Here is a 101,023-nt window from a genome sequence, read left to right as displayed (position 1 = left end):
TAGGAATGCTATGTTGGTGCCGGAAGAGTGGCGACACTTGCGGGCTGCCCCCAGCACATTCTCAGTAATGCAAAAAGATGCATTTCACTGTGTGTTTTGATGTACATGTGACTAATAAATAAATATCTTATTTTATCTTATGCCTTTGAGACAAACCAGCGGAAAGAATGTGAACGTGATATTGCTTTCCATGTATACAAATTGATCAGTGCTGTTCCTCTTGCAGCTGATAGAGCCCTTACCTTGTGCGGTAACTTTCTGAGTGGCATTTAATCGGGATTGAACACAAGTCACAGCTCCAGTGACTTAGGTTCAATCCTGCCCTCCAGTGCTGTCTGTGTGGAATTTGCATATACTCGCTGTGAGCCTGTGATTTTCTTGTGGGTGTTCCTGTTTCCTCATATATCCCAAAGTTGTGCAGGTTGGTAGTTTAATTAGCCACTGTAAATTGCCCCCAGTGTGTAGGTGAGTGGTAGAATCTGGGGGCAGATGATAGAGCGTGGAGAGAATAAAATGGGATCAGTGAAGAATCAATCTAAATGGGTTTCTGATGGTCAGCATTGTCTTGGTGGGCCGAAGGGCCTGTTTCTGTGTTGCATGAATATGACTTTAAGGATTAGTCTATCCAATGATATTTTCCATTTTGTATTAGAATTAGAGCAAGCAGGACTTTCTGTAAGCAATGTAATATTTCCATGGTAAAATTAATATTTGAACACCCCATCAATATTGTCTAAAGGTTCAGGACCCCCTCTGAACTTTAGTGCCTTATATAATCTACTTGTGTATACTGCTGACACTATCAGCAAGAATAAGGAGTTCTAACACCACATTATGTAGTTGTCAGAGCACATTCAAGCAATTACAACTCTCATATGTCTAAGGAATAGATATTTAGAAAGAAATTCATAACCTCAGTGACAGTCTGAGAGGGGTTTTGATTAAATCCATCCCATGGTATTGACACGAGCTCAGATCTGTGTACAGACCTGTGCCATTGGCTGTAGAAAAAAAGCAGGAGATTTAAAGGGGAAAAAAATATCCTGCTATAATCCCAATCCACTTGAGTCATGCTCTCTTATTTAAACTAGTCACATGGGAAGGTGAGGGCACTTAGAACAGCTTAAAATAAGCGCTGTACTGCTGTGCTACTCAGCCTGTTACCAGGGAAGAGCAGAAATATAGTGTTTCTGACAAGGGAGCACTTGAATATCCATTAGATCTGTCCTGGCTTAGAATCTAAACTCCTTACTGTGATAGGAAATAGAATTTACTTCAGCTGGCATCCAGTACAAGGGGCTGCTTCATAGAGTTTCACATCAGAGTGAGCACCAAAGCCAGTTTCAAATGTGATTGTCACTCATTGAGACATGGTGCTGTGAAGGAGTCTGGCCACAGGGGAACTCTAGTCGATCCCAAACCTTCCTCAGGACAGAAACAGCCAACAGTCACCAGGTAAGGATGTTTCATTTATTCTTTCTATCAGTGCTGTATCCTAACGCTGGCCCAGAGCAGAAATTGGATGTGAATTAACTGAGCTCAAATTGAGGTTAATAAGGCTTATACTACAGAGGAGTTTATTTCTGTGCCACAGAGGTAAATCACTGAAATTAGCCCTTTGATATGCAAAACTTGCTCCAAAGCTGGCTCCAATTATCTAAATCCACTGCTGACATTCATTTGTTTATTTCCCCTTTCCTTCACCTCCTTGTATTGCAATTGATCCACTCTCATGCTTGAGCCACATTAAAATGCAGAAGCAGTAGTACGATATTTATTGTTCCGGCGCTGGTACATTGAGGGACACAAAGCCAGTATTTAACCGTTCATTATCCTTGGTTGTTATGTTACAGAAACAAGCCCCTCCACTAACCCAAGGTAGCTAACTACCCAACACTGGACTATTTAAACAACCTACGTTCAGACCAGCCTGAAAAGGCTCCATTAGTTTTTATTTCAGGCAGGGTGTCCTCCAGCAAGGATCCCATTATCCCTTTTCACACTTAGTGATCACTTGTACCCTTGAGCTTTCCTCCCAGGCCACTGCCAATAGTTCTCTTGCAAGGGATCACACTGATGTTCGGGCAGCAGACGGGGTAAGGGGTGGGCTGGTGAGGGATGTGAGATCATTAAAGGATTGAAGGGGGCAGATCAGGTGGAGCGTGGGAGGAGGGAGATGGGGGGGGGATATTGAGCGGAACGTGGAGGGCAGATCAGGGGAAGTGAAGGGGGAGATCAGGAGAGGTTGGAGGGCAGTGTGGGGGAGTGTGGGGGTAGATCAGGGGGTGTGTGGGGGATTGGGGGCAGCGTGGGGGGAGATCAGGGGGCGTGTGGGGGGTTGGGAGAGTGTGGGGGAAGACTGGAGGAAATTGGGGGAAAATTCCGGGGGTTCTGGGAGGGAGTTTGGGGCAGTGTGGGAGGGGTTGCCATTTCAGGGTTTGTGATGGTGATCAGTGTATGGTGGGACGTTGCTGTCACCTGGTGCAGGCAGTGGAGGAGGGAGGGGGAGGAGATCCCAAAGGATGAAAAGAAAATAAGGGATTTTGCTGATAGGGGAGCCTGCTGAGTGCTGTACTGAGAAGGCAAGTGCCATGGGGTGTCCCAACAATATTCTGATTTTAGGTCCCCCTCATTCACCTCGGTAACACATGTTCTCATATTTCCATACCGCTTGGCCCATTGAGTCACTGCTGGCTCCCAGAGCAGCCCCATCAATCCCACTCTCCCACCCACTTCCCTACAACCTATTCCCTCTCACATGCAGATTAACCCCCCCCCCACCCCGCCCTGCACCCCCGGCCCCTCTCAGGGGCAGTTTACAATAGCCAATTAACCTATCAACCAGCATGACTTTTGGAGGCAGGATGAAACTGGAGTGCCCAGAGGAATCTCATACAGTCACAGGGAACATGCAAACTTCACATGGGCAACACTGGAAGTCAGGATCAAATCCAGGTTGCTGGAACCGTGAGCCAGTGGCAGAACTGTACCACTGTCAGATCATTAAACCTCGTTCTACACTACATTCTTATCTTGGGCCAACATTGCCGGCACTGATCCACACTTCTGCCATGGGACTGAGGCCTCTCTTGTCCCTCTCTGGACACAGGGCACTCTTCCTTTCTATCTCTTCCACCAAGACCTACAGTGCATTGCCCGTGAACTTTGATATTTGCTGTCTCACAAGTTCATCAGTTACTTAAAGTATCTCAGCTCAGTTGGACTTTTCCAAACACTCCCCCCCCTTGCAAGTCCCACCACTCTTCCCCTTCAGAAGTTGCAGGCTACCTTTAAATATTGCTGGCCATTCGCAACATCAGACCCCACCCCACCGCTGCCAGTGAACAGCACAGCGATTGCTGACTACATCTAACTACTATGTCGAGCAGGAGCAAGCACACACTTACCTTGCTGCCTGCATCTCAATGAGCAGGTCTGGGTTACTTGCTCCTGATCCCAGTGCTTGTATTCTAGTGATACCAATTCCATTCCCTTTTTCTTGATGTCAACAAGAAAATGATCTTGACACCAAAAAAATCTGCAGACCAGTGCTGATCTCAGCATTATGCCCACTAGGAGTCTTTTCCACTGACCCTGTCAATCTTTCCCAAGTTTGATGGAAATCCCCAACTTTCCTGCAAGTGGTTTCTCTCCATGTGTTACAGGAATATCAAGAATAACTTCCATGTGCAAAGAACTGGAAAATCCAATTATAGCTGCATGGGTCAGGATTTGGGAGGGATGGGAAGTGGCCAAGGATTAAATACTACCACATAAAAATGAGGTCCCAGAATACAGTCCCAGTTTGGACTCTCATTCAGGTCAATAGATTAGTTGATATTCCTGTCCTAAGCACTTACTAGGTTTCTGGAGCAGAAGCCCTGCCTTTCAAAGTCCCCACCCATTTACAGTGGCTAGATAACTTGTAGGCATATTTCATTAAATATTTGGCAAAAATGCAATTTTTGTTGGATAGCACAAGAAATGTAAATGCTGTAAATCTGAAATAATAACTCGTCATGTCAGGTAGCATCTGTGGAAAGAGAACCAGAACTAACATTGTAAATTGATAGCCTTTCCTCACTTCTGACCTTCTCTCCTCACTGGTCTTCCCTGGCCAGATAGGTATTTCCAGCATTTTCTGTTTTTATAACAATTTTGTTGGTCCAGTTTCAACTCCTTTTATTGCTTTCAGTAGAAGATAGAATAAAACTGGTACTTATGACTTCAAGTTAGGATGAAAGGCCAATTTATTTTCCATGAATTCTAAGTGTCTAATTGGCTTGCCCTCCAGTTTTGAATTCTGGCAGAGTTGGCTCTAATAATTAACTCGTACAATTGAATCAACGTTGCTAAGATACACTTGGAAACTTGGCCATGGTAGGTGAGAAACCAACTGGCACTCTGTCAATCAATCAAAAATAATTTATAAACACTTCTAAAGCATCAGCAGCATATTTACTTGGAAATATATTAAATTAGCACTGTGCAATTAATTATAATGTTAAAAATCTGGGAAATGTTCAAAACCTTAAATAAAAGCACCTTTGGTCAGAATTTTCCTCAGGTTTATTTCCCACTTCACACATTTAACTTCAGCAGGAATGCTCTTTGAGGCAAGTGAACAGGGGATTTGTTGACCTGCAGCCAAAGTCACAGGGGCAGAGGGGGAAAGTATTCCTCACCAATATGCTGGAATGGCATAACAAGTCAGACATTAATCGAAAACGATTCCTCTTCACTGGAACTGGGAAAACTGGAGGAAACCGTGTTGTCTTCTATCCCTAAACTGATGTTAGATTCTTTACTTCTTACCTGGTTTTTCTGTTCCCTCCACTTTTGGGAGCTCCTGCCATTAAGTTAGATGGTGCAAAAACCTAATGCTGAACATTCGTGGACAGCAAGGTCTAAAAGACCACTGGGGGAGCAGTTTTAACCATCTTCTTGAACTGATATAAACATTCAGTGAGACTGCGTGGTTATTATTATACAATATTCAGATTATATAACCTGAGCCCTACAATCAGAATGACTCAAACGGTGCTAGTTTAATTAGCTGAAACATTGGAAAGAGAAAGGTCTGCCATGGTTTTCTCTCCTGATCTCTCCCGAGTGATTTCTGCTAGCAATTATTCACCAGTGTGAGCACATCAGACAGGTTAAACACTGATGCCCCTCCTGTCTTATCAGTCAATGTCTTAGCTCATAAAGGAAAATACGGTCACTTGGATAAGGTTTTGGCCACTGAAATCATGTCAGTGGAATTATGATTTACTCCTTCCAGGAAAAGGGAGGGGAAATAATTGACTTTTATCTATGATTGCATGCATCTATAATACATTTTCTTGTGGTTCATTATCTAGTAAGCAATTGCATGACTTACCCCCACCGCCCCACCGTTGATGTCTCAAGTATCAGTGTTGATTAAATAGTCCATTGCAATCTGTAGACATAATGTGTATCTAGAGAAAATGTTTAAGAAGTTAATATTGCTAGCTCTAAAATTCCAGGAGAGGATGGTGAAGGCTCTGGAATGAGTACCCACCCAATGGACATATCTCTTCCTATGCATTGAATTCAGGAGGACTTATCTACTTTTGGTAGATGCACACGCCACATATGTCACCAATAAAACATTGGGTCAGGACAGTTTGATGGGGTTGAGTTGGGGGTGGGGCAGGTGGCGGGCAGCTGGTTGGGGAGGATGTCAGTCTGACGTGGTGTCATGTGGTCCAGAGCCTCAGCCCAATATGGTGAAAGATTCTGAAGGGCCACTGTCTTCCCATCATTGCAAGCACAGGATTATGGGTTGGTGGGCACCAGGGGCATTGGTCTCCTACCCAAATACTTATTAAGAATGCTAAGGACATGCGTTCGTAAATTGGTTTATTATTGTCACATGTACAGAAGTACAGTGAAAAACTTGCCTTGCATACTGTCCATACAGATCAATTCATTACACAGTGCATTGTGGTAATATTGGTATTGGTATTGGTTTATTATTGTCACTTGTACCGAGGTACAGTGAAAAGCCTGACTTACAAACCGATCATACAGGTCAATTCATTACACAGTGCAGTTACGCTGAGTCAGTACAGAATGCATTGATGTAGTACAGGTAAAAACAGTAACAGTACAGAGTAAAGTGTCACAGCTACAGAGAAAGTGCAGTGCAATAAGGTGCGAGGTCACAACAAGGTAGATCGTGAGGTCATAGTCCATCTCATTGTATAAGGGAACTGTCTAATAGTCTTATCACAGTGGGGTAGAAACTGTCCTTAAGTCTGGTGGTACGTGCCTTCAGGCTCCTGTATCTTCTACCCAATGGAAGAGGAGAGAAGAGAGAATATCCCAGGTGGGTGGGGTCTTTGATTATGCTGGCTGCTTCACCAAGACAATGAGAGGTAAAGACAGAGTCCAAGGAGGGGAGGCTGGTGTCCGTGATGCGCTGGGCTGTGTCCACAACTCTCTGCAGTTTCTTGCGGTCCTGGGCAGAGCAGTTGCTGTACCAAGCCATGATACATCCAGATAGGATGCTTTCTATGGTGCATCTGTAAAAGTTGGTGAGAGTCAAAGGGGCCAAACCAAATTTCTTTAGCCTCCTGATGAAGTAGAGGCGCTGGTGAGCTTTCTTGGCCGTGGCTTCTACGTGATTTGACCAGGACAGGCTTTTACAAGGTAAAAACAATAACAGAATGCAGAATAAAGTGTTATAGTTACAGAGAAAGTGCCGTGCAGGCAGACAGCAAGGTGCAAGGCCATAACGAGATAGATTGTGAGGTCAAGAGTCCATCTTATCATACTAGGGGACTGTTCAATAGTCGTATAACGCATATACAGGTAAATGTATCTTATAACATATATGCATATCTAGTTACAGATATAACGTGTATGAACTTAACATGCTGCACAGTAAAACAGTTAAAACTAAATTCCTGTGGCTACCGCTGATTGCTGAAATCAATCAAACAGCCCAAATTCAGAGAAAGTTCATCAACCTGAAAGGTTAACTCTGTTTCTCTCTTCATAAATTATGCCTGAACTGCCAGGTATTTCCAGCATTTTCTGTTTTTAGCCAAATTCTTTCCCCACTCTGCCCAGACTGAAGTGTTTTCCCACCCTTACTCCCTGAAATTTCAGAGCAGATACACAATGGGCATTACATTGTCTTTTCACAGAATTATCCTGCTCACTCTTAATATTCCACATGCCAACTAATTGCAAGACCCTTATGCCATTTTTTTTGAGTTGTTGAAGTTCTGTCTGTGTCTCTTTGCATCGGCCTTTGCTGACACATTTTGTGCCAAGGACGTGATGTACCTGCTAGCCTGTTCCATTGCACAATCGTTTATAGATGTGGTTTAACCTTCAGTAAATTTTTACTGAATTTTTACCATTTCCTTCTCGCAGATTGAGAAAAGTAGAGTGGGTGAAAGGTTTTGGAAAACGAAGAGATCATGGGATGCGGTAGTTCTAGGGTTAAAACTAATTCAATGAAGAAGGCAGCAAAAGGTAAGGCTGGAGTATTACTTATTCAGCTGCTGATCATTATGGCATAGTGGCAGCTTTGTAACCTTTAGAAGACGTATCCATCACGTAGTTAATACTGGGGCACAATTTACTCTGTCAATACTATTTTATCCACATTGACTCATTCTAATTATTTCCTTTACTGTATAATGTAACTGTGACCTCCAGCTGCATTAGCACAGATTTCAACACTTGATGTGTTGCAAATCGTTATCTTCATAATTCTATAACTTCCCACACAGAATTTCCTGAGACATTGCAACTCCTTCCAAAATCAATTTCCCCAGGATTAAAAAGTAGCCATTGTGAATTTACATTTCCATTGTATCTTGGTACTATTTTATTCAAAATCACTTTTATGGATTGTCCTCTTGCTGGAGAGAGGGAGAGAGCACAAACAGGACCAATCTCTTCCTTTTAAATAGTCTACAACATACATATAGATCATGGTTCCATTCAAATTTATATTTTCACAGTATGTAAATATTGTACCGTGACACTCTCCATTGGTCCTGCTCTTTCTGATGAGCAGAGTTTTGAACATTTCTACATTTCCCCTTTAATTGGCTGAACTTTTATTGAATCTAAATAACTTCTGTGCATTTGCTGGGGTGTTAGATTGATCAACATGGTTTATCAATATCAAACATCCATGAGTCTTGGATTGTGGACCAAACTGAAAGGAGCTACTGTATCCATCTGTGGCCCAGCTCATTCCAAGCACAACTCAAAGTGGAAATGTGTTCTGGCTTGTTTCACAGTGTATTATAATTGCCTTATTCAGGCATAAGAAGGGTAGTAAAACCAGATGTGGTTCAAATCTAGAAATACAGCCCCTAAAAAGAAATAGTTATGGATTGTAAAATAATATGAAAAGGTGAAATGCCATCCACTGGAATTAACTCATTAATATAGTTAGTGGAAATGCTATTGCCAATAACTGTGTGTCAGTGCTAATGTGGTCCTAATCCTTCAGGCAGTAACAAGTTTCCTGCACTGATCAATTGTAAGATTTCATCTAGATAAATGGCAGAGGTACACTATATACACACTTGGGGCTCCCCAACCCTTTACTGTAGCAATAATAATTGGGGAGTGTGCACCAAGGGAGACAAAATGCCCTATTTAACAAGGAATAGATACTTTGGGTTTGGAAGCTCTTAACTATGACAATTATGTTTCTGCATATATTAAGCACAAGCCTGATCAAAAAGACTTTTTGAACTATATATCCAATAACGTCGCTAGTATTTAGTGGATATATTGTCATTTTTCTTAGGTATCTTGTTCTTAAAATGGTTCAAATTATAAAATCACATTTCTGCTTCTTTTATGTGTCCTAGAGTATCATCAATGCACAGCTGGGACAGGTAAGAAATAATTACAATAATACCATTGAGTCTTTTAGCCTTATATTAGTTTTATATCTTTATCCCCGACTTAACAGTGATCACATACATAGCAGCGTAAATTCAGCGAAGATGCTGTAGCTGTAGCACCAAAAGTGGTACTATAGTTATATAGATTTTTGGCCAGGTCTAATGAAGGTCCAGGTTATGATCTCTGCCTCATTGTACAAAGGTATTTGGACTGCAGAATTTTTAAAAAAGAATAGATAGATTCTGTACTCAAGGTATTGCAATATTTAATCATTTTTTTAATCACCCAGTTAAAGTACTTCAAGGTCATATTAGAATCATCAGTTGTAGAATAAGACCAAATGAACTAATTCTTGGTTGTAGGTCCAGAAGAACCAATTATCCAGCCTGACATTCTCAGCAAAGGGGAAAGATTTTTTTTAACCATCTGTCTGAAATGGATTTTAGCTCAGGTTCCTACCAACAGAGATCTGTGATGCTCCACTGAGTGAAATTCTTCCTTACCCCAACTATGTGTTCTTATAACTCTACCCCAATCCTCATCAAATGCTTGTGCAGTAATGTTTCCTTTAGGTTGATCTTTCCCTCACTACCCTAAAGACTTGTAATTGTGGAAATATTTTTTACTTTCTCTGGTACGACTGTGAATACATAGTGTAGTAATAAATGTGATTGAAATCAGCTCTACTTGACCTCTGCATAGTTTAGATTGGAACCAGGGCTGGGTTATTGAAATTCTCATTTGAGGTAGGCAAGAATATCATCAGGATGCATAAAAAAGGGCTGGAATCCCCTATGACTTTCTTACTGGATACCAATCCACTGTGTTCATTGATTTCTAAGGTAGACTTTCAGAAGAAAAATGCTTGTTGACAAAAAAGCTGTCACGAGCATTTATCCTTGTTTTTTTGTCCATTTGCCATGACTGAAACCAACTGGGTTTCTCAATGGAAGCCTCTGAGTGGGCATTTAAAAGCAGGAAAGGAACAACAGAGTGTGCAGGACAGGTGAAATCTCCTGATGGTGCACCAAGTCCTCTCTGCAGTCTGTGCACACCCAGATCTGCAGGGAAAGTCAGTTAACTCACTTTGGTAAATGTGATGTGTAGTGCGTTTAAATGCACAAGCATGCTGTCTCTCCTCATCAATGTGTGCAGTCAAAATGTGATTCTATTGGACAGGAAATTAATGGGTTATGCCTACTTTGCAACAATGTAACAGTGTCACAGATACTCAGAAGCCTCACAATGCAACATTTAAATGGATTAAATGTTCTGCCTTACAAAAAAAATCTACCCTCTGGTGTCTATGTATTTTTCTTTAATGCATTTGAGAACTGCCTACTGGCTGCACTGTGCGGCTGCATGCTCTGGAATTTTGCAGTTATTCATGGCAGCAGGGAGGTTGGGAATGTGCTGGGGGTTAGAGTGCATTTGGCTCCTTGCTCCAACGCTGATCAGCATTGGACTCAGGTGCATTCCATAACTTGCTGAGCTGAAGGCTCAACCCACCACATCCGGAACCCCAGCTCTACACTAGCCGAGGATGACGTATCTAGCACGCCTGGAAGCCCAGCATTACACCAGTCAAGACTGGCATACCAAGCACATCTGGAACCTCAGTCTTGTACCACCCAAGGCTGGCGCGCTCAGTACAGCCTCATTCATTTGAATGGGGTCACTGACCTTCATTTAAAAGGCAGGTTTCTTTCCTTTGTTTCACAGTATGTTTGCTTTTAATTATCTTACTGATATTTCTCCTGTTTTTAGATAAATGCATTATCTTTCAAACTTTTTTTAAAATTGGTTCTTTTTTTCACCAATTTCCAAATGTCTCTTTGTAACGGCCTTCTGACAGTGCAAACTTTGGAAAAAAAGGGTGGGAAAGATGTAAAGCAAAGAGTAACAAAGTGCATGTAATATATCCAAGGCAAGTTGAGCAAGTGAAGCTATCCCTGTTCATTATAATATCACCTGCAAGGTGCAGTTGGGATATGATGCATAAAAATATGGTGTGAGTGCAGTGAGAAGGCACATGATGGACGATGAGCTAGAGAAACCCATTGCTTCTGCTTCTTTCACTCTCTATGCACAAATCAAGAGGGGCACACTTAGAATTGTGTTTGGAATCAAGAAATTCCATGGGGTTTTGCAATCAGATCCTTTACCCTGGTTACAGATCATAACACACTACTAATGGTAGTAAATCCCAAATTAGTGATACCTATTACAGTAGCATCAAGAATACAAATGTGGGGAATTCTTCTGTCACAGTCTGACTATTCAATCAAGCTAGCAATTAATTAGCTCCTCGATCTTCTGTTCATTTTCATCAAATCAGTCCTGGTTCTTTTTTGTAGAGGAGCCAAGAGTCTCTTCATAGGTGCCAATTATGGTGGGCTTCAGGGCAGCCCATATGTTGTGGATACTCTGTAGCCCCTGTAGGCTTGGAGTTGATGGGTTGTCTGTGAGGTGCAGAATGAGAAGAGCTGCCTTTGTGGGCTCCTCCAGAGCTTCAACACTGAGAGCAGCAACAGTTCCGTCGATGCTAATGTTTTGGGGCCACATTGATTGAGATAATAGTGCGGATTAGGCGGTGGTCAGTCTAGCAGTTGTCATGGTGCAGGTAATGAGTACATCTTTGGAACATCTTGCTTGGATGATGATAAAATCTAACCAGTGCCAGTGTCTGGACCAGGGACATTGCCATGAGGTCTTGTGCTTATCCCTCTGACATAACATCACTTTCAATGGGTTAGCATAGCTTTTGGACAATTGAGGAAAAGGGTGTTTGAAGATCAAGACCTCAGACCTGGTACAAAACTCATGGTCCACTGGGCAGTAGTGATCCCTGCCCTCCTCTATTTTTCTGAGACCTGGACTACCTCCAGCAGACATCTCAAGACTTTGAAAAGTTACCATAAAAACCTCCAGATTTACTGGTATGTGACGTGATCCAATGACAGTACCCTCTGTGAGGCCATCTTCCCCAACTTTGAGACCCTAATTACATTCAGGCAGCTCTGTTGGGCAGGCCACATCATTCACATTCATAGAACATAAAACAGAACATCACAGTACAGGCCCTTCGGTCCACGATGTTGTGCTGACATTTTATCCTGTTCCAAGATCTATCTAACCCTTCCCTCCCACATAACCCTCCATTTTTTCTATCATTCATGTGGCTATCTAAGAACCTCTTAAATGCCCCTAATGTATCTGCCTCCACCACCTCTGCCGGCAGTGCGTTCCACGCACCCACCACTCTCTGTGTAAAAAACTTACCCCTGACATCCCCCCCATACCTTCCTCCAATCACCTTAAAATTATGCCCCCTTGTGTTAGCCATTTTCGCCCTGGGAAAACCTGAATCTGGGAAATTTCTGACCAGATTCCCAAAATAGACACTCTCTTCCAAACTCTGTAAGAGGGAGAGATTACTAGATGGACAAAGTAAAAGATTCAAGGATGTGTTCAAAGCCTCGTTGAAAGAGTGCAACATCTCCACTGACTCCTGGGAAACCTTGGCCCCTAACTGCTCAAAGTGGAGCAGGACATTTGGGAAGGTATTGAGAACACTAAGTCCATGCATCGAGAGCACACAGAAATCCTGCACTAGTGGCGGAAGAAGCACACCACCTCACAAACTACGCACTCAGCCCTCATCAGCTGCAACCTACCCCTCAGACAAGTCAGAACCCACAAAACTAGAGTGAAAGCAAGTCTTCCTCAGTCCTGAGGGACCGACCAAGAGAAAGTTTCAGCTGTGTACTGGAGCTCGAAGCAGAACACCAGCATATTAAATGCTGTCAATGGGGATTTCCCGGTAACTACATCTGAACTTGCAGACAACACAGTGTACAATGTACTCACAGACAGGGAGTTGAAACCCTTCCACAGCCATAGGAATAAGTCATCACATGAGCAGGGTAATTTAACTGAGGTCATTGCTGAAAAATTTGTTTACCGGCCAAGTTTATACAGTAATCTTGAATCATTAGCGAGCAAATGCAACACATGCCAGAGCTTAGGAACAAGCTGCCAAAACCTCCTTTGCAGTCATGTCTAGGGTCTCCCTGACCATTGGATGGAGCATGTAGACTTTCGTAAAAAAAGGAAATGACAATTACCTGGTACTGAAATATAGATTGAAGTGAAACACATGAGTTCAAGTACAACTGCTGAACATACTGTAGATGAGTGGAAGTCTATTTGTGCATGTCACAGCTTACCTGAAGAGCTTATTTCTGATGGATGTTGTGCTGCCTGCTACAAAACGACTGCAACTGCATGAAAACTGCGATGGCACCCACAGGGTCGGTAATGGTCACAGAAAAGCAAAGAACTGAAGATGCTGCAAACCTGAAATAAACATTCTAAACTTCTGCAGAAAAAGCAGAGGACCTTTCGGTTTGATGGCCTTTGATCAGAATGGTCAGCTGGGGTAGACCTTGTTTACATTCTCTGTGGGAATGTTGAAGCGCTGACATCGGGGAACAGCTGTGTGAAATAGCAGAGGGGGCAACCTGCCTCACAGCCAGCCTGTGCGTCGCTCCCTCAACCCCAGTTGCCAACCTACAGGGGCTGGGGGCTGGCTGCTCCATCCCTTGCACACAGACACACCCCTCCACCACTCCCTTAATTTCCTTTTTGCAATTTCTTAATCACTGTACCTTCAACTAAAAAACAACTGAAATTAATTGGAATGCCTTCTGAGTTTTTTTTTAGTCAGTTTTGCCTCCCTGCCATAACATGGTCCTTTAAACAACGCCCTGTCTACAGCTGGAAGGGCAGATCATGTTGCAGATGTCCTTACACTGGAAAATTAGGAGAGTTGTTGGCACTAGCACTTCAGGAACCGGGATTTGCACTGGCTCTTATGCATGTGAGTGAACTGTGGCTGGCAGGGAGGTCTGAAAAGGCAATTTGTCTCTGTGCCACCCTTTTACTTGTGGGGATCCTGTTGCTGGTGTTTACACCCACATGGTAAATGAGTCCTGGTGCAGAGCGGAGATATACACATTCGGGCAAAGTCCCCTTTCACCGCTACCACATCAGCAGAATGAGGAGGATCCAACCAGCCACTGTGCACTTTTTTCACTGCTTTTACTGTGTTTGTGTTTGTTGCTCTTCCCAGCCATCAAGGCAGCCATTCTCATCCAGAGGTGGTACCGCCAGTATGTAGCCCGGATGGAGGTTCGCAGGCGGTGCACCTGGACCATTTTTCAATCCATTGAATATGCTGGGGAGCAGGACCAGATCAAGGTAAGGATGAGGAGACTTGAGTACATGGACTACTTCTGCTTCTGGGGTCATTCCAGGCTTATCGGGGACCCTTACGCACATCTCACAGTTGCCAGTCTGTACATGCATCAAGCAGGTGATGTATGCACTGATTCAATCTGTACATCTCCCTCCTAATTATTGAAAACTGCCTGCACAAGAGAACCCTGGGGTACACAACGATGGATGGCTTGCTAGCAGTGTGGGGAGCAACTAACTGTATCCATGTGGCCATGAAGGTATTTCAGGACCAGTTGGGAGCTTATTGGAAGTAGCAATGTGAGACACATACGCACTGAACTTAAGGTCAATAACTTGCATTGGAAAGCACTGTTCTGGGCCCCCCCCTAACTAAAAGGTTAATGAAAAGATAAAGTAAATAGTGGAAGTTATTAATGGTCAATAGTGGTCACTTATTGAACTGACTTAGATAAGGCTAGCTATTTTTAAATGCTATACACTTGGGTCCATCTGGCCACATTTAATAGATTCTTATTTTACAACTGAATCTGCTGTTCTCATTCGTAGCTCCATTTCCAACCGCAGTGATTTTGTTTTTTGTTCTGTTTTGCAGCTCCATAACTTCTTCAGCTGTTTGATGGATCATTTTACGCCAGCTTGTGTCAATGAGTGTAAGTTTATTTAAAACTGCTGTTGGTTAGATCAACTTGCCATCAAACATCTTCCTGCAGTGGCACTTGCAGGGTGGAGAATGAAAGTGGAACTGAAATCGGAAATATTTTCTGTCCCATTTCATCCAGTGACAATGTGACAAAGGAACAGTTAGCAGAACCATTAGCAGATTGGCAAAATATAGTAAGCAGAGAATAGCGGAATGGGTAATTACTCAGACCGGAGGAAGGATCAGCATTGGAATCATTGTTAGTCATAATTTCTTTCAATGATTTTGACATGAAGTAGGCAGTCTCAAAATCTGCAGATAATACCAAACCAGGAAGTGAGCTAACAATGAAGAAAAATGCAAAATAAAACATGGTAGTGTTAAATGGAGATGAATTTCCAAACATAATTATTAGGGAGCTTACTGACTTGGCTGGTGAACGTGTAATTCAGTATCTTGGTGAGCCCGTATTAATTCTGTCTATTATTCCGTAGCTATTCACAGATGTGCAGCAGATTATCTGTATGTGATACGTATTTCTGCACCGTCACCTTGAGGACTCCATGAAAGTAGGCTTTGAAAGTGTTAGCTGGTTAAAATAGTCAGACGGCTTAAACCCGATAACTCTCACAGAGGTGGTAACTAACCATAAAATCTGGACTAATTTTTCTCCAGTTCTGGGGTTTCACTAAGTCTGCTGTTAAGATCTCTGATGGGAATTTCTTAATAGAAAATATCATTCAACACCGAGAAAATAAAATCCAGGGTTTCAAAATAAACCAGCCTGCTCTCTTAAACTATTGGCTCCATATGAATTTGCTTCAGGTTTATTAGACTAACTGAAGTGTAGTCAATGCCCTGGGAACCTCATTGATTTCCTTGTTGATTTGGGGAGATGAATTGCATGCTGTATTTTTTTAAGTGGCAGCATTTTACTTTGGATTCAAGGAAACTAGAGTGCGTGAGCCTGTTCAAACTCCTAAATGTGGGCCCCTCATTCCGCTGACAGACTTGTAGAACAGCCAATGTCTGAAGCTTTCATTCTCCCAGCAAGCTGGGTAAGCCCAGAGTGACAGCCTAAGGACTGCAGGCTGAATCGCTAACATCAGTGTTGCAATTTCAAAAGTAAAGCACAGCCAACAGCTTCAATGCAAAAGCCTCATCTGGGAAACTCCATGAGGACAAAAGTAGCATGAATTTAACCTCATGCAACCAGCATGTGTCAACCATGGATTCATGAGAAAGCATATTTTTACTAGGCCCAGGCTCAGAGGGTGATGAGTGCAGGTCAGAAGCTCACTTCACAACTCTTTGTTTTTACTTTGCTTGGTCATTGGGATAAACTTGAGGAGAAAGATAAAAGAGGCAGCCATTTCACTAATGTTGCAAATTCACCAATTCACTCAGTGCTTATATCCTCTGTTAAGGGATTGTGACAGTGCTCTGGGATGGCACACACACAGCTGTATATAGAGAGGTAATGGAACAGTTAGCTGAGGGGTGAATCCACTCCAATCATATTGCAGGAAAATGCTGATAACAATGCAGGAAGGACTGGCCCTGGCCTTCTTTGCCCAGCACCTGTGGCTGGTCTGCACAGCTCAGTGCAGTTGGAAATAATTACCAATATTGGAAATCTTGAGGCAAAGTTCATGGTCAATGGACCTGCCACTGGTTTTGTGAGCCAGTGAGCTCTCCCAGTAGGACCAGTGGCAGAAATGCCAGTGGGATCATTCTGATATTTGTTTGGGGTGTTGGGGTGGGGAGTCATTCCTGAGCATTTTGCCATCCTTGTTGCCTCAGGTGAAGAATACAGCTGTGATCTGAGAGCCTGAAGTGGATGGAAAGTATAAGGTATCTCAGTAACTGTGGAATTAAACTTTGTATTTATAGCAATTATTTTTAATGCTTTTTTTCTCTGAATTGATATAAAATTCTTAGAGGCACAGCAGGGTAACTGTAGAAAGGTTGCTCCTCTTGCATCTAGCTGGTGAGTCTAGTCTGCAGGGGTCACGGTCTCAAAGTAAGTGGCTGGCCATTTACAACTGAGGTGCAGAGCATTCTCTTCACCTGAGGCTTGTAAATCTTTAGAGTTCTCTAACTCAGAGGTCTGTAGTTGCTCAGTCCCAGAGAATGTTCAAGGCCAGCAACAATAGACTTGCAGGCACTGAAGGGATCCAGAGACATGGGGACTGAACAGGAGAGTGGACCTTATTCCAGATCCAATTGCACCAATTCTGTCTGTGGTTATCCATGTTTGGATAGGGTAAATGCAGGGTAAATATAAGCAAAGCTCAAGAAGCAAGATGGCAGTGTTAGGCTGGGTTCTTCCAAGAATTTTCATTGTCAATACAGCAACAGTGATAGCAGCAAAAATAGTTTTCATCAGTGAATTAAGACACAGATGCATCCCTCAAGTAATTTAAACTAACTTGCCAAAGTGGTATCAAGTAATGTATTTATTTTAAAGAACAAAGGATGTGTGACTCAGGGGTTTAAAAAAAGAACCCCTGAATCAGAAATTCATAATATTTATTTAGAAGTCACTAACCTCAAAAGCAAGTTATAAGGTAAAGAGTTTTGTAATTATTTCTGTTTTGAAGTCAGAGCTATGGAGCAAATTAAGGCCTACTGATGTGTGAAGTTAGAACATGATGTATTGTACTTGCATCATGGTAGGCAAATATTATCTTTTACCATCTTCCCTGCAGAAGATTTTATTTCCCACATTATTACTCAGACAGATGAGACATGTAAGGATAATCAGTCTGCCTACGATACCATCGAGGTTTCAGACTCTTACATTGGACCCCAGCTCTGTTTCCCTCTGACACCTGCTCATGTCACTGAGTTACTGGAAGCCTTCAAAGAAAAACAAGTAAGTGTTCATAACATCAAAATCAGTTTTCAAAAAATTCTAGTATCATTGACATGTGTAATGGGTAATAATTCAGTATCAACCGTTTTACACCATTGCCAAAAGTTAAAATGGGCCCCACTATCAGAAGCAGTTTAAAATAGTGTTTGTGTGTGTGTGTGTGTGTGTGTGTGTGTGTGCTTGCGTGCGTGCGCGCGCGCGCGTGTGTGTGTGTGCGTGCGCGCGTGTGTGCCTTCCAAATGCCTTTTGTCATGAAGACTCTTCTAAGGTCACAAAGATAGATGCCAGTAATCCTGCTGAAAGAATCCTGAAGTGACAGAATATACTTAATTAGTTAATAAGGACTTGAGGAAGGCTCCTGTGCCTTTAGATCATGAATCCTTTACAATGGTTCATTCTTCTAATGGCTTAGTAGGCATTCCTGCAATTTCTAAATCACCGATATTTCTCCCAGCAGCGACTTCATGCTCGCTATGTATTGCAACTTTTGAGTGAAACCAGGAAACATCTGGAGCATTTGCCAAATATCAACCAGATCTCTACCTGCTACAGTAAAGAGATTACTATTTGTGGTAAGCAGTGATATCCACCACACAACTCTAAGGAAGATTATAGAATTTATGACCTCTCATCAATTATTTGTCAAATCAGATTTGTATGTAGAGTAATAATTCAGCTGGAGTGATTGAAAGGCATTGAAGGCCTTGGCTGATAACATAAGTGGCACAATTGATGAGCTATTTCATGTTTTGTTTATTGCTTGTAACTCAGTCTAATGTAGTTGTTATTTTAGAAAAGATTAGGATGGTAGAACAGTGTGTCGCAATGGGAGGCCATTCAGCCCATTGAGACTGTGTCAGCTCCTTCAAAGAGCAACCCAGCTGCTTCCACACCTCTGGTCTTTCCACACAATCCTGCATTTCTTCCTGTAATTAGTTTAAAGAAGAACTACTCTCTGGTGTAGGGAGCTTTGATTCCTGCTTTGGTTCTTTCTCCCTCAGTGGGTACACTTGGGCTAGGATTGAATTCTGTCATCACTCTTCACCCTTTGCTGGAGCCTTGGGCTGCCATTTCATTGATAATCAAATCTCTATAACATTGGAGCCTAGGTCTTGGGAAGAGCCCCACTGACAATTCGGTAACTTAGGACTTAACTTAGGCTTTAGTCTAATATGCAAAATGGGTGACACTAGATCCCTTGTACCTGAACATCACCTCTGCCTTTCCTTTCTATTAGGCTACTTTGTAAAGTCCTACGTAGGTTTTAATTATAGACTTTGGAAGTTGATGATAGTTATTTGGTCATTCTTCAGGTTACTTAGCTATATTAGTAGTTCCCTGCTATTTTCTTTTCTCATCCACTGAAGGCATTGACTCAAGATCAACTATGGTCCCACATGTGCTGGCTATTTCTCTCAGCTCATGTATGTGGGAGTACCTCTTAGGAGAATCCAGATAGAGAGTTCTGGCAGCCTATTCACTTTGTGGGTTGCAAGCGCAGCTGAGTTCCAATTTGCCCTTGTCTAAAGGTGATTTAGGCAACTTTCTAGCCAGAGATCATTTCTCTTTTATTTATAGCTGATGGTTGGAAAGCTGATTTTGCTCCCCAGTATCCTTCACCTGTACTATGGCCAGCTCAACATAAAGTAATGCTGGGATTTGAGCTGAGGCTGGATTTGTCTGTATTGATGCTTCTTCATTCATGGGACTAAACTCTGCTTGGCAGTGTTGATTGTACCTCAGTGTCCTTCTGGACTGTTTCCCCCTGCAGATTTAAATTTAGGGAAAAACCAAACAATAAATGAAAGATATATAACTACCTTTAAAATAATAAGTATGCTACATTTCTGTATTGGATAAATGGCTCAACGCCAATGAAGTCATTTGAATTAAAGCAATGATCTCTGTGCCAATAACCATTGTTGAGCATTCAATTCTAAATTTGGTAATGCTGGAAATTCACATCAGGTCAGTTACTTGTGAAGGGAAAAGAAGTTTGGAAAGAATTTGCCATCAGAGCTCAGGAAGGTTCACACATTCTTAACCTGTATATTCTCTATAGAGGAATTGAACATAGAACATAGAACATAGAACAGTACAGCAGAGAACAGGCCCTTTGGTCCAAAATGTTGTGCCGACATAGCTAATCCCTCCTACCTACAGAATGCCCATATCCCTCTATTTTCCTCTCATTCCTATGCCCATCCAAGCCCCTCAACATAATTGACTGGAGTGTTGTGCAATACCAGCAGTGACTGTTCTTGTTTTAGATTTCCAGTAGTCACACTTTTTCTTTCTTTATTATATATTCTTTGAGTATTTTTTTTTGTTGAAATATTGTTTAAAATCAAATAATTGCTATTTCTTCTATTGAATTTATAGGTGATTTGCATGGAAAATTGGATGATTTATTTTTAATATTCTACAAGGTATGACTTTTGAAAGCTGATTGCTAATGTACTTTACTGCATGCCGAGTTTTAGAAACCAGCATGACCTTATTCATTACTATTATTATACTGAAATTTATTTTAATGGCTTCTATCCTTCCTCTAACATTTATTTTCTTCATTGTTCAATTTTAGGTATACTTAGGATCAAAAACTCTAAATCATAACAGAATTTAAAGATGATACAATTCCCAACTACAGAACCATCCCTCGGGAATCATTTTATTTGCTTTTAATCTGGGTTAAATTACAATGGGATTTTCAAGTGTTTTTTCTCTCAATGTAAATGGCGTATACTTCTCACTAAGTACTCCAACAGATTTTGTATTAGGACTGTTGAATTGATATAGTGATGTCCTATTACAAATCCAATTGAAAATATGACTCATAAAGTCATAGAGCTGTACAGCACAGAAATAGACCCTTCAGCCCATCACATCCATGCTGACCTTTTTTGCCCATTTACACTAATCCCATTTGTCTGCATTATCCTTCTATGCCATGCCTATTTAAGGGTCTGTCTAAATGCTTCTTAAACGTGGTAATTGTATCTGATTCCGCCACCTCTGACAGCACATGTCAGATATCAACCTATCCCTCTTTAAAAAAACTTACCCCTCAGATCCCCTTTAAAACTCCTACACCTCACCTTAAAGCTATGATCTTGTTTTTGACATCCAGACCTTGAGAAAAATACTTTGACTATTTACCCTATCTATGCCTCTTATAATCTTATATACTGCTATTAGGTCACCCTCTCAGCATCCTTCACTCCAGGGAAAACAAGCCAATCTCACCCCATAATTAAAGTCCACCAATCCAGGCAGCACCTTGGTGAATCTCCCCTGTATTCTCTCCAATGCAACCACATCCATATAATCCTCCAAGTGCGGTCTAACCAATGTTTTGTAAAGTTGCAACATAACGTCCCATCTCTTATATTCTGTGCTGTGACCTATGAAGGTAAGCATGCCATATGCCTTCTTCATCACCCCATTAACCTGTATTGGCATTTTCAGGGATCTATGGACTTGGACTCTGAAGGTCTCTCCATTCATCAACATACCCCAGTGCCCAACCATTTACTGTATATGTTCTACCCCTATTTGATCTCTCAAAATGCACCACCTCGAACTTCTTGGGATTAAATTCCATCTGCAATTGCTAATCTGACTCATTCAATTGCTAATTGGCCATCAACTCACTTAAAGTTTTAACCTTGCTTGCCCATGTTTCTGCTCTCATGTCCATCACTATCTGTTGGCCAAAAGGACAGGAATATGATATGTTACCCCAGTCATTATTTGGAGAGTTGTATATGCATCTACAACTTGCCTACAAAGATACATTTTGTGCTGACTTTCCAGTTATTGCAAACCAACATGATACAGGCATGCAAGGACCCTGAACTCAAGTGGTCAATGAGTGTAGTTACTGTGTAAGGCAAGGCCACGTCAAGTAGGTACCAGGGCTTGTTCACTGGTGAAAATACCATTCACCATTTCCAGAGAGAGAATGAGAGGCCAGTGAGCTCTATGTTTTTGAATGGAAGGATTTCCAAGAACTCAGCTGGTGATTAATACAACTCGCACAGCCAACTGGGCCCTGAGGCACTTGAAGTGTACAGGCCCCACTCCATCAATGTCCGGATGGCCAGAGAGCAGTAACCCAGAGTCACACAGGTCAGTGCTCTTCCTGGCAGGCAGCCGCTGTGAGGAAATTCTCAGTGCACGGTTTGTTTGAAGGACAAGGTCGAGTTGGAAGCTGTCTCTGAGGAGTCCAAGGCTCCCCTTCTGCCACCTTGGCCAATGACAAGAATCAAAGTATTAGAAGGCAAGTGTAGCTGTAACAAACCCTGCTGCCTGCCTTGGTGAGGGGGGTTTGCTTTCTGGAGCCTCCTCTCCCTACTCTCCTACAAGTTTCCACAGCGGAGGTGGGTTAAGCGACCTGCTGCTATGTGCTTGTGGCCCATGTGTGGAACTGGTCCCGAGGTGCTTTCTGTTAGACCTGGAGTGGAGCAACAAACACTCCCCCGTGTCTGCTGCTGCCATGGCCGCTGAATCTACTCCCACTCTATCGTCTGGCCAGCCACTCTGCTCTCTGTCTCTGTGGGACTGCTGCACATCCTTGACCATCTGGGTATTTTGTGCCCTGACGTTATGTTTCAGTCCAATCACTTGTGCCCTCCATATCCGGCCACATCCTGGCTGCTTGCTCCTACCGTCCTTGATGTTGCTGCAGCAAACGGCTCAATCCCCAAGCCTGCACATCACTGCGTGAGAAACCACCCTCCACCCCGCTCCCTCACCCCCCCATCATCCACGTGTCAGGCGTCTGCAAAGGATCAGCTCAGAATGCACCCTTCCATTTTCACCTTCCCTATTATAGCTGTGCAATTCTGCCATGGCGATAGAAACAGCGTTAGAGGTCGCCAAGGTGACGAGAGCGCCTGGAGTACGGCTAAGGCACTGGGAGGCATCACACTTCCATCTGTTACTTTTAAATTGGCCAGTAAGGAGTGCAGCACAAGAGCTCAGGAGCAAGGAGGAGAGTCATAGAGTCATAAGATAAGATGAGATTTCTTTAGCAGTCACATGTACATCGAAACACACAGTGAAATGCATCTTTTTGCGTAGAGTGTTCTGTGGGCAGCCCGCAAGTGTCACCACGCTTCCGACGCCGACATAGCATGCCCACAACTTCCTAACCCATATGTCTTTGGAATGTGGGAGGAAACCGGAGCACCCAGAGGAAACCCACGCAGACACAGGGAGAACATACAAATTCCTTACAGACAGCAGCGGGAATTGAAGCCAGGTCACTGGGGCTGTAAAGCATTACGCTGGAAACTGCCCCTTCAGCCCAACTGGTCCATTCCGACCAAGATTCCCATCTAAGCTAGTCCCATCTTCCCGTGCACGGCCCATATCCCCCTATCATCCATCCCCCAGCCATCCATCCCCTGGAGCTTGCCCCGCCATTCAATAAGGTCATGGTCTGATCTGATATCCAGCTTCAACTCCACTTTTCAGTCCAAATTCCCACAAACTTTGTTTCCCCAATAGCTTACAAATCTGTTTCTCTCAGTCTGAATATACCCAGTGACTGAGCCTCTGCATTTATCTGGGCTAGAGTATTCCAAAAGTTGACAACCCTTTGAGATAAATTCCCCTTCATCTCAGTTCTACATGGAAAACTCCATAGCCTTGGACTCTGGACCCCAGTTCCAGACCTTCCTGACAGGGGAATCACCCTCACAGCACCTCCCATGTCAAGACCCTCAGAGTGTTACATGAGACCATGAGGTTGGTTCTCATTCTTTTACTTTCCAGACAATATGGTGTTGTAGCCATTCAATGATCTTACAATCACAGTTGGGATAACAGTGATCAGGGATCAGAGAACCTGGGGTCAGCTTTATTTTCAACTGATTCTTCTTCAGTGCACTGAAGAGGGGACAAAGGAAGCGAAACTGTTAGCAGGTGGTGCTGTGAAAAGGCCATTATCAATTTAAAGAAATTGAAAGTCAGCATTGTTGTGACTTTCACCCATTTAACCACATTGGAATTACCCAATTGTATGAAAAATAGGTTGTGTGTTGCTGCACCTATCACTGTTGATGTGATTAATAACATTTCTCATTACTAATTTGAATATTTTTCCCTCGACCAGAATGGGCTTCCATCCCCAGAGAAGGTGTATGTCTTTAATGGAGACTATGTTGACAGAGGGAAGCATTCTATTGAGATTCTCCTGATCTTGTTTGCATTTCTACTTGTCTACCCAAAAGGAGTCTATTTAAATAGAGGAAACCATGAAGATCATATCGTCAACCTAAGGTGCAAACTCAGCAAAAGCCATTCATTTTAATGTTGCTGCAATGTGTTTTCAATGAATCTGTTGATCCTACAGAGCAGTAAGACTGCAATGTCTGTGGGACCAGTTGAGCTCCAGGATTCTCTGGGCTATGTGGGATCAACCAGAATTCCATCTCCTGATCACCATCTAGTGGGCGCTTTTGGAACAATACATATGGGACCTTGGAGGAGAAGAGAATTGAGCTCATTAATGGAGCTTTGTACATACTGTATCATGGAATAGCCTGTCAAAGACTAGATATGAATATTAGTTACTTTAATAGGGTACAAAAGGCAACTGACTATACAGCAAGGAGTCAATAACTTAAACTCATAAACAACTGGAAATGAAAAGATGAACTGTCATTGTCACATCAGAGGTGCTAGATTTTCTTAGTTCTTTTCCAGCAGACTTTGTACTCACATTCAGTTATTGTTGTAATGGGTGGAATATTGGAAAAGTAGGGCCTCCAGCACTTCAAGGCCAGTCCTACCATTCAGAGACAGGGTAAAAATCAGTCACAGATGAAGGGTCTCGACCCGAAACGTCAACCGTCCATTTCCCTCTACAGATGCTGCCTGACCGGCTGAGTTCCTCCAGCAGTTTGTTTTGTCACAACCTCCAGCCAGCTCCAATTTCCTTAATACTTCTGGCCCTGCAACAAAGTCAACCACACATCTTTCTCCTTCACAAACTTGAGGTCACCCTGAAAACCACTGCGTGTGTTCTAACTTGTACTAAGTCTCTTTCAACCCTGTGTTCACTGACCTTCAATGGTTCCCAGTTAAATACCACACATGTTATAATGTACTCATCCTTGTTTTCAAATCTCAACATGACCTTGTCCCTTTCTCCTCTCTGTAATATTTTCCAGCCCTGTTACTCTCCAAAATTTTTCCATTCCTCCAATTCTGGCTTCTTGCCAATCACTCATTTTAAACACCTCACATTGTCTCCTAGCCTTCAGCTGCTGAGGCCAAAGGTCTACCTAAACTTTTCCACACTTCTCTTCCTTTTAGAATTTTCTTAACGCCTTCCTCTCTGACCAAGAAGTTGGTCATCTGGCCTAATATTTCCTCATGTCACCGTGTCGAATTCTATTTTAGTAATGTTTAGTGAAGTACCTCGGATACTTAACTACACTGAGGGAACTTTATACATACTGTAAGGTAGATTAAAGGAAGGTTTGATGTTGTTACTAATGTCAGAGCAGGCAAAGAGAGACTGAGTGGCCTACTCCTGCTTCTATTTCTTATGTTCTTATGGTACCCAAAACTGCACATAGTACTCGGATGTAATTCAGCGAGGCTTGGATTGGTATGGGTGAGCATTACATAATTCAGTTTATAAATTGCTACTAAAACTTTTAAATAGATAATGGGTAGTTCAAAATAGGGAATGGCAAGGGCAAATATTGCCAGCCACCCTTCATTTCTTGAAACATAATTCATTCAATTATACCTGTATTTCACTATTTCAGGTATGGCTTCACAAAGGAAGTGATGCAAAAATACCAGGTAAACATTTGAATTATTTCTGTGATTTTGCTGCAAAGCATTGGTGAAGTTATCTTTGGACACTTGAATACTTTCTGTCCTGCTGAGAATCTTTATACTTGTTTTAGGTGCATGGAAGTAGAATATTGAAATTACTACAGAGCGTGTTCAGTTGGTTGCCATTAGCCACTGTCATAGATGAAAAGGTTTTGATTATACATGGAGGTATTTCAGAAACAACAGATTTGGACTTCTTGGGCAAGATTGACAGACACAAGGTACAGTCTGACCATTAAGATAATACTAAATGTCTGAATTATTTTTAAAAAAACATAATTTAGTTTGCAAAGAATAGTTTTATTATTTTCTTTAAATAGCATTATTTTTATTTAAATATACTGTAAAGCTTCAGTCCATCAACAAAGCCTCCCTTCTCCATGTGCCTAGAAGCTCTTCCAGGCTTCAAACTTTCTGGATCTTTGTTTTCCTCCAAACCATCCTCAGATTTAATACCTCTGCCACTGGCAGCTGTGTTCTCAGCTGATCTGGATCCAAGCTCCAGAATGCTTCGTCCAAAGATATTCCTTAGAACCTATCAATTTCTTCAGCCAGAGGGTGGTGAATCAATGGAATTCTTTGCCACAGAGGGCTGTGGAGGCCATGTCATCGGGTGTATTTAAGGCAGAGATTGACAGGTTCTTGAATGGGAAGGGGGTTAAAGGTAATGGGGAGAAGGCAGGAGAATGAGGTTGAGAAAACAAATCAGCCATGATTGAATGGCAGAGCAGACTCGATGGGCCAAATGGCCCAACTCTGCTCCTATATCTTAAGGTGTTAAGTTTTTGGTCATCTGCATTAATATCTTACTTTGTGGTTCAGTGACCAAAATATTTTTATTGATATCACTTCTGCTAAATTCTATAAATATAAGTTGTCATTATTGGGTGAGGCACATCAAATGCAGACTTCTAAACAAGCAGATGAATAGGTAACGTGCAGACAGATTAGAAGAATGGTTCTCTCTAACAACAAACTCATCCACCTTTGACAGTACGTTTCAACCTTGAGGCCATCTGAAAGGAAGAAAATTGAATGGAACAAGCATGTTTCAGATCAGGAGCAATACTTTGGTGGGAACAGTGAGCATCATGAGAAGTTCAATCAAACTCCAAGAAAGAATTTGATTTCTGATACCTTTAGCTTTCATTCTCACACAAACAACAATCAAAGGAGGAGGGGTTCCAGCACAATATATGTAAAGAAAAAAGAAATCGCCGAAAGAGTGCAACGCTCAGTTGAAGAGGAATTAGAAAAATGCCGTAGACAAGTGGGCTTCAGCAACGTGTATGAAGATCCTAAATCACTGAGTGTGTCAGATTCAGATTCAGATTCTTGTGAAATCCTTGACTCAGATGAGCAGGAAAGGAGGCAGGTAAGTTCCAATATATTAAATGCTTCTGAGTGTACTTCAGTCATAAAATAATATTGGGAAATTATTGAATTGTATCACGTGTATTGGAATTGCTTCATTATTGTCACTTATACTGAGGTACAGCGAAAAACTTGTCTTGCATACCATTCATACAGATCAATTCATTACACAGTGCGTTGAGGTAATACAAGGTAAAACAATACAGAACACGGCATAAAGTGTCACAGCTACAGACGAAGTGCAGTGCAGGTAGACAATAGGGTGCAAGGTCATAAGGAGATAGATTGTGAGATCAAGAGTCCATCTTATCATACTAGGGAACTGTTCAATAGTCTTATAACAGCGGGATAGAAGATGTCCTTGAGCCTGGTGGAACGTGGTTTCAGGCTTTTGTATCTTCTGCCCAATAGGAGTGGGGAGAAGAGAGAAAGTCCAGGGTGGGTGGGGTCTTTGGTTATGTTGGCTGCTTTACTGAGGCAGCCAGAGGTATAGACAGAGTCCATGGAGGGGAGGCTGGTTTCTGTGATGTGCTGACCTGTGTCCACAACCCTCTGCAGTTTTTTGCAGTCCCAGGCAGAGCAGTTGCCATACCAAGCCATGATGCATCCAGATAGGATGCTTTCTATGGTGCATTGATAAAAATTGGTGAGAGTTCACAGGGACATGCCAAATTTCTTTAGCCTCCTGAGGAAGTAGAGGCACTGGTGAGCTTTCTTGGCTATGGCATCTACGTGGTTGGACCAGAACAGGCTATTGGTGAGGTTCACTGCTAGGAACTTGAAGCTCTCAACCCTCTTGACCTCAGTACCGTTGATCTAGACAGGAGTGTGTGTACCGCCCCCCAAGCAGAGAAATGATATTTCTTTATGTAAAAGGTGCTTGAGAGTAATAAAAAAGCAAATACCAGAAAATTGAATCAAATGGGGTTGAGAAGTCTCCTCCAGCTGAACCGGCCTTGCGATGTTTAGAGATGTGGTGGGGGGGGGGGGGTGGGTTGGGTTGGGGAACTGAAAATTATGGTCACATTCGGGCGTAAACGCTGGTGTGTTCCCACCTGAAATCTCCAGTGGCAATTCTATCAAATCAGTTGGGGTTGTGGAGGGGCCCCACCTCAACATGAGGCCAATTGCTGAGTCAGTGCAGGAAGGGTTGGAAGAGTCCCCAGCACCACCACCATTCCACCAGGGGAGAAAATTACCTTGACCATTCAACTTACTTTGTAATGCTTTGGCCCCAAAATGGCCATTGGAATTCTTGATGTTAAGCTGTAATTTGATGTATCTCAACTCCAAATACATTCCAACTGGGGTTATGGTGGAAGTACATTAAACAGGCTGGAGAATTTGCAATATAGTCTCTTCTAGTGCATGTTGAGGTGCTTTGTCTTGCTGACATGCTTACTATTCCAACATAAAGCCTAAAAGTGTATGTTTTTCAATGATACCATTCAAAGGTTGTTTGTATTGACTTTAAAATCGTTGTGTTCAATGACAGATGTTTTAGTGACTCCTAACATCAGAAAAAAACAATAACTATTCATTTGTAGTTTTCAAAATTATATGTATTTGCCTGATAAGTTGGTTTTAAATACATTTTGTGGACCTTGCTAGCGAGGTCAGCGTTTATTGTCCATTCATATCTGCCCTTGAGAAGATAGCAGTGAGCCACCTTCTTGAGTCATTGCAATCCTTCAGGTGAAGTTACTCCCACCATACTACTGGGGAGGGAGCTCCAGATTTAGACCCGCGACAAGGAAGGACTGGCGATACATTTCCAGGTCAGGATGGTGTAAAGGAACCTACAAGCAGTGGTGTTGCTGGGTTCCTGTAGATTTAAATGCAGTCTGCAATTCTACAGTAATAAGCCAAGCAGTTATTGGATCAAATTGGGAAAAAAATGTGCAAAACTGCCCGTGGACGTATGTGACTTCTTGAGATAGTTTTCACAAGATCAGCCATTGCTGGAAAGAGGGATAGTAGAAATGGCCCTGGATTGTGCGAGGCCGGATGATGGACTGAATGGCTTCTCTGGATTTGTGGTTATTGTTTATGTGCATTAATGTTTTGTTTAAAGACAACCCAAAGAATCGGTGTCAGTATTGTTCATCCCTACTTGCTCTTACTTCTTTGAACCACTGTAGACCCTGTGCTGATGGTGCTCCCATAGAAGTGTTAGGTCATCAATCCTGGGAAATGGCCCAACTCTGATTTTAATTGGAATTGGTTTATTATTGTCACTTGTACCGAGCTACAGTGAAAAACTTGTCTTGCATACCGTTCATACAGATCAGTTCATTACACAGTGCATTGAGGTAGTACAAAGGTAAGACAATAACAGAATGCAGAATAGAGTGTAACAGCTACAGGGAAGTGCAGTGCAGGTAGACAATAAGGTGCAAGGTCATAAGGAGGTAGATTGTGAGGTCAAGAGTCCATCTTATTGCACTAGGGAACCGTTTGATAGTCTTATAACTGTGGGATAGAAGACGTCCTTGAGCCTGGTGGTACGTGCCTTCAGGTTTTTGTATCTTCTGCCTGATGGGAGAGGGGAGAACAGAGAATGTCTGGGGTGGGTGGGGTCTTTAATTATGCTGGCTGCTTTACTGAGGCAGCGAGAAGTGTAGACAGAGTCCATGGCAGGGAGGTTGGTTTCTGTGATGCGCTGGGCTGTGTCCACAACTCTCTGCATTTTCTTGTGGTTCTGGGCAGAGCAGTTTCCATACCAAGCCATGATGGTGCGTCGATGAAAGTTGGTGAGTGTCAAAGGGGACATGTCAAATTTCTTTAGCCTCCTGAGGATGTAGAGATGCTGGTGAGCTTTCTTGGCCATGGCGTCTATGTGGTTGGACCAGGACAGGCTATTGGTGATGTTCACTCCTAGGAACTTGAAGCTCTCAACCCTCTCGACCTCAGCACCGTTGACGTAGACAGGTGCATGTACACCGCCCCCTTTCCTGAAGTCAACGACTAGCTCTTTTGTTTTGCTGACATTGATGGAAAGGTTGTTGTCATGACACCATATTACTAAGTCCTCTATCTCCTTCCTGTACTCTGACTCATCGTTATTTGAGATACGGCCCACTACAGTGGTGTCATCTGCAGACTTGTAGATGGAATTAGAGCAGAACCTGGCCACACAGTCATGAGTGTATAGGGAGTAGAGTAGAGGGCTGAGGATGCAGCCTTGTGGGGCACCAGAATTGAAAGTAATCATGGCAGAGGTGTTGCTGCCTAACCTTGCTGATTGCCATCTGTTGGTCAGGAAGTCAAAGATCCAGTTGCAAAGGGAGGAGTTGAGTCCCAGGACTCAGAGTTTAGTGATGAGTATACTTGGAATTATAGTATTGAAGGCAGAACTGTAGTCAATAAACAATAGTCTAATGTAGGTGTCTTTACTGTACAGATGCTCCAGAGATGAGTATAGGACCAGGGAGACGGCATCTGCCGTAGACCTGTTTCGACGGTAGGCAAATTGTAGTGGGTCGAGGTCATCTGAGAGGCTGGAGTTAATGTGTGCCATGACCAGCCTCTCGAAGCACTTCACGGTGGTGGATGTCAGAGCCACCGGTCGGTAGTCATTAGGGCACGTTACCTTGTTTTTCTTAGGTACTGGGATGACATTGGTCTTCTTAAAACATGTGGGAACCTTAGATTGAAGCAGGGAGAGGTTAAATATGTCTGTAAATACCCCCACCAGCTGATCCACGCAGGATCTAAGGACACGGCCAGGGACACCATCCGGGCCAGATGCTTTCCGCAGAAAGGGTCATCAATAATTTAACATAAATATTGTTTAAACCTAAATAATGTCATCGATAAAAAGCGTCATCAATAATATAACAGGTTTAACAGCCCATTTAGCGACTGAAAACATTCTTTCTCCTCTCGAGATTGTGGACATTTTATGGAGCGACCCGATGCATCAGGAAGGCTGCATTGCAAACTCTGTCAGAGGAGGTGGGTGCTACTTCGGACCTGATGTGACAGAGAAGATTCTACGAAAGCACAATTTGCAGCTCTTGATCAGATCCCATGAGTGTAAGCAAGAGGGTTATGAGTACTGCCACAACCAAAAGGTATGAATAAACATCATTTAGCCCAATGAAAGAAACATCACTGCCAGCCCATCTCAAAGTAAGACCGGTTATACTTACATCACCACAGTCCCACCACTTCATAACTAACAGGTTCTGAACTTGCCCACTTACTACATCAGCAGGTAATGAGCTTTTGCGGGTTCAGAATGATCAAGGAACAGCACTTGACACTGAGACGCTGCATAAAATAAACTGGAACAAGCATATTAATGAAAAATTAGTTTTATGTGTAATTTTATAAAATAAATTAATGGTTTCCAACATATTCTGTCAAATAATGGAACACATGCATTTTTTTTTGCATGCGTTGTTCTAAATGTACCACTGCAGGTCCCAGTGTCGCAGAGTGACATGACAAGTGGCTGCTGTTTTCTCACAGCTCCAGTAACCCAGGCTCAACCCTGACCTTTGGAAGAGTTTGTACATTCTCCCTGTGACCACGTGGGTTTCCCTCGGGTGCCCTGGTTTCCCACATTCCAAACACGTGCTGGTTAATAGGTTAATAGTAAGTATAACAATCCCCCATTTTGTGGCATTTTATAGGCAGTGAGTGCCTGTTGCTCACACGAGATGATTTTCCCTAATGCCACATTGTCCAGTGAGATGGGAACCCAGGCATAATCCCAGCATAGCTGAGAAACAGCTTGGCCAGCGTTCTTAAATGATGAACGTGCTTTGTTTATAAGCCAGTAATTTCATTCATTACATTGTTATTTTTGTTATCAATGCAGGTCTTGACTATATTTTCTGCTTCGAATTATTATGAAATTGGCAGCAACAGAGGAGCTTATGTGAAGCTTGGGCCTGACCTCATTCCCCACTTCGTACAGTATCAGGTCAATCAAAGTACTCGCAAGCTAACCTTGAGGCAAAGGTGTGTACAATAAATCCAACAGTAACCTCCTCATAATGAAGGTCAGACCATACATTACAAACAGATTTGCAGCTCCACCTCTCTGGAGGCCATCCACCATTGTGACAAGAACTTTCATACAATGTTGTAGCAGAATAATCTGAGAATAGCATTTGGACCAAAGTGAACCTTCATCATGGGGGCAGGAAGTGGTAAACAGTAAATGGCTGAAACAGAATTGTGTGCTCTTCTCTCTCTTACATTCCACTTCAGGTGGGAGATGGCAGGGGTGATGGCAGACTGAGGCAGCTAATAGCAAGACAAGTTGCCATCGCAGTGCAATGTAGACACACTGCAGAATGGTCACTTTCCCATTATCTTCCATCATTCATTGAAGAAAATCACGAGAGTGAAGGCACTGGTTGTGTTTTTTCTCTTTCTCGCCATTGTGTTTTGGAAGCTCTGTCTCACAGCTGTTAAGCAATTGGGAATTAGATTCTTATAACTGTCAATACTGGCAACTCAACACTTTGTACAAACAGGTAGGGCATGCAAGCTTGGTCTTCCCAATTGTACCAGAAAATTGCAAATTAAGATCCTCTATTGTAGAATCTAACTTGCATATCCAGCAGCCTCTTGTGTTTCTGATAAACAAGTGACTCTTTCACTCATAGATCTGCATTACGTGGGTTTTTAGTATTAGCAGGGTGGGCCTAATATGAACATAGAAAACCTACAGCACAATTCAGGCCCTTTGGCCCACAAAGCTGTGCCGAACATGTCCCTACCTTAGAAATTATTAGGCTTACTCATAGCCCTCTATTTTTCTAAGCTCCATGTACCTATCCAAAAGTCTCTTAAAAGACCCTATCGTATCCACCTCCACCACCATTGCTGGCAGCACATTCCACGCACTCACCACTCTCTGAGTAAAAAAACTTACCCCTGACATCTCCTTTGTACCTACTCCCCAGCACCTTAAACCTGTGTCCTCCTGTGACAACCATTTCAGCCCTGGGTAAAAGCCTCTGACTATCCACATGATCAATGCCCCTCATCATCTTATACACCTCTATCAGGTCACCCCTCATCCTCTGTTGCTCCAAGGAGAAAAGGCCGAGTTCACTCAACCTGTTTTCATTAGGCATGCTCCGCAATCCAGGCAACACCCTTGTAAATCTCCTCTGCACCCTTTCTATGGCTTCCACATCCTTCCTGTAGTGAGGTGACCAGAACTGAGCACAGTACTCCAAGTGGGGTCTGACCAGGGTCCTATATGGCTGCAACATTGCCTCTCAGTTCCAAAATTCAATTCCACGATTGATGAAGGACTACACACCGTATGCCTTCTTAACAACAGAGTCAACCTGTGCAGCTGCTTTGAGCATCCTATGGACTCGGACCCCAAGATCCCTCTGATCCTCCACACTGCCAAGAGTCTTACCATTAATACTATACTCTGCTGTCATATTTGACCTACCAAAATGAACCACTTCACACTTATCTGGGTTGAACTCCATCTGCCACTTCTCAGTCCAGTTTTGCATCCTATCTATGTCCCGCTGTAACCTCTGACAGCCCTCCACACTATCCACAACACCTCCAACCTTTGTGTCATCAGCAAATTTACTAACCCATCCCTCCACTTCCTCATCCAGGTCATTTATAAAAATCACAAAGAGTAAGGGTCCCAGAACAGATCCCTGAGGCACACCACTGGTGACCGACCTCCATGCAGAATATGACCTGTCAACAACCACTCTTTGCCTTCTGTGAGCAAGCCAGTTCTGGATCCACAAAGCAATGTCCCCTTGGATCCCATGCCTCCTTACTTTCTCAATAAGCCTTGCTTGGGGTACTTTATCAAATGCCTTGCTGAAATCCATATACACTACATCTACTGCTCTTCCTTCATCAATGTGTTTAGTCACATCCTCAAAAAATTCAATCAGGCTCGTAAGGCAGGACCTGTCCTTGACAAAGCCATACTGACTATTCCTAATCATATTATACCTCCCCAAATGTTCATAAATCCTGCCTCTCAGGATCTTCTCCATATGCTTGTTGTGATTGTGATCTAAGCCACTGAAGCTGGTGATGCAGAAGTCTTTATTCATCATGACAAGCAGACATTCTCCTGGAGACCCTCTCGGTAGAGTCTCCCAAACTCAAAGTGCATCACATTTTTATACTCTTAAGATCAAAGGTAACAGCAGGTGATTTAGTGCAATTTCAATCACTACAATGACATCATTTACTTCAGTATTTTGAGTCTGACAATGCCTCCTTTGAGTTACATATCTACAATGGGAGACACATCTGAATGTTCCAACACCTTTGCTGGGACAAAGTAATTCACACAGATGGTCTAAAACTTCTGAGGACAGAGAACCCAGACACCCACAGTTAATACTGTGAGGGCTGACTCTCCGAGTACACAAGTATCCCAACTATCGATAGACCAAATATGCCTGTGACCATGTTTGATGTGCTAAGTGACAATATCAGTCTCTCTGCAATCTTCCTTAAACTCAGTCACAATGGTGCGAAATAACTTAGCCAATGTTGCCTGGTTTGATGTCAGCCAATTAACATAACCCCATTGTCTTCTGTTTGGCCGATGCAGACGAGAACGTCTCACGGTCACTTCACCTTACAAACCACATCTCTTGAGCAGCCAGTCCCCTGCTGTGGGCCAGCAGCCTGGGCTCTGCAGACAGTGGTGTTTGTTTGCAAAGCTGTCCTTTTAACTTCAACCTGATTATTGCTTGCAATTTACATTAAGAACTGAAAACTGGTTCTTGTTTGAATCAATATCTGCTATAATCACAGAATTCCATAACTCCTGAATCCCTAACATGTTCTCCTCAACACCTTCCCTCTCCCTCAATTACCCTCCCCCCACCACCAAAATCAACAGATTTTGGGGCACTGAGAAAAAAAGGGATATGTGATCAGGTGGAAAACTGGACATTGAGAACAATACCAGTCATGAACTTAGTAAATGGTGGAGCAGGTGTATGTCCACTCCTTTGTTTTTACAATCTTAATATTTTCCAAGGTTTACTTTCCCACCTGATTCCATTTCCCCTTTTCCCTCATTACTCCAAAATCTGTTAATCTCAGCCTTGAGTATAATGGAGTCTCCACAGTTCTTTGGGGAAAGGAATTCCAAAGATTTATAAATGGGGAAATGTTGGCTCCTCTCAGTTCTAAATGACAAACACTTATCCAGAGAAGACACCTTCTAATTCCAGGTTCTCCAGTCAGAAGATAAAGTCTCTCAGCATCTAAACTGCCAGCCCCTTTAGAATTTTGTCTTAACGAGATTCCCTCACATTGTTCTGAGTTCCAGTGTGCAAAGGCCAATGCTACACAATTCCTCCTAAATATCATGAAATGGGCAGTATTATCATCCCAGGAATCAATACAGTGAATCCATGCTGCACTCTCTCAAAGGCACATATTTCCTTTTAGGTTTGGATATCAAAGCTACAGATAGTTCTCCAGTTGTAGTGGTAGCAAGGCCCTATAGACTTGCTGCAAGACTTCCTTTCTCTTATACTCTATTTCCCCTTGTCGTCAGGCCAATATGCCACTTACCTTCCTAAACTGTAGTTGAATATTAACTGTCTACATTTTATGTAAAAGTGATGCAGCTGTGTATATTTTTTTGTTTATATTGTCAAAATAACCCTTGAAATTTGTCCTTTGTCATGTGTCCTCAGAAACTGTAAAATGATCAAATTATTTCTAATTAGATGATTTTGCAAAGCCAGACAGAAATTACAGGAAGCCAAAGTAAAATCATTCTATTGGTAGTCCAAGGATTTCAATGCATTCTGGGTAACTTGGTACCTTGAACTTACCCAAACCAAACGATATAAACTCACCTCAGAGTATTGCAGCTCTGGTCAAATATGTACATCTAATTGTAGACCAGAGTAATAAGGGCTGAGATCTTCAGATTAAATAGTAAGTGAGGGTGCTAAAATGGCTACTTTTTCAAGGCTCTCAATGATCCTCAAGTTGTAACAGGAAATTTGGGAATCCTGTGCAAAAATTGAATCAGAATCAAATTTATTATCATTGACTTATATGACATGAAATTTGTTGTTTTGTGGCAGCAGTACATAAAATTACTATAAATTACAAATATAAATAAATAGTGCAAGAAAAATGAATAATGAGGCAGTGTTCATGGACTGTTAAGAAGTCTGATGGCGGAGGTGAAGAAGCTGTTTTTGAGTCATTGAGTGTGGGCCTTCAGGCTTCTGTACTTCCTCTCGTAGTAATGAGAAGAGTGCATATTTACAGCAATACACAGAAAGTGCTGGAGGAACTCAGCAGGTCAGGCAGCATGCATGGAGGGAAATAAACAGTCGATGTTTCGGGCCGAGACCCTTCATCAGGACTGAGGGTTTCAGCCCGAAATGCTGACTCTTTATTTTCCTCCATGGATGCTGCCTGACCTGCTGAGTTCCTCCAGCACTTTTTGTGTATTGCTCCAGATTCCAGCACCTGCAGAATTTTTTTGTGTCTTTGAGGCCACATTTACATTGTTTTATTCCAACCTTATCACTGGGCTTCTAAATACACTCTGCTTCCCAATTTCTGTGTGTTCTGACCTGAAATGGTAAGTTTCTCACTGATGCTGTTTGACTGCTGAGCAGTTGCAGCTGTTTCTGCTTTGAAGATTTCCAGTACTTACTCTATATTGCTTTTTATTTTCTGTATTATTTGATGTGCAAACATATTTTGATCCATGATTTGGTGAGGCTTTTGTTTTAAATCCAGAGTGAGCAGAATTGAGAGGTCAGCACTGGGGGCTCTGCGAGAGAAAATTTTTGCCCACAAATCGGACCTCATCAGTGCTTTTGAGCATTATGACAAGAATAAAACAGGTAAGCTCACAAAGGTCCAGTTGCAGACAAAGAGCGATTTATTTCTGTTAAGCTGAAATAAATTGAAATTTGATGTCCAAATGACTGATTGTGATAGTCTCATTATGAGACTATCTTATTTACTAAACAACCAACCATAAGCTGACCCTCAATGTAATAGAAATTAATGTTCTGTATAGCATTGTTAAGCTCTGCCAAAAGCAAAGCAGTCACTTGATATAGGTTTTACAAAGTTATCCTAACTAGATTATTTTACAAGGCACTGAATGTAATACTCTGCACAAAAGAATGTTTTAAAAGTGAATTTCCAGGCTCCAAACTATTTGTACATGTCAGAAAGCACATTCCAGCACCTAATTTCTGCAATTAATCCAACGCTTTCACTTCAATTTTACAATTTATTTTCCCTTGATGAAAAATAATAACTTAACACTTAACTCAAAAGCTTCAAGCATGGATGTTGTCAGCATACGTGGAGGATGCAAGAATGAGGAGTGGGTTCTGTAGATAATCCATTGTCTTTTATGCTCCATCCTCCACAGATTGTAGACACAAACCAAATTAGATTTACGAGAGCCCCCTACAGGAATAATGATGTCAGCTATTGCACCCATCACCTGAACTTAAGAGAGTAATGTCTTAAAGGGTTGGCACAAAATTTGTTACCAAGAAAAGTATCATCTTCTAACACATAGGTCAAATTTCCTTGAATGACTGGGCAAATGCTCTGGAATCCATCTTGGCTCTGGGTCTGCCTTGGCGTGTCTTGCGATCCCAACTTGTGCCCAGTGCTCCTAATGGTCTGCTGAATTTTTACTTATGGTTTGACGACCTTGTCGTAGAGAAACCCATTGTACAGGTGAGAAAAATGGCTTTCACAATGTACTTTCACCATATGTGAATAGATATCAGGCAAAAATGAAATAAACTTAGGTAGTGGTTTATTATGTCTATAGAACATAGAACACTACAGCACAGTACAGGCCCTTTGGCCCACAATGTCGTGCTGACATTTTATCCTGCTCTAAGATCAATCTAACCCTTCCCTCTCACATAGCCCCCTATTTTTCTAACATTCATGTCAAGACATTATCTTGACATAATGAATTAAGTCAGAGAACAGGAACTCTCATATGAGCAAATACAACACGAAACGAGATGAATGATCAGGTAGCCTGCTTTTGCTAGAAATGGCTGAAGTAGAGATATTGCCAAACCAAAAAAAAACAACTATCTAATTAATATTATCTGGGCTGACACTAGTGCAATACTGAGGGAGTGCTGCACCGTCAGCAATGATGTCATTTGGATAAGCTCAGGACATACTCGGAAGGGTAGCAAAAAGCTGCTTCAGATTTTAAAGTAATAAAGACAAAGCAGTGAAGAGAATCAGAATTCCAGAGCTAAGGTCTGGATGAGCATAAGCACAGTGTTGATGGAGAGGCCGGAGGTAGCCAGAGTTAAACTAATTCAGTCCTCGGAGGATGCAAAGCTGGAGGATGTTACAGAAATTGGCAAGTATGAGGTGACAAAGAACAAAAATTTAAATTGGAGGTCTTGTGGGACCAGGAGCCAGTGTGGCCCAGCAAGCACATGGGTAGTGTGTGAACAGGACATTGCTCCATTTGAAATATGGGCTGCAGCAATTTGAACTGAAACTTATAGCAGGTGATAGAGATGCAAGTGACAGTCAGATCTGGAGGTGATAATGACAAGAATGAGGGTTTCAGCAGCAAATGGGTTGTTAGATATGAAAGTAGATGGTCTTAGCAGCAAGAGTTATCTGGAGTCATAAGTTCAGTTCAGGGTCAAATAGTACAAAGAGTTGGTTTCAACTCAAGACAGTAACTGAGAAGGGGGAATGGAATCAGTCACGTATGGAATATATGGCAGAGGCAACAAGGGGATTTCAGTTTTTCAGTGTTTCACCAAAGAATGTAACATTTCATCTTGGACTAAATATCAGAGAAACAGACAAAAAAAAACAAAGCAAGTAGAAGGGATTGAGAACGTTGAGTGTTTTCAATACTTTTGGGACCACGTAAAACTAATACATAGTAAAATGGCTGGCTTTAGGAGTTTATCAAGAAAGCTATTGACATGGTCAGGACGTTTATAGCTGCATGAGCAGCTGATCAGCCAGACAATTTAACTTGTAATAAGCTGCTGATCACCAGGCAAAATCTTTCTTAAAAATAAAATGCCTCTATTTTCTGCAGCACGTACAACCCAGCTTGCTGGAAATGCTTTACAAAAGCAGGTCTGAACTGGAAACTATTTTTCAAATTATTGACAGCGACAACTCTGGTAAGTACCAATTTTAGGAAAAAAAATCCTTTAACCCCAATCCTACAGTATTTAGGAGAAAATTTGCCTCCCACATGCATGGCCTGCAGTAGCTCTGGAATTATTATTGCATTGCTAGCATGGACAGGATGACAGGATGACCAGGCTATACAACTATTTCAAAGGACACAGAAAAGAATTGAGAGCAAATTTACTTGCTAATCTATTACTAGCCAAATCTTCAACGTGTGAAATTGAATTTCATTTTCCAAACAGACTAGCAAATACACTGTTTTATTCTAGTTATTTCAGGTGAAGATTTCCTACATTTTATGCTGATGTTGCAGCAATATTGTTGCAACATTGAGCTCATTTTACATGGAATTAATCTTCATCTAAAAATATATAGATAATATTAAAAATAATCAATGTCATTCTCAAAACAAGGTGCCATTGATATGATCAATATTAATAGATCAAAAGGTGGAACTGCACTCCAGCAAGATGTGGGTGGGAAAGAGAGGGAAGGGGGATCCAGAAGAGGAAGATGATGATAAAGTTAGCAAGAAAATAGTAAAAATTTTCTTCATGTTTGGATTAAGATCAAAGTATAAACTGCCCTTTCTCATGTCTGTTTCAGGCCAGATATCATTTGAGGAATTTCAAAAAACTTGGAAGCTCCTTAGTTCTCACATTAAGATTGAGATAAGCGATAAAGCGATCAGTGATCTGGCTCGCAGCATGGACTTCAACAAAGATGGAAACATCGACATTAATGAGTTCCTTGAAGCGTTCCGTCTGGTCGATAAATCTAATTACAAGGATTGAATTAAAAACAGAAATGCTGAAAATACTATTTCAGGTCACGGGGCCATTGGTCACCGACTTCCACAGCTACCTGGACTACATTCACTGTATGTCCTTTACATCTGTTCCGATGCCACGTTCCATACCAGTGCTGACAATTTCTTTCTCGTCAGCCAAGTAGTCTTCTCTATTGCACGGACTACCCTTACCCTAGTCCTTCCTATTTTCTGCACATATCATTACACCCAGTTTGTCATTCCCCACCCACCTTAAAATCACAAGACTGTCGTCAAATTACCCTTTATCTTTTATGTATCATGAAATACATATCCCCTTGTCTTCTTGCAGCCAAAAGGAAACAATCAATACACAGGTGATCTATTGCTTAATTACTCCCAAACAATACAAGCATGGAGATACCACATCTGCTTCTTTATCTGCTTCCTTTCCACTATTTGGGGCACCAAAAATTCCTCCCAGGGAAAACTATCGTCGATTCACTGTGTTGCTTCCACTGTTCATTACGTGGTTTCTTCTACAGATTTATCCATCTCTATAATTTTCCATTCCATTCTGAGCTCTTACGCTTGCAATGCTTTCCAATCAAACTTAATGAAGCTTGAGATACAGCAGCTCATCTTTTGATTCGGCACTTTGCAAACTTCCACACCCAGCAATGAGTTCAAGAATTTCAGAAATTTCTGCTGTTCCCATCAGACCCGAGCTTTATCCCTTTACTTTGATAAGGGGGATTAAATGACAAAACTGCTGGAAGCACTTTCCCTTTTGATATTTCCCACCACCCCTCTTTTCCCTGCTTCTTGAAACTGGCTACATCTCTTAAATTCTCCTAATTCTGATGAAAGGTCAACTAGCCCAAATATTAACCCAGTTTCTCTCCATGGATGCAGCAGGACCTGCTGCATATTTTCAGTGTTTTATGCTTTTATTTAAGATTTCTAGTATCTGCAGTATTTTGCTTTTGTACTATTAAGTCCGTAATGGACAACTGAGCCGAATTGAAACAGAACATTGTCATATTGACATGCAGATAAATTTAGATGAGCGTTAAAAATATAAATCAGCACATTGAACCCTAATAGAGAATGTCAGCCTTGATCCCACTGCATAGGTCTTTTTTTCCCCAATTTAACATTGTTTAGTTGTACATTTATCCAGCTATGTTTATATAAAAAAAAACATAAATCGTACACTAATACTACCTGTGCCTAAAAGGTTTTGCTCAAATGTGCCAGTGATTCACTTCTGTATTATTGAGAAGTTTCTTTAATTAAAAACATATCATTGCAAAGACTTGAGAGTCAAATGCATGTTGCTCGAATCCTGTTTGCATAGGAAACAAATAGACAAATGGTACTCCCAAAACTCTCCATTCATGCATCACTAATGTGATGAAAAAGGGAATAGCTGTATTGATAATATAGAGCGGGTTCCTTATATAAAGATTAATAATGTTCACTGTGTAACATTCAAACAGCTTTGAAAAGTTGTACGTATCCATTTGACTTCTCAGACCAACTGTGAGCCTCACTTCAAGCCCCAAGTTATGAGGCAAGAAGCCTTCCTGAATTCATGTAAGGTTTTCATTTTCCATACATTATTAGAGCTCAGAAAACTGCAATTTCCAATTTTCTCCTGTATTTACTTGAAAGAGGCAATGAAATTCAGCTATCAGCACAAGATTTAAGTTAGAGTATATAAAAAGCACTGTAATATTACTTCAAAGAAACCTTATTAAGACCTGCAAAATGCAGTATTTGGACACATGTATACAACTTAAAGCTTTGCCTTTGCAAACCCTTCCACTACTTAAAAGCAAGAATCACAAACAATTGCAAATAGTTAATGAAAATTTCAGCAAACCTTGGACTGAATTAGTTAGGTAGTCAGCGCCAGCGACCCGGGTTCAAATCTGGCCACTGTCTGTAAGGAGTTTGCATGTTCTCCCATGTGTCTGTGTGGGTTTTCTCCAGGTGCTCCGGTTTCCTCCCACAACCAAAGACGTACGGGTTAGGAAGTTATGGGCATGCTATATTGGCGCCAGAATCATGGTGACACTTGCGGGCTGCCCCCCAAAATCACTACACAAAAGATGTATTTCACTGTGTGTTTCGGTGTACATGTGACTAATAAAGATCTTATCTTATTTGAACCTTATCAGATAAAGGCCATACAATTACAAGGAAGCACAGTAAAGGGAAATCCATTCTGTTTACCAAGCTCATTTATTATACATTGTCACTTTACATTAAGCCCATTTTGGAATCAGCCCTCCTTACTTGATTAAATGCGAGAAGTTCTGCATAGTTTCTCCCTAATCCTCGCAGTCCAGTAAGATGCTACATTATCCACACCATCATATGAAACTTATTAACTGTTCTGACAGATGCCAGTTCCAGGCTCTCAGTGGAAAAGAATCTACCCTTCTGTGCCCAAAGGAAATTAAGACAGCGTAGGCAATGGAATAACCTTCACCCTTGCCATAAACACCACAAATCCAAACTTATCATCAAGCATCAACACCTGGGCCTTCGTACCTCTCTTTGCAACTGGATCCTTGACTTCATCAGCAGACCGCAATCAATGAGGATTGGTAACATCTCCTCCTCAATGGCCATTGACACAGGTGCACCTCAAGGCTGCATGCTTAGCTCCCTGCTCTATTTTCCTATACACACCTCTGTGTGGCTAAGCACAGCTCCAATGCCATATACAAATTCACCGACGACACCACTGTTGTTGAACGAATCACAGATGGCGATGAGTCAGCTGACCGGAGTGAGATAGGACACCTGGTTGAGTGGCGCCACATCAACAGTCTCTTGCTCAACGTCAGTAAAACTAAAGAGCTGATTATTGACTTAAAGAAGGGGAAGGAGGACAACATGCGCCAGTCTCCATTGGTGGATTGGCAGTGGAGAGGGTCAGCAGCTTTAAATTCCTGGGCATTAATATATTGGATGACTTGTCCTGGGCTCAGCACATAGATGCAATCACAAGGAAGGCGCACCAGCATCTCTACTTTCTTAGAAGATTAAAGAGGTTCGGCATGTCACCGAACACTCCAACAAACTTATACAGATATACTGTTGAAAGCACCCTGACTGGTTGCATGATGGTCTGGTACGGCAATTCGAATGCGGTAAGAAGCTGCAGAGAGTAGTGGACTCAGCCCAATACATCATTGGCACATCCCTTTCCACCATCGGTAGTATCTGCATGAGATGCTGCCTCAAGAAGGCAACATCTATCATCAAAGATCCCCACCATGTCGTCTTCTCGCAGCTACAATTGGGCAGGAAGTACAGAAGCCTTAAGTCCCACACTACCAGATTCAGGAACAGCTACCCCCCTTCAACCATTTGGTGTTTGAACCAATCTGCACAACACTAATCAATCACTACCTCAGTAAAGCAACACTATGACCACTTTGCACTACAAAGAACATTTTTGTTCTAATTGTGTTCTTTCATGTATAACTTATGTTGTTACTTTATGTATTTCTTGTGAATGTTGTATATCTGACACTATGTGCCTGTGATGCTGCTGCAAGTAAGTTTTTCATTGCACCTGTGCATATGTGTACTTCTGCATGAGACAATAAACTTGACCTTGACACCTAGATAAAATCGAGCAAATTACCTTACAAGTGTCAGTGATAATTTTCTAGCTTGGACTAACCCAGTCAGTCCAGAGAATTGAATGAGGCTGGGACTAGAGAAAACTTACATTTAAAATTTAAAAAAACTGCATCTGGACTATGAAATTAAAATTAGAATCAGAAGCAGATGGTTATTAAAGCAACTTGTTTATTTATAACCAATTTCCTCTTTGCATAATTATTTCAAACATTTAACAGATTAAATGCAGTTCGTCATTGGAGATCCTTGTCTGATTTATGGTTCACAATTATCACTCCATTTCAAAGTACATTTCAGTGACCATTACCAGGTGCAAATAACACAGGGGAATGATTTGTAAAGGTGACTGCCACTAAGTTAAACTCCCTGTTGAATTAAAAAAGGGCCTAGATACATTAACATGAGAAATATCATGACTAGAATGTTTGGAAAATAGTCAATTTTTCCAAAAACAAACCCAATGTTCAAGGCTCCTTCTGATAATATAAATAAGCTTGTATAATTTAAAAAAAATAAACTGGGATTATTTATCCAGCATGTGATTCTCTGGCATGTTTCACCTTAATTATCAACATTCCAGTTTCCAGAGCTCTTATTACATCCAATAAAGAATATTTCAAATTTTCCTCATTCATGGCAAATCAAGGCCACATTTAAACTCCAAAAACTGTTCAAAATTACTCAGAGCAGCCAAATGTATACACATCTAAGCAAAACATTTGATGTGTGTTTTTAAAAAAATATAAACAATTCCCAATTTGTTCCTGACTTAGTCAGTACTGACATAGCTATTCCTGTTAAATGCAAGTCTGATTACTAAGAGCAATATTTTTTTAAAAAACTGCCTCAACTTATTGCATACAACAGGAAATTCATTGTGATTTTACACTCAAAACATTGTAAAGTTAAGATTGAATTCAGAAATTACTATTTGCGGAATTAGTAGATAAATGTTCAATGCATTTAAAATAACTGGGTTAAAGCCTGCCTTAAAACAGAAGACTGCAGAATCTCAAATGTTCATTTTAAACATTCATCTCCCAACACTGCAAACAGTCATTTATAGGCTATAGTTTTAAACATACTTAACAAAGTCAGTTACTAATTTCTATTGCAAAGATTTGTAACCAGTTGCTTCGCAAGGATGACGACACGCCTTAAACAACAGAATTGCCGAAGCTGGAACGTGGCTGCAACACTAGATGAAGAACAGGAAAAATTTCTTTTCCCTGCTCTTTCATCAGGTTTCTGGTTTATAAAAATGGAGATGGAGGTAGGATTATTCAAATAAACTTGGACAGGGAGAAAAATATCCTTAACCACATGGTATTACAGAAAATGCATCAACTGAAAAGGTCACGTCGAATATGAACACTCTCACTAAGACCATGCTCAATTAGCTTCACGTCCTCCAAATCTTCTTTAAGGACACTGATTAAATGACTCAATCCTTCCTGCTGCAACTTCAGGTGCTACGAAGAGAAATAAGCTGCATTAGCAATCATTAAAACCAATTGCTTTGTAATTTGTGAGCATACTTTCTTTTGAAGATCAGCTGATCCAGAACAATTGTTGACAAAAGTTAACAAAGGAACAAAAATTAAAATGTGAAAAATTTTCAGGTTGGTATAGTGCTGCCAGTTTGCAACCTTTTAATGCAAAGTTGCTTAAAGCTGTCATTTTACTTTCTAACACAACAAAAAACATGGAAGACTTTTGCAGTGTCAATGACTAATCTGTGCAATAATTATTCATATTCAAACTTCAATATAATTTTGGTCCATGAAATTCACTGTAGTGAATGGAAAGAGAAAATTTACCTGTTTGATTTCTCCCAGGAGATCGACATCCACACTGTATCTCTCCTCTGATCTGACAGCTCCAACATGATTCTGCATTCTTATCTGAGACATCAATTCATTTAGACGGCCCTACACATAAACATCAACATTGAAACATATTGCATTCGCTGTTTACATTTCTTCACAGTCTCCCTGTTAAAAATTCACAGTAAAATGTTCGAGCTTTCTTACAATGAATTCTGAGAATCAAGTCTTCTGTAGCTTAAAAACAGAAACTGCTGGAAGTCATCAGCAAGCAGGTCTGGCAGCATCTTTGGGGAGAGGAAGAGTCAATATTTCAGGTCCCTTCATCAGAACTGGAAAAGTGAGAAACAACACGAATTTTAAGTTGCAGTTTAAAACATGCTCGTTTTCTCATTTTTCCAATTGAGATAAAGAGTCCTTGACCTGAAACATCAACTTTTCTCTCCCCATTGATGCCGCTTGACCTGGTGAGTACTTCCAGCATTTTGTTATTGCTTCAGATTTCCAGGATCTGTAATTTTTGCTACCATTTCTGTACCTTAAACTGGGTTGGTGCATTTAGTTCACACTGGATAGTATCTAACTGCACACGAAGCTGCTCTTCTTCTGCCTGAATGGCGTAACCAGCTTTTCTCTGGATCTCTTGTTTAATTAAAACCTGGAGGATAAAACAAAAACAGGCTTGAGAAATTATTTTGTAAAAGATCACAAGCGTCACCTTCCTTCCAACTGATCTATGAAATTACTCACGGAACTAGATAGGTTGAGCACAGAGGAAAGCACTCAGTCTATAGTGTCTGCACTGGCTCTTGGCTAGACTTACAGCAGTTTATTTCTCTCTTCCTCCTGCCCCATTCTCTCCCCAAAACCTTGCACCTCCGAGATCTGCCATTATTTTGACAAAGAGCAAGGAACAGGCCCTTCAGTGCACAATATCTGTGCCACAATGCCAATTTAAGCCAATCTTATCTGCCTGCACATGGTCTATATCCTTCCATTACCTGCCTCTTCATGTGCCTCTAAATGTCTCTTAAATGTTGTTATCCTATCTGCTTCCACCGCCTCCCTGGAAGCACATTCCAGGCACCTACCACCCCCTCATAAAAAACACCTCACCAATCTCCTTTAAACTTTCCTCCTCTCACCTTAAAGCTATGCTCTCTAGTATTTGACACTTCCACCCTGGAAAAAGACTCTTACTATCTAACTTATCTATACCTCTCATAATTTTATGTACTTCTATCAACCCAACGCTCCAGAGAAAACAATCCAAATTTGTCCAACTGTTCTGAAGCATCTTTGTCCTTCAATCAACATCATTAGTAAAAGCTCCCATATGAATTAGGAGATAGAATAGGCTACTTGGTCCCTCAAGCCTGCTCAGCCATTCAATAAGATCCTGGATGAACTGACTGTCACCTCAACTCTGTGTTAATGCCAACCTCCAGTAACCTCATTGCTTATCAAGAATCCAGTACCTTCTGCAAGGACAGTGCCCTCAGTGGTGGTGGTGAATTCTCATCTGAGTCTTAATATATTTTTAACAGTGATCCTTAGATCGAGGTTCTCCTACAAGAGGAAACATTCCCTCTCTATCCACCCTGTCTAGACCCCTTAGGATTTCATTTTTCACCTCAGATCTTAACTGCTTTCACAATATTCTTGGGCAGGATCTACTGATTTGGAATTCCTAATGACCAGTAATGCACACATGAATTAATTGACCCACTGCTAACATATATCCATTTTCACCTTGTTGATATTGACTGAACTATCCAGCAAACAAGAATCACATGGAGGGGTGCTGGTCTAAAGAGTTTAACTTACTTTCACAACAAAATGGGGCCCCTCAGCTCTTCAAGCTCAAAAGGCAGCACAGAGAGCTAAGAATGGTTCTCAGTATTTCAGAGGCAGTTATGACAAAACACTTGATGACTGAAAATAAGAAAGGTTTAAGTAGGAAAGATCCTTGAGAATCAAAGCATTTGGGTTAGGAGGAGCTTCATTCTATAATGTCTTCAAAAGAGAACACTACAGTGACAATGCAGTGACAATGAAGATCAGAGCACGCATATCAAGGTGATCCACAAAAGAGCCTATTTTTAAAGTGTTTCAACATTCTCAGACACAAATAACAAATCTATTACATCACCTGCAAGACTTTATGGGCTTGGTCCATCAGTTTTCTCTTGTACTGGGCAATTTTCGCTACAGTTGTGGCCTGGTTCTTCTGCAGTTCATTTACATCCTCAGATATAATCTGTATAGGAGAAAGGAGGTGATGTAGTCAGACAGAGAATATGAAGAGCATATCCAGTGACTATATTTTTTTGATTTTTCAAATGTGTAAAAGAACCAATTGCTACAGTCACAAAGTTCAAACTTTACAATTGTCACAACTGAACAACTGCATTGACAGAAATCAAGATCTTGCTGGAGAGGCCTGCAAATACTAATCTATCCAATGCTACAGCAATCCAGTCATTAAAAAGGTACACCGGGATCCAGGTTATCAAAACTACCATGCTTTTATAAGCATGTTGAGACTATCTGCCACATTTTTCATAAACCAATGAATAATAGGCATTAAAAAATGACTGTAGGAAACATGGAACCAAGAAAGGAAAAGTAGACCCTATTATTTTCTGACATTCTGTCCCAAAGAAAAATCTGCCAATTAGAATCCAATTGAAAATGTGGATAGAAAGCAGCTGAGGTCAAGTTTGAACCCAGAGCTCTGGAAATATGAGGCAGCTCACTTGGTAGCAGGTAAACTGGGTCAGTTCAAGCAGATTTAAATAGGTTTCTCAAATTTGCAATGCAACCAGTGCCACCTCTAAATAAAAACACAAACTAAATTATTTTGAGATCCTGTTTTTGAGCTTACTAAAGGCTCAATGAGTCAACAGAAGCCTACAAATGTTTTCCAAATTACAATCCCAAAATCACTCACATCCAGTCTGCTCTGATGCTGTTTTGTCATTTGTTCCTGGAATTTAAGCCTCCTCAGCAATTCCTTAAAACCAACCATGGGCACTGGGATCAGTCTTGGGAGAAGGACACAAACAAAATAATTAGAAATCTAGTTCAATGCATTCAACTTTTTGCAAAATGAGTACACTAAAGGAACTCTCTTCAGTTAATTTAATTCTGCGCAGAAGGCTATTGTCCACAAAATGGAAAGTTGAGACATTATTTGATTTAAACCCATTACCTCTTGATAAAATGCAGAGCAAAAATTCTGTAAGAATACAATGTTTGCACACAACACAAAATGTTGTATATACACAGATTAAAAAAGACAAAATAAAAATGTAACTGTTTCCATTGGTTATATGGGGGGTTGTGGAAAGGAGATACCAAAACCTACTTTTCAGGATCAGGATTGTCAACTTTAGCTTGCTCCCAAATTATTGGATCGACACCTAAAAGAGAAAAAGCCACTGGTAATGGTCACATTCACTCCCAGAGTTTCCTCAAGAAAGACAATATTTTCTCATATAATTGAGCAACATATTATTACTGCAGCAAAATATTGCTTTCAGTCACTTAAACTCTGTGTTGCTAGTAAGCCAATCTTCCACTGGCTCCCTGCAGCAACAGAGAGGAACATTGCTGAAAACTAAGAAAAAAAGGAGTTGTAAATATTAACATACTATTTCATGTTAACATAAATATTAACTTTCAAAAATATGGAGAATAAACATAAACCAGAGAATCAGTAGAGCACAGATCATTCATAAATCTACATTTTACAACTTTATTTTTACTATGAAATATTTCCTTGGAGGGTAGTAATGTTGCCTCAAAACAGTCAAGGTGTACCCATGTAGGCAAGAAGGTGACAACATATTTTGGAAAATTCATCATCCGCTTCGTTCCCAAATTACCATGATGCAAGTTATCCTATTATGGGAGGGTTGGGACTGAGGATTGCAGTGGGATGTGGGGGGGGTCCCAAGTAGGTCTCAATGCCAAGTACAGACATTCTGGACCTGCTGATACCATTGTGCTACCTGAAGCCATCCCATTTCTATGGGCAAGGGCCTGTGCAGCAGCAGGGTCTCGTGATCATACTACTATCACAAAGGCAGGCCAGAGCAAAGACCTCACACATAACATAATTGGAAAAAAAGACTCTCAGCTGGCTAAGTGACATAGTTGGCTGACAAACATGTCAAGAAGTTTGTGAATGTCCCTGAATCAACCATTCAGAAACAACTAAAATACATTAAGGTTTTTAGGACAGCAAAAATATTTAAAGTAAACAAGTAATTCATAAATATGTAAGCAACCTAACAGCCTTGCCCCGCAGAGTAGCTCTACTCAACTGAAGTGAATGGACGCTGTTCCTACACCAGGTCTAACCTGGCACAGATTTAGCTCACAGATTTCCCTGCCTTAGGTACTGGGGAATTGCTGCAAGTTTTGCGCCCTGCCACTGGCCTCCGAGTCCAGTACCCACGTGCAGTCAGAAAGCTTCCACAGAACTGCAACATCTCGATTCTGACGGGCAAGGCCTGTGGAGCAGAAGGTCCTTATGATCATAATACTATCACACATACAAGAGCCAGGAGCCCAGCAAGGAACTGCAGGCAATTTCCAACAAGTTCTAGCCCTTTGGTTTTATCTTGTTCCAAATTGTACACAAGGGGCTATTGAGCCACATTATCTATTCACTTCCATGGGTGGGTAATTATTCAATAGAACACTAAAGTTGCACTACGTACCAGTAGGAGGGTTCTGCAGCAGCTGTTTTATTTGGGCTGGAGAAAGTTCTGTCCTGGGCAGGGCAACAACCACTCCTAACTGCATCAGTTGATTCTTCACATTACTCTGCTCCAGCGAATTAAAAAGATTGGTTGCTGAAACTCTTCTGGAGTTTCCATTTGGAAAGCGCTCAACGACGTAAATCACCATTTCCGTCCTGAATGCCAGAGAGCAAAAAATTGTTTTAAGATTTAGTTTTTGCCTTCAGTTACAAACACATGTCTGGATTGATCAGTTATCCAAACTAGAAGTATCTCCCACATGTCTTGTGCAGACAATTATTTTAATCTAATGTCTTTACTGAATTGAGGTCATTAATTATAGTTGTCAAAAATGGAGAAGCTCCCAAACTATGAAACACCATCTAAACATACAGGCACAATTGGCTCAGTACCTCACGTTATTACCAACTTGGAGTCACATGTGAATTAAGAAAGGAAGGCATGCAAGTCTCAAGTAAGTCCTTTAGTTACAAAGTTGATCGATGAAATTGAACAGCCATTCCCCAGAAAAGAGCAATCAAATGACGATGTCGAATGCTTTTTGTATACCCCTTTCTCATTTATAGTTATTAAGACCAGAATGGGAAACGTTTGGAACGTCTTTGAATTTTAAACATCAATAGGGTGTTATCTTTGGCAGTTTCAGATTGGCTGTATTTCAAACTATTTACTATACTTTGTAGAAATATTCGATGATTAGATCCAGAATTATCACTGTGGCCATACATATAATAACGTATTCCTTGCAGAAGTATGAAAAGTGGTAAACAAAAGCCTGACGATGTGAGGGTAAACTAAGGAATTGTGATAGCTTGAAAAATCGAAAAACTGTACATGCTGAAATATGAAATACAAGCAGAAAATGGTAGAAACATTTTGACCTGATTCAATGGTTTATGTCCAGGGTAATGACAATTGGTTTTCGACCCAAAATGTTAACTGATTCACCTTCTACAGATGCTGCTGGACCTCCTGAGCTTTTGCAGCTTTTCTATTTTTAAATTGCAATAGACCGATAATCCCTGATACTTTTTTGTTAACTTTTAAACTAAATATTCAATTTATACAGATAAATTAATTACTATTGTAACTTAAAGCATAATGTGACAAGGAACAGATGACATTCATTGTGTGTTCTACAGACCCTACTCTTTCATTTTTGAAGCACAGGTCCGAATTCAGCCTAAGAGGGTGGGGCAATAATTTTCTTTATATAGCAATAAGAATTCCATTTGAAACAAGACAGACAAGTACAAATTAATTCTGAATAGATGCATGGACGGGCAAACATAATCAGCAATCTCCATGTGGCCAAATGAAAGGCTGCTGTGGAAAATGTTGGTGGGGGGGGGGGGGGTGGTGATGGTAGAAGAACTTCAGTAATATCATAAGAAATACTGCTCCTAGGAGAAAGTAAGGACAACTCTCTCTCACTCCAAAGATGGTACCCATTTGCCATTTTCTGTTTTTATTTGAGACTTGCAGCGCCTGTAGAATTTTGCTTTTGTTAAGTAAATCATTGGAGCAATGTATTACTCTAATTCTACTTGTGCTCTCTCTCTCTTGGTAGAATGCAATGCTGAACAGAAAGTATCCCTCTACCTTCAGCAAAAAGAAAACCAAGTGCTGGAGGAACTTAGCAGGTCAAGCAACAGCTGTGGGGGAAAGGAATTGTCGACATTTTAGGTCGAGACCCTGCATCAGGTCTGAGAGTGGAGAGGGGAGATAGCCAATAGAAAGATGATTCCCTCTCCATTCTCAGACCCGATGCAGGGTCTCGGCCTGAAAAGTCGACAGTTCCTTTCCCCCGCAGATGCTGCTCAGCTCACTGAGTTCCTCCAGCACTATTTGCTCCAGATTCCAGCATATGCAGTCTCTTGTGTCTCCATTATTCTGCCTTTACCTGTGTTGTAATTAATTTGATAAAGTTTAATGCTGAACAAAATACTGAGCTGCTTCTAGATGCTTTTCATGTGTCGTCAAAAAGCTCAACGATAAAAGCAAGTGGATCATGTCCTTCTCATTACCAATTTCCATTCACCTTAAACAAAGATTACAGAAAGTAACTCTGACAAACTCATGAAGTGCACTTACTGGTCATCTGGCAGTGCTCGGATTCCTTCAACATTGACCATGATTTGTTGCAAACCTCCAAGGATCTTGTGTAAAGTTTCCACAAGCAACTGTTGTTGGTTTCGAATGTCTGCTTCTTTCTTGTTAAAAGCCAAAGCTACCAGACCATCCTCATCCTTATTACTGGGTATGCAGCTGAAACCAACAGTCTGCAGGGAGATGAAAAATACTAGAGTACTAAGGTAAACTTACGTTTATCTATGTTTTCACAAACTCAATCTTGGAGAACAGAAAAGACTATAACAGCATGGACTGTAGTTCAGAGAACATCTGCTTCACAGTATCAACCACGCAAAAGTAATAATCATCAAATATCAATTCCTGTTCACCAGATAGTTTTCATTAGTCGTCCACTACAACTTGTCACAATGAATCTAACTAAATCTGCAAGCCTATTATCACCAGATTTGAATGACAGACCTCACTTGATAGAATAGCCTGATCTGGTGGTCTGCTGGCATTAAGCATGGTGCTCAGTTTCCAGACTGGACTAAAAACAGGAAAACCACTGAAGCTCGGTTTTGAAGCCATCCAGAAAATTAATGGTGCAAAGTTTGATAAAATAAAATTAATTTAGCTTTATAAAAATATTATTTGATAGATGATTTCTTTTAGCCTTGGCAGGCACAGTCCAATGTTGACTTTTGGTCTGTGTTAAGCTAGCTAATATCAATCAGGGTGACAAATTCCTCTAGCAATCCTGGACTAGTAACAAAGCAACAAGCCACAATTCCCACTTCCGATCCACCTTGCTGGGAAGGGCACATCTGTAGGGATATCGAGTGAAAATCAGTTCAGTTTTGAAGCACCCTCCAAACTGGAATAAAATAGTCTCACAGTCTTGATTCTCACGGGTGGAATCCCTGAAGGGAGAGGTCTTAGTTTCAGCCAACTCCTTCAAAAAGGGAATAACATTCTCCCCTCCAGACCTATCATCCCTTTTCTTTAGTACAGCTAGAAAAAAATAATTGCTCAAAGGCACACAAGCAACCACTATGCACTGTTGGAAGATTAAATAAGTTTTTTTAAATCTTCACTCCAGTAACTCCCACACTGACACAGTACACAGTCTATGAATTCCATAATATTAGTGGTTCACACAAAGAAGATTGTTTTCTCTTTGTTGGTTCACCTCATTTCCATCATAAATATATAGTCCGTTATTCTGCAAATGTCTCCAGCTCAGTGGCAGCAAATGTATAACAGAGGATAACGTATAGGATAAATACGTACCATTGTATCAAAGGTCACCTTTGTAACAATGGATACAACACGTCAGTCAAACAAGTACTTCCTTGGTACCTGCGCATCCAAACAGTACCCTCAACCAACTAATGATGCAAATGTTTATTTCTTTCTACTCATCCAATGTACAAAATAATTTTTATTAACCAGTGCTCACCTCTTTTGAGGATACAACTAGGGCCTCCTTATGGTAATGGCACGATTAGGACTGACACAAATCCACATCTATGTTTTGTTGCACCAAGAGTAAAAGGTATTTACAAATGTGCTTTCTCCTTCATTCATCTCCACAACATGAACACCTTCACAAATTATGAACTTCAGTTTTAAAGAATATATGATAAATACAAAGTTTTGAAATTGCCTTACCTTAAATCGACAAAAATGATTTTCTTGAGTGAACTCAACAGGAGCCAAGTTGTTGTGGAAGTAGCCTTTTCCTGTGCCCCAGAAAGCCTGAAGTTGGTTCCACCTGGCCAATATAGCATCTCGTTCATCCCCCAACAGAGTGGGTGCAGAAAGAGCACTGGCTGTGTTGATCAGTTGAACTGTCTGGGCTTGAGGCTGTAACGTCTGTCCAAAAAGACCTCCAGCTGTAAATATACAACAACAACAACAACAACATTTCCTCTCTGGGACAGGTGGTGTTGGAGTGAAAGGAAGAAAATCCAATGAGCTGAATAACATGTGGAGAAAAACCAAATTACGTTACACTTACTGTAGTAATTGATAACAATTCCTCTTTAGCGTATACATGGATTTTGATAGCTACCCAAATATAAATTTTTACCCCTGCAAGGTTTTTGCTGACATACAGCAGACTTTAAAATTATGTCCTTTATCAATGCCATTACTTCTTGACAATTGGTTTTGAACACTTGTTATTAACTGCCAATACCATATTTGAAGTTTAATTTAGTTTTGTTTAAACTACAATTTAATTGCCTCCCCATGAACTTACTTTGCTGTTGAGCACCGAAACCACCAAATCCTCCAAATGTGGAGCCAGCTACCAAACCAGGTGCCAAACCTGTGCTGGTACCTGTGCCAAATCCACCACCAAATCCAAAGCCCTTATTCTGTGTATTCTGGAAAAGGCCTGGGAAACAAGGAAAACCAAAAGGTATTATATAATCATACAACACATGACAAGCTTTCTTGGGGTTAATCCAAGATTTACTGTAGCTCAGATTAAATCTATTGGCAAAATATTAAGCATTTTATGTATACAAATTAAAGGAAATTTGGAAAAACTAGTATAGCAATGATTTATGAAATAATTATTAGTTTTTATTTAAAATAAAAGCAAAAAAATAATAGCCAAGTTCAATAGGATATTGTTTCCTTCAGATGCCAATAAAACACACATTCCAAACAAGTAGCTTCACTTGAGGAGTTGTTGCACGAGACAAACTTCAGCAGTATCTATGCAAAAGACAATGGGAAGAAAAATCATCTTAACTTGTCACAACTAAAAGAATGCAAGTAGTTGTATTTAACTCCACGCATTTAGTTATATTGTTTTCAATGGAATGGGTACGTGGAAAGGTAAGTACAACAGGCAGCCAATACGCTCGGACGTACTTTGCAGTAACATGCAATGTATTCCTCCCTCCTACATTTTCACAGTGCAGCCTCGGAACCAGGAATAAAATTTGGCCTACGGTGGGACTTAAACCCATGATCTTCCGACCAAAAATGGCAAATATACCATCAGCTGATTCAAGTTAACACTTGAGTACAAGGCCCATACAAACTGGGGAAGTTTTGCCATCTGAGCCTACTGTACTATCAAACTGCTATTAAGATTATCAACATTTCCTCATCTTTCTACGGATTTTAATGTTTTTAACTTACAGCTTTTGTTTACGTTAAAGAACTGACTTGTCAGAAATACTGAGATCAAACTAAGACCTGAATTAATAATAGTCACTAAAACTAACTTTATTTTGATTATGCAGAGTAATTCAATGGTTATATACGTTGGGTCTGAATTATGCAGCCTGTTCCCTTAGTATTTCAGTACTAACTGACTGAATTGTTTTCTCCTTCCAAACAATTCCTCTCACCATTTTATTATTTATTCATTGATGGAATATGAATGTGGCCAACTGTCTCGCATGTAGCTGAGGTGAATTACAACTCTCCCCATTGTCAACCCGAGCAAAGTTCTGCCAACTCAAATACCAAGGGTGCTGATTTAATAGCACACCAAGTAATCTTATTGTTAAAGTGATACCCAGAGGGCACTTTGAGAAAAAAATCCAGAGATTGCTGATTAAAGTTCCAACAGCTTGACTCTCATGTACCTAAGTACTTGGTGACAAGATTCCCCCATATTGTAAAGTTACACTTTCATTAGATATTTATGAATTTATATAAAGACCTTGATCTCTGCCAGGGTAAAATTGGAAGCTGCATCCAGATGTCGTTAAGCAGAGAAAAAAAAAGTTGGTCAGTATTACTATAACTGCAATCCCACCAGCCCTGCTCTGGACCAATCATGTAGTCAGCTGCTCCACTGTCACTGGAATAACAATGAAAAATCTAGCCAAGTTTCATTGGCTGGGTATTTCTAATAGAATTATATCCTATCAGAGAATCAGGGAGTGGGTAGAAATCAAAAGTAGCAAGATGCCTTGTATACCTTAAAAATCCTGATACACTGGTACCTCACTTAGCAATTAGGACGTGTTCCCAGGAGTGAGAGCACTAATGGAAGTAATGCTAAAAGTCGTCAGCACCTACAGGAACATAGTTGAAGGCTGGAGCTCCTGCTCCAATGAAATGGTTAAAGTGACCTCATTGCTTTTTGTGGTGTGGAACAACGTGTAATGGCTACCTGAAAGGGCTGGATTGAGCTGTGCGACAGAGAGAGGAGGCAGGAGTGTCCATCACATTCAACAGGAGGTGGTACTAGAGGTTGGGTGGTCTGTCAACACTCAGAGCATCCACAGCCAGCCCCCAACAATGGCCTGCAATCAGTGTGCTGGTCGCAGTACACCCCCCATTCCCAAATGCCAGGTGGCTGCACTGCTGGCCCCAGTCTACCCAATATGAGCCTTCACAGGCAGCCTTTGCATATTACCCAGGTGGTTCACTCCACACCATGCCACAATGCATTGTGATCACCATTTCATTGCTGCAGGAATGCCAGTGGGAGGACTGAGGTCCGTGCCATGTTCCTAACACAGCAGTGTGCAGCCCAAGCTGATGTCCCACTTTTTTTTTTAAATAAAAAGTACAGGGGTGTACATACCTACGCATATCTGAATTCCAGGATCAAAAGTGCTATAATGAATTGTTCTAAGTGGGATACTGGCGTAATGGGTCCATATCACCAAGAACATATTTATCTAGCGCCTTTTTCATGACAAAACATCAAGGTGTCAGCACTACCATCAGACAAAACTTGGCACCAATCACATTAGGAGATATGAGGACAGAAGAATAAAAGCTCGCTTCTTAAAACCTATCCCTTTGAACATCTTAAACAGGGAGGGGGAGAATGAGAAAGAGAAATCTTCAGGATTGGAATTCTAAAACTTCAGACTTTTGCAGCTGAAGGCACAGTTGTCAATGATGGAAATATTAAAATCAGTGCTGATCAAGAGGCCTGAATTGGAAAAGTACTGAGCTTTGAAAAAACTCTGAAACCAAAGGAGACAGAGGGGGCAAAGTCATGCTGGAGATTTAAAAACACAGAGTGTTCTAAAATTAGGAAGAATTGCTAGAGGGAGGCTAGCTTAAGAGCAAACAGGACCTTGTCCCAATTAGGATGTGGACAGTGGAGTTTTTGATGACTTTGCATTTAAAAAAATTAGGGCAGTTGGCCAGGAAAGCAGAGCAGTCAAGGGCACAGCTGAGGGTTTCAGCATCAGACGCAAAGGCAGGCTTGCACAAAGTTGGCTTGGAAGTAGGTGGTGCAAATAAATGATCCAAAATTTATTCCATTATCAAATATTATTCAGTGTCAGATTTATGTCAGGGAGAGGAACAGCCACTTGGAAAAAGGAGTTTATAATCAGGATCAAAGGCAATTATCTTTGGATTCCCAATATTTAGTTGAAGTAAATTTTTGCTCATGAGGAACTGTACTGTGAAAGGCAGTGGTAAAGTGAAGAAGGCCATCATGAAAGTCTATGGAAGTGGTACAGTGACACAGCTGTTGAATCTTGATCTCTGTGTGGAGTTTGCACATTCTCCCTCTACCTGTTTCCTCTCAAAGGAGTGCTGGTAGGTTAACTGGCCATTATATATTACCCTTAGTGTAGGCACGAAGCAATGAGGGGAGCTAATGGACATTTGCAGAATAAATTGCAGAATTATAGGGAAATAAGTGGGGCAAATGAGACTGATGGGATTGTTCTACCATGAGCTGGGATAAACTTGATGGGCTGAATGGCCTCCTTGTGCCTCATAAGTAAAGAAATAAGAACAAGTGAAAATTGATGTTCTGATTTCACATCACGTTGCTGAGGTATAACATGGGACAAAGGAAGGGACCAAACATAATACTTGGCAGGATAACAGAGGCAACGGCATGGGTGAGGGAACAGCAGCCACTCTGGTCACAAGTTAACAAAAACAAATATAACCAAGTGAGGCCCGTCAGCTGAATAACAGTCCACTAATGAGCAGACTTTAGAGTGAGAGCAGAGGCCAAATTGCCTGATGCCTACAAGTCAGTCCTGATGATGAATAATTTAACTGCTACACCCCTTCAAGTATGCATCGCTTGGACTTAAAATAAACAAAGATGAACATTATCCTTGGGGAGAGCAGCCAGGGTAAGGCAGAGTAATGGAATTAACTGGGTTATGGTTCAGGTCAATCCTGAAGAAATGGTCTTGGTAAATGGGCAGCATCAGATCAATTTACCTTCTGAGTGTTTTCCTGGTCATCTCAGAAGGGGAGAAGTGGACAAAGGGCTTGCACCTAAAGTGGCTTGCAAAAGTTTGGGCACCCATGGTCAAAATTTCTGTTACTGTGAATAGTTAAGTGAGTAGAAGATGAACTGATCTCCAAAAGCCATAAAGTTAAAGATGAAACATTCTTTTCAATATTTTAAGCAAGATTACTGTATTATTTTTGTTTTGTACAATTTTAGAGTGAAAAAAGGAAAGGAGCACCATGCAAAAGTTTGGGCACCCCAGGAGATTTGAGCTCTCAGATAACTTTTACCAAGGTCTCAGATCTTCATTAGCTTGTTAAGGCTACGGCTTGTTCACAGCCATCATTAGGAAAGGCCAGGTGATGCAAATTTCAAAGCTTCATAAATACCCTGACTCCTCAAACCTTGTCCCAACAATCAGCAGCCATGGGTTCCTCTAAGCAGCTTCCTAACACTTTGAAAATTAAGATAAATGATGCCCACAAAGCAGGAGAAGGCTATAAGAAGATAGCAAAGCGTTTTCAGGTAGCCGTTTCCTCAGTTCATAATGTCATTAAGAAATGGCAGTTAACAGGAACGGTGGAGGTCAAGTTGAGGTCTGGAAGACCAAGAAAACTTTCCAAGAGAACTGCTCGTAGGATTGTTAGAAAGGCAAATCAAAACCCCCGTTTGACTGCAAAAGACCTTCAGGAAGATTTAGCAGACTCTGGAGTGATGGTGCACTGTTCTGCTGTGCAGCGCCACCTGCACAAACATGACCTTCGTGGAAGAGTCATCAGAAGGAAACCTTTCCTGCATCCTCACCACAAAATTCAGCATCAAAAGTTTGCAAAGGAACTTCTAAACAAGTCTGATGCATTGTGGAAATAAGTCCTGTGGACCGATGAAGTTAAAATAGAACTTTTTGGCTGCAATGAGCAAAGGTATGCAAAAGAAAAAAGGGTGCAGAAGTTCATGAAAAGAACACCTTTCCAACTGTTAAGCACGGGGGTGGATCAATCATGCTTTGGGCTTGTGTTGCAGCCAGTGGCACGGGGAACATTTCACTGGTCGAGGGAAAAATGAATTCAATTAAATACCAGCAAATTCTGGAAGCAAACATCACACTGTTTGTAAAAAAGCTGAAGATGAAAAGAGGATGGCTTCTACAACAGGATAATGATCCTAAACACACCTCAAAATCCACAATGGACTACCTCAAGAAGCACAAGCTGAAGGTTTTGCCATGGCCCTCACAGTCCCCCGATCTAAACATCATCGAAAATCTGTGGATAGACCTCAAAAGAGCAAGACGACCCAAGAATCTCACAGAACTGGAAGCCTTTTGCAAGGAAGAATGGGCGAAAATCCCCCAAACAAGAATTGAAAGACTCATAGCTGGCTACAGAAAGCGTTTACAAGCTGTGATACTTGCCAAAGGGGGCGTTACTAAGTACTGACCATGCAGGGTGCCCAAACTTTTGCTTTGGGCCCTTCTCCTTTTTTGTTATTTTGAAACTGTAAACGATGGAAATAAAAAAGTGATCTTGTTTAAAGTATTAAAGAAATGTGTCATCTTTAACTTTATGCCTTTTGGAAATCAGATCATCTTTCACTCACTTAGCTATTCACACTAACAGAAATTTTGACCAGGGGTGCCCAAACTTTTGCATGCCACTGTAGATTGGAACCTTGGAAATGGCCACACAGGTATGTTGTGTGTATTCCCAGTAGAATGGAAGGGTTCCCAGAAGAAGCGCACAGCTAACTCAGTGTACAGTCCTACTCAGATCTTGCTCTAAATATGACTCTTGAGTTAGACCAGTGGAATTTTTTTTTAAAAAACAGGACCAGCTGGATGTGGATCAGGACTAGAGGTCTATTGGCTGCTTTATGAACAACAGCCCTGTGCCTTAATGAGTAGCTATTATAGTGTTCAACAAGGGTACTGACCTCATCTCACATGCAGGCCATCATTTTGAAACAGTGGCCCTCAGTTCTAGATTCTCCCATAAGAGTATGTTTTAACATGGTGTTGACCATGTTAAAACTCTTCAGAATCTTTTATGTTTCACTTGGTGAGGACCCTGAAAGAGTACATGTTTACTTCTATTACCCTAGTTTAATATTTAATTGACAAGACATTTCAATATTTCCATTATGTATCTTTAAGCATTAAGGTTTTATTGACCAAGATTCCTCATCCCTAGAATGCATCAAAAGTGTTTTCAATATACAAATTCTTGTTTAATAGAACGTAACCCATTTGTAAATTGAATAATATCTGCATACCAAAATTTCAATCAATAAAATATTTTTGTTTACCTTTTTCTCCATTCTCTTTACAGTACAAGTTAGGTCCATATCTACCAAAATTAATCTGAAGACAAATCTCAAGCACTAACCTGACTGAGAATTTAAGGTTGGTTCTGAATTTTATATTTTGCTGTTATCTAAGTGAGAACAGTAAAAACAAACTCAAATTATGGGTTGCAGAAATGGAAACAGATTCCAGAGGATCCGAAAATCTAAATTATACTCAATATATGTAGGATTTATGTAGACACCTTATATTCAAAACTATCTTTATTAATGCCAGTGAATATTGCTCAATGGTAGAGGTAGATGGTAGAAGATTATTTTAGTGATTTGATACCTATTGCTAGTGGCATTTCTCAGGGATTAGTGCTAGGACCTTTGCTGTTTGTAATAGATGTGAATGATTTGGATGTGAATGTAGGAGGCATGATCAGCAAGTTCACAGATGACACAAAGACTGGTGGAGTCATGGATAGCCTGGAGAGTTTTCTTAGGCTACAGTGATATCAATGTATTGGTGAAATGGGCTGATAAATGGCATATGGAGTTCAATCCAGATAAATGAGAGGTGATGCATCTTGGAAGTACAAATGAGGCCAGGACATACACCATGAATTTGGGAGCGTTGGTGGACAGAGGGATCTTGGAGTACAAGTCCAGAGATCCTTGAAGGTGGCAGTGCAAGTAGATACATAGTTAGGAAGGCATATGGGATTCTGGCTTCATTAGTCAGGACATTGAATACAAAAGCAGGGAGGTTATGCTCCAACTTTATAAAACTTCGGTTAGGTCTCAACTGGCGTACTGCGTGTAGTTCTTGGTGCTGCACTACAGGAAGGATGTGACAGTGCCAGACAGGGTACAGAGAAGATTCACCACAATGTTGCCTGGGAATGGAGCATTTCTTTGCATTTCAGTTATGAGGAGAGACTGGAGAAGCTTGCTCTGTTCTCCCTGGAGCTGAGGAGGTTAATAGGGGATACGATTGTGGCATATAAAAATGATGTGGGGTATGGATAGGGTAGACTGCAGGAAGCTTTTCCCCACATCAGAGGCAGACAAAACAAAAGGACATAGATTTAGGATAAGGGGGAAGAGACTGAGAGGAGATATGAGGGGGTCTTTTTCACTCAAAGAGTGGCAAGTATCTGGAATGCACTGCCCAAGAGAGTGGTTAAAGCAGGGTTGCTGACAGCATTTAAGTAGTCTCTAGATGAACACTTGAATTGCCTCAAAGGGTATGGGCACTCACTGGTCAGTGAGGATGCAGTGGGCCCATTTCCTCATTGTACATCTCTAGAACTCTAACACGATTTAGATAACAATTTGAAAGCTCAGTTCCAATTATTTTACTGCTACACTGTGCTTTTATTGTTTTGTTTCAATTCCTGCACTGTAAAATTATCTATGGGATTATCTACCATATGAACCCTGCAATTTCCTGAAAGCATAAAATGGTATCCTATGGCAAAAACTGGCAACTTGAAACACAAAATGAATATGGCACCAGAAGCAGATATTAACCCCTTCAAGTCGGTGCAGGTTCTTGGTATAGCAGTCCTGTCAGTCTCATATCACTGCTCTTTCCCCAAGACTCTGCAAATTATTTTTCTTCCACTGCTTTCCGATTCCTCTTAAAAGCCCAGATAGATTGTTTTCACCACCTTACAGGCAGTGAGCTTCAGATCAAAACTACCTGCTGAATAAAAAAAAGTTTCCCCCCCCTTCACATCCCCTTGTATCTTTTACCCAAAAGTTTATATATCTGTCACACTGTGTCTTTGAACTACCCACTATGGGGAACAGCCTCCTTCTATCAAATCTGCTCATCTCAGAGAATCCCAGCTTCTCCAGTCTAACCTAGCAGGTAAAGATTCTCATCCCTGGATCAACTGTATTAAGTCTTTACTGCTCCTTCTCCAGGACTCCTTCATCCTTCCTAACATCTGGTGACCAGAAATGGATGCAGTATCCCAATTGTGGCCCAACTAGTAGCTCAACATAACTTCCCTGCTTTCATACTCTGCACATTGGTTAGGCCATAATTGGAATCTGCATCCAGTTCTGATCATTGATCATGGCCCTTGGCCACATGAAACACCATTGGTCACCATATTCCAGTCTAGAAGATAACTATTTACCCCTACTCTCTGCATTCAAGCCAATTTTCTATCCATGTTACTATTATTTATTTCCTTCTACAGAAATTTGCTGATTCAATGGCTTCCAATTTATCCCACTACACAACAGCATTCACTGCTGTTCCACTCCACCTTTAAACTCCTACCACACTAGATTCGGCAAAAGAACAAAGTGTTATGTGCACGTAGGTGTTGTTCTAATACTCTCTGGCAAGTGTTTACCATTTTGTTTTTTTACCTGTTACCCCAGAATTGGCAGGTGTTGAGAAACTGAAAGCAGGAGCAGCTGTCGTAGTTGTGCCAAACCCTCCAAAACCACCTATGTGGATATTCAAGAAAAATCAGTTCAACAAAAAGTAAATTAACTTCTTACCTATGTATTTGTGACCCACCATTATTTCAAAACATTAACATATCAGTGTTCATAGCTTTAGTAAATCCAAATTTCACCTCAATTTCTCACTCCATAAATACAATCTCAGGCAAAAGGTTGTAGGACAACAATATGATTAGCAAAATTATGTGTGTGTGAATAATTCTATAATCTGCTCCAGCAGAATAAGTCAAAGCTCCTTTTCTACCTTCAATGACTCATAGCTCATCTCTAAGTCACCAGCACAGAGGAAGTTTTCACAAACTACAAGAAACTCCTTGCTAAACCAAGAGAGAGTTCTCAGGTTTATTTATGCAATTATCTATAATAAACCATCTTTCCTACAATTAGGTCAATTGTTTTGGATCATTTTGAACCTTCCTCATGCAAGAAAAGATGGGACAAATATCCTGAAGCCAAAATGTAGTGCCATCAAGATTCTATTAGGGTGATCATACACAATATTATGAACCAAAGAAAATTTTGAAGCATGACATTTCCAATCCAAATAATTTCAACTATATTATCAGATATTACATTTAAACCAGCTAACTTTGGAAAATAGCTTTCAGCATCTGTCCAAATAGTATTTGAGTTATCATCCTATGAAAGGATCGTAGAGATCAAAGAGTCATACAGCAAGAAAACCTCCTGTTTACCAAGTTCATGTTGACCATGAAGCACCCATTTACACCAATCCCATTTTATTCTTCCCACAGTCCCCTCAACAAACCCCAGATTCGACCACTCAACTGCACACCGGGGCAATTTACAGTGGGAGGTGTAAATTTGGGATGTGGGAGGAAACAGTCACAGGGAGAACATGCAAACTTCACACAGGCAGGATTGAACCCAAGGTGGAGCTGTGAGACACCAGCTCTACTAGCTGTGCCACCCATAAGATTCCCTTCTTTGAGCCACTGATACTGGTTTAATGGACATACAGTCATTTTTGAGGCCAAACATAAGCCATCAACCAGGCCACTTAAAGACTAAATTAAAAAGCATTCTATAAAAAAAAGCAGTTCTGATGCAGACTCATTGCCTGAAAGTGTCATCCTGTTTCTCTTGTTCAGATGCTGCCTGACAATTTTTCAAAATATTTTACTTTCCTATATTTTGTTTTTATTTCAAAAACAAATCTAGATTCAATAACTACTTTAAGACAGCAAGAAGAAACTGCCATAAAAATTATTCATGCGTATTTCCAGTTTATTTAAAACAGATATTTGACAGTTTCATTGGCTACTATCAAAACATTGTTCTCATTTCATTCAGATGGTGCAGGTGAAGTGACAAAGACCAAGTAGTTGAGTGGTGAGGATTTGTTGCACGTAAAGCCATTACGTAAAATAAAGGAAATTAATTTTTTTTTTAAGTAAGTTTGGCCAGAAACTGAATCACAATTCATCATGCCATGATGGCAAAGGTAATTTTAATATTTTATTACCACTGTTTAATGATGGGTCACAAACATCTACCAAAAATACAATATAGCTAGAAAAATCTACACAGCGATACTCCTTTTTAAACTGAATGAGTTGCAACATAGAAATGTGGAATAAATGTGATCCTATTCTCACTTGATAGCTACAGAAATTATGCCAAAAAAAAATCAGTTAAAAACTCAAACACATTACAAAAATCTCTGCAAATGAAAAACACCAAAGGTTCAACACCAAAACGATGAGAATAAAAAGCTGTCCATGCAAACCATTGTATGAAATAAGTACAAAATGAACACAAAAGTTCACATTAACTTCTCTCCAAGTCTATCAAACATCCTGGAAAGTGATTTTAGAGCAAAAGGACATAAGATTTAAGAGAGGACAATTCTTGAACCATTTATATATAACCACTAGAAAATATATACCTCTTAATTGCTCTGCAAATTTATTAGGATTGAACAGTACAGTTAAACACTGGTGCAACAATATCAGAAATACACCAGAACTGGGAAAGGACTCTGGCTTTGAAATGATGCTCTCGAAATTGGCAAATTGAATCCCTTCCTTTTCACTTGGAGCCATGAACGTATTTAAACAAAAATAAGTCCACTTTTCTTTTTAAATAGCAGAGAATGGAATTTCAAATTCAGATTTTCATCGGTGTCCCACAGGGTTAATTTTGTGAACCGAGACTTCAACACTATTTGCCACATCATGAATCTCACTGTAAGCCACATGTCCATAGACTGCAGTTTTATCTACTGCACATATTACTACTGACACATTGAACAAGTGACCCAAAAATAATTATATTTGTTGTGAACATAATTAACTCATACAAGTGTAGGAGCAAAGAGATTTGTCTAGCATCAGGGACAATTTGGCTCAACACTATTATCCATGCACAACTCCACTCAAAGGCCCTCTCAAGTTCATTTATTACATTTTGCTTCTTTGCCCTTTAAAGAGTTTTTGTCAAATATCAGTTTATTTTTCCTACTACCCAACAGCTATTAAAAGGGAATGCTAACCAGAATACTGCATGTATGAAAGGGAGTTTTTTTTAAAATGTGAAATATAAAAAGAGTGAACAGCCATTTGATGAAATGGATTCATGTGGCACATTGATTTAAAAAGAGAAAAAAAACTGACAATTGATCACAAATGCAAATGAGCCAAATCAGATCCAGCTGATAGAATGCAAGATATTTCCAAGCAATAAACATTCTCTGTTCCTAATCTCACAGTGACAATTTCTTTGGTAGGACTTTAAAAATAAATGCAATACTGTATATGGTTACCTGATCTTTAACAAGTTCATAAGAATTCATATATACAGTGAAGGGGACATTTTAACAATCAATTACCAAACTATGTGAGCCTATGCACTGTTTTGCTCTTGCTCAACAATTGGCGTGCTATAGCTGTTGACTTATTTTAATAATAGTTGCTAGAAATAAAGCAGATTTATTTACAACTGCAAAGAGAATAGCAGTATAATCAATACAACCAAGCGTCTTCAGCCTAAATTTAAACACTTCCCTTTAGAGGTTCTGATTGACCCACTGTGGAAATCTGCACCCTTTTTTCTTCAAACTTTCCTGCATCCTCACCACAAAATTCAGCATCAGAAGTTTGCAAAGGAACTTCTAAACAAGCCTGATGCATTCTGGAAACAAGTCCTGTGGACTGATGAAGTTAAAATAGAACTTCTTGGCTGCAATGAGCAAAGGTATGTCTGGAGAAAAAAAATGTGCAGATTTCTGATGAAAAGAACACCTCTCCAACTGTTAAGTACGGGGGTGGATCGATCATGCTTTGGGCTTGTGTTGCAGCCAGTGGCACAGGGAACATTTCACTGGTAGAGGGAAGAATGAATTCAATTAAATACCAGCAAATTCTGGAAGCAAACATCACACTGTCTGTAAAAAAAGCTGAAGATGAAAAGAGGATGGCTTCTACAACAGGATAACAATCCTAAACACACCTCAAAATCCACAATGGACTACCTCAAGAGGCACAAGCTGAAGGTTTTGCCATGGCTCTCACAGTCCCCGACCCAAACATCATTGAAAATCTGTGGATAGACCTCAAAAGAGCAGTGCATGCAAGACGGCCCAAGAATCTCACAGAACTAGAAGCCTTTTGCAAGGAAGAATGGGCAAAAATCCCCCAGACAAGAATTGAAAGACTCATAGCTGGCTGCAGAGAGCATTTACAAGCTGTGATACTTGCCAAAGGGGGTGTTACTAAGTACTGACCATGCAGGGTGCCCAAACTTTTGCTCTGGGCCCTTTTCCTTTTTTGTTATTTTGAAACTGTAAAAGATGGAAATAAAAAAACATGATCTTGCTTAAAATATTAAAGAAATGTGTCATCTTTAACGTTATGCCTTTTGGAAATCAGGTCATCTTTTACTCGCTTAGCTATTCACAGTAACAGAAATTTTGACCAGGGGTGCCCAAACTTTTGCATGCCACTGTAGTGGGGGGGGGTTCAACAGATTGGAAAAGTATGGATAAAGTAAAAGGGAAGGAGAGTGCAGGAGAGGTTACTGAAGTCTCCAGAATAAAGAATAAGACAGAAAGTTTAGAAAGGGATAAGAATTTAACTTCAGGCACCATGGAGACAAATTTGAGAAGGGTAGTGAATACAGGACTGAAGATGTTATATTTGAACGCACACAGTACACAAAATAAGGTAGATGAGCTTGTAGTGCAGTTAGAAATTGGCAGATATGACATTGTGGCCATCACAGAGTCGTGGTTGAAAGAAGATCACAGCTCAGAGCCAAACATCCAAAGGATACACATCCTATTGAAAAGACAGGTGGGTGGACAGAGGGGGTGGGGTGACTGTTAGTAAAAAATGAAATCAAATCCTTAGCAAGAAGTGACATAGGATCAGAAGATGTAGAATCCTTCTGGGTAGAGTTAAGAAATTGCAAGGATAAAAAGACCCTGATGGGAGCTATATACGGGCCTCCAAATAGTAGCCAGGATGTGGGATACAAATTACAACAGGAGATACAAAAGGCATGTAAAAAAAAAGGGCAATGTTACAGTGGTCATGGGGGATTTCAATATGCAGGCAGATTGGGAAAATCAAGTTGGTACTGGATTCCAAGAGAAGAAATTTGTAGAATGCCTACGAGATGGCTTTTTAGAGCAGCTTGTGGTTGAGCCCACTAGGGAAAAGGCAATTCTGGATTTGGTGTTGTGCAATGAACCAGATTTGATTAGGGAGCTTATGGTAAAGGAACCCTTAGGAGGCAGTGATCATAATATGATAGAATTCACCCTGCAGTTTGAGAGGGAGAAGCTAAAATCGGATGCATCGGTATTACAGTTGAGTAAAGGTAACTACAGAGGCACGAGAGAGGAACTGGCCAAAGCTGATTGGAAGGGGACCCTAGCAGGAATGACAGTAGAGCAGCAATGGCAGGAGTTTCTGGGAGTAATTTGGAAGATGCAGGATCAGTTCATCCCAAAGAAGCAGCAGCATCCTAAAAGGGAGCAGGAGGCAACTGTGGCTGACAAGGGTCAAAAACAGCATAAAAGCAAAAGAGAGGGCATACAATATTGCGAAAATTAGTGGGAAGCCAGAGGATTGGGAAGCTTTTAAAAACCAACAGAAGGCAAGTAAAAAAAGCAATGATGGGTTGTTAAATGACAATGGAGTATGGAGGTATGGCACCAGTCATAGATTAGTGGCCCCAAATGAACTGCTTCCCTATCAGGCACAGCAGATACACTCCCTAGGACACAGTGGAGTGCAAAAGATCATTGACAGATTCTCCCAATGGTGGTGGAATCCAAGGTTCAGGATGCAAGCTCGACAAACAGTTGAGAGATGCATGACGTGCCAGAAGAATAACCTTGGATCAGTGGAAAAACTACCTCAACTAAGTGCTCCTGCTCCACCTGGTCCATTTCTACATCTACAAGTGGACTACGTTACTCTACCAAAGTGCCAAGGATATTCAGATGTCCTAGTAACAGTGGACAAATTTTCAAGATGGGTGGAAGCCATCCCAGCAAGAAAAGCTACCACCACACACACAGCCAAAATTATGATTAAGGACTATATTCCTAGATGGGGATTGCCATGCCACATTGACTCAGACCAAGGAACACATTTCACTGGAAATGTTTGCCAAGAATTATGTCAACTGATGAACATTGGGTGGTCTTTTCATTGTCCACATCATCCAGAATAACCAGGACAAGTTGAAAGAATGAATGGCGTAATCAAACAACAGCTGACTAGGTACCACGAGGAAGGCATACCATGGCCTACAGCTTTTCCTTTGGTTTTATGTAGTATCAGAGCAATCCCAAACAAGAAAACAAAACTGAGTCCATTTGAAGTGGTAACAGGGCGACCTATGTCACCACCAGGAGCCCCTGATCTCCGAGAGGCTGATATACACATTTATGGCAGATAGTTTAGTTGATTATTGTGTGAAATTAATCCAAACAGTTCAGTCTGCTTCCCAACAGGTTTCTGCTGCTTGGAGCGATCCATCGGAAGGAAGACACACCCTGATTCCTGCCAAGTGGGTCCTGGTCAAGAAACCACACAAGGAACCACAGGGAGCTTGGTGGGAAGGCCCTCACCAAGTACTGTTGATTACCAATTCGGCAGTCAAGGTAGAAGGCAAAAGTAAGTGGATACACGCCAGCCACTTCAAGCGAGCTAAGGTGGCACGAGACGAAGACAAGTGCTGTGGTTAACATGCTAATAACCTCTTGGTCACAGTGCCTACGCCACTGGGCTACAGTGAGCAGATCACTAACCAGCCAGAAGACAAGCAAGTCGACAACTACTAGACATCATGGTCTAATCTAATATTAGTTGTTGTTGTAGTATGAACATTATGACTAAAATTACATGTCTTATCATAATTTACATCTTTATTACTTGTCTAAAGGCGATCATTAGCAGAATTATTCAAACTCGTGCAAGTGCATCCACTGATCTGCCTAACCATGACATAAGGCTATGAATGCTTTGAAGGACATGTGCATATTCTTGTACATTTTGTCTTTTCTGCTCCTGAATTTTCAGATGTAATAATTCTAAATGTGTGATTTAGAATCAAAGGGGGGGGGGGGAGGGGGTGGGATTGTTGGATTCAACTGTATTAAGTAGTATTTTAACATGTATAGTGTTTAATACACCTCAAGTGGCTACACAAGGAATAGCCACTTCTTAGCTTATTGATTCATCCATCAGGTGATTATGTGTTTTCTCATTGGTTGGTTTGCCACAGGTATCTAATAGGTTTTCTGATTGGACTATTGTTATTTAAGGAGTACCTCTTATCTCAGGTATAAAAGGTGTTGTTTTGTTAATCACTCTTGCTCATATCTCTCTTGCTCTCTTCACCCTCTCACTAGCTCATTTTAGTTCCTTTGTCTCGGCTCATCTCCTAGTAGTAAAGCTAGTGCCATGTGCTCTGTGACTGTTTCTTTGTTTTAAACTTTTCCAATAAAACTTTGTGAAGCACCAAGTTGTTTTCAACTCATTCTTGGACTCCTGAAAGAACCTGCAGATTCAACAATAACTGGATCCGACAAAGTCCATTAAGGATGAGGTTTTGGGGTACTTGGAAGCTCATGATAAAATAAGCCGAAGTCAGCTCGTCAGGCAAGATCTCCCCTTAAGGAAACCTTAAAAGGGTTAACCCCTTAAAGGTTTCCTTAAGGGGAGATCTTGCCTGACAAATCTGTTGGAATTCTTTGAGGACGTATCTGGCAGGGTAGACAAAGGAGAGTCAGTGGATGTTGTTTACTTGGATTTTCAGAAGGCCTTTGACAAGGTGTCACACATGAGGCTGCTAAACAAGGTAGGAGCCCATGGTATGACAGGGAAGGTACTAGCATGGATAGAAGATTGGCTGATTGGCAGAAGGCAAAGAGTGGGAATAAAGGGGGCTTTTTCTGTTTGGCTGCCGGTAACTAGTAGTGTTCCACAGGGGTCAATGTTGGGTCCGCTACTTTTCATGTTATATGTTAATGATCTGGATGACGGAATTGAGGGCTTTGTGGCCAGGTTTGCGGATGATACAAAGATAGGTGGAGGGGCAGGTAGTGTTGAGGAAGCAGGGAGTCTGCAGAAGGACTTGGACAGGTTGGGAGAATGGGCAAAGAAGTGGCAGATGGAATACAGTGCAAGGAAGTGTACAATCATGCACTTTGGAAGACGGAGCAAAGGTGTAGACTATTTTCTAAATGGGGAGCGAATTCAGAAATCAAAGATGCAAAGGGACTTGGGAGTCCTAATGTAGGATTCCCTAAAGGTTAACTTGCAGGTTGAGTCAGTAGTAAGGAAGGCAAATGCAATGTTAGCATTCATTTCGAGAGGACTAGAATATAAAAGCAAGGATGTAATGCTGAGGCATTAATGTAATGATGTGTCAGAACACATTTGGAGTTTTATGAGCAGTTTTGGGCCCCATATTTAAGGAAGAATGTGTTGGCATTGGAGCGAGTCCAGAGGAGATTTACAAGAATGACCCTGGGAATGAAAACATTAACGTATGAGGAACATATGGCTCTGGGCCTGTACTCACTGGAGTTTAGAAGGATGAAGGTGGGGGGGGTGGGGAGTGAGGTGGATCCCATTGAAACCTACCAAATATTGAAAGGCCTAGATAGAGTGGGTGTGGAGAGAATGTTTCCAGTAGTAGGAGAGTCTAGGACCAGAGGACACAGCCTCAGAATAGGGCATCCCTTTACATTTATTATTTTTTTGTTTACTTACAGCGTGGTAACAGGCCCTTCCAGCCCAACGAGTCCACGCCGCCCATTTTAACCCCAATTAACCTACCCGTACGTCTTAGAACGGAAATGAGGAGGAATTTCTTTAGCCAGAGGGTGGTGAATCTGTGGAATTCATTGCCACAGACGGCTGTGGAGGCCAAGTCATTGGGTATATTTAAAGCGGAAGTTGATAGGTTCTTGATTAGTGAGGGCGTCAAAGGTTATGGGGAGAAGGCAGGAGAATGGGATTGAGAGGGAAAAATAAATCAGCCATGATTGAATGGCGGAGCAGACTCGAAGGGCTGAATGGACTAATTCTGCTCCTATGTCTTATGGTCTTTAGTTAAACCATCGAGGTTGGGTAGAAAATGCGATACTTTCAACTTTAACGTTCAAAGAAGCATCTGTTGTAGTCAGTGAAAAACTGAAGAGATTATTTGATAATCCAAAATTAGTCAAGTTGCTTTTGTTAAAAAAAATAATTCCAGCAATGACGATATTAAGCTAGCGGCAGGTAGGATGGGACTGTTTTTAATTCACAAAGTTGATGAGAAAAAGAAAAACATCTTTTTGATTTAGCAGCTTCAGCAGATTTGGCAACAGTTTGTGCAGTAAAGATCAGATTAGGCCCTTCAAAATGTGACCCAAGTTCTGAAGTCATTCTAATCAAGAAATAACCTACACCTGCAAGGAAAAATACTATGATGTATATGATTTAATAAAACAGGAACTAGCAAAGGTCTTTAAATCAGAGCTGAAAATTCATCTTTACAAAAGAACTGTCACCTTTTTGGAATGCTGTACCATTGAAAAAACATCTGTCATCCAATATTAATTTCAGAACATCTTTCCACATCGATGCCACAGCCAAAAAAATAATTTTACAGAAAAGTAATTTTACAGTAATTAGACAGATTTAATCTGTAGAACAATTTAGCCTTAAAACCAAATCCTTTTAATTTTTTTTAGTAATACTGACTCCCATTCATACACAAATTAAATGAGATAATGTTTACTTTATGGCAACAACCCAGAATACTGATTAAGTCATTAACTTGCTGCTCTCTTGTCCAATTAATTCCACCTACTTACTGTTTAGAATTAAACCTCTGACTTGTTTCACAGAACAAAAATAGCACATGGGAACGGTGGCAGCAACAAAAAAACATATAGATGCTGAGAGGAAATTTGCTGGGGCATTTATACAAATCTAATCGTGCCATGATGTTAAAGGAAGGGACAGAGCAGAAGCACTTCGTCAAAAAAAAGGGTGAAAAGATGCTTTTTTTTCCCCCAAGCACAGCACATTTAGGAAGATGTAAACCTCATCAGTTGCAGAGACTAGTGACACATCAGCAGGTAAAGTGATTACACAAACTCTGTCACCATGGAAAATTGCATTATTCTCCCTTGATTTATTAGGGTTATTCAAATTAATGAGAGATTTTAACAATGTAGACGGGAAATTATATTGAGCGGCAGAAATGTTCCTTAACCAGAGGAGAGCAGAGCAAGATAATGGGTAAATAATCTGGAGTGGAAAATTAGGTTTTTTTAAAATCAAGTTTTATAGTATAATGTGATCCAATGTCAATCCAAAGGTGAAGGCACCAGAATCAATGGAACTGTCAAAAAGAATTTGGATAATACGTGAAAAGGAGAAATGTGCTGAGCAATGGGGGAAAGAGCAAGCGAATGGATGGATATTTCAAAAGAGCTGACACAGAAAACATGGGATGAATAATCTCCTCCTACACTGAGAGATTCTATGATTAACAAATGTAGAATGTTCCCTGAAGTACACATTAAACTAACTGGTATAAATCAGATTCCATTACTTCATTTGATGCTGACAATGCAGACTGAGAACCACTTCTGAGTTGTCTCAATGATGTTGCTGCAATGCAGGAAGCAAATACAATCTGCTCAACACAGATATATGTAGTGAATCAAAACTAATTTAAAAAAATCTGACAATTGCACAAATCATCAAATGTTTACTACTCTAGTGTAGGGTTCCCAATTGTATGAACAATGTCACATCAACATTGAGCTACTCAGCTGTAGATCTGTTCACTTAGGGTTCAAAGGTTTCATTAAAAACCAAATAAAAAATCAGATGAAATGTTGTAATGAAGTAAATGAATGTATTAAAAATAACCTGCCACTTTGCTTGCAGTGGCAGGAAACTACCTGTGCCAACCAAGCCACTACTGCCAAAACCAAAAGCTGTAGTTGTAGCTGCACCAAAACTTCCGATATTTAAGCCAATTGCAGTGTTAGCGTTTAGTCCGAAACCCCCAAAATTAAAGCCACTGGCTGTAGTATTTGCAGCTCCAAGCCCACCAAAACCTGTAGAAAAGGAAGCACTGTAAAACCAATGCAAGAAATGGTTAGTTGAAATTACAACATTTTTATAAAGGTCCCAAACCAAGCATTGAGATCTTTTAATTTGAACTTTCCCCAGAGCTGACAGAAATGATATTAGACAGGATATTAAATAGAAAATTCACTTAGGATTCATCAGATAAAGTACAAAACAGTGGCACATTTAACATCTTCAGAATATATAACAATATTATAGATCCATTTGGCTAGTTAAAACACTTGCTAATGAAAAGTTATTGTAGATTTGATATTCTTATGGATATTACTACCACCATTAATAAACACTGTATTTTTTATCTCTAATTCAAGCTAAAAACATTGAAGGTTACTTCTATGCATATTTTCACATTAACTAGTGTGATGAAGTTCAATTAAACTGAACTCAGCAGTCACCTGAGACCAAAGGAGTAGAACTGGTGGCCCAAGGGCAAGTTCATTGTTTCCCCACAAGCTAGTTACAAATTAAAAAGTCCTCACATTGCATGGAAAAGTGAATGATTATGTCAATTATAATAGAATTTTTCCATTGTTACATTTGATCCTTTCAACCTATAATTGATGTTCTCCTCCCATAAGACCATCTCAATCATCATGTCTGAAGTAATTGTACTTTATTCTTTTCATTATTCTGTTTAAGGGTCTCTAAAGACTGAAAAGTTGCAATTCAAAAATAATACTTTTTGACAAATGCCAAGTTTTCTGTGTCATCTTTTCCCTTCAGCATTGTCTGAAAATAGCAGCAATTTAAGTGCCAACCTCAGTGTAGCACAAGGGAGTGCCTTTAGATGTGTGAACTAGTCTTACAATACTGCCCATGACATGACTGCTCAGATTTTACTAAGCATGAAAACTTCTATATTGCTCTTCAATCTTTGATGTTACTAAACAACTTGCATGGACATGGTAACTTTAACATAGCAAAAAATTCAAGGAATATCTGAGAGGTGGGGAGAGATGCAAACACAAAGAATGAAATATCAGAAGCAGCCACAAAAGAGTTATCATAGGGTGGTGGAATTAAAAATTCAGTTTGAAGTTGAGAAAATTGGGTCTGAAGTAGTGTCCTTAATTTCAATAAAAGCAATTACAATGGTGTTAAGACAGAGTTGGCTGAAGTTGACTGGGAAGATGAATTTATGGATAAGATAGTCGTCTTCTCCTTTTTAGGCAATCCCTTAAGATTGAGGATGAATTGCTTCCTCATACTTCTGTGGGATTTGAGGTGATTGATGAGGCCAATGTGAGAACCACAAACTCTTCTTCAGATGGGGCAGGAGGTACCTGACGGGGTGGGTGGTGGGTAGTATGTGAAGTGGTGCATTTCTTCTACCACTTATACAGGGTTTCTGTGTGATTCATAATACTATTCCCAATGCTCCTTCTCCAATCTGAGCGGTGATGGGGTAGGGATTCCCAAGAGTTGGAGATATTGCCCTTTTTCAAGGAGGCTTTGCACATATCCTTGAATTGCCTTCTCTGCCTGCTGGTAATCTCTTCCTGTAAAAGAGCTCAGAATGGAGTGTCTGTTTCAAGACTAGCATTGAGCACATGAAAAACATGGCCTACTAAATGGAGCCAACTAAGTGTAATTAGGACATCAATACTGGAGATGCTCTCCCGGGAGAGGACATGTATATTATTTCTAGTTCTTGCAGTTCTGAGGAAGGATGCCTGACCAGAAATATTAACTGGTTTCCCTTTCCACAGATGCTGCTTGACTGGCTGAGTTCTTCCAGCAGTTTCTGCTTTATTTGTTTTCTGACATTGTTTTATACATGGTACCTTACAAGGGCTTGAGGTATCTACTATAGACAGCAAATCAGTCGTGGCAGGCATTTAAAGAGATAATTCATAAATCTCAGCAAGGATATATTCTAGTCAGGAAGAAAGGCTCTATGAGAAGGCTGCAGTGGCTGACTAACAAAGTTAGGAGGATGGTATCAAATTGAAAGAAAAGGCATATGACATGGAGAAGATTAGTAGCAAGCCAAAGGATTGGGAATTTTTTTTTCCAGAAACCTGCAAAGGGCAACCCAAAAAAATTAAGGCTGAAGACAGATTTTGAAGTAAACTAGCAAATAACATAAAAACAGATAGCAAGAGCTTATGAAAGTTCTGTAGGGAAAACAGCTGCAGTAAGTTCTGATCCCTTAGAAGATGAGAACAAGAAATTAATTACGAGAATCACAGAAATGGCACAGATTCTAATTAATCATTTTGGATTCACATTAGGAGACGAAAGAAACTTCCCAATAATAATAATAAATAATAATAATAATAATAATAGGTAATCAAGGACTATAGGGACAGAGGAACTGAAATCATGCAGACACACCCATCACTAGAAAAAAAAACAGGCAAATTAATGGTACTAGAGGCCAGCATGTGCTCTGAACCTGCTGACCTGCATCCTGGGGTCTTAAATAAAAGTGGCTGCAGAGATGGTGAATGTGTTGGTTATAATCTACCAAACTTCCAGAGAGACCTTTCGGAGAGACCTCAGAGGATTGGAAAACTGCAAAAATAACACCACAATTCAGAGGGAGGGAGATCGACAAAAGGCAGGAACCATAGACCAGTCAACACAACATATATCACTGGGAAATAGCCAGAACCCATTTTTAAGTTGATAATAGCTGGACACTGAGAAAATGTCAGGACAATCAAGCAGAGTCAATGTGATTTTATGAAAAGGAAATATATTCAACATCTTTGAAGATGTTCAAACAGACTGGATTAAAGGGAACCAGTAGCACTTGGATTTCTAAAAAAAATCATTCAATGAGGTGCCAAACAAAAGATTATTGCAGAAGGGAGCACGATGTTGATTGACATGGATTGAGGAATGGCTAACTAACAGAAACTAGAGGGTCTGGATCACTAGTGGACTGGCAATTAGCAACTTGAAACTTGCAAAAGGGATCAGTGCTGGGTCCTCTATTATTTATAATTCACATTAATGGCTAGGATGAAGGTACTGAGGGTACTGCAGCCAAATTTGCTGCTGATACAAAGAGAGGTGAGTTAGCAAATTGTGAAGAGTACACAAAGAGCTTAGAAAGGTGAGTGGGGAAAAAAGTTGACAGAATGTGGGAAAATGGGAGGTTATCTATTTTATAAGGAAGAATGCAAAAACAATTATTTAAACAACCTGAGATAGCAGAAGGTTGTTGTACAAAGGCATCTAGGGGAAACCTAGTATTTGAAATACAAGAGTAAACATGCAGATACAGCAAGCCATTAGGAAGGTTAATGGGGCGTTGGCTCTTATTGCAAGACACATGAAGTCGCGATATTTTGATGCAGTTGACTGGAAACTGGTGACAACACACCAGGAGATAGCATACAGATTTATTCTGCATACTGAGGGAAAGATGCACTTGCATTGAAGGCAGTGCCAAGAAAATTGATTCCTCAGATGAAGGAGTTCATGCATGAAGATTTTTTTTTTGTGCAGGTTGGTCCTATACTCATTGGATTTTAAAAAGAGGCAATTTTATTGAAACATATAAGAGTCCAAGGGCAATTGATGGGCATATGCACAGAGAAAGATTCACCTAGTGGGGTTATCTAGAACCAGAGGACATAATTTCCAAAATAAAGGGTCACTCATTTCAGACAAAGATGAGGAAGAAATTCTTCTCTCAAAGGATTATAAGCTTCTGGAATTCTCTACCAGAGAATGCTGTGGAGGGAGAGATTGACAAATATTTGAACTACAAGGGAGTCAAGGAGTATAGGGAGCATGGGAAAGTGACAATGAGATCAAGAATGGATCTGTCATGATTATAGTGAACGGTAGAACAACCAGAGGAGCTGACAAGCTTACTCCTGCTTCTTAAGCTATAATCTATTACCCAATATTACTAATGAATGTTAAGCCCTTCTGACAATTATTTTCATGAAACATTTTAAAGCAATTTCACTGATCCACAGCGGGAGAAGTGTAGTATATCCACTTAGAAAATGCTAGAATTTTAAAGTGTAATACTTGATCAACGAAATAACTTAGTACCATAAATGTGCCAGTAACAAAATATTCTGGTACCTGTAGATGCTCCAAATGGAAATCCTGTTGTTTGCCCACTTGTGGTGGTGGTGGTGGTTCCAAATGGGGTAAAACCTGAACAAAGAAAAAAAATACAAAATACACAAATGTTAATTTGAATAGAACTCACATTTTATTGCATTAAATTTTAAACTGAGATTCTGATGAAGAGTCCCACTCAAATGACCAACTCAAGTTTCTCTTAATAGATCCTTAGCAACCTGATCCACAGGTTTAACATTGTGTATTACCATTTCAACTTTAAAGCAATTCCACCTTTCCTATCCATCTTTTAGAAAGAAAATGGAAGTTTAGCTGCAGTACTTTCTTTCCATCCTTCTATTTATTTTCTAATCTCACAGAAGAATACGCTAAGCCTTGGAGAAATTTTGATGGAATTGGCGTACTTACTTACTTCCATGGCACTAAACCCCGCCCACTTCTCTTCTTGGCAACCAATGACAGACAATGGGTTGTGGGCCTATGGGAAACAATGCTAGGGAAGGGTAATGTGTATGGGTCTGGTCTGCCCCATCTTCCATTTAAAAACCCATTTGATTATGGGAAAACCATGCTAATAGTTTGAATTCAGATCCCCCAGCCTATAGCATGGTTTTGTGGCTCCAACACTGATAGAGAAATTCTCTGGTTAAATTAAATTCAGCCTCCCTATTTTCCTGCCATCTCTCTCGTTGGATAGGTCAATGGAGGAGCAGAGTATGGATTGAATCCAACTTTAACACCCTCAATGCCATTAACAAAAATATCAATTAAAATTCTAGCTACTCATTTTTTTCTATTTAAAATATTTGCTTTTTAAAAGTAGAGGATCACTTACATCCTCCCCCCACACTGGATATTCTCTCTTTTCAATCATTAATTATGCAGAAAATTTGGTGAGTTTTTTTTCTTAAAATATGGCACTGGATAATGTTGGGTGTCTGACCCAGGACAAAAGATAATTCAGTAGGAAAGCATTTGTAACAAGCTTAATAAGCAATGTAGTACAACAAAATCACTTAGAAAAAAAAGCATAGACTTAAAAGATCTTATGGCACTATTTAAAGACTTGACTTGTATGCTCTGACATTCCTTAAGCTACTACATGGTAACTTAGAGAACTTTTTGAAAATCTAATCAAAATTATAATCGACAGTGTCACCCCCATCTACTTTCAATGTTGTTCTCTAATAAGGGTGGTCAAGCAAAACTTTCCTTTTTCTAAACCAAACTGCCCATTCATTATCACACTTTAAGCTTCTCAATGTTTTTCTAATTTTCTCCTTCAGTCAAGATTCCATTATTTTTAATAATACAACAGAACAGTTCAGTCATCTACAAGTTCCTTCCACGTCACCTTTTTAAATATTGTCACAATGATAAACACATGCAATCCTCTGGCACCACATTACTCTTTAAATGACTAAGTAAACAATATGTAATATCATCTCTCTAAAGTCTTTCAAAATGCACTCACATAATCTGTCCATTCCAGGGGTTTTAAGTTGCCAGTTTGATTCATTTATTTGTCATTATTTTAAATTACATTTTAGAAATATGCCTCATTTTAGTTATGGCATATAGACATTGCAGGCAGGACCAGATTCTATTGCCCATTCCTTGCTGCCCTTGAGGAGGTGGTAATGAGCCACTTTCTTGAACCACTGCAGTCTATCTGCTGAAGGAACTGCAACAATAATGTTCTATTAGGAATTCCAGTATTTGGACCCAGCATTAATAAAGGGATAGTAAATATGCTTCCAAATCAAGACCGTGTATAAGTTGGAATTGTTGGGGCCATGTCCCTGCTGCCGTTGTCCTTCTTAGTGGTAAAGGGCAAGGGTTTGGGAGATTCTGCAAAAAGAAACCACGGTGAGTTGCTGCAGTCCCCTTTATGGTGGTACACTCTACAGCCACAATGCAACACAGGTGTAAGGAATCGACGTTTAGGTTGATAAATGGGATGCCACCAAGCAGGCTGCTTTGCCCTCGATGATAGTGAGCTTCAAATGTACACTCATCCAGGCAAGTGAATTACACTCCTTACTTGTGCCTTGTGGATGGTGGGAAGACTTTGGGCAGTGAGGTGGTGAGTCATTCATCAGAGGAAACCCAGCCTCTGACCTTCTCCTGTAGTCATAGTATTTATGTGGATGGTCTCGTTAAATTTTTGGTCAGTGGCAACTCCCGGAATGTTGATGTTGGTATCACTGAATGTCAAAAGGCAGGTAATGCTACTGAAAGGTAAAGGCAGTTGGTTAGACTCTCCTTTATGGGAGACGGTCATTGCCTGACGTCTTCCAAATTCCTGATAATAACTACCATTTGTCTAATCCCTCTGCAATTTAACCCTTAAAATTTGTGCTGTAGTTTCCAAAGCCGACTTTTCCTTCTTCAGGTACGGTTTCCAAACTTCTAATAATTTAGAATTTACGTGTTGTCATTCAGATAGCCATAGTATTAAGAAATACAAGAAAAGAGACACTCTATAAAACTAAAAAAGTATTAAATTGGCATTTAGATTGCCATCTCTTCCCATTTTCCTTCTGAGGTAAGCCTGACCACAAATCTCAATATTTTCATTGTGTTATGTTCATCTTTCATTAACTAAATTTGTTTGCTGGATTAATCTTGTTTAATGGTACAAATGTTACTTGATACTTCTCAGAATCAGATTTATTATCACTGACATATGACATGAAATCTGTTGTTTTGCGGCAGCAGCACAGTGCAAAGATATAAAAATCTACAAATTACAAAAATAAATAAACAGTGCAAAAAAAATAGAATAATGAGGTAGTGTTCATGGATCATTCAGAAATCTGATGGCTGAGGGGAAGAAGCTGTTCCTGAATCATGGTGGGGAGGGTTGTGCCCGCAATGGAGCTGGCTGAGTCTACAACCCTCTGCAGCCTCTTGTGATCCTCTGCATTGGGGGCTCCATACCAGACTGTGACGCAACCAGTCAGAATGCTCTCCACCGTACATCTATAGAAATTGTTAAGTCTTAGGTGACATACCAAATATCCTCAAACTCCTAACAAAATAGAGCTGCTGGCGTGCATCAATGTGTTGGGCCCAGGATTGATGGTCTGAGATGTTGATGCCCAGGAACTTGAAGCTGCTCACCCTTTCCACCACTGACCCCTCAATGAGGACTGGTCTGTGTTCTCCTGACTTCCCTTTCCTGAAGTCCACAATCAGTTCCTTGGCCTTGCTGATGTTGAGTGTAAGGTTGTTGTTGCGACATCACTCAACCAGCCGATCTACCTCACTCCTGTATGCCTCCTCATCACCATCCGAGATTCTACAAACAACAGTGGTGTCATCAGCGAATTTATAGATGGTGTTTGAGCTGTGCCTAGCCACGCAGTCATGAGTGTAAAGAAAGTACAGCAGTGGGCTCAACATCCTTGAGGTGTGCCTGTGTTGATTGTCAGCAAGGACCGATCCGCAATGACTGTGGTCTCCCAATAAGGGAGCCGAGGATCCAGTTGTAGAGGGAGGTCCAGAGGCCCAGGTTTTTAAGCTTGGTTATTAGTACTGAGGGGATTATGGTGTTGAACGCACAAGGCAGAATGTTTTTCAGATCTTGCTATACAAGACAAAAGGACTACTTTATTATCTAAAGAGATAAAAACAGAACTGAGCATTGTGCAGTGATCTTCTAATGTCATTCTTGCATGTTTCAGACCGAAGTAAAATTTTGGTAAATAGAGTAACTTTTCTGGTTATTATTTTTGTTGACATTATCCACAGAATCTCATTTTCAGTAAGCAGCAGCAAATCATTACAATATTAAACAAGGTTAATCTAGTAAACAAATTCATTTAATGAAAGGTGAACAGGACACAATGAAAATATCGAGACCCACTTCAGCTCAGTTTTACCTCAGAAGGAAAATGGCAAGAGATGGCAATCTAAATGCCAATTGAATACATATTTTAAAATGTTTATAGAATGTCTCCTTCTTTGTATTTCTTAATGCTGTGACTATTTGGAATGACCACTAAACTATTAGAAGTTTGAAACCACACCCACAGAAGGAAAAGTTGTTTTGGAAACTACAGCATAGATTTTAATGGTTAAATTGCAAAACCAGATTAGATTATTGGGAATTTAAAGGATGGGAGTAATTTGATATTTTCAAGATATTCAAGGGGAATTTCCCTCCAAAAAGGCATTTAAGTCAAACGCTGAATGCTTGGTTGGCTAGTTTGAGAATTTGCCAAACTCAAGGTCAGAAAAAGTGTGCGCTTCCAAGTTCAACATAAATTGCCTAAACTTACCCAAACTTAAAAATTAGGAAACTATTTAGAATCTGTGGAAATGAAAACCAAAATAAAGATGCAGATGCTGGAAATCTAAAATAAAAAGCTGAATGTTCTAAGTATTTTTTTGTCTTTATACATTTCTGTAGAAATTGAAACAGATTTAAATCCATATATGAAAAAGGACAATTGTGACATTTTTCAAACAGGGCGGGGGGGGGGGGGGGGGGTGGTAGATTTTGCTGCAACAGGGAGTCCGTCTTTAGTTAGGATTACCCATGCCATTTTGAACATTGTGCACAACAAGCTGCTGTAATCAGAATCTGAAAATACCACTGGCAGAGAAATCCAGCATCCAGGACCTAGATGAAATATCTCCCTCATTAACAGATCAGAAGGATTGATGAGTAAACAAAGCAACAACTGCAAACGAAATATAATTTTAATATCAGTCAACTGGAGAGCGAAATATAGAATAAAATCATTTGATTGAAAAAGGAAGCAACAAATGATATAAATGAACAGTTTTTTGTATTGCTAGATGAGGCATAGACCAGTTCTCCAAAAAGTAACCCAAGAGGGAATGCAGAGGGACAAACTGGCAAACCTGTCAATGTGAAAACCACAAATAAAAAATCCTTAAGAAGAATGAATTAGCACTGAACACTGACCTACCACGTGATCTGCTGACTTGGAAGTTTTAAACAGGAGCAAACACAAAGCAAACCAACCCTGAGGTTATTTCACTACAAAACCTATCCAAACAATTGCCACAAAGATAAGCATGGATGAGAACAGCCTTTCAGCTTCACTGGTAACAGGAAAACACAAAAGCTTGCAGTGGGAAGCTGCTAAAAGTGGGGTTCTCCAGATCCAGATATGGAAAGACCCTGGGCACAAGAGGATTTGTGCGATGGAATAGTGCCACATAGATGAGATACAACAAGCACTGCCCTAGAAAAGTTGGGGAAACATTTAACATACATTAGGCATCAGTAGAAATCCATTCATGCAAGTGTTGAACAACTGCACTTTAGCAGTTAGAAAGCCACATTAACAGTAAAACAATAAACTTGAATGATTGATTGACATGATAATCACATTTCATAAAAGAAAACACTTCTCCCAATTAAACAGTAGCACATACAGGAGTTATAAATTTGTCAGCTTTTGCAGGGGGATTTGAACATACACAATGGTAAGTGTATGGAGAATTGTATGTATTGGGTGATGAGGAGGTAAACACCTGCTTACCCCGTTTTGCACACACCACTTATATTTTAATTATCCGGAAATAAAGCCTACAGAGATTCTAAATATCAAAGCAAACAATAAGATCCAAACAATAAAAACACTCCACATAAAATTTAAGCTGATGAAGAAATAAAAACTGAGCTTAATCACTACAGTTTAGCAACATTATTATGACTTTGATCACTCTGCACTACAATGGACTTTGCTTTTTTTGTTCTTTCTTGTAAAAATTGTGTATAATTTATGTTTATGTTTTTGTTGTGCTGCTATCTGATGCTATGTGCCTGTGATGCTGCTGCGAGTAAGTTTTTCATTGTACCTCTGCATACATGTACATGCATACGACAATAAACTTGACTTGAAGAACGTGCATGCATTTCTTTCCTACATTTTAGTCTAGTTTCATGTAACGTAACATACTTTATAAGGAATACAAGGCCAGTATAAACAAACTCTCTTCAATTTATACCACTGGCAGTTCTGAAGAATCTATGCTGTACTCCCTCCAAAAGTGATATACCTCTTCTGATGAAGGCTCCTGAGACATTAAACTTTATCTTTCCACAAGTGCTACCTGACCAGTTGGGTGTTTCCAGCTCTCTGCTTTTATTTCAGACTTCCAGCATCTGCAGTTTTTTTTTTGATTTTCATGATATATCTTCTACCCAGATCTGTATACGATGTTCCAGATGCAGACCAACGAGGGCATTGTACAGCTGGAGAAAAAAATCCTCCTTTATGCTCTTGCTTCTATAAAGTTAAAGATATTTGCAACTTTGTATTTTTTCTGAATCCAACTCAGCCCAGCATAGGATACAATGCAAAAGGGTAAACACCAGTTAGCGTGGGAAACTGCTATAAATGGGGAACTCCAGATCCAAACATGGAAGGGATCTAGGTGCAAGAGGTCTTGTGTGATGGAACTGAGCCACATAGATGGGACACACCAATCTCATCTTCATAATCTTTCATGTATTGTTTGAGGTTTTAGCAAGGTTAAAAATTACTCCTACAATTTAGCCTTGCATCTCTTTTGTCTCGAGCTTCTGACCTCTTTAAAAAAAAACTCCGAGACATCCCTTTTTGGCCCAAAAGAATCTTGCTTACCCGAGAAATCCACAGGCTACTGATTTGCTCACTGCTTAACACACCATTTTCATAATTTTAGATGCTTGTCTATACTATTCACCATAACACTTATCTTTGTATCACCAACACTCCTGGATATATCACTCAAGAGTCATTACATAGAATATTCACGCAACAGCCTTTCCTGGTGTTTAAACTCCATGAGTCTCTACCCATTCCATCTCACCTCAGCCTTTCAACAATATCTTTCTATTTCATTTACTTTCATGTATTCGTCCAGTTTCCCTATGAAAGCCCCTAAGCTATTTGCCCAAACCATATTCTGTGGTACTGAGTTCCACAATCTGAATATTCTGAATAAAGAACTTTCTCCTTATATATTTCATCTTTGGATTTATTGACAGCTACCTTGGATTTGTGGCCTTTATTCTCCCAAAAGCAGAAACATTTACCCTGTCCAACTCAATCATAATTTTTGAGAATTCTGAGGTCACCCCCAAGTCTTCTCTTTCCTAAAGTAAAAAGACCCAGCACATTTAATCGTTCCCCAAAGCGATAAGCTCTCACTTCTGTTACCATCCCTGGAAATCCTTTCTTCACACCTTCTACATTCTTTCTTTTGTATGGAGACCAAAACTGCATATAGTATTTTAAATACTCCCTGACCAGGGTCCTGTACAGTTTGGTATAATTTCACTACCTTTGAAATCAACACATCCTGAAATAAATCAGTGCTTCATTAGCAGTTATGATTGTTTCGCTGACCTGCAACTCTGCCTTTTGTAACTTGTTTGCCTCTGCCTCCAGACTTCTTTGCTGTTCTACCCTGACATATTTTGTTTTGCAAGTTTTTGGTGCTTTTATTTTTCTTGCAGAGTTCTGTCACCTCACATTTACTGATGCTAAAATACACAATACTTAACTGCCTAGTTAGCTGATTATCCAAAATCTTTTTGTATTACAGTCATACAGTGTGGTATCGAAGGTCTTCAAGCACATGACATTGACAGCAGTATCTTTTATACACTTTCTACTAACCAATAAGAGAGATTTATCGGGTCAGTTTAACATGAGATAGCTCCCAATGTTGATTTTCAATACATTTTCTCTTTCTAGAAGATCTGTTAGCTCTTTTCGTCAAGATTCCAGCATATTTCTTATTAATCTTCAACTGACCAATTAAATGTTCCCAGGTTTTTGTCCATGTCCTTTTATATAAAAATATTTGCCAGCTACTAGTCCTCTGACACCACTACATTTTCTATTTATCTTCAGTATGCATAAAAATAATTTACACGTGGGATGCACAACTTAACTTGACATTTTATCATCTTTTCATTTTGATTTTGTTAATTATTTTCTCACTTTCTATCTAACCTTTATTAATGTTATTTTTAAGCCAATCTTTCAGTGCAGCATCAACTTCGTAATCCTCTTTGGTTAAAAGTTGAGATCAAGTTATTATTCAATCAGTTTCTCTATACCCTGTTTATCTTTCAGCAGGATTATTCCTATTCTCATTTCCATTTGTTATTTATTGGTCTATCGAACTCTTGCTTAATATTTCTGAGGAGCATCACATGCTTTCTTGATTCTGGTTTTAAGACCCTCACCAACATTTTATTGTATTCTGTTTATTACTTACATATTTCTTAAATGTTCCTCTTTAGGTTGTATTTCCCTTAATATATATTGTAAAGGATTGAGGGACTAAAACAAGTCATGATGGGACACCATTGTTCACTTCCTTCCAATATGAACATACCTATTACTGCCATTTTCAACTAATGTTATATTCTGGTCAATAATTTACTTTCTACTCCATAAGCTTTAAATTTTAAGTTAACATGTGACTTCATCAAATGGCTCATAGATGTCCATTTAAACAATATTCCTCTTTCTACTTTTAATGACTTCCTCAAAAGTCAATTTATTCATTGAGTGATCTATATTTTATAAATCTATTTTGGTTCTCTCTAATCATCCCATTTTTCTGCAAATCAACAATCATTCCCATATTAATCTTAGATTCTTATCATTTCTCCATAACAGAATAACAGATCTATAATTTCCCTATACTCTCTCTCCCTCTGAGATCACAAACAATAGAATGACAATTGCAACTTTCCAATCTAGTAAAGACCCAACTACTGAATCAGGAAAACTTTGGAAAATATGACCAATATATAATCCAATGTCTTCAATTAAAACCCCAGGACAGAAGCTTTGGTGTCTCAAGGATTTCACAGTTTAGTGCTATTATTTTTCTTCAAGACTGCTTATGTTAACTTTAACAATTAATTAAATGAGTGGAACTCTCTAGTTTTGCTGGAATGTCAGGTATATTTTCCTCTCCTAACACGAAGACTGGCACAAAATAACTATTCAACTGACCCACTTTTATTTCTGTTTTCATGGGTAATATTACCTGACCACATTACCAAACTACACCCATTTTTCTGGTATAAACGATTAAATTTAGCAATGATCTTGATACCCTTTCCAGATTTCTTCTAGCATTCCCTTTTTGAAGCATTTACTGGTTTACTTTGTGTTCTTACAGGCCATCCCCAGGTTACAAATGCCTGACTTATGGAAACATCCCTACATATGAATGAGCACCCATAATATTATTAAACTCAAAAGCGCAATGTTATACACATGTTCCTTCATACTAATGGCAGGACTAGTTTCCCCTCTCTCCCCCACCTTTAGTAATTGTTCTTTCTCATCAGTCTTGTGCTTTCAAAGCCATTGATTACAATACTATGGAGGTATGGTTACTATATTGAGTGATTTTTGTGTGTTTTCCAACATGGACAAAATCAACCTATGGACATCTGTAGAAAAGGAACCTGTTCATTACTTGGGGATGGCCTGTATATCTGTCCTAATCCCCTATGCAATTCTATATATTCTCTCTTTTACATTTACTGCTAAATTCAATGCAAAGGAGTTGAAATGACAAGGACACTGACATCAACCATGCCCGCTCCCGTACACAAGAAATCGATGCATCTGCCGCACAAGGTTGGTAAATTCCATCATGTTAGCAGTGTTCACTGTTTAAACAAAAACATTCAACAGAAATTGAGAGGTAAATAGTAAATGTTAAAAGTCATCAGAATCCATTGTACTATATTGATTTAATTTTTAAATAGAGGTACAAATAATGACAGTTTCACTTCATCCAAAGAACATTGTGGAATCTTTGCCAGGTTAATCTTTAATGATTAGATGTCAGCAATGAAATAGGAAAAAAACTGCAAGTTTGTTACATTAAATCACATTAAGCTGACCTTTACTTGCAATCCAATAACCAGAAAAACTAAGGAAAGTCATTTCTAATGGAAGACATTTCAATACACATAGAAGGCTAAAGAATATAAAATGCCATGATTAAAAAGTACACTTGGTGCATTTTTCTACATAACAAAAAGTTTCATATTGGCAGGCAAAAAGGTATCACAAAGAGTAGTCTGCACCCAATTGTTGAAAAGGAAGTAATATAGAAAAGTATTTGCATTACCTCCAAATCCTGAGGCAGCTGTTGTGGCAGTAGTTCCAAAACCAAAACCGGTTGCTGCTGTTGTTTTAGCACCAAATGAGCCAAAAGAAAATCCAGTGGTTCCTAAAAAGAACATTTTCATTATTACAGAGATATTGGTACGCATATTTTGCAGAGGACAAAAAGCATGAAAAGAAAGCAGGATGTTATTCAATGCTACAGTCACATTTATGGGTTCAGGAATTCCTAAATGTGCTGTATAAAATATTCAGTAATCAAGGCATGGATGTTGGTATGGTGACATCTCAATGTTAGCTTTCCATCAAGGTCACGTACAATAAAATACAATGTTGACTAATGGAATGGCATTCTATTCCCTCTAAGAGAATGAAGAGCTCCATGCAGAATGGTTTAGCTAATTTCACTAACAACCTTAATCTACAGTTATGTCCAAGCATTAAATTGCCCATCTCATAAATTTTAATAGCTTCAATGAAGTTTCCTCACTAAAATAATGGAATTAGTTCTTTCTTTCAGATATTGTTGTGGATTTCCTGTAGTTTTTGACTTTACTGCAAGGTCTACAGTCTGGAAAAGTATAAATTAAATCATTTCAGTGCCAATTTGGTTCAAAACCAAAAGGGATCTATGCAGATCATTTGTGCTTCAGAATGGAAATGCTCTTCCCACACCACCACTATTGCAAATCCAAGCTTAAACAAAACAACCACACCCTCATTCAAAACTAAACAAGCATAAATATCACATTCAAGCAAGTGTCAATTTTGTGGGCATCTACTTTCAGGAATACCATCACTGCTTTCAAAAATCATGTCTAAGAGAGAAAAGCATAAGATGTCAAATGTGTCACCAAATCCAAATTACAAATGTAGTTGTTTTTTTAAATGATTTATACTATTAAAAAGGGTACAAGTATCATCTTGTAAATTGTACAATTTTCACTGATGTTCCCTATTGATAAATAATTACAAAATCTGGTCATTATTTGGCAATTTTCACTCTTTCAGTTAAAGAACATATGAAATTAGCAAATCTGTTGCAGAAATCATTCAACACATTACAATTTATCCAAACATTTACTCTGCAAGAAGCAGTAAATGCTTTTTTTTGTCAAGTTCCAGGCCCAAAACGTATAAAAATCTGGGACGGACTCCCAGTTTTTATGTAATGGTCATTGAAAGCTCCATAAATATACCCACATCGGCAAAAGCTTGTGATTAAACTTGTCTTAAATGCATTTCCATCAGTCCTCTGCAGACCAATAAAAAAGACCAAACCTGCCCACAAAAATTAGCAGCAAACTTAGAAGGCCAAATGGTGTAGAATTTATAGTACAAACACAATCTGCTGTATGGATTCAAAATTTGCCCAAAATTGTACCTATTCCATGAATTTCACTCCACCCCCATCTTGTCCCATCCTCAAATTTCTACTTGAATGTATTCCCACTTCAAGCACAAAACCTGCCATGAACCAACACCGTGAGACAGTGTCTTAAATAAAAAGCAGCAATCTTAAAAGAATGTTTCCTTAAAAGATCCTTCTTGATGAAATAGGATTGGTAACTTGATCCACTTAACACTGCTGAAAATGGGTTAATCAAAAAATTAAATCGATTTTATTCACAATGTCCATCCACTTTCTGGGAGTATCCCTATTTCAAATTTTTGGAAATCACTTTCATGATACAGAACCATTTCCTAGTCAATTTGCACAATAGTCATTTTCAGAAAATGTAATACTACATTCAAAAGTTTTTAAAGCATGTCCACTGTACCCAGAACAATCATCTTTGGTAAATTGGAACCCAAGCAGAAATCTCTAATTGCATCAAAATGTAATTTGAACTTTGTCATTGTTCAGTTAGGTTATGCCAATTTCTACAACAAAACTTGTTAGTTGTTCCATTGTAAAACAAAAGCATGTTGATACTCCGGGACTAATACACTCCAGCCTATCAAGGTCAAAAAGTAATTTCATTAATACTGCTTGGGGTACCAACAACAGCATGATATACAAATACGTTCCTCAGTTTGCGCCTGCAGAGTTTAAGATGGCTGAAATGTGCAGAGACTGAGGCTTTTGTACAGCATCAGGAGTAAACTTGAGTAGTGAAAAAGCATTAACTGGAAAATCATCCCTCAATAAAACAAAGTTTTCCTCTCTGTCCAGCAAACAGATGGATGGAAATTTGGAATAGACCCAATTCATTGCAGAAACAGTTGGAATCCCAAGACCGAAAAACAAAAATTAGTCGTTCCTGAATTTGTATTCTCTAAACATTTTCAGATTGCAGTTTTATCTCAAGCATTGAGATTTTTAAGGATGATTAAAGTTCTTCTCTGCAGCTACATACTTTTAATGTTTTCAAACCCACCCCAACGTTTACATAAAAACAAATTCAACTTCAAGTTTGGTAACAAGAACAAAATCTGTAAGTCACTTTAGAATGTGCTAAGATATTGGGCCAGATGTCACTGGCATGCAATGTAAAATGTGTCTGCCAGACTGCTTCAGAAAGATGTGGGACTCTAAATGGAGACATGAGATTCTGAAGATGCTGGAATGTGGAGCAACACACACAAAATGCTGGAGGAACTCAGCAGGTCAGGCAGCTTCTGTGGCGGGAACTAAACAGCTGCCTGACCTGCTGAGTTCCTCCAGCATTTTGCGTGTGTTGCTCCAGATTCCAGCATCTTCAGAATCTCCTGTCTCCATTTAGAGTCCCACAGATTTGTCAAACATTATTTCCCTTCATAAATCCATGTCGATTTTGCTGAATCATATTATTTTTTAAATGTCTTGACATCACATCCTTCATTGCAAATTCCAACATATTCCCAATGTCAGATTAATAGGTTGCCAGTTCCTCATTTCCTTTCTTCCTCCCTTCTTAAATGGTGGGGTCTCATTTGATACTCTACAATCTGCAGAAACCATTCCAGGTAGAACTTTGGAAGGTGATAAGCAGGGCACTCACTATCACTAAAGCCACCTCTTTCAAAACTCTGGGATGTAGATCATCAGATCCTTGGTATTTATCAGTTTCAGGCTCATTAATATTCTCTATTAGTATTTCTTTACTAATACAGTAAAACTCTGATAATCCAGCATCCCGTTGTTCAGAAATCCTGATGAGCCGATATCTGGCTCACTCATTAGTCCAGAGTGCAAGTGGGGTGTGGCCAGAGGCTGGAGTCAAGCAGGGTGACGGAAAAGGGGTCCGAAACACCAGGAGTCAGAAACGTGGATAGGTTTGTGGCCAGAGCCAAGGTCCAGAGTGCCTGTACGTTTCCCTTTCACTTTAAACCCACCAGGTTTACTGGAAAATTTATTATACTGCTATGAAACATATTTTAAAAAATTGAAGTAAAAGTGTGGTTGGATATTAATATAAGTAACATTCAATCATCCAGAAAATCTGCCAGTCAGGCACCACAACAGTCCCAAGGATACTGGATTATCTGAGTTTTATTGTACTTACTTTGTTTCCTCATTTAGTTCTCCATTGTTTCTGGAAGGTTATCTGTGTCTTCTTTCATGAAGATACACACAAAATATTTGTTTAATTTAATTCCACCAGCTTTTCCTCATCCCCCATTTGAAATACTCCCTTCTCTATCTACAAAGAGTAGACATTAATTTTTGCCCCTCTTTTCCACATTGCTATGGAAACTGTTGTCTGATTTGTTTCTCACTAGTTTACCTCAAAATATTTTCCATTTCTTTATCAATGTCTTGCTCGTGCTTTGCTGAATTCTAAAATGTTCTCAATCTGCAGGTTCACTTATTTTCCACCATTATTAGCCTTTCCTTACATTTTAATACCATTGTTAATTTGTCCTGTAATCCATGGTTGGGTCACTGTTCCTACTGTGTTTGTGTCTGAATTAAGTGTATACTTGTTGCAAATCATGCATTATTTCTTTAATGAGTTTCCTAATCTACCATCCTCATACTTTCAGTCTCATTATTTAGATTGAAAACCCCACTTTCTGACTGAACTATATCACTTTTGAATTAACTGCAAAATTCCATGTTTACACTTTCTTAAATGCCACATTATAACAAGATTATTAATCTTTCCTAATGCAGTGTTACATCTAAAAAAGCTTATTCCCCGCTCAACCTTCTGATCTGTCTATTTCATGTACACATCATGTTAATTTCATGTACACATCATGTTAATTTCATGTACACATCATGTTAATTTCATGTACACATCATGTTAATTTCATGTTACACAAAGTTTAGTACATTATTCCTTTTACATGCATCTCCAATTTCCTCATTTGTAGTGTTATCTACATCACAACTACTATTCTGAGGCCTACTCAACTCCCATCAATGTTTTCTGCTCTCTACTGCTTCGTTGCTCAACCCAAACGAATTCTAATTCAATACCACGATCTCCGAAGCACAGTCATTCTAACTACTGTACTGATTTGCTCTTATTAACGGCGCTTTCCACGTTCTGTTGAAAGATCATCGATCCGAGAAGTCAACTCTCCATCTCACTAGATACTACTCCACATGCTAAGCGGTTCAAGCATGTTCTGTTTTATAACCTTGAGATGGGGAGCCCACAACTGCACCCTGTTTGGTCTAATTCAAAGTTTGGATAACTTTGGTCTATCCAAAGTTTCCTGCATGCTTTTTGATTTGGGAGGGCGGTGGGGGGGCACATCATGCGCAACTTGCAACCCCTCCTCGCCTGCAAAGACTGTCCCAGGGAAGGTTCCATCCCACTGTCTCCTAGATCCGGACCACGTTCCAAACGTCCACGCGCACGTCCAGGTTGGGCTTCGCGCCCAGCAGTGGAACAGGCGACAATTCTATTCCATTGTCTCCGGTAACCAATGGCAGCGATCGGCCGGGGCCGGGCTCGGGCTACCGGAGCACCGTTCGCAGCCGCAACACTCAGTGGGCTCCCATCCCCGAGGCCACCATGACACGATTTGCACATTTAATCCCCTTTTCTCCTGTTCTATTCCATTCCTGTGCTTGTTCTCCAGCCGGCAAACTCACCTGAAGTCCCACCACCCAGATTGAACGCCATGGCGCCGCTCCCGTCACTGCATTCTAGTCCGGGTGGAGCAATGACGGCACCATTAAAACGTTCCGACCATCCTCCCGCAGCCGGAGGCTTTAGTCAGTTACCGCCATTGTTCGTTGAATTAAGTTCAATTTGCCAGTGGGAGAATTGCACACAATAAACAACAAACAAAATGCATCGATAGAGATCGTCATTTCTTGCTAATATCCATAACATTACCGATGCGTAAGACAGATATAGTGTCACAATGCAGTTGGGCAGTGAGGCGTTTATACAAGCCTTCAGCCAAAAAGGAAATATTGTATTAACAGATCCGTTGCAAAGAATGTGGAATTGATTTAAAACTGTGAAGTACATCAAATTGGTGCGGAATTTTCGGAACAGTAGGAGAATTAAAATATGCAATTTCACTTTTCGGGGCAATCCCTCTAGTAATCAAAATAAGATCGTGGGTCTCAAATGTTTAGCAGAGTAGAAATAGTGGGATGTTTCTCCGAGATTTGTTTACAAAGTAATCTGTGAGAGTGCATTATGTGATTTGTATCTGGAAATTACATTTAAAAATGTATTTCACTTACATTACACTTTTAGAATCCCATTCACTGGTTTGATTCCTGAGATGAAGAGGTTGATGAATGAAGTGAGGTTCAGCAGGAATGAACAATTTAGAAGAATAACAGGTGATCTTATTGAAATATAAGATTCTGAGGGAGATGGACAGGGTGGAAGCTGAGAGGATATTTCCTATAGTGGAAGCATCTAGACAAGGGCCTTTGTTTCAGATTAAAGATTGATCTTCAAATAACCTTTTCTTCAGATAGCCAAGGTGAAACCAATCTCAGTAGTTAAGCTGAGTTTGCAGATGATACGTGCTAGGAGGCCAAATTCCAAGTATTGGTATTGGTTTATTATTGTCACTTGTACCGAGGTACAGTGAAAGGCTTGTGTTACAAACCGATCGTACAGGTCAATTCATTACACAGTGCACTTACATTAAGTCTGTACAGAGTGCATTGATGTAGTACAGGTAAAAACAATAACAGTACAGAGTAAAGTGTCACAGCTACAGAGAAAGTGCAGTGCAATAAGGTGCGAGGTCACAACAAGGTAGATCGTGAGGTCATAGTCCATCTCATTGTATACGGGAACTATTCAATAGTCTTATCACAGTGGGGTAGAAGCTATCCTTAAGTCTGGTGGTACATGCCTTCGGGCTCCTGTATCTCCTAACTGATGGAAGAGGAGAGAAGGGAGAATGTCCTGGGTGGGTGGGGTCTTTGATTATACTGGGTTTATGACAGTGTCATCATCAACTCATTCACTAAAGCACATGAGGGGATGAGCCAACACTCAACTTCCACAAAACAAAGCTCCTCTCCCAGCCTGTCTCTATTCTATAAACTGAGCAGTTAAAATATTCAAAAATCAATGAAAACATCACTGACCTGAAACATTAACTATGCTTCTTTCTCTACAAGTGCTGCCTGACCAGCTGTGCATTTCCAGCATTTTCCATTTTACTTCAGATTTCTATCATTTGCAGCTTTTGTTTTTGATTTTCAACTAAAAACAAGTTGACTAAAGAATTTCTGGATTGGCTTCTTGGATGCTGAGGACCATATAAAGTGCAATGCAGTTTCAGTTTGTTATTGGAGACATTTTAATGAGGTGTTTTCATGTTGTAGCATCATGGCTGCTCAACAGGATAAACTACATTGCCTGCAGGCAGCCAACTTTTACAGAACATAAAAATTCCAACCACAGCCTTCCCTCTTGTCGGAGGTAGTCGGGATATTCCAAGGTTGGAGTTCTTCTAGTATGCCAAGTGATGCCTCATTGCCCATCTCCCAAGGATAGAACCTCGGCTCACTGGCCCTCTACATTTGGCCTCATCACCAGCCACAGGTGGCAAGCTTAATCCGGCTTGATTCATCCCAATATTATTTGCAGCACTGAATCTAACAGTGGCAATTGTTGGAAAGAGAAATTAAGTTACAAATAAATACGTGGGGGAATGGGAATGTTGAGATTGGTCTGTGATCCAGCATTGAGTCGATGGGCCAAATGATCTCCTTCTATGTTGTAAGTATATGTGAGAAATGTGTACCATTTATTCTTTTGCTTTCCTCTTTGCCATCCAATGAAAACTGATTATCTGTCCTCAGCCTTCAGTACCAATACTGCTTTCTTATCCATCCATTTGCAGGGGCACAAAACAAAAACACTTATTTAAAAGTATATTCCTTCCTTGGTTCTTAAATTGGAAATTGGACTTTGTGGCAATGGAATTTCCACCTCATTCCTCTTCCCATTCCTTCCCCAAACACCATAATAAAGGAGTGTCACTCTTATCAGAAATCCTTCATTTCATAAATCCATCTGTAGCCTTTCCATGAATCCTCACCAATGTCAAATGTAACAAAAAATTCAACAGAGACAGAGAATACAATTTACATTTTGTCATTAAAACTGATGAAAAATGTCAATACCATTATTTTTATTAATTAAGGAAACTAGGTAAGACTCAAGGTCCAGGTTTCAGTGCTGCTCATTTTGTGAACTATGTAATAGCAAAGCAAGGTGCATCTAAAAGCAATGCCCAGGTGAACCAAAGTCTGTAGATTTTTTACAGAATGTAAGTAAACTCATTGTAGGAAATATGTCACAGAATGTTTGTCTTTGTTTCATTCAAGCCTAATTAATTGCATTGTTCTACTGGGGCTCTTTAAATTATACTTTTCATCACAACTTGCAATTGTGTAGCATTCATACCTTTCAAAAACATCCCACAGTTATGCTACAGATTTTATGAAGAAAAACAAAAATCATTTGCGATAGAATTAATGTAAGGATATACTTATTTAAAATAAGAGCGGCCTACATTTCTGTAATGACTTTCCTGACCTCAGAATCTGCCAAAAAAAAAGGTTTTGAATGGAAAAAAGGCACAAATGTGGATAACGAGAGAGGTGAAGGCTAAAATAAAAGCAAAAGGGGCAGAGTACAAAGAAGCAAAAATTAGTGGGAAAACAGAAGACTGGGAAGCTTTTAAAAACCTGCAGAGAGAAACTAAGAAGATCATTAGGAAAGAAAAGATGAATTATGAAAGGAAGTTCGCGGATAACATTCGAGAAGATACTAAGAATTTTTTTAAATACATAAGGAGTAAAAGAGAGACACGGGTTGATATAGGACCAATTGATAACGGTGCAGGAAATATTATAATGGACGATAGAGAGATGGCAGAGGAATTGAATGAATATTTTGCGTCGGTCTTCACCGTGGAGGACATCAGCAATGTGCCGGTTAGTCAGGAGTCTCACGAAATGGAACTGAGTTCAGTTAAGATTACTAGGGAGAAAGTGCTAGGAAGACTAAATGGGCTAAAGACTGATAAGTCTCCCGGACCGGATGAGGTGCATCCCCGGGTTCTGAAGGAGGTGGCTTTAGAGATAGTGGAGGCATTGGTGATAATTTTCCAGGAATCAATAGATTCCGGCATGGTTCCGGAGGACTGGAGGGTCGCAAATGTAGTTCCGCTGTATAAGAAAGGAGGGAGGCAGCATAAAGGAAATTACAGACCTATTAGTCTGACGTCAGTGGTGAGAAAGTTATTGGAATCTATCCTCAAGGATGGGGTTACGGAATACCTAGAGGCACAAGGCAAGATAGGTCCTAGCCAACATGGTTTTGTGAAGGGAAGATCCTGCCTGACCAACCTATTGGAGTTTTTTGAAGAAATCACAGGTAGGTGGATAAGGGAGAGGTGGTAGATGTTGTGTATTTAGACTTTTAAAAGACCTTCGATAAGGTGCCTCACAAAAGACTGATTAATAAGATGAGAGGTCATGGAATTACGGGTAGGATAACAGAATGGGTGGAGCATTGGCTGGTTGGCAGGAAGCAAAGAGTGGAAATAAAAGGATCTAGTTCTGGTTGGCTACCGGTTACTAGTGGTGTGCCGCAGGGGTCGGTGTTGGGGCTGCTCCTTTTTACCTTGTACATTAACGATTTGGATGATGGAATAAATGGTTTTGTGGCTAAGTTTGCGGATGACACCAAGATAGGTGGAGGAGTAGGGAGTATTGAGGAGATAGGAAGGTTGCAGAGAGACCTAGACAGTTTAGGAGAATGGGCAAGGAAATGGCAGATAAGATTCAATGTTGAGAAATGTGCAGTTGTACACTTTGGAAGCAGAAATAAGCGGGCAGATTATTATCTAGAAAGAGAGAAAATTCAAAGTACGGAAGTACAAAGGGACTTGGGGGTACTCATGCAGGATACCTTAAAGGTTAATCACCAGGTCGGATCGGTGGTAAAGAAAGCGAATGCTATGTTGGCATTCATTTCGAGAGGTATAATGTATAAAAGTAAGGAAGTGTTGATGAGGCTCTACGGGGCACTAGTGAGGCCTCATTTGGAATATTGTGCGCAGTTTTGGGCCCCACATCTTAGGAAGGATGTGCTGATGTTGGAGAGGGTTCAGAGGAGATTTACGAGGATGATTCCAGGAATGAAAGGGCTTACATATGATGAGCGTTTGTTGGCTCTTGGACTGTACTCACTGGAGTACAGAAGAATGAGAGGGGACCTCATAGCGACATTTAAAATGTTGATAGGAAAGGACAGAGTAGATGTGGCTAGGTTGTTTCCCTTGGTGGGTGAGTCCAGGACCAGAGGGCACAATCTTAGAATTAGAGGGTACAGTTTCAAAACAGAGATGAGGAGAAATTTCTTTAGCCAGAGGGTGGTGAATTTGTGGAACTCCTTGCCACGTACAGCAGTGGAGGCCAGATCAGTGGGGGCATTCAAGGAGGAGATAGATAGATATCTAAATAGTCAGGGTATCAAGGGATATGGGGATAAGGCCGGAAATTGGGATTAGAGTAGGTTTTTTATCCCCCCATTCCCCATTTCTCATTTCTTTTTTTCCCTTTCCCTTGGAGCAGACTCGATGGGCTGAATGGCCTGCTTCTGCTCCCTTTTCTTGTGATCTTGTGAACTTATTTTCCAACTAACAAAATACTCTTGAACTGTTGTTGCTGCTGCTGTAATGTACCATTAACTTTGTTTTTGTTTGAGGAAAGTTAGTTATCTTTATTGAAGTTAGGGTTGTGTTAGAGAGTTACCAGCTGTCAGGGATTCTTGCAGTATTTACATAATAAAGTAGGAATGGGAAAAGTCAATTTTTTATTGTTTAGGTTTACAATTACAAACCTGGAATCTATTCTTTCTTTCTTCAAACTGGATTGGTAAGTGGTTTTGTGTGAAATTATACTTACCAGGAACAATTCTATCAATAATGTTTTACTGGATGGAGGTATCTGAAAAAGAACTAAATAACTTGGGTAAAGTGAACAAAGTTGTTCCTTATGGAATAAATTCCTTAATATGAGGCTGCAAAATATATTAGCCAAACATATTTTAATTATATCTTATGCAAGAGTATGAGTACCATTATCACTTCATGTGAGGCAGTTTTCAGCTTTTAATAGAAACAGTAAGGCCTAAAATTCCATACAGTGGGATGCAAGTTAATAATTAGAAGTATGTTTAAACTCCAAAAGTAAAGTTTTAAAAAGATAAAGTTTCTGGCATGTGGCCTTATGGGGCAAGAGTTCAGATCATACCTTAATGCAATAAAATATCTGAAATAAAATAGAAAATTCTGCAAAGGTCAGCAAATATCTGCAAAAAGAAAGGATATATTTAAAAGCAGAAGTGTTTTAAGAAGAAGAGGAATATAATTAGTTCACCCAGGAAATATTTGTGTGTGTGTGGCCTGGATCTCACTTTGCCATATTTCTACATAAAAATCTGCCTGTTTCCTGATCCTACATATATTATTTTGTTCAGTGGCCTTCCTTGGGAAATGAATCTGTGTGCTTTTGAGTGAAATTTCTTCCAATTCAATACTTACTACAGTTTTTTAAAGTTATAACTCCTTATAAAAAGAAAAAAAGTATAGCAAATCTGTAGGCAAGTTTAAAATAAATGTAAAAACGTTAGAATAGTAACAGCAGGGGTCAAAGAGGATGAAGCCTTCCTCAAATTTATACATGAGACCTTCCTTAATTAGTAAGTTTATAGCCCAGTGAGGAAGGAACAATGCTGGATATAGTTCTGGGGAATGGGATAGGGCATGAGAACAGGTTTGCTATGGGTGAACTTCTCTGAGATGGTGAACAAAATGTAATTAGATTTGGAGAAATTATGGAAAGAGTTTTTAAAAATTCAAAGGTGAAAATACCCAACTGAAAGAGACCTGATTTCAATCATTTGAGAAGAAACCTATCAGAGCTAAATCACAAATAAAGTTTGAGCAGATAAACGTTAAATGAACAATGCCGGACCCTCAAGGCAGAAACACATCAGATGCAAACCAAGCACACTCCCAAAAGGAGTTTAAATGTGGCATTCAGTTGCAGAGTTCATTGGGCAACAAAGCAAATAGAATTAAAATTAAAAGCAATAAAACTCCAGATCCTGGAAATCTGAAATCAAAACACAAAATGCTGGAAATATTCAGTAGGTCAAAACATTGGTAGAAAGAGAAAAAGACAGATCATTTGCAGTTGACAAGAGTTCATCACTCTCTCTGTTGACAATAATGCCATCTGCACCATAAATGCTCTAGGTGTCCTACCTATCATTCATTTGCTTTGTTCTTTCCACCTCTCCCCCTTCCTTACAATAAAAAAACACTTTGTTAACCTTCTGCACCAAATCTTACTGACTTGCTGAATGATTCCAGCATTTTCTATTTTTAGTTAAAGTAATAAAAGATGTTTATGACAAATGTCAACTACAGAAATCAGCAAATAAGACAGGCAGTATATAGAAAGTTAAACTTAAGGGGAAAATAGGAATGTGGAAGGATTAGTGTTTACAGAAAAGAGAACTCAAAATAGTTTTATCAACATATAGAAAAGGATGGTCAAAAAATAGTAGGACTAACTAAATACAACAAAGGAAACTTTCTGAAGGCAGACAGCATGACTCAGATCTGAATGAATAATTTACCAATATAAGGTAGAGCATAGTGGGGTGTGTGTGTGTGTGTGTGTGTGTGTGTGTGTGTGTGTGTGTGTGTGTGTGTGTGTGTGTGTGGCGTGATGACGACAACAGGAGATAAGGACGTAATGACGTTTTTGGAGCAGACAGTCAGAGTCAGTCAGAGGAGAAGAGAGAGGAGAGAGAGAGAGAGAGACCAGCCTGCTAGTCTCTATTGATGGATGAAAAACAATAACTGTGTCTGTCACTACAATCCATGTATGGATTTTTGGATTAATCCAGTGGAGTCCACTTTGTCATTAACCTGTAGAGGGAAACAGGTATTTGTGTGGACGGCCACATCTCGGATGCCTTTCGGGGTGGCAGATGCTTCGGAACAAAGCGGTGGAGTAGTCACTGCTGAGTAGACACTGAGGTGTCGTATGGGTTCCACCGTGGAACATTTGGATTTTGTAATTACTCTCTATTTTCTCTCTACGTTTTGTCTTCAGTCAACGGTGGCTTTGAAGAAGCCTTTGCTCACGTTTCACCTTATGCCTTGCTGAACTGAACTTTGAGGACTATTCCTGGACTGGGAGTTTGGGAATTTGCCACACACACACTACGAGTTTAGTTTTTGAGGTTAATGTTTAAGATCTAACATTTTTAATTCTAACATTCTAACATTTTTACTTTTATTTTTCTTATTATCATAAGTAGTTATTAATAAAGTAGTTTTAAACACTTATACGTGTCTCAGTGTGTTTCTTTTGTTGCTGGTTTGTAACAGGATAAAGAAAAAACAAAGTTTACTAGGTAGGTTGGTTTCTCTTAAATTTAACAAGTCACCCAATTCAGAGGGCATGGAATGCAAGGTTGCCTAGGGAAGCTTGGGCACAGATTGGTAATTGGTTTATTATTGTCACATGTACCAAGATACAGTGAAAAGCTTTTGTTTGCATGTC

The 101,023-nt window shown here is 40.1% G+C and overlaps 2 protein-coding genes across 7 annotated transcripts; one reads left to right on the top strand and one right to left on the bottom strand.

Annotated features, from left to right (window-relative positions):
- Positions 1-1,430: 1,430 nt before the first annotated feature.
- On the top strand, positions 1,431-41,461 carry LOC127581742 (serine/threonine-protein phosphatase with EF-hands 2-like). 3 transcript variants are annotated; one of them, XM_052036432.1, is made up of 18 exons: positions 1,431-1,455; positions 7,411-7,512; positions 8,874-8,900; positions 14,045-14,172; positions 14,765-14,822; positions 17,557-17,690; positions 18,148-18,262; positions 20,073-20,119; positions 23,812-23,978; positions 25,478-25,514; positions 25,622-25,771; positions 26,545-26,925; positions 30,815-31,000; positions 31,753-31,895; positions 36,672-36,778; positions 37,474-37,637; positions 38,998-39,085; positions 39,705-41,461. In XM_052036432.1, the coding sequence occupies exons 2-18, from the start codon at positions 7,458-7,460 to the stop codon at positions 39,890-39,892; spliced, it is 2,175 nt and encodes a 724-aa protein (XP_051892392.1). In that variant the 5' UTR covers positions 1,431-1,455; positions 7,411-7,457; the 3' UTR covers positions 39,893-41,461. The 3 variants fall into 3 exon arrangements, with proteins under 3 accessions (XP_051892392.1, XP_051892384.1, XP_051892400.1); XM_052036424.1 differs by having other exon boundaries at positions 18,145-18,262; XM_052036440.1 differs by having other exon boundaries at positions 17,553-17,690; positions 18,145-18,262.
- A 2,216-nt stretch (positions 41,462-43,677) lies between these two features.
- Positions 43,678-93,194, bottom strand: nup54 (nucleoporin 54). Of its 4 annotated transcripts, XM_052038275.1 has the most exons (16): positions 93,038-93,169; positions 88,010-88,111; positions 77,867-77,941; positions 76,223-76,333; positions 73,624-73,782; positions 63,081-63,161; positions 54,471-54,608; positions 53,879-54,102; positions 52,226-52,413; positions 50,090-50,286; positions 48,730-48,784; positions 48,313-48,406; positions 47,512-47,619; positions 45,898-46,017; positions 45,354-45,464; positions 43,678-45,005 (listed from the first exon to the last, which is right to left on the bottom strand). In XM_052038275.1, the coding sequence occupies exons 1-16, from the start codon at positions 93,066-93,068 to the stop codon at positions 44,877-44,879; spliced, it is 1,923 nt and encodes a 640-aa protein (XP_051894235.1). In that variant the 5' UTR covers positions 93,069-93,169; the 3' UTR covers positions 43,678-44,876. The 4 variants fall into 4 exon arrangements, with proteins under 4 accessions (XP_051894235.1, XP_051894242.1, XP_051894250.1 ...); XM_052038282.1 differs by lacking the exon at positions 76,223-76,333; XM_052038290.1 differs by lacking the exons at positions 73,624-73,782; positions 76,223-76,333.
- Between the last annotated feature and the right edge of the window lie 7,829 nt (positions 93,195-101,023).

This window comes from Pristis pectinata, chromosome 2 (assembly GCF_009764475.1).
Source record: "Pristis pectinata isolate sPriPec2 chromosome 2, sPriPec2.1.pri, whole genome shotgun sequence".
Taxonomy (NCBI): domain Eukaryota; kingdom Metazoa; phylum Chordata; class Chondrichthyes; order Rhinopristiformes; family Pristidae; genus Pristis; species Pristis pectinata.
This window is presented reverse-complemented; position numbering and strand designations above follow the sequence as displayed.

What these genes read in the sequence shown, in the direction of transcription:
- LOC127581742 (XM_052036424.1), top strand. Translation starts at nt 7,458, where the DNA reads ATGGGATGCGGTAGTTCTAGGGTTAAAACTAATTCAATGAAGAAGGCA. An exon ending in TATTTTTAATATTCTACAAG is followed by an intron (nt 20,120 to 23,811) that starts GTATGACTTTTG and finishes TCCCTCGACCAG; the next exon opens with AATGGGCTTCCATCCCCAGA. An exon ending in TAGAGAAACCCATTGTACAG is followed by an intron (nt 37,638 to 38,997) that starts GTGAGAAAAATG and finishes TATTTTCTGCAG; the next exon opens with CACGTACAACCCAGCTTGCT.
- nup54 (XM_052038275.1), bottom strand. Translation starts at nt 93,068, where the DNA reads ATGGCGTTCAATCTGGGTGGTGGGACTTCAG. An exon ending in AGCTGCCTCAGGATTTGGAG is followed by an intron (nt 77,942 to 88,009) that starts GTAATGCAAATA and finishes TTCTTTGTTCAG; the next exon opens with GTTTTACCCCATTTGGAACC. An exon ending in TCCTGGGAGAAATCAAACAG is followed by an intron (nt 45,006 to 45,353) that starts GTAAATTTTCTC and finishes TTCTCTTCGTAG; the next exon opens with CACCTGAAGTTGCAGCAGGA.